Genomic DNA, 117,197 nt, shown 5'->3' on the forward strand with positions numbered 1-117,197 from the left:
TTTGAGCCCCACAGCTTGAGCTCCAGGAGCCCACGTCAGGTGGCCCAGGCCAGCCCTGCTGCCATCTTTATCCCGGGAGAGAGGGACTCTACGGGGACGTCTCCATTGCAGTGTCAGCCCAGGGGTGGCAGGCTGTGCTCAAAGCAGCACCCTGGAAGTCCCATAGCCACCACTCTCATAGAATTAAGGTATGATTTGTACAGAGTCGGCCTGGTGAGCTATCATTGTAAAAGTCGTGATCTGTTGAAGGCTAATACCTGGGTGGATGGTGTGTGCTAGGCTTGTCTGGGAAGTGGTGGAGTTTTGCTCTGGGTGCGTCACTGAAATATGTGATGAGGCTGGGAAATGGCCACCGCCAGCCTTTCCGGTGTGACGCTGGAGGAGCCAGACTCGCTGCTGGCTCAGTGAAGATATCCATGCTCCCAAGGACTCTCCCAGGAACTGTGTACAATGCGGACTCCTCCGAGACAGCCCGGAGACAATGGACACTGCTTGACTCACATCAAGGCAGAGGAACTTCCTAGCAAGTTGGAAGAAACTATGAAAGAGGGGAAGAGACGTCATGACTTGGCCTCTCTCCCCCGCAATTCAACACCTGGAAACACATCTGGAGGACAAAGACTGAACTGAAATAATTCAGAGATCAGAAGAGAAGAATAATAATCCATTCAAATCAAAGTCCCCAAACAGACTAGTATTGGTTTCTCAGCAGAAAACTTTCCATGTGGGGGATTTTATTTTCCCACTCAGACCTTGCCAAGGGAAGCAGAGAGAAAATCTTTGAGTTGCCTCCTTCAGAACAGCTTGGCCTAGACACTCTAGCTGTGGGCCACTGTCGTGGCCTTGCTGAGGTGGGGGCATTTTAATTATTTGTGCAGGTCTCAGGGTGTTTGGGGGAGATTATGAGGATGTTACCTTTTGAGATAAAAACTAAGAAATACGGAACAAAGAGAATTATTTGAGAAATCTCGGATTTAGAAATATTTTATTGAAAGCAAGGGAGGTCTGAGTTTCTGAGAAGGTTTTTGTTTACAGGAAGCAATGTGGCTTGGTCTATCATTGTACCAAAGGGGAGATGGCGGTTTGTGAAGAAGGGGAGAAGACTAAATGCACACAACAAAGATGGGATTTGAACCCATGCGTGCAGAGCACAATGGATTAGCAGACCATCACCTTAACCACTCGGCCACCTCATCTGAGCTGCCAAAGAAGAGATGGGAGGAGATGTCTAAGGCCAGCAGAGGTAGGGACAATAAGGAGTTTTTAAATACCAAGTTTAAGGAGGGTCTGAATAACCTCCCCCTTCACATCTAGTGATGAGCTGGGGGAAAGACTTCAGGAACAGACCGTGTTTACATAGACAGGCCTCCTCTGCCTAGGTATGCAACAAGTATCCTTTGAATAAAAAAAACAAAATATAAAGGTAATTCTTCGGTTTTCCTGCAGTCAGGCAAAAAAATGTAAAAAGAAAGGGTCATTTTTAAGCAATCATCTGTCACCACCCAGGGGCTGGGGAATGTTTATTTTGTTTTTCAGACATTTTATGGGCAAGCTGGCACCAGTGGAAGAAAACCCAGAACGCCGTGGGTCCCCTGTCGCAACAAAACATTGTGTTCTGTGTTTGTCTTGTTGTTCCTGTTATTTTGGTGGATACTGTAAATTCTTCAGGCGTGACACCCCCTTTTAATTGGGCATGTCGTGCTGCCCCTTTCGGGGCCAAGGGAAAATGTACCCTAATTCAACCTCTTCCACCCTCTACTCCGCCACCTCCCTCCAAATTACCTCTGACACCCCCATCCCCACGGTGGTCTACCCCCATCCAGAGACCTGTGGTTCTTAATGCAACTGGTTTACAAATGACTATCACTTTGTTCCCCACTGACTGGTCTCTCAGTACAAGATTTCCTAACTGTTCTCAGTTTACCAAAGTAGGTGAAAGAATGTTGCTATGAGGAATTTCAAACTCATTTGAATTGGATGGAGGGGAATTAAACAAGCACATCCGAAAACGGCGAGCCCTCACAAATTACCTCTGGGAAGGCTGAAACTCACTGCAGGAAGCTGACTCAGCAGCTCGAATCCAATACTTGGAACGTGCCCTGGGGCTGCTGGATGGGGGGGATTATAACAGGGGTTTGCATTTAGCTCAACCAACCTTTTGTTGGGAAATGTTATTCTAAGCCTCGATCAGGGTTGGACGAGACCTCAGGAGGTATCTAGCCCAACCCCCTGCTCAAAGCAGGACCAACCCCAACTAAATCATCCCAGCCAGGGCTTTGTCAAGCTGGGACTTATAAACCTCTGAGGATGGAGATTCCACCACCTCCCTAGGGAACCCATTCCAGTGCCTCACCACCCTCCTAGTGAAATAGTGTTTCCTAATATCCAACCTAAACCTCCCACCACTGCAACTGGAGATCATCACTCCTTGTTCTGTCATCTGCCACCACTGAGAACAGCCAAGCTCCATCCTCTTTGAAATCCCCCTTCAGGTAGTTGAAAGCAGCTATCAAATCCCCCCTCATTCTTCTCTTCCGTAGACTAAATGAACCCCGTTCCCTCAGCCTCTCCTCATAAGTCATGTGCCCCAGCCCCCTGATCACTTTTGTTGCCCTCCGCTGGACTCTCTCCAATTTGTCCACATCCTTTCTGTAGTGGGAGGGTGGGGCGAAAACTGGATGCAATACCCCAGATGTGGCCTCATCAGTGCCCAATAGAGGGGAATAATCACTTCCCTCAATCTGCTGGCAATTCTCCTACTAATGCAGCCCAATATGCTGTTAGCCTTCCTGGCAAAAATGGCACACCGCTAACTCCAGTCCAGCTTCTCATCCAGTGTAATCCCCAGGTCCTTTTCTGCAGAACTGCTCCTTAACCTGTCAGTCCCCAGCCTGGAGATGTGCATGGGATTCTTCCTTCCTAAGTGCACGACTCTGCACTTGTCCTTGTTGAACCTCATTAGATTTATTTTGGCCCAATCGTCCAATTTGTCGAGGTCACTCTGGGCCCCCCTATCCCTACCCTCCAGCATATCAACCTCTCCCCACAGCTTAGTGTCATCTGCGAGCTTGCAGAGCATCCAGATCTTTAATAAAGATGTTGAACAAAACCAGTCCCAGGACTGACCCCTGGAGCACTCCGCTTGATACTGGCTGCCAGCTAGAAATCGAGCCATTGATCAGTGCCCGTTGAGCCTGACAATCTAGCCACCTTTCTAACCACCTTATAGTCCATTCATACAATCCATATTTTTGTAACTTGCTGGCAAGAATCATGTGGGAGACCGTATCAAAAGGTTTGCTAAACTCAATATTTATCACATCCACCACTTTCCCCATATCCACAGAGCCAGTTATCTCATTGTAGAAGGGAATCAGGTTGGTCAGGAATGACTTTCCCTTGGTGAATCCATGTTGACTGTTCTTGATCACCTTCCTCTCCTCCAAGTGCTTCAAAACAGTTTCCTTGAGGACCTGCTCCATGATTTTTCCGGGGACTGAGGTGAGGCTGACCGGTCTGTAGTTCCCTGGGGTCTTCTTCTTCCCTTTTTTAAAGATAGGCACTGTATTTGCCTTTTCCCAATCATCCGGGACCTCCTCCAATCAGCAGAAGTTTTAAAAGATAATGGCCATTGGCTCTGCAATTACATCCGCCCATTCCCTCGGCACCCTCGGATGCCTTAGACCTGGGCCCGTGCACTTGTGCACGTCCAGCTTTTCTAAATAGTCCTTAATCTGTTCTTTCACCACTGAGAGCTGCTCACCTCCTCCCCATACCATGTTGCCCAGTGCAGCAGTCTGGGAGCTGACCTTGTCTGTGAAGACCAAGGCAAATGAAGCATTGAGTCCTTCAGCTTTTTCCACATCAACTCTCACTAGGTTTCCTCCACCATTCAGTAAGGGGCCCACGCTTTCCCTGACCTTTTTCTTGTTGCTAACATACCTGTAGAAACCCTTCTTGTTACCCTTCACATCCCTTGCTAGCTGCAACTCCAATTGTGTTTTGGCCTTCCTGATTACACCTCTGCATGCTCAAGCAATATTTTTGTACTCCTCCCTAGTCATCTGTCCAAGTTTTCACTTCTTGTAAGTTTCCTTTTTGTGTTTAAGTTCACCGAAGATTTCACTGTTAAGCCAAGCTGGTCGCCTGCCATATTTGCTATTCTTTCTGCACATCGGGATGGTTTGTTCCTGTGCCCTCAATAAGGATTCTTTAAAATATAGCCGGCTTTCATGGACTCCTTTCCCCCTCATATTAGCCTCCCAGGGGATCCTGCCCATCAGTTCCCTAAGTGAATCAAAGTCTGATTTTCTGAAGTCCAGGGTCCGTATTTTGCTATTCTCCTTTATTCTTTTTTTGAGGATCCTGAACTCAACCATCGGTCACTGCTGCCCAGGTTGTCCTCCACTTCTTCTTTCCCTCCTAATTCTTCCCTGTTTGTAAGCAGCAGGTCAAGAGGAGAACATCCCCTGGTTGGTTCCTCCAGTGGTTCCACCAGGAAGTTGTCCCCAACACTCTCCAAAAACTTCCTGAGGACTTGAGACTATGTACCATTTTCTGGTGGCTTGTTTTTTTACCCAGCAGGTGTGGGAACTTCTGGCTACATGATGGCTTTTCCCAGACTTGGTTGGACCGGATTATTTACAGCTAGCCTTAGGTTTGTTCCTGGACAAATGAGGGCAAGCCACAGGGTGCCAGAAGAACCAGCTGCAGTTGAAGAAGGGTGCCCTCAGCAGGGGCTGCCATATAGTGGGCGGATGTCAGAGGGCACACGGCACCTAATCAATGCCTTAGCATTGGATCATCTTTGGCAGAGCCGCTGTCAGGAGCATATTGAGTGACGAAGGCAGTTCCCTGAAGCAGTGGTTAACAGGCTTTATGTGGCTGTTGAATGGCTGCCCGTGGTGGAAAAAAAGTGAGTCTGTAGCAGAGTGGAGGTGAGTATGGACTGGGCTCTGGGATCAGGATGGGCCTTGATTCCCTCCTGCTGGTCTTTGTTTCTAGGTAAGAAGGGGTTTTCCACGAGCAACTGGGAGCAGGTCAGTTTTGTGTTCTGGCACTGTATCATGTCCTCCAGGTTTCTTGTAAGCACACAGGGCCCTTAACGAGGACTCAGTACTGAGAATTGGCCCAGAAAGTGTGCATTACTAGCAATCGCTGTCTCGTTGGAGTCTGGTTTCGGAGTTTTTTTGTTAAAGAATTGCCGCTTTTAGGTCTGTAATCGAGTGACCAGAGAGACTGAAGTGTTCTCCGACTGGTTTTTGAATGTTATAACAGGCTCCAACGAGAGACAGCTGAATTGGAATTAATTTGCAAACTGGATCCAATTAACTTAGGCTTGAATAGAGACTGGGAGTGGATGGGTCATTACACAAAGTAAAACTATTTCCCCATGTTTATCCCCCCACCACCACCCACTGTTCCTCAGATGTTCTTGTCAACTGCTGGAAATGGCCCACCTTGATTATCATTACAAAAGGTTTCCCTCCCCGCCTCCCTCTGCTCTCCTGCTGGTAATCGCTCACCTAACCTGATCACTCTCATTACAGTGTGTATGGTAACCCCCATTTTTTCATGTTCTCTGTGTATATAAATCTCCCCACTGTATTTTACACTGCATGCATCCGATGAAGTGGGCTGTAGCTCACGAAAGCTTATGCTCAAATAAATTGGTTTGTCTATAAGGTGCCAGAAGTCCTCCTGTTCGTTTTGCGAATACAGACTAACACGGCTGCGACTCTGAAACCTGTCAGTATTAAACAGTAACTATTTTAAAACCCCTTTTCTGCTTATCCCAATAATTCAATCAAAGTGCGTTTTAGGCTTAATATAAAAGTGGGGAGAAAAGGTCAATCCATTGTAAAGAGTAGATTAAAGAATAAATTAAGCATTTCAAATAATGTTAAATATAACAAATGTGTTTTGACTTTATAAGGGGGGGGGCGCACTCGGAGGCTTGCTTTGTGAACGGGGTCACCAATTTAAAAAGTTTGAGAACCCCTGGGTTACACAGGGAAAGGGGAGAGAGAGACACTGAAAAGGGCCTGCAGGGGAAATACCTGGGGAGAGAGGTTGCCAGCTCCCAAATCTGCCCCGCTCCATGTACTGCCCCATCCTTGGGCTGATCATCCCAGTGCTGTGGGCCTGGATCTCCAAAGCCCAGGACATCACAAATCCCCCTCTCTGCCAAGGGCAGAGACGATTCCTTCAGGCCAGGCCCCTTCCTCACTGAATAATTGCACACATTCATTGGTGCTCCTCTCCCCTGCTTCTTTCTGTAACCCTTCTGCCAGTTGCAGTCGGCAGCAACACGGCCCAGGTTCAATATCTAGGGGCTCCTTTTCAACAACACAACAAAGAACCCGCTCGAGCCCTGACCCAGTAACCTGGGACCAGGGCCACCCAGAGGATTCAGGGGACCTGGGATCTTCGGCGGCGGGGGTCCTTCCGCTCTGGGTCTTCGGGGCACTTCGCTGAAGTCACGGAGCGGAAGAACCCCTTGCTGCCGAAGAGCTGGAGCAGAGGCAGGTCTTCTGCAGTGGGTCCTTCACTCTGGGTGTGTTCGGCGGCACTGAGGGACCCGCAGCTGCAGTGCCGCCAAAAACTCTCATGGGGGCCCCTGAAAACTCCCGTGGGGGCCTGGGGCAAATTGCCCCACTTGCCCCCACCCCCCATCTGGGTGGCCCTGCCCGGGACAATTCCACACCACCCCCTGGGTGCCTCTTGAGGGAATGCTTCCCCCCTTACAAGCACCGAGTCTGAGGCTGTGTCTACACTCCCAATGCCAACGACGGGTTTCGCTCAGTAACGATCCACAGCCGTGCAGGCTGACACCCATTCGTTTTCATCCTCGGGCTCAGGAAAACCACAAAAGCCTCTTCTTTTGTAGGGGGCCAGGCAAAAATAAGGTGACACTAAATTATCCTAGGTTTAGGCTGGATATTAGGAAACACTTTTTCCCTAGGAGGGTGGTGAAACACTGGAATGGGTTCCCTAGAGAGGTGGTGGAATCTCCTTCCTTAGATATTTTTAAGGTCAGGCTTGACAAAGCCCTGGCTGGGATGATTTAGTTGGGGGTTGGCCCTGTTTTGAGCAGGGGGTCGGACTAGATACCTCCTGAGGGCCCTTCCCACCCTGATCTTCTATGATTCTATGATTCTGATTGCTGAAAGCAGGTTCAGGGGGTTGCGTATTTTTGAAAGAAAAAAGCGATGCTGAAAAAAGGAACACAGACAAAAATTGTCGGTAAAGGCTAATGTCCTGAATGGGAACTCAGCAGCGGTTTGTAACTGGGGGAGGCGTACAGTCTGAATGTGTATGACCCGACCCCATCCCCCACTCCCTCCCCGCCTAGCAGGAGGGCTTGGTACTCTCTCTGTGCATCGGTGTGATGGCTGAGGGGTTGACCAAGCAGTGACCATCCAAGGAGGTTCCCTGAGTAGGCTGCACTCCTGAGGAGATTCTGTGCACGATATTTTAAAATTCTGCACGTTTTATTTGTCAGTAAATACATGTGGAGGCTCCAGCTCAGCAGTGAGGAGCACAGGCTGCTGGATGAAAGGAGGTGGGAGATCACCCTGCAGTCCCCTCTCCCCTCCTGGGAAACAGACTTCGTGGCGAGGCTGCACCCCTCTGCTGCCTACACCAGGAGCCCAAACCGACTCCCCAGAACTGCTCAGGAGGGGTGCGTGACCACTCTTGTGGCTCCCCTTTGCTCCCGCCCATCAGAAAGCCATTTTTCCTGCAGGGAAGCAAAGAAATCTACGGGGGGACATGCATTCTGCGCGTGCGCAGTGGTGCAGAATTACCCCCGGAGTAAAGTTTGAATCTTGCAGGTGGCTTTGCAGAGTATGAATCAGACTGCCTGTGCCCCAGAAATACCACTCTGCTCTTCCAGGAAAAAAGTCCCTCCTGCAAAAGAAGTCACATGACTGGAGTCATAGCTAAGGCTCCTGGGTATTGTTAGTAAAAGTCGTGGACAGGTCATGGCCCCTGACCTATACCATAAATACCCCTGATTGAATCTTGGGGGGGGGAATGTGGGGGGCCCACAGCACCAGCTGTGGGGAGGGGAAGCTCCAGGGGGTCCACTGTGCCGCTGGGGAGGGGCCATTTCCTGCCCATTTCCCTTCTGGCTGGAGCATGAGGAGAGTGTGTTTGTGGTTAATGACGTTGCTGTCGACTATTTCCATTCCCCACCTCAACAATTCGGACAGTCCCTTTTCCCGTCGTATCACCAACACCTCAGCGACGACAATAGCAGGGGGCAGGGTTTTGCTGGGATGCTAAGACTTTCCAGGAGGTTGGTGGCACCTTTCTTTCCTCCCCAGGGAGTAAACTCTGCTTCTTATTCCATCCTTGACCTTTCAAGGAACAGCAGCAGCAGCAGGAAGAAAGAGGAGAGGGAATATCTCACTGCCAGGGCTGAAGGTGGCCACGTCCTCTCTGTCTCACCATTGCCATTGCAGGAGAAAAGGTTTCAATGGAACTGAATGCCCTGGCTCAGACAAGAGACACAGGGAGGTTTTCCTGTTCATGCATCTGTGCAAAGGGAATTGTGTCGCTGTGTGAAACTGAGGAGGGACATGAAACGCCTACACGGGGGCACAATGCCCTAAAGGATGGGCGTGAAGGAATCAGGCTGAGCAATGATTGAAATGGACTCACCTGGGATTGAAATGACATTTGTTTCTTTCCCACAAATGGCGAGAAATGTGACATTAATTCAGATGCGGGACTGAGGTTTCTTTAGCTCTTTGTAGAAACTTGAACTTGATTCCCAGGAAGGATAAGAGGGAAAGTCTGTCACTCTGGCCACTGCTGGGGGGGCCCTCTGCCACTCTGGCTGCCCTGGGACAGCTGCCGGGAGCCACGGGGCTCTGGCTGGGGAGAGCCGCATTGGCCACTGCTCAGGCCGTCCCCAGAGCCAGCCGCCCGGGGCCGTCCCAGCAGCGGCCGGTGTGGCTGCCCCCCAGGGCCGCCTGAGCAGCTGGCTCCGGGCGATTTAAAAGGGCCCAGGGGCCCCTGCCGCCACTCCCGGGGCTAACGTGGCTTCCTGCCCACCCTTGCTCCAGGCGGAGCGCCCCTCCCAGAAGCGTCTGGCACATCCCTGCAGCCCCTGTGTGGGGGGTGTCTCTGGCACACTGCCCCTGCGCCGAGCACCAATTCTGCCACTGTAAAGCTGCGGCCAACGGGAGCTGCAGGGGTGGGGCCTGTGGGCGCCCGGAGACCCTCCGCCCCCCCCACCGGCCACTTTGGAGCTGCTGCCAGATGGGGGTGCGGGTCACTTTCAGGAGCCACCCAAGATAAGTGCCACACCCCAACCCTCTGCCCCAGCCCAGATCCCTCACCCCACCCACACCCAAACTCCCTTCCAGAGCCTGCCAGTGTCCCCCCCAACCCCCTGCCCCAGGCCAGAGCCCACAACTCCCTCCCAGAGCCCAGCCCCCCTCCTGCACCCAAACTCCCTCCCAGAGCCTGCCAGTGTCCCCGCCTTCCCCCCAACCCCCTGCCCCAGGCCAGAGCCCACAACTCCCTCCCAGAGCCCACCCCCCTCCTGCACCCAAACTCCCTCCCAGAGCCTGCCAGTGTCCCCCCCTGCACCCCAACCCCCTGCCCCAGCCCAGACCCCACACCTCCCTCCCAGAGCCCACCCCCCCTCCTGCACCCAAACTCCCTCCCAGAGCCTGCCAGTGTCCCCCCCCTGCCCCCCAACCCCCTGCCCCAGCCCAGAGCCCACAACTCCCTCCCAGAGCCCACCCCCCCTCCTGCACCCAAACTCCCTCCCAGAGCCTGCCAGTGTCCCCCCCTGCACCCCAACCCCCTGCCCCAGCCCAGAGCCCACAACTCCCTCCCAGAGCCCACCCCCACTCCTGCACCCAAACTCCCTCCCAGAGCCTGCCAGTGTCCCCCCCTGCCCCCCAATGCCCTGCCCCAGCCCAGAGCCCACAACTCCCTCCCAGAGCCCACCCCCCCTGCACCCAAACTCCCTCCCAGAGCCTGCCAGTGTCCCCCCCTGCCCCCCAATGCCCTGCCCCAGCCCAGAGCCCACAACTCCCTCCCAGATCCCACCCCCCCCTGCACCCAAACTCCCTCCCAGAGCCTGCCAGTGTCCCCCCCCCCCACCCGCAACGGCCTGCCCCAGCCCAGACCCCACACCTCCTGGATCCAAACTCCCTCCCAGAGCCTGCCAGTGTCCCCCCCTGCCCCCAACCCCCTGCCCCAGCCCAGAGCCCACAACTCCCTCCCAGAGCCCACCCCCCCTCCTGCACCCAAACTCCCTCCCAGAGCCTGCCAGTGTCCCCCCCTGCCCCCCAATGCCCTGCCCCAGCCCAGAGCCCACAACTCCCTCCCAGAGCCCACCCCCTCTGCACCCAAACTCCCTCCCAGAGCCTGCCAGTGTCCCGTCCCCCCCCAACGGCCTGCCCCAGCCCAGACCCCACACCTCCTGGATCCAAACTCCCTCCCAGAGCCTGCCAGTGTCCCCCCCTGCCCCCAACCCCCTGCCCCAGCCCAGAGCCCACAACTCCCTCCCAGAGCCCACCCCCCCTGCACCCAAACTCCCTCCCAGAGCCTGCCAGTGTCCCCCCCTGCACCCCAACCCCCTGCCCCAGCCCAGAGCCCACAACTCCCTCCCAGAGCCCACCCCCCCTGCACCCAAACTCCCTCCCAGAGCCTGCCAGTGTCCCGTCCCCCCCCAACGGCCTGCCCCAGCCCAGTCCCCACACCTCCTGGATCCAAACTCCCTCCCAGAGCCTGCCAGTGTCCCCCCCTGCCCCCAACCCCCTGCCCCAGCCCAGAGCCCACAACTCCCTCCCAGAGCCCACCCCCCCTCCTGCACCCAAACTCCCTCCCAGAGCCTGCCAGTGTCCCCCCCTGCCCCCCAACCCCCTGCCCCAGCCCAGAGCCCACCCCCCCCCGCACCCAAACTCCCTCCCAGAGCCTTAGGCGGAGCTGTGGGGGTGCGGGAGGGAGAGGGGAGGAACGGGGCAGGACTTGGACCCATTCTGGGCAGCACCAAAACTTATATAAACCTGGCCCCCCTGAGCCAGAGCCAGACCGTGCAGAGCTCTCTCCTGACAGGAGGGGACTCTGGGGGAGAGGGTGGCTGCGGGGGTTTTATTCCTGCCGTTCAGGGCCGGGGAAGGGTCACGCAGGGAGAGGAGGAATAAAGGGAGGCTGAACGCTGTCCAGGGCAGTCGGCAATAAAAGCCAGGCTAGCAGAGGATGGTTTCGATCCATCGACCTCTGGGTTATGGGCCCAGCACGCTTCCGCTGCGCCACTCTGCTGCCCGGGGAGCTCCCCACAGCGGGGCAGGGGAGAGCTGTGGCCAGGGGATTTAGGCGCTTTCCAGGAAGGGGCTTGTACACGGTGCCCAGTCTCCAAAGCCGAAATCAGAGGAGATCTCTGCATATCCCCAGCTGGGAAAACCAGCCCCCTTCCCCTTGCTTTTCTCCTGAGAGGATCCAGCCGGTCTCCTGCCCCCCCAGGCTGTGTGTGTGTTGGGGGGGGGGGGGGTTCCCCGATCCCCGAGTGTCCCAAACGCCCTGCGAGGGGCCCGCTGGGGCAGGGCCAGGCCCGGGGGGGAGCCGCCCCTTCCTGCCCCCCCCCAGCCCGGGGAGCCTTTGTGTGTTTGCAGCGGGGCCATGGCCGGGGCCGGGAGCACAGCGCGGAGGCTGCTCCAGGCCGGCGGCCCGCGGGGCAGAGCCCGGGTGGGCGGCGGGGGCCGGGGACACGCGTGGGGCGGACGCGCTCCTGCCGCGGGGGGCGAGTGTCCCGGGCCGGAGCCACGGAGCCCGGGAGGGGCCCGGAGCCCAGGCTCGGCCGGGAGCCGGGGATGGGGGAGCTGGGGGGGGGGGTTCAGAACCGGAGCTGGGGGGGTCAGAGCCGGAGCCGGGGATGGGGGAGCCGGGGGGGGGGTCAGAACCGGAGCTGGGGGGGTCAGAGCCGGAGCCGGGGATGGGGGAGCTGGGGGGTTCAGAACCGGAGCTGGGGGGGGGGAGCGGCTGGTGCTGGGGATTCTTGGAGCTGGGAGTTTGGGGCGAGTCGATTTACGGGGTGGGGGGGGGCTCAGAGCTGGCGATTGGGGGGATGTTTTCGGGGGGGCTCCATGCTCAGATCTGGCCCTGCGGGAGCATTGGGGGTTGGAGCTGGGACTGTCTGAAGTTGGCTGCTTGGGATGTGAGCGAGGTCCCCCCCCCAGGGGGACGTGGGGCGCTGGGGGTCGGGCTGCACCCAGCCAGGGGCCCTGCGTTTCACCGTCTCCTCTCAGTCTGAGCCCCCCCCCCCCGACTCTGTACAGGAGTCTGCAGGGCAGGAGGGGGCCCTGAAATCTGACAGCCGTTTGTAGCAGTTTCCTCTCCTCTCCCCCCATCTTCCAGGAGCCCCCCCGAGAGCGTCGGGCCCCTCCGGGCAAAGAGAGAGAAACCGCCGAAGCCGAGGAGCAGCGGCAAAGCCAGGAGCTGCTGGTAGGTGCCCAGGGCCCAGGTTCGCCAGGGATCCCGATGCCCCAAGTGATGGTGAATGCAGGGCCCGGCCTGCCAGCCTCATCCAGGGACCCGTCCCCAACGGAGCCCAGGGTCCGACACGGGGGTGGCATGGTGCCCGTAGGGTGCGGGAGGCTGCTGGGCAGGAGCGGGTCAGTCTGTGTGAGCCCAGAGCCCCTGCCCACGGGCTGTCTGCATGTCACAGTGACCGGGGAGCCTTTCCCGCGCCTAGGGGGAATGGGGAGGAAATGCGGGCTGCAGAGATGGAGGGTTTGGCTCCGTGCAGGTTGATGAGGTTCTGGGGGGAAGTGTCCCTCCTGTTGGTGATGTACAGCTCACCCCGGCCCTTATCCCTCCTCTCTTCCTGGGATAAATGAACTTCCCACCCCCCACCGCAAGACATCTTGTGTTCTGGTAAATAACTCTGTCACCCGCCCCGAGGTGCATTTATGATTCTCCCCAGTTACCGAGCAGATGAATGTCTATGCGGATAAATGCAAAGTAACGCTCATTGGAAAAAGTCATATCAATTATGCACAGAAAATGACGGGGTCTAAATTAGCTGTTGCCACTCAAGAAAGAGATGTTGGCATCATGGTGGACAGTTCTCTGGAAACATCCATTCAAGGTGCAGCGTCGGTCAAAAAAGCGAACAGACCATTGGGAATCGTGAAGAAAGGGAGAGATAATAAGACAGAAAACATTCGATTGCCTCTCTATAAATCCATGATCTCCTGCCGAGAAAAATCTTCCACCCCACATGAGCAGCAGCTGTCGGTGGGAGAGCGCTCCTGCCGACAACGTGCTGTCCACCCCAGCACTTTTCGTGGGTCAAAATTTGTCACTGGGGTGTGTGTTTTTTAACACCCCTGAATGACAAGTTTTGCCGACGAAGTGCTGGGGAGACAAAGCCTGAGGCTGTTCAGCTTGGAAAAGAGACAACTAAGTGGGGGGGATAGGATAGAGGTCTATAAAATCATGACTGGTGTGGCAAAAGTAAAGAAGGACGTGTTATTTACTCCTTCCTATAACATACGCACTAGGGGTCACCCCGTGAAATGAATAGGCAGCAGGTTTAAAACAAACAAGAGGAAGTATTTTTTCACACACTGCACAGTCAACCTGGGGAACTCCTTGCCAGAGGATGTTGAAGGCCAGGACAATAACAGGGTTCAAAAAAGAGCTAAATAAGTTCACAGAGGATAGGTCCATCAGTGGCTATTAGCCAGGATGGGCAGGGATGGTGCCCCTAGCTTCTGTTTGCCAGAAGCTGGAAATGGGTGACAGGGGATGGATCACGTGATTTTGACCTGTTCTGTTCATTTTTCTTGGGCACCTGGCCTTGGCCACTGTGGAAGACAGGACACTGGGCTAGATGGTCCTTTGGTCTGACCTAGTATGTCCGGTCTTATGTTCTGTGTTCCCCTGTTACTGAGCCGCCCTCTCCCTGTTGCAGAGCCAGATGGCAGCTGAGAGGCAGAAGATGGTCTGGGAGTGGCAGGAGCTGCGAGGGTTTCTGGCGGAGCAGGAGCAGCGGCTGCTGTCCCGGCTGGAAGAGCTCGAGAGAGCCATTGTCCAGAGAAGGGATGCAGGCGTCTGCCGACTGTCCAGGGAGATTTCCCTGCTCAGGGAGCAGGGAGGAGAGAAGGGGCAGCTGCCGTTGAGCCCACTGCTGCAGGTCAGGCTGTCGTTGCAATGATCACACGCAGCGTTCCTATAGGAGTGTCTCCGCCCCAGACCCCAAAGCACTTTACAAAGGGGGGTTGGGGCAATTATCCCTATGGGACAAAGGGGGAAACTGAGGCACAGGGAGGGGCAGAGCCCTGGACAAGGTCACAAAGTGAGTCTGGCAGCGGCGCCAGGGATGGGTCCTGGGAGTCCTGGATGCTGCAGCCCCAAGGCCTTCTCTCCTGGAAATGTCTGTCTGCATTTTCACTTGGAGGATGAAATCCCCTCCCGCACCATGCTGAGCCCCAGGCCTAAGGCCCCACTCACAGCAGGTTAATGGGTTCAGTGGGGCCAGGGGCCTTCTGGGTCTCTCAGCACTGGAGGAATTGGGTTCTCAATGCAGAGAAATATCTTCTGCCTGTAAAGTGCCTGGGGAGAAGGTTTCCTCACTGGCGACCTGCGGGCAATAGGGGAAAGTCCCTGGTAGGGGGTGGCAGCTGCTTTGGGAATGTCAACCTGAAATTCCCCTCCTATCCGAGGCTTCAGTGGTGACTCCCCTGCAGAGCAGGAGGCCTCCCCACCCAGGGACATGCTCCCTGACTGCCTCCTCTTTCTCTCCCTCTTTAGGGTGCTGGGAGCACTGGGGGCAGGTAAGTCCTGGGCTCCACTTTGCTCCCCGTCATGGGCCGTTAGGGTTGATAACTGCACTGAATAGGAAGCTGCCCCCTGCCCTTGGAGCATGTGATTCTGCCTCCCTCAGTGGCTGACTCAGGGAGGAGAAGAGCCGTTCACGGTCTGATCGCTCAGGAGGTCACAGCAGGGCTGCTAGACACAGGGCCGATGGGCCCGACCTGGCCTGTCTCCCGGCCGCATCCCGTGTTCTGAGGGCGCAGAAACTCAGCTTTTGAATTTTTTAAAGTGAATTGCTGGCCCCCCGCATCTCCGCAGCATAAAGGGAGACAGTGTTGCCTTGCTGGGGCTGCCCGAAGCCGTAGCTCAGAGAGCGTGAACTCTCCTGTCCCCTGTTAATGTCATCGGGGTGTCAACTGAAGGGAGGACACTTTGATGTCAACATTCAGCGTTCCCTGGCTGATCACCTGAGCAGGGGGGAAGGGGAGGGAGTGAAGCCTTCGTGGGGTGGAAATTGGTGGTTGCTGTAGGGAGGGAAGAACAGAGGAGAGACACAAGGACAAGGAAGCAAGAGAGAAATGGAGAAAGGAGGGGAAGAACTATCGGGGGCCCTACAGGGGAGTCCAGGAGGGGGTCTGTTTTCCTCCTGAGTGACACTGAGTGTGACAGACAAAGACTTAGCAAAATACTAAGAATTAAAATTGTATTTCCTATACGAAGGGCAGATTCTCACCTTGTCCTTTGCACGGGGGTGTCCCATGGAGAGCAGTAGGTGTCCTGCTGTGAATGGAGCAGGGCACAGAGTCCTAAACTGACGCCCTGGCCCACTGACCATAACGGACAGGGCAATATGACCCTCTCTGCCAAATGAGCTGGATGCCCCAGGGTTACTGCTTCAACTGAAGGGCTTGGGGGGGTTGGCATTAAAGGGCCCAGGTTCACTCCCTGGTGGAGACCTGAGCTCTGTCTGTGGCCACTGTCAGCATGTAGGACCTGCCCAGGCTTCGGTCTGTTTCTCCTCCCCTTCCACATAATCCCAGTGCTGGTGCCCCTTTGTTACTGCAGTAAACCAGCGTGGGAGGTGGCTCAGCACCCCACAGAACCAGAGCGTCCCGGAGAAAGCTCCTGAAGAATGTCTCCGTTCCTTGCTCTGGTGTCTCCCCACTTCCCATCTCTCTGGAGAGCCCAGGGTTGAGGGCGGGTGACTCACCGTGACAATGACCATCTCGGGCTACAAAGCTCAGATCCAGGTTTCCTGGAGTTTGGGGGTTGCTGGGCTCAGGGTCTGGGGATCAGGCCTATTTCTCACCCCTCCTCCTTTCCCCAGCAGGGAGGACGGGGCGTTTCGGAAGCCGGAGCCGGGGTTTGCGGAGCTGGAGAGGAGACTCAGCGATTTCTCTCTGACAAGTGCCGTCCTGCAGCAGGTCCTGCGGGGATTCAAAGGTGAGTGGGAGTCTGGGGGTGGCGTCTCCTCTGGTTAGGGCGACCCTGGCCCTGGGGAGGAGTCAGGGACTCTCGGGATGTCACTGACCCCAGGCTCCATCTCGCAGCCCCAGCCCCACGAGTCGCCCTTCCCCATGGGAGTCGCCCTGTGGGGCAGGCTCTCTCCCCAGTGGCTGCATTATCAGCCTCAGATCTCTGTCACCATCTCATAATTAACAGCAGTTACATTAATAACTAATGGGAACCTCCCCAGGAAAGCGAGGGCCTGAATTCTCTCCTCTCTCTTCCTCTCCTTCCCCTAGAGATGCTGCGACTGGAGCTGGGGAGCAACAGAGGTACGTGCCTGTCTCTGACAGGTCACGGGCAGATTTCAGACCAATAACCCTTTTATAAAATCATAGAATCATAGAATATCAGGGTTGGAAGGGACCCAAGGAGGTATCTAGTCCAACCGCCTGCTCGAAGCAGGACCAATCCCCAACTAAATCATCCCAGCCAGGGCTTTGTCAAGCCTGACCTTAAAAATATCTAAGGAAGGAGATTCCACCACCACCCTAGGGAACCCATTCCAGTGTTTCACCACCCTCCTAGGGAAATAGTGTTTTCTAATATCCAACCTAAATCTCCCCCACTGCAACTTGAGACCATTACTCCTTGTTCTGTCATCTGCCACCACTGAGAACAGGCTAGAGCCATCCTCTTTGCAACCCCCTTTCAGGGAGTTGAAAGCAGCTATCAAATCCCCCCTCATTCTTCTCTTCCGCAGACTGAACAATCCCAGTTCCCTCAGCTTCTCCTCATAAGTCATATGTTCCAGTCCCCTAATCATTTTTGTTGCCCTCCGCTGGATGTTTTCCAATTTTTCCACATCCTTCTTGTAGTGTGGGCCCCAAAACTGGACACAGTACTCCAGATGAGGCCTCACCAATGTCGAATAGAGGGGAACGATCACGTCCCTCAATCTGCTGGCAATGCCCCTACTTATACAGCCCAAAATGCCATTGGCCTTCTTGGCAACAAGGCACACTGTTGACTCATATCCAGCTTCTCCTCCACTGTAACCCCTAGGTCCTTTTCTGCAGAACTGCTGCTGAGCCATTCGGTCCCTAGTCTGTAGCGGTGCATGGGATTCTTCCGTCCTAAGTGCAGGACTCTGCACTTGTCCTTGTTGAACCTCCTCAGATTTCTTTTGGCCCAATCCTCTCATTTGTCTAGGGCCCTCTGTATCCTGTCCCTGCCTTCCAGTGTATCTACCTCTCCTCCCAGTTTAGTGTCATTCGCAAACTTGCTGAGGGTGCAATCCACACCATCCTCCAGATCATTAATGAAGATATTGAACAAAACCGGCCCCAGGACCGACCCTTGGGGCACTCCACTTGATACCGGCTGCCAACTAGACATTGAGCCATTGATCACTACCCGTTGAGCCCGACAATCTAGCCAACTTTCTACCCACCTTATAGTCCATTCGTCCAGCCCATACTTTAACTTGCTGGCAAGAATAGTGTGGGAGACCGTGTCAAAAGCTTTGCTAGAGACAAGGAACAACACGTCCACTGCTTTCCCCTCATCCACAGAGCCAGTTATCTCGTCATAGAAGGCAATTAGATTAGTCAGGCATGACTTGCCCTTGGTGAATCCATGCTGACTGTTCCTGATCACTTTCCTCTCCTCTAAGTGCTTCAGTGCTTTTAGTGACGGGGGATAGCAGCCTCCAGCCCTTGGAAGCTGTGGAACAATGTGAAGCGATGTTACTTTGTTCTTGCACCACTGTATTTTCAGCGGACTTGTCTCTTAAATATTTTAGCTCATCAATGTCACTTAAGCATTTAAAGTTTTTGCAAGATTTTTTTTGTCCTCTAATTTTTTGTTGGTTTTACTTTTTTTAAGTATTGCATTGTTTACTGATTAAATTAATTTTAGTCATTTCATTTTGGCATTTTTAATTGCGGTCATATTAAGTGTTTAGTCATTAAGTTTACATAGTCTGATTTTAAAGGTTTTTTTTGTTTTTAAGACCGCTAAGATTTTGACAACTTTTCCTGGTTTTGAACGTCTGCTTGAGATGTTTTTTTACAAAATACAAAGGCTGAGCTCTTTTTAAACATGTATTTGAAAGTTTCCTGGAATGATTTTATACATTTAAGATAGACTCTTAATTTTCCCCCCAATACATTCCTGTTCACCCCTGGGATAATTACTTTCTGGGGAACATCTTCAGCAGAGCTAGAATTATTGAAAGGCGTTGCACCAGAGAGTAAAGGCACAGAGGTAGTGGCCTGCGGGGAACAGAGTAAGTTTCATTACTAATCCTGCTCTTTTGAGGGACCCTTTTAGAAAATAATTTAACTTACAAGCATTTAAAGACTTTAAGAAAGGCACTACTCACTGGAGCAATGGGTCTCTTTGGAATATATTTTAACTGACAAGCCCTTACAGCCTTTGTGAGAAAGGAACAGGATATAACAGAATTTAAAAAATGAAAATTAAGAATCGTGGATCATCAGTTTGCTTCTTCTGACTTGGGTTGAGGAACCTTGGAGGAGTTGTGATGAGAGACAAACTTGCCAAGTTGATAGATGATTTTCTTTCTTCCCTCTCCCCCATTTTTAAATCCATGTCCCTAAGGCCAAATTTGGCAAAGGTAACTTTGTTCCTACGTTTTCTTGTTCTCCAAGCATGTTCTTAGTACTGTCCCGGAACAATATCATTAGCTCCCTTTTGTTTGGACTCATTTAATTTTCTGCATTTGGTCTTCTTGCACCTGTGCATCACATTCATGGCTGAAAATAATTTAACGTAATTTTCATCAACTTGTTGCTATAGGGTATTGTAAGATCTTCTGAACTTTCATATTCTTTTCACAGTGAAGTAAGGAAGAGAGTTCAAAATGTGGATGTTATTGGAATTAACAGTTCCCAGGGTCGGTCCATATATGCCATAGCACTTGGCTCATTCATGCTTTGTCTGGGTACAATGTAGCCCTCTCTCTCCAGTCGTAGTCAATGACGATACAAAATAAAGATCTAGGCTTGTGTTTCTCGGCTGGTGGTTTGTGACCCCCGGGGGCTCAGGAAAGGCAGGCAGGAGGCTGTGAGATGTTGAGCGTTTCATTATGATCCAAAGCAAAGAAAATCTCACTCCCCCACTCCTGCACTCCCTTGTTCATTATGATCAAGTATTCTCTGTCAGCCTCTTGAAATATACAGGTTATACAGAGACTCGGCATGGATGCATGTTTTATTCTTACTTTTTCAGTAAATGTTCAGGGGTCAGAAAAAAATTGTTCATAGAATATCAGGGTGGGAAGGGACCTCTGGGCGTCATCTAGTCCAACCCCCTGCTCAAAGCAGGACCAATCTGGCAGTGGTGGCTGAAACCCTGAAGCGTGAGCGTGAGGAATGTCATGCATAAAATAGAAGTGAGCCCCACTTAATGGTCCACTCTTTGTGTCTATTGACAATGCCTTCCAGCTGAATATCACCAGCAAAATTCCTTTCATTTCCTGCACCAGCACTGGGCAGACTTTGTCCTGTCCCTGCCTGGTCCCCACCATTGGGGGAGTTGCTCTCAGGGTTTTAAAACTAGGGCAGTGGAAAGTGCTGGTGGGAGGGGTTGGGTCTGGGCTGTGATAAAGTGATGGAATGTTTTCCCAGCATGCGAGTCAGAAACATCTTGTGCAGGGAAAGGGCCGGGGCAAATCACGATGTGACAGGAACTAGAGGCCCTTCTGAAATCTTCCCTGTCCCCCTTCTCACCCTGACAGGTGGCAGAGTAATACGCACCTTTGGCTCCAGATTGTCCCAGCCTCTCACAGGACGGGGAAGGGAACTGGCTGTCATGCAGCCAGTCCAGGTAGGGATTATTGCAGGGTTGCTAGTGGGTTCCTGCTGGAGGGAGAGGGGCAGGAAATACCGAGGGCCTGGGATCTTTGGAGGAGTTTAGTCTGGAGGTGGGATGGGGGCAGGAAATACCCAGGGTGGAGAAAGAGAGGGGGACAAGGCATGTGACAAACTTGCTGGGAATTGTTGACCCCACGTCCTGGATTCCGGGAACAGACGTAGGGGTTTGGGGGAGGAAATTACCCTATTTGTAGAATGGGGTTGGTGGGGGGAACACTGGACAGTGCTGGGAAAATGGATCAGATTCCCAGTGGAAGAACATAAACCTACCCGCCAGAGGCTGCTATGAGATATGAAGCGGGGGGGCGGGGGGGGAAGGGTTACTCACCAGTGGGGCGTAGAGTAGATAACCCCTCCCCTTCCTTTCAGCTGCTGGCAATGGGAAGCATGTTGGGATTCCTATTGCGGAGCCAACCCTGGAGCCTACTGGGGGCCCCATCCCCTGTATCAGCCTCTGGCTTGTAGGTGTGTGATGAATGAGAAGATGACCTTAGAATCATAGAATCATAGAATATCAGGGTTGGAAGGGACCTCAGGAGATCATCTAGTCCAACCCCCTGCTCCAATCAGGACCAATCCCCAATTTTTGCCCCAGATCCCTAAATGGCCCCCTTAAGGATTGAACTCACAATCCTGGGTTTAGCAGGCCAATGCTCAAACCACTTCCCCCTCTGTCTGCTGCAATGGACTAGGGCATCTCTATCTCCCCTCCTGTTTTGCCTCCTGGCTGCTCTGAGCAGGGTGGGGGTGGGACTCTGTTGACTGTCAGCCTCCCAGAGCTTCCATTTGATTGGCTCCTCTTCCTCCATGAATAGTGGGGCTGTGTCTGGGGCAGCAAGCACTGAGGGTTGGACTCTTCCTCTTTCAGGGGCCGGTGACCTTCGAGGAGGTGGCTGTGTATTTCACCAGGGAAGAGTGGGCTCTGCTGGACCCCCGTCAAAGAGCCCTCTGCAGAGACGTCATGCAGGAGAACTACGAGAATGTGACCTCGCTGGGTAAGGATTCCTGTGCCCTTGGTTAAGAAGGGGAAATGCCGAGTTAAGGTTCACACCACCCCCACAACGCCACCTCTACTCTGCCCTATCTCAGCAACAGCCCATTAAGTGCATTGAAATGGGGCAGACTAGGTCCCTCAGGGTTCACATGGGCCTCCCTTCATATCATGGTCACAGCTCTGCCAAGCTACTCAAACTACTCCCTCCACCATCCAGTTACGCCTACAGCTGACCCAGTGCACACAGCTGGGGGGCATGCGGATAAATGCTGGGATTCCCTCCTGTGAACACAACACAAACAAGAGCATGTTCTTAGTCCTTCATATCTATTGTAGAATCATAGATTTTATGGTCAGAAAAGGCTATTAGGACATCTAGTCTGACCACCTATATAACACAGGTCATAAAATTTCCTCAAGTTACTGCTGTACTGAACTGAATATGCTGTGTTGGACTAAATCCTCCTCCAGAAAGGCATCCACTCTGACTTGGAGACTTCAAGAAATGGAGAAACCTCCACTTCCTTTGTTAGTTTGTTAACCTTTGCACCAGCCATACTGAGCCACTCCCAGTGGCTAGCGCCAGCTGCAGGGCTAGGGGCAGAGTTAAGGTTACATTTTAGGGTTGGTGTGTATATTAACTCTTCCTTTTCTGGTTTTCAGAGGTTTAAGTTTAGCCACCACACACCTAGTGGAAAGGCATGCAGCAGAACTGGGCAACCTGTGCTCCATATTTATATAGTTTGGGAGCTTTTGATGTCCTCATTTTTTTTAATAGACTTTTTCGGCACTCTGTTTCTGCATGAGAGATTTTGCCGGCATAATTCTATCAATTAAGGATGTGGTTTTTTTGCATCCTAACAAACAGAGCTATGCTGATAAAACTTTGCAGCTCAGAAGAGGCCAGAGTCTCAATTGGATTTTAAAACACTTTAAAATATTGCTCTCAGCCCTGAAATTTTGGAATCCAGGGGGAAACGTTGAAGAGGAACTCCTGCAGAATTCAAGCATAATGCACAATACACATAGTCTGAGAATTAACAGTGGTATGGCTCTGACTCAGATGAATTGGTGTAGCTCAGAGGCAGTGGCCACAGCATGTCCTCTTCACCCCACCAACCAATGACTGAGAGCAGTGTGAGGTTACTATTCAGGAGTTCTTGTGGAGGAGGGGAGAGGAGAGCAGGGAGCAGTGGGAAGGGAAAAGATGATGGGGGAACTAGTGCTTGTTTGGTGCCAGAAGCTAGGGAAGGCTGAGTGTAGTGGGAGGAAGGGGATAGGTATGTGGAAGATTACACTAGAGGGAATCAGGGAGGGATGAAGAGGAGGTGAGGAATCAGAGGCAGAATCTCCTGGGAACAGGTAGTGTGGTGGGTCAGGGGAGTGGGAGACTGGGAATGGAGAAAAGGGGGTGGAGGTCCCAGCAGTGGTGTTGTTGGAGGGGGAGGATTGGGTAGGAGATCTGGGATACGTGGAAGTGGAGAAGAGTGAGGATAGTGGGAAGGGTATGGGGAGTGGTTGCTCCAAGGAGCAGGAAGGATCTGGTGGCAGTGGGAAGGGAAGGTTTCAGGGAGGCAGATATTTGGGGCCCTCCGCTGAGAATGCTTTTGCCAAAGTCTCTAATGCCCTCTCCCTAAGCAAAGCTCAGAATCAGCACTCCATCCTTATTCTTCTTGACCCGTCAGCCGCCTTTAATTCCACTGACCATGGTCGTCTTCTTGACATCTTGTCTTTTTCCTGGCTCTTCTCCTACCTCTGTAACCACTCTTCAGCGTGTATTTAAGAAGATCCTCCTCACCCCCCACACACACTCTGGTTTTCTGTGGGGGTTCTACAGGGCTCAGTCCTTGGTCACTTCCTCTTCCTCTGCACTTTATCTCTGGGAAATCTCACCCATAAACACAAATTCAGCTTCTGTCCCTATGCTGATCAATCACAGATCTACCGCTCTACTCCAGCCCTGTCTCCTTCTGTCCAAACAGAAATCTCAGCCTCCCTCTGGTGACTCCTTGTGGATAGCTAGCCATCAACTCAAGCTCAACATCTCAAATGCCTAGAACAGAGCTCTTAATCCCCCAAGCTAGCCCTCCCGCCATCTCCTTTCTTGCTGTTCACCCCAGAATTAGCTGATGAAATCTCAGAGCGTCTGGCAAAATTTGCAAACTCAGATGACAAGATAGGTTCCAGAAGATTGGAGAAGGGTTAACCTAGTGCCCATCTTTACAAAGGGGGAAAAGGCGAAGCTGGGGAACTATAGACTACTCAGCCTGACCTCAATACCAGGGAAGCTTCTAGAGCAATGAATAAAATATTCAGTTTGTGAATACCTGGAGGATGAAGGGCAATCGAGAGCAGCCAGCATGGATTTACTAAGAACATAGTGTGACAAACCAGCTTGATCATCTTCTTTGATAGGGTAACTGGTTTGGTGGCTAAAATAGACCTGGACTTCAAAAAGGCTTTTGACACAATCCCATGAGTAAGCTGGAGAAATGCGGGTTTAACGGAACTACCATTAAGTGACTATATAATTGGTTACACAACCACAAACAAAGAGTAACTATGAATGGAATGATGTCAGATTGGAGGGATTTCTCAAGTGGGGTGTCAGAGGGATCTGTTTTGGGTCCACTGTTATTTAACATCTTCATTAATGACCTGGATGTAGGAGTAGAGAGCATACTGATCAAATTTGCAGATGACACAAAGCTAGGGGGGGTTATCAACACTTTGGAGGATAGAGCATCTTGATAAATTTGCAAACTGGGCTATAGACCACAAAATGAAATTCAACAAAGACAAGGGTAAGGTGCTACTCTTAGGGAAGTAAAACCCAATGCACAAATACAGGTTGGGGGTTAACTGGCATGACAGCAGCACTGCTGAGAAGGATCTGAGAGTTGTGGTGGATCACAACCTCAACACAAAGTCAACAGTGTGATGATAATGCAAAAAAAAAACAACAAAAAAAGCAAATGCATTAACAGAAGCATAGCATTGAAATCACAAATGGTGATGGTAATGCTCTACTCAGCACTGATTTGGCCTCAGGGGGACTCCTGTGTCCAGTTTTGGTCACGAGTGACTAGATAGGATGTAGAGAAACTGGAAAGACTCCAGAGGCAAGTGACAAAGATGATCAAAGGGATGGAACACAAGCCAGTGAGCAAAGGCTGATGTAACTGGGTGTGTTTAGTTTGGAAAAAAAGAGTTGAAGGGGTTGGGGGAGTGATAGTCGTTTTCAAATACTCAAAAGGCTGTGTAAATGTGCGTGGCCATCCCTCCTGGTCTATCCCTGAGGGAGGCCATGCCACCTCACGGTCATGCTCTTAGCACTGCAATCAATTAAGGGGGATTATCAGTCTTCAAAGCTCAGGCCACTTGATCCAGGCTGAGCAATAGTGAGTCTGTGGTGCCCGGCCCTCAGGCAGGACTGGGCACCAACAGTCCATGCTCTGGCCTGCAATCAGGGCAGAGCTGCAAAGTCTCCAAGCCCAGGCCCTCAGTCAGGGTGGGACAGCAAACAATTAGGGGCTTTGCCCAAGGCGAGCAGCAAACAGGCTAGGGCTCAGGTAAGGGCAAGCACCAAACAGCCTGGCATCCTAGCTTGGTGGATGGTAGACCAACACAGGCCTCCTGGCTGAAGATGGGGAGGCTACCACCCAACTGTCTGGGTGGCAGGAGGTAGGGAGACCCTGGCCCATCTGACTCCACTGGGTCCTAGCCCAGGGACCTAACAGTGGCAGTGTAGTCTGCCACTGGATCAGCGGGGATCCACCCGCAACACATTGACTTAGTGTGAGGCCAACACTCAATCAGACGATGGTCTAGTTTCCCTGGGCTACTTCCTACAGTCCCCAGGGTTTTGGTACCTCTGGCCTGCATTTCCCTGGGATCAGTGGTCTTTGGCAACCCCATCAGCTTGTCGGCACCTCAAGTGGCCGGTGACCCTGGTTGGTCTGGCCATTCCACTGGCAGCAGTCCAAGCAGCTCCTCGGTGTCCCACTCTGGCAGTGGGTGATAAGCGTCTGTCTTCCACAGCAGCTCCAGCCCAACTGAGCTACAAGTCCCCCCTTTTGTAGTTCTGCTTCCTGTCCCGCCCCTCAGCTTCCGGAGGGGTGGACGTGGCTTTCCTGGCTCTGTAGCCCAAGGGGCAGGTTGTGGTCCCTGCTGGTCTTCCTCGCTACGGGCTGCCGTACAAAGAATGGAGAACAGTTCATCTCTCTTGCCACGGAGGGCAGGACAAGAGGCAGTGGGTTCAAACCACAGGACAGCAGATTTAGATTAGATCTCAGGAAAAACTTCCTAACTGGAAGAACAGTAGGAACAGACGCCTAGGGAGGTGGTAGAAGGTTATTCACTGGACGTTTCCAAAAGGAGGCTGGAGCCATCTGGTGGTTTAGACTCAGCAAATCCTGCACCTTGGCAGGGGGTTAGACTAGATGACTAACTTTGTGGTTCCTTTTAACTCTGTGGTTCTAAGGGAAACAGGGGTTAGCCCTTTGAAAAAGCTAAAGCTAGCATGTCGCCCATTAAGGGTACGTCTGCACTGCATGTGGAAGCTGCCTCCCAGCCAGAGTCCATGCTGACTCCCTACAAATAAGGGTGGAGGCCCTAACATCAAAGCAATGTCTCCACACCCATTTTTGAATGCACTAGTGTGAGACCCAGCCTGGAAGGCAGCTGACTTCCTGATGCACTGTAGACATATCCTAAAGAGGGCGGTCCCAAGGGAGACTGTATGAAGGTTGGGTCATCTAACTTCCTGTAAATCCATGACGCAGCGCCCTCCCTTGGCACCCTGTCACCGTGCCTTAGTGGGTCAGAACTGAGGATGCCAAATTCAGGACAAACTGCTGAGAAATAGGGCAAACACAAAACAAAACTGGTGGTTATTCTTTTATAAAATAGACCAAACCAGCCACAAAAGTAAACTCCTGTTTCACCACACTGGCTAACAAGAAAACATAAAGGCAGTTTTCGCAGGCATTCCAGTTCTTATAACACCACCAAAAACACTGGATTCACATATGAGTATTTAATTCAACCAGTGTCATTAAATAATAGGTTCTTCTGATCCCAAAGGACTAGCCACTCCCAGGTCAATATACAACTTAGATCTTACCCAAAACTCACGCTGGTGCCAATCCTTTAGTATCTAAAATCTAAAGGTTTATTCATAAAAAGAAAGAAAGGTGAGAGTTAAAATTGGCTAAGGGAATCAATTACATACTGTAATGGCAAAGTTCTTGGTTCAGGCTTATAGCAGTGATGGAATAAACTGCTGGCTTAAGTCAAGTCTCTGGAACACATCTACAGCTTGGATGGGTCATTCAGTCCTTTGTTCAGAGCTTCAGTCTGTAGCAAAGTTCCTCCAGAGGTAAGAAGCAGGATTGAAGACAAAATGGAAGTGTTTCCAGGGCCTTTTATAGCTTTTGCCATGTGGAGGGCATCCCATTGTTCTTACTGTGGAAAATTAGAAAAACAAGATGGAGTTTGGTGTCACATGGGCAAGTCACATGTTCATGCCCAATTTCCCCCAGTCATTGCAGGAAGCCATTACCTAGATTTCAGACATCACATTTACATGACAGTCCACTTAGCGTAGGTGAGCTTCTCCCATGGTCCATTGTCAACCCAGTGTTTCTTGATGAACCACTTAATTTGAACAGTCCCTCCAAGACGTGCTAGCTAGCTACCTTGTAGGCGTTACCCTGTTATGCTTATAAGAAGCACACAGGATCCTCTTCAGGGTAAAAGGCAATATGCCGCGTTTATTGAAGATACAACATTTCGCATACGCATTCAATCACACACCACACACGCACACATTGTCCCGCCAGTCGATGTTATAGTTACCAGTCCAGAGTCCAGATCAACCTACTGGCCAGCTAGGTTGATCATGGGTAGGAGAAGCTGGGTTACGTTGGTAGTCACATGGTTCTCTGGGGAAGTCTTGGCAGGGTGAAGCCAAAGTTTCATGGCAAGGCCCCCTGTTTATATAGTGATTTTCCTTCATTAGGATCAATGAGTTTTGCACTGTCATGCTGTAATCAATTATTGTTTGACGAGTGCTTATTTTCTTAAATTGTCCTTCTCATCCTTTATCTTGTTCTTTCATCAAGTCCCTCAGGGAGCTATCCCATGCTCGTTTTGTTCACAGCTGTCTTGTCCTCATTGATAGGTGCCTGTCTCATCTTTTGAGTCATCAATCTGCCCTCCTCTGACATTTCAATAGGGGCGTGTTGCAGCCTCCCGGAGCCCTTGCATCCGTCTCTCATTCCTCCCTCGTACATCTGGTTCAGCGATGACCTTCACACTTATCTCTTAACACACACATTTCTCATTCACACACAAAACAGAATTAATTTACAAACAATATTTTGAACAGGAACATCATATTCCAATGCAAAAGAAAACAATCATGGCATTCGTTTACTTATTTTAAAATGCTAAACCTACAATAAATTGGTGACCTGCAAAGGTCTGTTACTGCCTTGAAATTGGTCCAGACACAGATTCTGGCTGATGCATCTGTACCCATTGTCCCATTAAGCCGTTCCTTTCTGTTATTCAAAAAGGGTGGCTGGCAGGATTTGATCATATCATACACCAATACATTTAATACATGCTACATTCTTATTCTTTATCCTTCATTCTAAATTATATAAAATACAAACATAAAATCCTACTACTACATTTGGGGGAAGAGTTTGGGGGAGTTCAGTTTCTGATTTTTATTTGACCTCTCTCAAGCACTTGTTTTGGTTTGGCCTTCCCCTTTCCGTCCCTGTTTGAGGTTTCTGTCTCTATCGCAGCAGGTGATGCGATGGCATGTGAGAAAGAGGAGCAGAATTCTCAGCAGGAAGATGCTGAGCAAGTGGATAAACACAGAGCATTATCGCAAAGATCGGAAAGGAATGAGTCCAGGAGTCATGAGCAGGGAAAATCCTGTGAGATTCAGCCCAGACCAGAAAAAGAGCAGGGAAACCAACCAGGAGAGAAAGTGGATAAATGTATTTCCTGTCAGGGAACTCAGAAGGACCTGGAGGAAACCACAACACAGCAGGAAATCCTCAGGAGAAAGAGAAAAAATACATGCACTGAGTGCGGAGAAAACGTATGTGACTATTCAGCCCATATAAAGCACCAGAGAATCCACACAGGTGAGAAACCCTGTGAATGCAGTGAGTGTGGGAATATCTTCAATTGCAGCTCAAACCTTATTACCCATAAGAGAATCCACACAGGGGAGAGGCCCTATAAATGCAGTGAGTGTGGGAAATGTTTCACGAAGAGCTCAGCCCTTTCTGAACATCAGAGAATCCACACCGGGGAGAGGCCCTGTGAATGCCGTGAGTGTGGGAAAACCTTCTCTTGGTTCTCAGCCCATGTTAGCCATCAGAGAATCTGCAAGGGGGATCAACACCGTAAAATCCTCTAGGGCTATCCGTACTTCCTTTTCTTTAATATTTTTCCTGATTCCCAAAAAGTATCTTTTAAGCTCTTTGAACTGTTTGCAGCACCGTTATCCCTCAGCTTGTCCAGATGAGTGGTCCATTTTTGCCTTTTGCAGTTCGCCCTGTTTTGAGGTTGACACATTGGTTCTTTCTATCGACTCAATTGTTCCATGAGTAATTCGAGCGGGCCCTTCCTACCAGGGAAACAGGAAGCATCACATTTATACCATTCCTCCTATTCCAGTTATTGTTCGAGTCACCAATGATACAAATTGTATCATTGCCAGTTGTTCTCACATTGCTCTGGGTTCTGCTGAAGAGCAGTTATATTGGGAACTTTTCAGATTATATTTAAATGAAGAGGAGCAGGGGCAGGGGGGAAAAGTGTCATTTCAGCCTCTGTGACACTGCAAGGAGATGGAGTGACTCAGAGATTCCCTCCTTCCCCATCACTGCAGAACTGTTACCTTTTATCTGAGCCATGCAGAGTGTGTCTTCATCACATTCTATCCCTCCACTTCTCAAAGTGTCATGTGATGAAGTGTTCTCAGTTGTCTGTGCTTGGAGATGATGCTTTGACTTCTTTAATCCTATATCAGAGTCGCTATGACTGGAGATGAAAGTATCAAAGACCTGGAAGGGGAATTCAGATGGATCCCAAACACACTGTGATCATTTGGAGTTTAAATCCCAGGTTCCATCTATTGGTAAAACTTCTTCTCGCAAGGTGGCTGTTTTCCTCCCCCCTCCCATTATGGGGGATGCTAGGATACTAAAAAATTTGTAAATAACATAACTGACTATTGAGACAGTACTGAGTGAGGTATGTTTGAATGGATCAGAGGATAATGTGATGGGAGAACCTCCTGTCCTAATTCTAAATAATCAGATGTAACCTGCTCTGGAATTTCACTTGACACTTTCATTGTCATGTATTCTATCTCTCTGTGATGTGGGTTTCTATCTTTCCTGAAGGCTGTTTGGTCACCCAATTGGATATTAGTTCAGTTTGATAGGCTATAGCTCAGATTTATTGGAGAATTTAAGACAAATGGCCATTTGCTAAAGTCATCATTTCTCACTTCAGCTTTGCTTTTTCCCCATCCGTCCATGATGACATGGAGAAACTTCAAGTGCAGTTCTGTCAACAGGAGAGAACTCTCCAATTTACTGGACATGCTAACAAAGAAAAAGTGGTAATTTAAAATCTCCGCTCAGAAATGGTGAACAACAGCAGAACCCCAACTAACAGAAGGAAGTGCATATGATCACAGTGTAGTTCAATTGTTTAAGGCAATATTGTCTCAGATGATCTGGGGGAAAAATTCCATGGTAAGTGATTTTGAACTAGGCAAAATGCCCTTGTATTTGGTTCCCAAAGCATGTGTAACCCAGGCCCTACAGAAGATCTCTCCTAGTTAATTCTGTGGCGTAGGGAATGGTCCTCTTCATGATACAGATGTTGAGGAAATAGAAGTGGGGTTTTTGTTGAATTTATCCTTTGTAGGTGCTAAAAATGTTTATAAAATGAAAGCAGTGTGGGAAATCTAATAGCTTTAGAAAAATAGCAATTTTTGAATAGAAACTCCAGCTCTGGTAACTAACAGAGATTCTGATCCAGCCCTGTATCCAATCCCTTGCCTGGAACTGTGCCACCAAATTAAAGAAAAGCTGGGTATGGTTTGGGAAGCCATTCCTCATGAACACTACTGAGATTTTGAGTGGTTTTGTAAAGGATTCTATTTCAGAGAAGTGTAAATTTACCCTACCCAAGGGCAAGGATTTGGAAAGAACTGGGGTTGAAAGTGTACACACTCAGTTCTTTGTTTCCACCCCAGTAAAGGAAGCTATGGTGACCAATGATCCAAGGAAAATTGTTTGTACAACTCCACTTCCTAGTTCAGGGTCACTGATTACAGTTCCAGAGGATACCAAGATTAGACTGAGAACAATCCTCCTTCACCATTTGGATCCAAAGAGAGAGTGCTTCATAGGACATTCCTTCCCTGTAGATCCCAAACTGGGTGCCTGATTGGGTAACAAGGACATTCGGGCTGTAGAAACGATGGTAACCAATGAGGCAACGAATGCGTCAGCCTCGGATTTCAGACTTCCATATACACGCATGTTAAGTCCTGATTCTCTGGTTTTGTGTCTGACACGATGGCTACACAATAAAGCTGATGTTGGCGCAGCTGCCCCAATGTAGCTGCACTGGTGTAGCATGCTATTAGAGATGCTCTAAGCCAATGGGAGAGATCTCTCCCGTCGGACTTCATTAGTCCAGCCCCCTCAAGCGGCGGTGGCTATGTTGTCAGGAGAAGCTCTCCTGCTGATGTAGGGCATCTACACAGGGGGTTAGGGCTGGGTAACTACATTGCTCATGTCAAGGATGAATCCCCACTCTGAGTGCAGAAAGTGGGGGCCCGCGAGGATTCTAAAAATGAATACGGGTCACTCCAGGCTTGTATTAAACTCCCAAGGTTACAGCTTTTCTCTGACTTTGGCTTGGTAAATGCTACCAACACCCAACTGCAAAAAAAAAAAAAAAAAAAAGCCCAGAAAACAAAAAAACCAACCAAACAAAAACGAACCACCACCACCCTTGGACCCAGGAAGGAGCACTTGGGAATTCCTCCCTGTGGGGTACCCTCAAGCCCTTTCACCACCATCACCCCTTCCGGGGAAGAGCTAATCAAACATCATGCACAAACCACTTATGACACCAAAAATGCAATCCTGTTCTTAAAAAAGGTAAATTTTATTAAAAACCAAAAGGACTCTTTACTGAGAAGAATAGACAGGCCTGGAACCAGAGCTGATCCAGAGAATAGAAGGGTGTGCTGTCTTCCAGGTGCTAAGATACGGGATGTAGACTTGAGGTTGAAAAGGATCCTAAAAGGAGCAGGAAAGAATCCCCTAATTATCCTTCATGTGGGAACAAATGATACAGCTAGATTCTCGCTGGAAAGCATTAAGGGAGACTATGCTAGGCTGGGGAAGACGCTTAAGGAAATGGAGGCTCAGGTAATCTTTAGTGGGATTCTGCCTGTTCCTTGAGAAGAGCAACAAAGGTGTGACAAGATTATGACTATCAACAGATGGCTTAGGCAGTGGTGCTATAAGGAGGGCTTTGAGATGTATGGCCACTGGGAGGCCTTCATGGACAGAGGACAGTTCTCTCGGGATGGACTTCATCTGAGTAGGGAAGGCAATAGAGGCTGGCACAACTGATTAAGAGAGCTTTAAACTAGGAATTTGGGGGAGATGGTTGGGAGATATCCAGGTAATCTCCACACCGGATTTTAGCATTGGGAGGGAAGAAAACGAAGTAAGAGAGGATACAGCCGTGGGTAGGACATAAGAGGAAGGGCAGAGTGAATACCAGTCTAATAGGTCGTACTGGCTGTAGAATGACTGTGCCGAATCGGGTACAGAATGTGAGTGAGGCCAAACAGCAAAAATGAAGATGTTTGTACACCAATGCGAGGAGCCTAGGTAAGAAAATGGAGGAACTAGAGGTACTGGTGCAGGAAGTGAAACCAGATATTCTAGGGCGAACAGAAACAGGGTGGAATAGTCGTCATGACTGGACTACGGGTATTGAAGGGTATGTGCTGTTTAGGAATAAAGGCAAAGGTGGTGGAGTAGCATTGTCTATCAATGATGAGGTAGAATGTAAAGAAATAAGAAGCGATGAATTGCATAAGACAGAGTCCGTCTGGGCAAAAATTACATTGGGGAAGAAAACTACTAGACCCACCCACCCCACCCCCCGGGATAGTGCTTGGGGTGGGCTATAGACCGCCGGGATCTAATCTGGATATGGATAGAGCCCTTTCTAATGTTTTTAATAAAGTAAATACTAATGGAAGCTGCATGATCATGGGAGACTTTAACTTCCCAGATATAGACTGGAGGACGAGTGCTAGGAATAATAATCGGGCTCAGATTTTCCTAGATGCGATAGCTGATGGATTCCTTCATCAAGTAGTTGCTGAACCAACTAGAGGGGATGCCATTTTAGATTTGGTTTTGGTGAGTAGTGAGGACCTCATAGAAGAAATGGTTGTCGGGGACAATCTTGGTTCAAGTGATCATGAGCTAATTCAGTTCAAACTGAACGGAAGGATTAACAAAAATAAATCTGCAACTAGGGTTTTTAATTTCAAAAGGGCTGACTTTCAAAAATTAAGGAAATTAGTTAGGGAAGTGGATTGGACTGAAGAATTTATGGATCTAAAGGCAGAGGAGGCCTGGGATTACTTTAAATCAAAGCTGCAGAAGCTATCGGAAGCCAGCATCCCAAGAAAGGGGAAAAAATTCATAGGCAGGAGTTGTAGACCAAGCTGGATGAGCTAGCATCTCAGAGAGGTGATTAAGAAAAAGCAGAAAGCATACAGGGAGTGAAAGAAGGGAGGGATCAGGAAGGAAAGCTACATTATTGACGTCAGAACATGTAGGGATAAAGTGAGACAGGCTAAAAGTCAAGTAGAGTTGGACCTTGCAAAGGGAATTAAAACCAATAGTAAAAGGTTCTATAACCATATAAATAAGAAGACAACAAAGAAAGAAGAAGTGGGACCGTTAAGCACTGAGGATGGAGTGGAGATCAAGGATAATCTACGCATGGCCCAATCTCAACAAATACTTGCCTCAGTCTTTAATGAGGCTAAAGAGGATCTTAGGGATAATGGTAGCATAACAAATGAGAATGAGGCTATGGAGGTAGATATTACCATATCTGAGGTAGAAGCGAAACTCAAACGGCTTAATGGGTCTAAATCGGGGGGCCCAGATAATCTTCCTCCAAGAATATTAAAGGAATTGGCACATGAAATTGCAAGCCCATTAGCAAGAATTTTTAATGAATCTGTAAACTCAGGAGTTGTACTGTATGATTGGGGAATTGCTAACATAGTTCCTATTTTTAAGAAAGGGAAAAAAAGTGATCCAGGTAACTACAGGCCTGTTAGTTTGACATCTGTAGTATGCAAGGTCTTGGAAAAAATTTTGAAGGAGAAAGTAGTTAAGGACATTGAAGTCAATGGTAAAGGGGACAAAATACAACATGGTTTTACAAAAGGTAAATCGTGCCAAACCAACCTGATCTCCTTCTTTGAGAAAGTAACAGATTTTTTAGACAAAGGAAACACAGTGGATCTAATTTACCTCCATTTCAAGAAGGCGTTTGATACTGTGCCACATGGGGAATTATTAGTTAAATTGGAAAAGATGGGGATCAATATGAAAATTGAAAGGTGGATAAGGAATTGGTTAAAGGGGAGACTACAATGGGTCATACTGAAAGGTGAACTCTCAGGCTGGAGGGAGGTTACCAGTGGAGTTCCTCAAGGATCAGTTTTGGGACCAATCTTATTTAATCTTTTTATTACTGACCTCGGCACAAAAAGCGGGAATGTGCTAATAAAGTTTGCAGATGACACAAAGCTGGGAGGTATTGCCAATTTAGAGAAGGACCAGGATATCCTACAGGAAGATCTGGATGACCTTGTAAACTGGAGTAATAGTAATAGAATGAAATTTAATAGTGAGAAGTGTAAGGTCATGCATTCAGGGATTAATAACAAGAATTTTAGCCGTTCTGGTCTCCCATGTTTAAGAGGGATGAATTCAAACTGGAACAAGTACAGAGAAGGGCTACTAGGATGATCCGAGGAATAGAAAACTTGTCTTATGAAAGGAGACTCAAGGAGCTTGGCTTGTTTAGCCTAACCAAAATGAGGTTGAGGGGCGATATGATTGCTCTCTATAAATATATCAGAGGGATAAATACCGGAGAGGGAGAGGAATTATTTCAGCTCAGTACCAATGTGGACACGAGAACAAATGGATATAAACTGGTCATTGGGAAGTTTAGTCTTGAAATTAGATGAAGGTTTCTAACCATCAGAGGAGTGAAGTTTTGGAATAGCCTTCCAAGGGAAGCAGTGGGGGCAAAAGACCTATCTGGCTTTAAGATTAAACTCGATAAGTTTATGGAGGAGATGGTATGATGGGATAACATGATTTTGGTAATTAATTGATCTTTAAATATTCATGGTAAATAGGCCTAATGGCCTGTGATGGGATGTTAGATGGGGTGGGATCTGAGTTACCCAGGAAAGAATTTTCTGTAGTATCTGGCTGGTGAATCTTGCCCATATGCTCAGGGTTTAGCTGATAGTCATATTTGGGGTCGGGAAGGAATTTTCCTCCAGGGCAGATTGGAAGAGGTCCTGGAGGTTTTTCGCCTTCCTCTGTAGCATGGGGCATGGGTCACTTTCTGGAGGATTCTCTGCTCCTTGAAGTCTTTAAACGATGATTTGAGGACTTCAATAGCTCAGACATAGGTGAGAGGTTTTCCGCAGAAGCGGGTGGGTGAGATTCTGTGGCCTGCATTGTGCAGGAGGTCAGACTAGATGATCATAATGGTCCCTTCTGACCTTAGTATCTATGAATCTGGAACTTAAGCTTTTTGCTAGATCTTAAAAGAAACAATTACAAAAAATTTAGCACCCCAAATAGCTTTCTTGGGGGTTCAGCTTAAAAGTTACAAGCAAACAAATGCATCTGGGGTTAGCACAGAGGAGATCCACAAGCCAAAATAAAGAAAATAAATCTGATCACGTCTAGCTAAGCATCCCTGATTTACTTACATATTTTTTTTTGGGGGGGGGGTTCCAAATAAGTAATTCTAGGTATGATCTGATGAATTTTCATACCTGGTTCAAGCCTTACACAGCATTTCTGCTCTGTCTCCTTCTCCAGAGAACAACAGACAAAGGGAAAGTTTCTTTCCCCATTTTGAAAACTTCTAGCCTTCCTATTGGCTCTTCAGGTCAGGTGCCCACCTTTTTTCCCTTTACCTGTGGGACTTTTTAACCCTTTACAGGTCAAGCAAGTAGAGAACAGCTACCAAGAGGGATTTTTCAGGTAATTGGCTGGCTGTGTGTCCATCAAAGGGATCTATTCCCCCCCTTTTTTTTATCACACCCTCTGCCCCATCACAGACAGTGCTGGCCAGCCTGGTTCAGGTCGGGTCCACACCAGCTGGGATTTCTTCCTGGAGGTTTACGAAACAGAGTTAATAAGATACATGCATCTCTAATTTTACTAATAATTACATGATGAACTAAACAGTACTTTTTACATTTCAAGGACTACAATGACTTGGAATGCGGGGACATTTTTACCTGGCTGATCCCGGGAAATCTTCCCAGGAGAGTGCATCAGCTACTTTGTTAGAGGCTCCCGAACAGGCATGTATCCAGGGGGACAGTGCGGGGAGCTTCACGTGCTCCGGCTCCTCGGCGGCATTTCGACAGCAGGGGCCTTCAGTGCCACCGAGGACCCTGATTGCCGCCCGGTGAGTACAAGTGGGGGGCACCTTTTCCTCTGCCCGCTGCCCCTGTTCACGCCGCCTAGCAATGCCACTGCGACTGAAATGTGTTATATTTCAAAATTAAAGTCTTCCAGAGCTAAACTCCACCAAAGGAGTTTTTAGTTAGTCTCTTTGACAGTGTGAAGCTACCTCAGTACAGCATGGCCAGAAAAATGGCCAAGGGTTACAAAGGCAAATAGATGTCTATATGGTGGATAGAAAGTTGGCTAGATTGTCGGGCTCAACGGGTAGTGATCAATGGCTCCATGTCTAGTTGGCAGGCGGTATCAAGTGGAGTGCCCCAAGGGTCAGTCCTCGGGCTGGTTTTGTTCAATATCTTCATAAATGATCTGGAGGATGGTGTGGACTGCACCCTCAGCAATTTGCAGTGGACACTAAACTGGGAGGAGAGGTAGATAGGCTGGAGGGTAGGGATAGGATACAGAGGGACCTAGACAAATTGGAGGATTGGGCCAAAAGAAATCTGATGAGGTTCAACAAGGACAAGTGCAGAGTCCTGCACTTAGGACGAAAGAACCCAATGCACCGCTACAGACTAGGGACCGAATGGCTAGGCAGCAGTTCTGCGGAAAAGGACCTAGGGGTGACAGTGGACGAGAAGCTGGATATGAGTCAACAGTGTGCCCTTATTGCCAAGAAGGCCAATGGCATTTTGGGAGGTATAAGTAGGGGCATTGTCAGCAGGTCGAGGGATGTGATTGTTCCCCTCTATTTGACATTGGTGAGGCCTCATCTGGAGTACTGTGTCCAGTTTTGGGGCCCACACTACAAGAAGGATGTGGAAAAATTGGAAAGAGTCCAGCGGAGAGCAACAAAAATGATTAGGGGTCTGGAACACATGAGTTATGAGGAGAGGCTGAGGGAACTGGGATTGTTTAATCTGCGGAAGAGGAGAATGAGGGGGGATTTGATAGCTGCTTTCAACTACCTGAAAGGGGGTTCCAGAGAGGATGGATCTAGACTGTTCTCAGTGGTAGTGGATGACAGAACAAGGAGTAATGGTCTCAAGTTGCAATTGGGGAGGTTTAGTTTGGATATTAGGAAAAGCTTTTTCACTAGGAGGGTGGTGAAAAACTGGAATGCGTTACCTAGGGAGGTGGTGGAATCTCCTTCCTTAGATATTTTTAAGGTCAGGCTTGAGAAAGCCCTGGCTGGGATGATTTAGTTGGGGATTGGTCCTGCTTTGAGCAGGGGGTTGGACTAGATGACCTTCTGGGGTCCCTTCCAACCCTGATATTCTATGATTCTATGGTTCTATGATTCTAAAAACCAAACCACATGAACATAGCTGAGGAGAACAGGAGAGGAGGCCGTTCACAGTTTCTATAACCTCCCACCTCTGCCCCTTTCTCCAATTAGGGCCCAGTCTTGCAACCACTTACCCACAAGTAATTTTACTCATGAGTTAGTCCTGTTGGTATCCTCTCACCAGTTTCATGGCAGTGCAACTCCAGTGATTTAAGTGGAGTCACTCCTGCTTTATGTGAAATGAGAACTGGCCCCAGTGAGACGCCTGACATGACATGTCCATCACGCGGATAGGTAGCTGCATGATTGGACTCTTAGATTTAAGCTTTTGGGGGGCCGAAATTTTTTGGGGGGGCAGGGGGCGGGATAGCTCAGTGGTTTGAGCATTAGCCTGCTAAACCCAGGGTTGTGAGTTCAATCCTTGAGAGGGCCATTTAGGGATCTGGGGCAAAAATTGGGGACTGGTCCTGCTTTGAGCAGGGAGTTGGACTAGGTGACCTCCTGAGGTCCCTTCCAACCCTGATATTCTATGATTCTATGGTCAGTCTGCAGGTGGAAACGCCGTCCCCAAACATATGGGCATAGCTTCTCCAGAGCATACACAATGGCATAGCATTCTGTTTCTGAGACTGACCAGTGGTTTCCTTCTCAGAAAGTTTTTTGGTGAGGAACACGACAGGATGGAATTGTTGATCTGGTCCTTCCTGCATTAAAACTGCTCCTCATAGATAGACTCATAGATATTAAGGTCAGAAGGGAGCATTATGATCATCTCGTCTGACCTCCTGCACAATGCAGGCCACAGAATCTCACCCACCCACTCCTGCAATAAACGTCTCACCTATGTCTGAGCTGTTGAAGTCCTCAAATTGTGGTTTAAAGACTTCAAGGAGCAGAGAATCCTCCAGCAAGTGCCCCATGCTGCAGAGGAAGGTGAAAAATGATGCTCAGACACATCTGTGGTTATGACAAATGGTTGGTTTAAGTCCAAAATTAAGCATCCAAAATAGCTTCTTGAGGTTTCAACTTAAAGGTTACCAGCAAACAAAAGCATCTGGGGTTTGCACGGAGGAGATCCACAAGCCAAAATAAAGAAATAACCTGATCGTGTGTACCTAAACATTCCCTATCCCAATGAGTCCTGCTAGGTATGGAAAATAATTTGTCATACCTGGTTCAAATCTTACACAGCAACCCTGCTTACAGCATTGCTACTCCATGTCCCTGCAGCCCGGAGAACAACAGACAAAGGGAAGGTTTCTTTCCCCATTTTGAAAAGTTCTACCTTCCCACTGGCTCTTTTGGTCAGGTGCCCACTTTTTCTTCTTCACCGGGGGACTTCTTAACCCTTTACAGGTAAAGCGAGTAAAGAACAGCTAACCGGAGGGATTTTACAGCAAACTGGTTGGCTGGGTGTGCATCAAAGGGAGCAATAACCCCCCCCCCCCCACACACACACACACACTTATTTATCACAGGGGGTGTGATAGAAGTCTATAATATCATGACTGGTGTGGAGTAAGTAGATAACGAAGTGTAATTTACTCCTTATGACACAATAACTAGGGGCCACCAAATGAAATGAATAGGCAGCAGACTTAAATCAAAGGAAGTATTTCTTCAGACAACACGCAGTCAACCTGTGGAACTCATTGCCAGAGGATGTCGTGAAGGCCAAGAAAAATAACAGGTTTTTAAAAGAACTAGCTACATTCATGGAGGTTAGGTTCATCAATGGCTATTAGCCAGGATGGGCAGGGATGGTGTCCCTTGCCTCTGTTTGCCAGAAGCTGGAAATGGGTGACGGGATGGATCACTTGATGATTATCTGTTCTGTTCATTCCTCTGGGGCACCTGGCATTGGCCACTGTCGGCAGACAGGATACTGGACTAGGTGGACCTTTGGTCTGACCCAGTGTGGTTGTTCTTATGTTGTATTCTTATGAACTGGGATGTATGCGCTCCCATGGCCCTCTGCGGAGCTGCCCTTCTCCTCTCTCATTTTTCATTGACCGCAGCATTTTTTTCTATTCATCATCAGCATCATCTCAAACAAGCTGCCCTCGCCTCCCGTCCCCTAAAAGAGACAGTGTCCCCTGTCTCGTGTAAATCACTGACTTCTCTCCTCCCTCGGCAGTGACTTTCCCTCCATTTCCTTGCCCCTCAGTATGTGCTGATGGGACTCTTCCCTTCAGTCCTGGAGGATTCTCCCTTCTCCTTCCTCATCAAGCTGCCCAGTGGGTGGGACTCTTCAAAGCACCCAGGTGATTTAGGAGCAGAAACTCATCCCCAGACCTTCCATGTGGTTGGCACTTGTGTCCCTCACTGCTCATGATTGAAACTCGTGCACGGAGACTCCTGGGCCACATCCCCGCTGGGCATAAACAAAGCAAAAGGGCAAAAAGAGAACATGGACAACCCAGAGACTGAACCAAAGGCCTTATACAGGCAAAACATGTGATTTACCACGGAGCTACAACCCCAGACAGGCTATGGGTGCTAGGTGTTACAGTCAGAGCCCTTCTGTTTCCAGAGCCTCCAGTGGCCTATAAGCTTCATGGGATCCCCATTCACCACTCTCAAGGCCAATTGTGCTCTCCTGGAGGTTGCTGGTTCATAGGGGTCACTTTGCAGCAGGGCTAGATTCAATGTGTGTGCCCTGAACTCGGGGTGCAGAGAGACACTCATTCCTCTCCCCTGCATTGGGTGGGGGGGTGCTGCCACCCCCTACTGGAAGGTCATGGTGGTGGGGGGTGCTCTGAGCAGCTCAACACCTGACCCTGGTGGCAGAAGTGGTGTGGGAAGCTCCACGTGTATCTAGGATCTACGGGTGCAATTGGGTCACTGTTTCTATGGCTGTACAGCAAAGGATCCCTCCCCGTTTCCTGTCTATCTGCAGCATGATTAGCCTGTGTCGGTGGTTAATGAGGTGGATCTAGTTGTAGATTGTTATTCATTCCCCACCTTGACAATTCAGACAGCCCCTTTCCTACTCAAATCCTCAGCATCTCTGTGATCCCAATAGCAGGGGTTGGGTTTTCCCTGAGATTCTGAGGGTCCTTTTTTCCCCTCAATCTGGAGTGAACTCAGCTTTTTCCCCCCATCCCAGAATTCGGGGTAGGGGGAAGTGGTCTTGGGGGAGATCAGGGAAGGGTCCCGGCAACATGGGAAGTGGGCAGCATGGAGAGCACAGGCCAAGCACAGGGACTGGTGAGAGCAAATGGGTCCTTCTAAACTCATGAACTGCTGGCTTCCAAGAATTACATATTTGTTGGCAAATGTCAATTTCTCCGTAAACACACAACCCGATGGCAAAATATTTCCATCGATGATCATCAAAATTGGCAGATGGGAAAAGTAAGAAACGTGCTGCTTGAGAACTTATCATACTCTAATCCTATAGGGTTCCCTTATGCCTTAGGTGCCAACGTGTGGGCTTTTCTTTTCCCTCCTCATTTTCACACAGAGGAACAATTTCCTTTGCACAGATCTGTGAACAGCACAATTTTTCTGTCTCTCTTGTCTGTGCCAGGGCATTGAATTCCATTGAAACCTTCTCTCCTGCAATGGCAATGGTCAGCCAGAGGGGACGTGGCCAACTTCATCCCTGACAGTGAGTCGTTCATGCTGCTGTTGTTATTCCATGAATCATCAAGGATGGAATAAAAAGCTGAGTTTCCTCCAGGGTGAGGAAAGAAGCCACCAACTCCCCCAAAAATCTCAGTGCCCCAGAGAAAACCTGCTATTGGAATCACAGAGGTGCTGGGGGTATGTTGGGGACAGGGACCATCTGAATTCTCATGGCAGGGAATGGACAATCTACAGCAATGGCATTAACCACAAACACGCTTTGAGCAGGGGGTTGGACTAGATGGCCTCCTGAGGTCCCTTCCAACCCTGATCTTCTATGATTCTACACTCTCATCATGCTCCAGCCAGAAGGGAAACGGGCAGGAATTCTTGCGGTTCAGCCATGGCCACATTTACACAACCGTACAGCAGTCAGTGTGGGTGTCTTGCCATCCAAGGTGCCAAATGGAGCCAGTCTGGTCTTCCTCTGAGGCAAGTCGACATTCAAAATGCTGCCGTGGCACAGACGCACGAATGCCTCTGCACTGCTGCGGCTTGTTAATGAAGATGCTCTAAGGGGATGGGCGAGAGCTGTCCCCTCCGTGTAGTTTATCCACCCCCCGGAGAGGCGGTAGCTATGTCAGTGGGAGAAGCTGTCTCCGTGGGGGTGCAGACTGGGGTGTCTACATGCATCTATAAAGCTTAATTGAACCCCATTATTAAACCACTGTGGTCTGGGAGTGGAAGAGGAGCTCTCTGAGCAGGGCCTGTCCTTCAAAATCCTTAAGATCACTGACTTGCTTATGCAAATGTCATGGGGGTATAGCTCAGTGGTAGAGTGTTTGACTGCAGCTCAAATCGTCCTTTGTCTACATCCAAGGACCCCTTTTAGAAGCCTTTTTTTAAATGGAAACGTATGTGTATCCATTTCCAGTATGTTCAGGAGTTCCACTGAATGGGGATGCTTGGCATTAATTTGAACACTCAGCGTTTTCCTGCTGCTTGAGCTCTCCCCAGGGCCAGGTGCCCGAGGCTGCTCGAGCAGTGGCCTGTCTGGCTGGCCCTGGGTCAGCCCCCGAGATCCCTGCACCACCCAGCTGCACTGGCTGCTGCTCAGGTGCTTCCCAGGGCCACCCCAGGGGCGACTAATCAGGCACTCCCCAGGGCCAGCTGCATCGGCTGCTGCTCTGGCGCTGCCCAGGGTCCAGCTGCCAGGGCTGCCCGAACAGTGGCCGGTGTGGCTGGCCCTGGAGCCTCTCCAGCTTCAGAGTGCTCTAGCTGCTGGCCCCAGGGCTAGCTGATCGGGCAGCCTGGGAGTCAGCTGCGCCGGGTGGTGCAGCTGCAGAATGCACGGAGGTTGAGGAAAGTCACAGAATCTGTGACTTGCCCAGCCTCTGTGACAGAATCGCAGCCTTAGCCAGGGGTGGAGAGTTTCATGGTGGGGAGTTTAGGGGATAGATGAGAGGCTTTTCCTCCAGCACAGGGAAAGGTTTTGTAATTTCATTCTCCCACACTGACCCCCTGCTGGTGCTACCCCAGCTCAGAGCCCACTGTCATCCACAGCATGAGACATACAGCCTCCTGCTGACGAAGTCCCTGTAAATCAAAGAAAAACTCCCCTAGTCTGCCCCTTCTCCCAGCTGAATCCTCACCCCACAGAGTGCAGAACAACCCCCGTGTAGCTGGATCTTCCAGCAACCACAAGTGCACACACACACACACGTCATATAATAATGGTTAGGTTGACATAATTCTGTAGTGTAGGACATTGCCTTCGTATGTGATTTTGTGCACAGAGATGTGAGCACAAAACATCCACCCACATACACAGTGATTGAATTTCCCAAATGCATTGTCATCTCACTTTCCAGAAAGCTACAAAATTCAGTTCGTTCTTGCTAGCAGAGGGAAAATTTAGGTTACACTAAGGTCTATAAAAAGAACAGGAGGACTTCTGGCACCTTAGAGACTAACCAATTTCTTTGAGCATAAGCTTTCGTGAGCTACAGCTCACTTCATCGGATGCATTCTGTAGCTCACGAAAGCTTATGCTCAAATAAATCGGTTAGCCTCTAAGGTGCCACAAGTCCTCCTTTTCTTTTTGCGAATACAGAGATCACTTTAGATAAGCTATTACCAACAGGAGAGTGGGTTGGGTGGGGGAGAAAACCTGGATTTGTGCTGGAAATGGCCCACCTTGATTATCATACACATTGTAAGGAGAGTGATCACTTTAAATAAGCTATTACCAGCAGGAAAGTGGGATGGGGGGAGAGAAAACCTTTTGTAGTGATAAACACCCATTTTTTCATGGTCTGTGTGTATAAAAACATCTTCTGTATTTTCCACAGTATGCATCCGATGAAGTGAGCTGTAGCTCACGAAAGCTTATGCTCAAATAAATTGGTTAGTCTCTAAGGTGCCACAAGTACTCCTTTTCTTTTTGCGAATACAGACTAACACGGCTGTTACTCTGAAACCTGTGATCATATAATGGTTAGTGATCTGTGTTTCAGTCATAGCAACTTCAGCTCAGCTCTGAGTCATGGTAACCTTTCCATCAGCCCCAGACATATCATTTGCCACTTTCCAAGTGTGGTGGGGCAGCTGCCCCACACAGGAAGGAGCAAGGATAAGGCAGCCTTGGAGAGACTGAGCAGAACCCAGGCAACCAGGAAAGGACTTATTGGAAGAGCCGATCAGGAGAAGGCTTGCTGGAGCAGCCCATATAATTCCCAGGATGCCCAAGAGGAGGCGCGTCAGGGGTGAGACACGCCCCATTACACCAAGACTTAGCCACAAGGAAGGCTCTCTCTGTCTTGAACAAGCACTTAGAAGGATTGTGCTGGCAGATCTTTTCTTTTTATGAAAAGAGATACAAAAAAGGAGCCAACAGAGACAGTAGGGTCAGCAAGGAAGAACTGGCAGGACAAGCCAGCCTCTCCTGGTTCGTAGGAAGGCTCTTCAGCCAGCTCTTCCCAAAGACCACTGTCTAGAGGCCTTTTAATAGCCACTGTAGATGTTCACCACAAAAGAGACAAAGAGTTCTCCACAAACTCTCAAAGAGTTCACCACAAAAGAGACAAAATAGAGTTCTCCACTGCCTGCAGGCCTCAAGCTACCAGTAATTCTGTGCACAGAGAGGCTCCTGCTGGTGGGAAAAGTTTTTGGTAGAGACTCTTCTGACACCAGCCATGGTCATATAGTGCTTAGCAGTCTGTGTTGTGGCTTCAACATCCACCGATGCAAATTCAGTTATGGGGACATTTTTCTTGTCTCCACATGTGTCTGATGCCTCCTTTCAACACTTGTCACCAAAAAGACCTGTTTCTTTTGCAAGCAATGTACAGCTAGGCAAAGGCAGTCTTCTCCATTTCCTGAAAAGATCAACCAAGCTGTGGAGAGAGGAGACACATTCAGCCAGGTGCCACTGGGTGCTGGATCCTGAATATCCTCTTTACTCAGCAGGTGTCTCTTAGGGGGCTTTCCCTTCACTCCCTCCCCTGGTTCCTCTCCCTTAGGCAGAAATCAAGGCACCAGAAATCCAAAGTGCCGGCAATGTGATGTTTATTGGGGTTAGTTTCAAGCAAGACTATCCATAGCTCCACATGCCATCAGAGTCTGTTTCCCAGTGTTCTGTTCACAGCTCTGACACCGCAGAGCCTTTATATGTGTCCCTTTCCCACTTCCTCTTAGCAGGCCCAAATATACCTGCAGTGCACGCTCCTGGTCATGAGTCTGGGGGCTCGGTACCACCTCTTTTGTACCCCATGGGAGGGGTAAGAAGTGAGGTTGTGTACTGGTCAACGCCAGGCTTTTCTTTGGCTTTTTTAGTGTGTCTTCTGCCTCCCCCATCCCACTCTTTGCCCCTCCCAACTGGTTGCTTGACCTTGGCTTGAGAGAGGAGCCAGGCAGCCTTCCAGTGTATATTACACTCCCACCATACCTAGTAACACTTTGGGTCTATCCCTTAACTTTTCCATTATACTAACAAACCGATCCGGCTGGGTAGAAGCAACCTACAGTGTCTTTGTTCTTTCTTCACACATATTAGCAAGGATATAAGAGTATCAAAAATGAAACACAAAATTCTATCTCAGGCTAACAAACAGGCCTATATACTCACAGGGCCTTGGCCAGATTAGCCACATTGCTGCTTTCTGGGAGTTTTGTTCTAACTTCTCCATTTTTCATCTATGACAATTAAAGGGAAGGTGAAAGGAGAGGAACTCTCCATTTCCTGCAAGACCTACAGAGATTGCACTAGCAGGGTCTCTGTGCGCAGACACACCCAGCAAATCACAAGCGCGTGTGTTGCAGCAATTGCAGTCCAAGCAACCGCCTTGCCAATGCCCGTCACAGCAGCCCCAGGCTCGTGGTTTGACTTTTTTCCAATGCTCCTCTGCAAAGGAGCCTTTCCCATAACAATCTATTAATTAGATAACCGATGGAGGTCTCCTGTGTTTTCTAGAAAGACATAGGAAAATGTGAGTGGAGGTGGTCATAGAGTGATAGACCACAAAAGTCATTTAGTCGAACCTCCTCTTCTTGGCCTGATGTTGTTTAACATCTTCATTAATTACCTCGATGTAGGAATAGAGCATACAGATCAAATTTTCAGATGACTTTGCCTACTAGTTTTCTGAGTTGGTTGAAATCCAACTGTCAGAAGTCCAGTGCTCTTGTTTTGCTGTTCTCATGTCCTCCTTTCCACAGGATCTTGAATTCTATCAGATCATGATCACTTCCCTCCCACGTTCCCAACCACCTTCACGTTCCCAACTCATTTACCCCTGTTGGTCAAAAACAGATCTAAAATGGATAACCCCCTGGTTGTTTCCTCAACTTTATGACTCAGAAAGTTGTCCTCTATGCATGCTAAGAATTTTCAGGCCATATTACTTTTTGTTGTAATAATCTTCCAACAGATATGTATTGCAGTATATTCCGATATTCTTGTCCCACATACTCATAAAAACTTTGCAGTATTTATCATAGAATATCAGGGTTGGAAGGGACCTCAGGAGGTCATCTAGTCCAAACCCCTGCTCAAAGCAGGACCAATCCCCAATTTTTGCCCCAGATCCCTAAATGGCCCCCTCAAGGATTGAACTCACAACCCTGGGTTTAGCAGGCCAATGCTCAAACCACTGAGCTATCCCTCCCCCATCTTTCCACACAAACAGTGAAAATATCCAAAAATAGGAGAGTATCCCCTGTAATTCAGTATACTTGTGCACAATGTGAGCAGGACATCCAAGGCCTATCACTTCCCTTTTTAAGCCCATCTTTACTTTGGTGTGCAAATGTTCTCTTCCATGTCTGTATCGACCCCCAAAGTTTATCTTTGTGTTATCTGCTTCCATACTTATTCAGAACATTTATTATCTCAGCTGCAATATGAGAGACTGGTTAGGAAGAGATGTAAATGAATAGAGCTTTGAAAAACAGCCGGCATTGTTAGAGATAGAAGGGTAGATCTTTGTTCAGGTCCTGTGATGTAAGCAAACAAGTTTTGTCTATTGCCATAGCTTTGATTCAAAGATCAAAAAAGGAATATTAACATTTAGGAAGACACTTGAGTGACATAGTATTATTGTTAACATGTCTCTTTGAAGGTTGTGATAATCTGTATCTGAACTGTTTAATGGATAAATTACCCTGTGCTAATTGCCAGGATGTCTGGAAGAAGGAAAGTTAAGCCTATTGTTTTCTCAGGCCAAAAGGCTGCAAGAAATGTATAAAAATCTTGGGACACAGTCCTTCTTCATCTCAGATCTGCTTTGGGTTTCAAGAAGGGGAAACCTTAAACCATAAGGATTGAGATCCCCAGTCACTGACTGGAGTCACCCTGAATATGGACATTGGACTGTAACCTCTGGACTATTTCTAAAAGGATTTTTGGCAACTACAAGCTCATCTCTGCTATGTAGCTGAACCTCAACAATTGAATTCAAGTCTGTCTGTATATTGATCTTTTAACCAACACTCTCTCTTTTCTTTTTTAATAAATTTTAGTTTAGTTAATAAGAATTGACTGTAAGGGTGTATTTGGGGTAAGATCTAAGTTATTATTTGACCTGGGTCTGGGGCTTGGTCCTTTGGGGTCAGGAGAACCTTTTCTTTGATATGATGAAATAAGATTTTCAAAATTTATCATCCTATGTTTGACATGTGTGTTTGGACGGAGGCCGGAGGATGAGTACTTTAAGGGACCTGCATTATTTGGACTTCTGAGTAACCAGGGAGGTGCTATAGAAGCTGTTTTGGGCTGGCTGGGTAAATCTAAGTGTTGGAATATCCACCAGCCTTTGGGGTTTGTCTGCCCCGTTTTGTTTGCAGTTCACCCTGATTGAGTGACCTCAGCTGGCTCCCATGGGCAGCACCGTCAGAGCATCCTAGGTTCCAAGACCAGAAGAGACAGTTATAATAATGTAGTCTGACCTCCTGTATAACACTGGCCATTGAACATTCCCAGAATAACTCTTCGAGCAGATCTTTTAGCAAAACATGCCATCTCAATTCAAGAATGGTCAGTGATAGAGAATCCACCACGACCCTTGGTAAGTTGTTCCAATGGCTAGTTACTCTCATGGTTAAAAAATTTACACCTTATCTCCAGTCTGAATTGGTCTCGCTTCAACTTCCAGCCATTGGATCATGTTAAACCTTTCTCTGCTAGATTGAGGAGCCCAGTATTAAATATTTGTTCCCCAATTAGGTATTTATAGATTGGGATCAAGTCACCCCTTAACCTTCTCTGTCTTAAGCTAAATAGATTGAGCTCCTTTAGTCTATCCCTACAAGTTGTGTTTTCTAATCCTTTTATCATTCAGCTAGATCATATCACAACAACTGCCCCTGCTCCAGGTGGGCAGCTATTCTCCACACTTCTAGTGAGGTCTCCTCTGACTAGAGAGGGGGGCGTGCGTGTTAGGAACATCAGACATTACTGCTGGCTACGCAGGGAGACGAGAGACCCCTGAATGAAGAAAACAAACTCTCCAGGCTATAGAACCTACGATCTGACTGGGCTGTGAGTGGGAATCTACAAATGCGTGTCTCACTGCTCTGCTGGGGTTTTGGACAGAAGCCAGAGCAGGATGATAGGCAAATAGCCTAGAGGCCCTGCAGTACCCCCTTTAGTCTACTAGAGTTTAGCATCCCATTAATCAGCCACAAGTGTAAAATACCTCATTTAAATGATCTCCTGGTAGAGCATTAAAAGATCTAATGCTGAATGCATCTGGTGTGTGTGTAAGCAAGCTCTGTAGCCAGTCCCTATCTTGTACAGAGGAATGTCATTACCTTCAACTCAGTGGCATTTCTTTGTCGGTGGATGGGGCAATCCCATGTGCTGATGCATGTTTTCTTGCATATGGTAGTCTACAATTTTCATTCACAAGCACAATGCACAAAACAGAGATCAAACCTCATGGAGCATAAATGAAGATACCTCTCACGTTCAGCAGAATATGCCATATTAGAGATGACTTTTGCAGCTCTCGTAGACAGACAACGTCAGCTGGGAGGGGAGTGTAACATTGACCAACCAGCTTTACACTCCCACACATTCTGGAACTTTCTCACTAGTGCCTGTCTGTGTAATTGAAACCATCCCACACCTGACTCCCTGCCAGCCCTGACCTATGCCTGACAAGTTCAGCTTGTGTTTGGATTCTCTCAAGCAGAGCAGTGAGATCCAGAGAGCACTTTTGACCTCTTGCAAGGATTTGCTTGAAAAGTGTGTGTGTGTGTGAGAGAGAGAGGATGTTTGTGACTAGTATGTTTGGCCACTAATATTACAGCATTAAAAACACAAGAGACGGGAAGTTTCATAGTCAGCAGCATTTCCACCTGTGCGGGGACACCCCAATGAATTTCTGATCTATCGCATTAAGCACTCAGCCAAAATTACCTAACATCCAGTTTCTTCATGACCCTTCAATTGAGTTTTCTATAGGAGGGAGATTCTAGGAATTGGTATTCTGGGCTGCAGGTTGGGCCTGGCTTCCCCCAGCCTTTGGATCCATGTAATCCATGATCCCAAGGGGAGCCATCTCCTAGAGCTTCCCCATGTCCCATGGAACTCAGAACAGTGAGAAACATGTAAGTTATTTATAAGACGAAAATTTATGTAAAACATGACAACATTTCTCCTTTTTTGTGGTGGAAGGAAGCCTCATAGTTCCTGTAAGGCCAAATATTGATATTTCTATGGATTTCTGCTTATACAGGGAAATTGTCAGTTGATATTGATATCAGCAATTCCTAGGTATCATTTATATAAAGATGTGCTCTTCAATAGTCTATCTAATTTATCATATTCAGATATTAAACTGATAAGAACAGATTTAATAATTTTATTAAGATAATGTTGAAATAAGGAATGGTACAGAGTTCAAGCATAGAAGTTTCTGGTTGTCAGGGGATAAGGTACAGATTATCAAGGGGTGCAAAATTCGATTTAGGAGCCGGTGGAGCAAGGATCACATAATAATCTGCAATCTCCCCGACTGGGGGAAAAGTTTAACCGGTCAGAGTACAGACATCGAGATATGGGGTAAGTTATCCACACAACGGCTATGTTCAGTATGCTGGGTATAGTGAGTGAATACAGGGGTGGGGATGGGTCTACCTTCATTTGGTGGGGTTTAATGTTCAGTGGGTTTGCGGTTCCAGTTCATACGGTCCGATGGGGAAGGCCTCTCAGTCTCTTTCCCACAGTGGGTGCACAATGTCGTACCGGCTCACTCCTCCTGGTACTGTCGGTGGCCGGTGATGTGCTCCATATAGATGTCCCTGGACCATCGGATGGTGTCCGAGACCATGAGGCGCCGCATGATCCGTGCGTAGCATCTACCGATCCCGCAGATCCGCAGCACACGCTCGTTGCAGGGGTCCCAAGCGCCCAGGGCTCCGACGATCAGGGCGTCCAGCTGCACCTCGTAGCCTCTAGGGTACAGATGTGGGGACCTGCATGAAAAACCTCCTAAGCTTATCTTTACCAGCTTAGGTCAAAACTTCCCCAAGGTACAAAATATTCCACCCGTCGTCCTTGGATTGGCCGCTACCACCAGCAAACAAATACTGGTTACTGGGGAAGAGCTGTTTGGACACATCTTTCCCCCCCAAAATACTTCCCAAAACCTTGCACCCCACTTCCTGGACAAGGTTTGGTAAAAAGCCTCACCAATTTGCCTAGGTGACTACAGACCCAGACCCTTGGATCTTAAGAACAATGAACAATCCTACCAACACTTGCAGTCCCCCTTTCCTGGGAAATGTTGGATAAAAAGCCTCACCAATTTGCATAGGTGATCACAGACCCAAACCCTTGGATCTGAGAACAATAAAAAAGCATCCAGTTTTCTTACAAGAAGACTTTTAATAGAAATAGAAGTAAATAAAAATCATCTCTGTAAAATCAGGATGGTAGATACCTTACAGGGTAATTAGATTCAAAGCATAGAGAACCCCTCTAGGCAAAACCTTAAGTTACAAAAAAGATACACAGACAGGAATAGTTATTCTATTCAGCACAATTCTCTTCTCAGTCATTTAAAGAAATCATAATCTAACACATACCTAGCTAGATTACTTACTAAAAGTTCTAAGTCTCCATTCCTGGTCTATCCCCGGAAGAAACCAGCATATAGACAGACCTCCTTGTTTCTCTCCCTCCTCCCAGCTTTTGAAAGTATCTTGTCTCCTCATTGGTCATTTTGGTCAGGTGCCAGTGAGGTTACCTTTAGCTTCTTAACCCTTTACAGGTGAGAGGATTTTTTTTTTCTGGCCAGGAGGGATTTTAAAGGGGTTTACCCTTCCCTTTATATTTATGACACCCTTCAATTGAGTTCTCTATAGGAGGGAGCTTCTTGGAATTGGTATTCTGGACTGCAGGTTGGGCCTGGCTTCCCCCAGCCTTTGGATCCATGTAATCCATGATCCCAAGGGGAGCCATTTCCTAGAGCTTCCCCATGTCCCATGGAACTCAGAACAGTGAGAAACATATAAATTATCTATAAGACGAAAATTTATGTAAAACATGACAACATTTCTCCTTTTTCTGTGGTGGAGGGAAGCCTCATAGTTCCTGTAAGGCCAAATATTGATATTTCTATGGATTTCTGCTTATACAGGGAAATTGTCAGTTGATATTGATATCAGCAATTCCTAGGTATCATTTATATAAAGATGTGCTCTTTAATAGTCTATCAAATTTATCATATTCAGCAACATAGTATCTGCTCAAATTTTATCAATGTGTATGGAGAGTGGATATCAATTACTCTCTGAATTCACGCATGGGCATGGCCCTCCCCTTCCCCTGCCCTTGGTTGCTCTGTGGCATTGAAGTGTTCCCTTAGAGCTGTCAGCAAGAGCTGCCTCTGCTCTAGGGCCCAGAGGAGGAAAGGTGTGCTACCCTCCAGCCTGGGACTGCCTCCCTCCTGCCTTTCCCTGACTATTAAGCCTGGCCCTGGGACTGCTTCCCTTAAGTGCCATGTGGGCAAGAGGAAGCGTGTGGCAGCTGCAGGTACAAGGACCAAACTTGTGGGCATCAGGTGAAGCAGCAAGAAACACAATCATCAGGTCAACCAGCAGGAATCTCTTGCCAGACTGTTAAATTCTAGGGCCCCAACCTATTGCAGCCAGCCTGTTGAACTAGCCGGACCAAAGCCCTAGCTCCAGTGGGCATCAGTGACCCAGCAGGGAGGAAAAAAAACTCATTTTAGAGCAAGGAAGTCAAACACATTGAGCGCCAAGGCTTTGCAGCAAACCAACACAGCACCAGGAGGTCCCACTGGCATTTGAACTCAGATGGTTGGATTCAGAATCCAGAGGGCTGACCATTACACCATGGGACCCGCAGCTATGGTCTTTTCAGGACTTCTGTGTGACCCTCAGCTGGTCGGTTTGCACTCGGCATGCATTGCTTCCGTCCAGCTGCTTCCTCTCTTGTGACTCTCTCTCCTCCTCCGTCTCTGCTGCTCTCCTCCCCTAGACATTGAACCCAGCCCTTGTTGCTGCCAACACCAACTGGCAGAAGGGCCGATAAATCCCCTGCCTGAGGGGAGGCCAATGCATGTGTTGGGCCATAAGCACCACAAGATTTAACCCTGTCTGCTTCCTTCCCCAGGTCTCTTACTTAGATGATATGGAAGTACACCTGTGGCTGGCGATATGAATTTGTGGGCACAGCATTGTGCAGTGGGCTTCCAGGACAGCCTGTAATTCAGCTAGGGGTTTGCAGCTGGGCCTTGGCCTGGAGGCAATTTTCTCAATTTTCTCTCCGCACAACAGATGGGGGATGCACTGGGACCAGCTCCTGGCTCCTTTTAGGGAACTGGTTCCCCATGAGGACACACCAGAGATCACTACAATCTAAGTAGGGGACAACCACCTGGAAATATTCTCCAGGCCCCAGCTGATTTGGAAAGTTAAACAAGATATTGCACAACATAGAACTATGGGGCCAGGTCCCATAGAAAACAAAGGGGAGCGGGGAAAGAGAGAGAAGAGAAGGTGAGATGGGGTAGAAAAAAGTCTGTAGAGAGGGAGCAGCTGGAGGGAACCAAGGAGTGCAGTGGACAACAGGGCGGCGGGTTTGTAGAAATTTTGGTGGTGCCTAGAATGCCCACAGCCTGCCCCCCTAAAAAACTCCACCCCCACCTGCCTAAGGCTCTGGGAGGAACTTTGGGTGGGGGGAGGAGGTCTAGGGTGCAGGCCCTAGGCTGGGGCAGGGGATTGGGGTTTAGGCACTGAGAGGGAGTTTGGGTGCAGAAGGGGTGAGAGGCTGGGCTCTGGGAGTTTGGGTGGGGGAAGGGGTCTGGAGTGCAGGCCCTGGGACAGAGTTTGGGTGCTCAGTGCAGGCTCTGGGCTCGGACAGGGGGTGGGGGTGCAGGAGTGCAGATTCAAGGAGGGAGTTTGGGCGTAGGCTCTGGGAAGGAGTTTTGGGGCTGGGTGTGTGAAGGGGTGGGGGCAGTGGTGAGCTGGAGCCTGGGGAAGGGGGTGGGAGTGCAGGAGGGGGTGAGAGGTGCAGGCTCTGGGAGGGAGTTTCTGGACAGGAGGGGGTGTGGGTCCAGTCTCTGGGACAGAAATTGGGTGCTGGGAGCAGACTCCAGGCCGGAGCAGGGGGTGGGAGTGAGGACTACAGGCTCTGGGAGGGAGTTTGGGTGGAGGCTCTGGGAGGGAGTTTTGGTGCTGGGTGTGTGGGAAGGGGTGGGGGCAGTGGTGAGCTGGAGCCTGTTCGCACCAGTTCACGCGAACCGGTTGTTAAATTTTGAAGCCGGTTTAGAACCGGTTGTTAAATGGGTGGGCAAGCTCCGGCCCGCGGGCCGCCCTGTCTGTCCCGCCTGAGCTCTTGGCTGGGGAGGCCCCCCTGTGAATTTTTACTCACCCGGCAGCACTCCAAGCCTTTGGCGGCACTTTGGCAGCAGGTCCTTCACTCGCTCTGAGCCTTTGGCGGCAGGTCCTTCACTTGCTCCAGGCCTTCGGCTGCACTTCTGTGGCGGGTCCTTCAGTGCCGCAGAAGACCCGGAGCGACCGAAGGAACCGGTTCTTCAGCTTCTGGCAGCTCATCACTGGGTGGGGGTGCAGGCTCTGGGAGGGAGTTTGGATGCTGGGTGCAGGCTTCGGGCTGGGAGAGAGGCTGGGGGTGCAGGAGGGGTGAGGAGCATGCATTCAGCTATTTCATAGGCAGAGTTTTAAGGTTATTCAGATTTGGGGAACTATTCTTAGCATCTTCCCGTGGTAGATTTCAGAGGTGTTGACACACTCACACCCACTGAGCCACACTGTTACACCCCAATCTAATAGAAGGGCTGGGAGTCTCCAAGTTCATAAAAAGAAACAGACAAAAAATAGAAAAAGGAACAAAACATTTCTAAGATTATAAGGGTTGGATCTCTCCATCTCTGTCTCTGGAGTCACCTGGAGTAGGAACTGTAGCTGCGGTTTAGGAACCAGGTAATGGCATAGACAGTCCAGCACTTCAGGCTAGCAAGCTTTTCAGGTACAGGGAGACTAGCGAAGGCTGCATAGCCTGTCAACATTGTGCTTCATTCTCCAGAGGGGATCAGCCCTGGGATCCTGGCAGCCAGCCTCTCTGAGGCTATGTCTACATGGGCAGAGTTACAGTGCCGCTCAGAGAGCACTGAAGGGAAACCGCTATTCTGTGTTCACGCTGCTTGCGCAATCGCATATTGAAACTTGCAGCGGTATTCAGAGTGGTGCATTCAGTATCTGCCTGCCCCTTAATGCTGTGGCTTATGAAGCCATATACGGGGCACCTTGACAGCAGCATGGAGTGGTTCAACAACAGGCTGAGCAAGTGCAGAATGACAGTTGAGTGCTTTTGGCCATTTAAAGGCCCGCTGGCGCTGCCTATATGGCAGGCTGGATCTGACCAATGACAATATTCCTATGCTTATAGTCGCATGTTGTACGCTCCATAATATTTGTGAAGGGAAGGGTGAAAGCTTCACTCAGGGCTGGACCACTGAAGCTCAGCACCAGGAAGCTGAATTTGAACAGCCAGAGACCAACACTATTAGAGGGGTGCAGCATGGGGACATAAGGATCAGGAATGCCTTGAGGCAGCAATTTGAAGCTGACAGCCACTAATATTCATTGCCATGAACGGCAGTGCAGTGCTTGTAATGCTAGGAGGTGATCGTGATTGGTGTAGACGATGCACTATGAAGGTTTAAGAAAATTGCCTCTTGCTTTGCAGGGCTCTGTTTGCTTTCAATTAATGGAATAAAGATGGCTTTCAAAACAAAACTATTCTTTTATTAAAAAACAACCACTGGAGGAGAGAGACAAACAAACAAACACACACATCATCACTGTGGGGGATGAGGGAAGGGAGCGTCCCATGAGGAGGTGAGGTCCAGGGACGGTTAAAAATTTTGTGCTTGTCCAGGTATCATATGCAACGTTATCCTCTGGATTACAGTGCAGCGGGTACCGTACTTCAGCAGGAATGAACTGCAGGGGGACGGATGTTGAGTGCACTAGGTACTGGACATCCGCAGGGTTGGACTGCGATGGGGTAGGAGTGGAGCGCAGAGGGTACAGACTGGAGCCAAGAGGTTGATAAGACTGTGTTAGCCGTGTCTGGGGGCGCGTGGGAAAGAGGTTTGCGACGGCGTCTGCAGGGGCAGGCACACAACGCGCTGCTTAGTTTGTGGAGCTAGTACTGCCTGAAATGTAACTCCTGCTTTCTGCAACCCTCCTGCCCCCAACAACTCGCTTCAGTGATTCCCCAAATCAAAGCCCCTAGATGGCTGAGACTGGCTAGCCTCCTCCAGGGCAGAGAAGAACTCCTGGCTGCATACATATCTGACCTGCGAGTCATCCTCTGCCTCTGGGTCCCCCTCCACCACCACATCCTCATCCAAGATTTTTTCCTCCTGGCTAGGTCCACTCTCGACTGGCATGCGAGCCACCGAAGTATCCACAGTGGCCTTTGCAGTGGAGGTGGGGGCCCCACGGAGTATCGCATCCAGCTCTTGTAGAATCTGGAGCTCATGGGTGCAGCACTGGAGCAGGAGTTTGCCTCCCACACCTTGTGGTAGGTGTTCTGCAGTGCCTTCACTTTGACCCTGCACTGCCGTGCGTGCCAGTCATGGCCCCTTTCTCTCATGCATTGTGAAATCTGTCCATAGGTATCGTAAGTCCTGCGGCTGGAGCACAGCTGGAACTGGATAGCCTCTTCTCCCCAAATGCTGATGAAGTGCAGCAGCTTGGCATTGCTCCAAGCCGGGGATCGCCTGGTGCATGGAGCAGGCACGGTCACCTGGAAAGATGCACTGAGACCACTACATGCATCACCGAGCAAACAGGGAAGGGACTTTTAAAATTCCCAAGGAATTTAAGAGGTTGTGTTCACAGTTGATCACCAGAGGGCAGTGCAGTAGAGTTCAAACCAATGACTGGAGAGGTGAGAACAGGGATTGTGGGACGTATCGAAGGACGTCCAATCGCAGGCCAATCGCAGCGCTGCAATCGACCAAGGTGTCTACATTGGCAGCACGGCACTGTAGCTGTGGTGCAGAAAGCTGTACGTCTCTTGTTGGGATGGGGTTTTTTTTTACAGAGCTGCAACTGCAGAGTTTCTGCAGATGAAGTGGCTTGGCCGTGTGTACACCTTTGAAGTTATGGGAAGAAAGCTGCTTTACCATGCAGAAACTTGCCAGGGTAGACAAGGCTGTAGACGGCTTAATAAGAATGCAAGATTGGTCATACTGGGTCAGACCAATGGTCCATCTAGCCCAGTGTGCTACCTGAGAGTGACCAGTGCCAGATGTGTCAGAGGGAATAAACAGAACAGGCTTGTTAATCTGCAAGTGAGAGTCTTTCACCCTTATCTTTAACTTCATTGTTGGTCAATTCCTACTGATGCTATCTTACCACCCCTCCCCTGAAGTTACTGGGCAAATCAGGTGTGAACCACTCCTTTGATACAGACGTGTCCCAATCCAGCTGAATTGAGGCAGACTTTGGGCCAATGCCAGTTTGGAAAAGGCCTGCTTCACCCAGAAGGTTTCTCAAAGTATCTGTTGCTGTGAACCGCATGTAGTGTGGATGTGTAAACCCCAAAGATAGCAAACATAAAAGAAACACAAGGCCAGTTCTGAGGAGGTTTCCAGGGCCAGGTCTGAGGGTTAAACAGCTGTGCTCAAAAAGGAAAAGAAACCTCACCACCTATAAAAATAACTCGTTGCAAAAACAAAATCAAAATTAAATTGAAAAACCAACCCAAACAAAATAACCAACCCAGAAAAGCTCCCATCACACATCCATCACCATTGTAGATTTTGACATCTCCTGCCTAATGTGATATCTTTACTTTGCAAACAAGAGATCTGTGGAACTCTGTGGCTGTTACCCTCTAACTGGGTAAAAGGTTACACATCTTCTCTCAAGTAATTTTCCTCTTATGGGAAGATTTATTTTAAAATTTATCAAAATAAATTCCATTTTAAGTAGCAATAATTACAGTCTATACTGGGTCTCTATTCTCATACATGCTGTTTGTATCACATATTCCCCCACTCTAATTCCTTTGGAGTGAGGTTTTAATTTCAGGATTAGCCACTATTTCCATATAGGAGGAGGGGAAAGGGAGAGAACTAGAAGAAAACCTGAATTATGTTGTAACACTGAAAGTTATCGCATAATCAGCTTCTTACGTTACACTAATTAACTTCATGTTTAAATTTCATTGTCACTGGTAACAATTTATTCAATTTATAGGGCAGTTTTCTCTTAATTCCCATTTCCACCCAGTGAGCTTTGTGTGAAGTCACATTCTACAATAACCTAGGACGCCTTCCACTTCTGTGAGTTCATTTCTCCCTGGGTCTTCTCCCAGAAGTAGGGGTGGAAGGGGGTCTCACACTACGTGGGAAGGCTGCATCATGAGAAAAAACCACCTGTGCTACATTTTCACACTTTCTAATCTTTCAGAGTAGGACGACGTGGAGAAATAATATAAATGCATAAGACTTAATAACAAAACTAAGAGACCAAACCACAGACTCTTGACTCAGCACTCATGTATCCTGCAGTCTGAACTTGAAATCTGATACATTCTCTCATTAGCTACCATCATTTCCCCAGCATGGAAGCACTTCTTGTCTAACAGTGCAGCGAGTTTGGGACCCATAGGCATGGGATGGCTCTGAAGGAATCAGCTGTTTCTCTCTGTGCTTCATGAAACTTTGGATCCAAATGGTAAAAGACAGTTCCCAATGTAATCATGGCATCTTTTAGGAGTGTGATCAATGCCACTTAACTAGGGAGCAGCATTCTAAAAATAGTTTACCTGGGCCACAGGTCACCATAGCTTCCATCTCTGGGGTGAAAATCAATCACTCGTACCTGCAATTTCTGCCTGAGTTCTTGTCAAATCTTTGACCTTACTTGGAGTAATTTTACACTTCTCTGGTGTAGAATTCTTCACCAACCACACAACATATCAATAGCGATACTGAAGTAAAACTCCCCCAAATATGCCCTTTTATTTCTTTAATCTGGTGGCACAGATTTAAATTAGCGACTAAATTCAGGTGCAGCTTAGAATCCCTGTAAAACACCAAATGTCAGGTAGCTATTAAAAATAGGTATCTTTCTGCAGCTATATCACATTCATCATGGATTTCATTTCCTACACATTTGCAGCATCTCCCAGGGGTGAGCTGAACAGAAAGGTCACTTCCATTTTTCCTATCCCTACCTAGATAGGGATTGCATTTCCCAAATAATAGGCAACATGCACATGATTCGGAAGGAGATACCTTCAAGAGCGATCTGCTGCAGGGCCTGGGCCACAACTGCTTTGGGAGGCAAATGCATGGGTATTTTGCTTAGTTACAAGTCATTTACTAGGGAATACTCTTCCCAGCCCTTTAGAAATAAAATTAACCTAAGCAAATGAACAACAGGGGGATTGGGATGGAGATGGGGAATAAGGGAATCCCTCTGATTTACCCTATCTTCTTCTGTTGTTACAAAGGGTGAAATGATATTTTTTTTGTTACAGTTCAATATATTTAAAGTGAGGAAAATGGTAGTAAAAATATCTGCTCTCCAGCACAACCTGCAGCAACAACAGAGCAACTGGGAATGCAACAATTTGTTCCCAAATGGGGAACTTGATGACTAACAATTGCTTTGAAATGGGGGAACGGTATAACTGTGATGCTCAGGGTTTGTTTAGACTAGGAAAAGTGATGGAGTTAAGGTCAGGTCACGGGGAAAGCTAATGCCAACCACTGCACCTCGGCTGCATCTGCACAACAACTGTAATTGTCTTTTTACACCAAGATCACTAATGTGAGCAACCAACATCATGTACAGACCTAGTGGATGTAAGGCACAGGTAGTTTTTGCCTCATTGTAGCTTGTTGGGAATCAAACCTCTCTCTCTCCCACCTGGAGCTGATGAACATTCCTGGCTAGAGGGACACACTCTCCTATAACTCAAAAGGAAAGGAGTAGATAGAAAAGATCACAGGACTGACGTCAAAGAAAGATGAGCTGCAAAAGGCAGGAGCAGGCAACTCATCTAGGGGAGCTGAGAGAGCATGGTGAAAATGGTGCAAAGATCACTATGTGGGAACTAGCAAATATGATTTTAAAAAAAAACAACACACCTTTGGCCAGCCCTAGTCAAGGCATTTATTACAGTTCTCTCTCATGTGAATTTTCTGATGTCTAATAAGGCTTGAGCTATGATTGAAGCTTTTCCCACACTCAGAACATGTGTAGGGACTCTGTCCTGTGTGGATTCGCTGATGTGAGATGAGGGTTGAACTATCAATGAACCGTTTCCCACACTCAGAGCATCCATAAGGTTTCTCACCTGTGTGGATTCTCCTATGTGTGATGAGGTGTGAGCTCTGATTGAAGCTTTTGCCACACTCAGAACATGTGTAGGGCGTGTCTCCTGTGTGGATTCGCTGATGTGTGATAAGGTTTGAGTTCCGATTGAAGCTTTTCCCACATTCAGAGCACGTGTAGGGCGTCTCTCCTGTGTGGATTCTCTGATGGGAGATGAGGGTTGAACTATCAATGAACCGTTTCCCACACTCAGAGCATCCATAAGGTCTCTCACCTGTGTGGATTCTCTGATGTGCGATAAGGTTTGAGCTACAACGGAAGCTTTTCCCACACTCAGAGCACGTGTAGGACTTCTCTCCTGTGTGGATTCGCTGATGTGAGAGGAGGGCTGAAATATCGCTGAAGCGTTTCTCACACTCAGAGCATCCATAAGGTTTCTCACCTGTGTGGATTCTCCGATGTGTAATAAGGTGAGAGCTCTGATTGAAGCTTTTCCCACATTCAGAACACGTGTAGGGCATCTCTCCCGTGTGAATTCTCTGATGTGTGATAAGGTTTGAGTTCCGATTGAAGCTTTTCCCACACTCAGAGCAGGTGTAGGGCGTCTCTCCTGTGTGGATTCGCTGATGTGTGATAAGGTTTGAGCTCTGATTGAAGCTTTTCCCACACTCGGAGCATGTGTAGGGCATCTCTCCTGTGTGGATTCGCTGATGTGAGATGAGGGTTGAACTATCAGTGAACCGTTTCCCACACTCAGGGCATCCATAAGGTTTCTCACCTGTGTGGATTCTCCTGTGTGTGATGAGGTGTGAGCGCTGATTGAAGCTTCTCCCACATTCAGAACACGTGTAGGGCGTCTCTCCCGTGTGGATTCTCTGATGTGTGATAAGGTTTGAGCTCTGATTGAAGCTTCTCCCGCACTCAAAGCACGTGTAGGGCGTCTCGCCTGTGTGGATTCTCTGATGTGTGATAAGGTGTGAGTTCTGACTGAAGCTTTTCCCACACTCAGAGCACGTGTAGGGCGTCTCTCCGGTGTGGATTCGCTGATGTGAGATGAGGGTTGAACTATCAATGAACCGTTTCCCACACTCAGAGCATCCATAAGGGCGCTCACCTGTGTGGATTCTCTGATGTACGATAAGGTGTGAGCGCTGATTGAAGCTTTTGCCACACTCACCACATGTGTAGGGCATCTCTCTTGTGTGGATTCGCTGATGTGTGCTAAGGTTTGAGCTCTGAACGAAGCTTTTCCCACACTCAGAGCACGTGTAGGGCGTCTCTCCGGTGTGGATTCGCTGATGTGAGATGAGGGTTGAAGTATCAATGAACCGTTTCCCACACTCAGAGCATCCATAAGGTCGCTCACCTGTGTGGATTCTCTGATGTGTGGTAAGGTTTGAGCTCTGACTGAAGCTTCTCCCACATTCAGCGCATGTGTAGGGAGTCTCTCCAGTGTGGATCCTACGATGTATGATAAGGTGGGAGCTCCGACTGAAGCCTTTCCCACACTCAGAGCACGTGTAGCATCTCTCTCCAGTGTGGGTTCTCTGATGTCTGATCAGGGCAGAGCTCCAATTGAAGCTTTCCCCACACTCATGGCATGTGTAGCGTGTCTCTTCCAAGGTGATTGTTTCACATGTAATAGGGTCTGAGTGGCTTCTCAAGTTTTCCTCTGGCCTCTGCTGAGTCTCACACGATTTTGCTTCTTCTGGGAGTGCAGAACTCCCAGAAACATTCCCTTTGGAGCTTCCTGATAACGTCCCATATGGTTCTACTTCCTCAGCACCTTCCTGTTGGTGTTTCTCCTCTTCATTCTCGGTCACCTTCCCATCACCTGATGGGAGACAGAGAGAATCCATGCATAGGTCACTCCCTGCACCTGAAAGAAAGGAAATAGAGAGAGGAATGGAAAAAGGGGTGAACAAACCAAAATATGTGCAGGAGAGCTGAGCTGATTTTCCCCAAGCCCTTCCCGAGAGGAGAGAGAAAGGGATCACTTTTGGTCTGCATCTCACCAGAACACTCTGGGGAAAGAGAGACTGGGGAGGGATCTGCTGCCAGTTCTCAGTCAGAATAGGTGGGAACAAATGAGTGACATCTGCCATAATGATTCCACATCTGCAGGGAACAGTGCTGAACTTGGAGAGCTCATAAGGTCTTTGTAGGGCAGCCCAAATGTTTTCTGTATTCATGGACAATTTTTGCATTGGTTTAACCAATTCCTCACCTGTGCAGGGAGTTCTCGGGAGCACTTTTTTCTCAGAGCCCTGGAGATCTGGGACCCACGGCTCTTCCCCTCGTTCCAGCTGTGAGATCACATCAGGTTTGCAAATTGGAAACCCTGCTAAAGAAAAAGAAAACAAGGGAGGTCAGTGGAATTTGTGGGATACTTGTCACAAGGAATATTCCATGGTTTTAAGCCCAGCTCATTTTTAAGCAGTAACATCCCAAGGCCAGCTTCCTTGGCTCAAAGTGGCAGGATAGTTATTATTACAATATTCATTACCTTAGCGCCTAAGGACCAACTAACAGTGGATCCCCATTGTACTAGGCAAATTACAAACAGAACAGTAGATAGCCCACGCCCTGAAGTATTTACAATCTAAATGGACAAAACAGACATAGAATGGGCGAAGGGGCAGAACCCAGTGTTAGAACATAGATATTCAGGCCTGCCTGTAAAGCCTATACTTTAAGAACTTAGGGGTAGTTTTATCACTTAGCTAGTTAAAGGGGTATAAAAACAAAGAAGGAAAATCACAGGGTATGTCTACACCATGAAAATAGGTCAATATTATAGAAGTAGATTTTTAGAAATCTATTTTATACAGTCGATTGCGTACGTCCACACTAAGTGCATTAAGTCAGCAAAGTGCGCCCTCACTACCGTGGCTAGCATCAACTTACAGAGCGGTGCACTGTGAGTAGCTATCCCACAGTTCCCGCAGTCTCCGCTGCCCATTGGAATTCTGGGTTAAGCTCCCAATGCCTGATAGGGCAAAAACATTGTAGCGGGTGGTTTTGGGTACATGTCATCAGTCACCCCTCCCTCTGTGAAAGCAATGGCAGACAAGTGTTTCACACCTTTTTTCCGTGCAGATGCCACACCACGGCAAGCATGTAGCCCGCTCAGCTCAGCGACACTGCTGCTGTTGTGTCCTGGGTGCTGCTGGCAGCAGACGGTGCAGTAGTATGGCTAACCGTCATCATACACCGCTTCTGCTGCAACTCTGCACTGCTGCTATTGTCTCAATAGCGAATTTCTCCATGTTGTCTGTCATGGAATCCTAGGTACGCGTGTTCTTCCTTGGGAAATGTGCACGTTGCTAACTGTCGTCCTCCACCACTTCTACTGCAACTCGGCTCTCCTGAATCCACCTAGCAGGTCCACTTGTCGTTATCTATAAATATCTATTCTCGTGGCATACGTAGTCAGCCACCGCTTCCGCTGCAACTCTGCTCTCCTGCAGACGCCATACCATGGAAAGCATGGAACCCGCTGAGATTACCACACCAGTTATGAGCATTGTAAACACCTCACGCATTATCCTGCAGTAGGTGCAGAACTAGAACCTGCAAAAGCAGGCGAGGAGACGGCAGTGCGGTGACGAGAGTGATGAGGACATGGACACAGACTTCTCTCAAAGCAAGGGCACCGGCAATTTGGACATCCTGGTGGCAATAGGGCAGGCTCATGGAATTGAGCGCTGATTCTGGGCCCAGGAAACAAGCACAGACTGCTGGGACCGCATAGTGTTGCAAGTCTGGGATGATTCCCAGTGGCTGCGAAACATTCACATGCGTAAGGGCACTTTCATGGAACTTTGTGATTTGCTGTCCCCTGCCCTGAAGCGCAAGAATACCAAGATGAGAGCAGCCTCACAGTTCACAAGTGAGTGGCAATAGCCCTGTGGAAGCTTGCAACGCCCGACAGCTACCAGTCAGTCGGGAATCAATTTGGAGTGGGCAAATTTACTGTGGGGGCTGCTGTGATTCAAGTAGCCAACTCAATCACTAAGCTGCTGCTATCAAGGGTAGTGACTCTGGGAAATGTGCAGGTCATAGTGGATGGCTCTGCTGCAATGGGATACCCTAACTGTGGTGGAGCGATAAACAGAACGCATCTCTCTATCTTGGGACCGAACCACCTTGGCAGCCAGTGCATAAACTGCATGGGGTACTTTTCAATGGTTCTGCAAGCACTGGTGGATCACAAGGGACAATTCACCAATGTCAGCATGGGATGGCCGGGAAAGGTACATGAAGCTGGCATCTTCAGGGACACTGGTCTGCTTGAACAGCTGCAAGAAGGGACTTACTTCCCAGACCAGAAAATAACTGTTGGGGATGTTATCCTTGGGGACCCAGGCTATCCCTTAATGCCATGGCTCATGAAGCCATACACAGGCACCCTGGACAGTAACAAGGAGCTGTTCAACTATAGGCTAAGCAAGTGCAGAATGGTGGTAGGATGTGCCTTTGGACGTTTAAAAGCGCGCTGGCAAAGTTTACGGACTCGGTTAGACCACAGCAAAAACAATATTCCCATTGTTATTGCTGCTTGCTGTGTGCTCCACAGTATCTGTGAGAGTAAGGGGGAGACGTTTATGGCGGGGTGGGAGGTTGAGGCAAATCGCTTGGTCGCTGATTATGCACAGACAGACAGCAGGGCACGCTATGTATCAGAGAAACTTTGAAAACCAGTTTCATAACTGGCCAGGCTACAGTGTGACACTTCTGTTTTTTTCTCCTTGATGAAAACCCGCCCCCTTGGTTCACTCTACTTCCCTGTAAGCCAACCACCCTCCCACATTTGGTCACCGTTTGCAGAGGCAATAAAGTCATTGTTGTTTCAAAATCATGCATTCTTTATTAATTCATCAAACAAATAGGGGGATAACAAGGTAGCCCCGGAGGGGTGTGGGAGGAGAGAAGCACTGGGTGAGGTGGTGGATGAGGGGAGGAGAGAAGGACAAGGCCACACTGCACTTCAAAACTTATTGAATGCCAGCCTTCTGTTGCTTGGGCAATCCTCTGGGGTGGAGTGGTTGGGTGCCCAGAGGCCCCCCACCCCCCGCGTTCTTGGGCATGTGGCTGAGGAGGCTATGGAACTTGGGGAGGAGGGTGGGTGGTTATACAAGGGCTGCAGGGGTGGTCTGTGCTCCTGCTGCCTCCTGCAACTCCACCAGATGCTGGAGCATATCAGTTTGATCCCCCAGTAGCCTCAGCATTGCATCCCGCCCCCTCTCATCTCGCTCCCGCCCCCTCTCATCTCGCTCGTCCCTCCTGTCCTCGTGTTCATTTTCTGCTTTCCTGGACTCTGATATTGTTTGCCTCCATACATTCTGCTGAGCTCTTTCAGTGTGGGAGGACTGCATGAGCTCAGAGAACATTTCATCGCAAGTGCATTTTTTTTGCCTTCTTATCTGCGTTAGCCTCTGGGATGGAGATGACAGGGGGACCTTTGAAACATTTGCAACTGCACGAGGAAAAAAAGGAGAGTAGTATTTAAAAAGACATTTTAGAGAATAATGGGTAGACTCTTTCATAGTGAACCAAGCTGTTAATATGACATAGCACATGTGTTTTCGGTACAAAGTCGCATTTTGCCTCCGGTTTAGTGTGAGAGATCACACACGCAGGGCTGAGGAACAGAATTTGGCTTGCAGGCAGCCATGGAAAGCCACAGTCTTTTGGTTTCTTCAACCTTGATAACATGTGGGAATGGTTTTAAACGGCAGCACCCTCCTTTCCCATTCCAAGCACCCATTGAGTTGGCCATTTAAAAGGAAGGGCTGCTTTTTTCAGGTTAAAAGGAAGGGCTGCTTTTTGTTGAGTTAAGGTGTAGCACAAACCCATTTAACCCCACCCAATTCTCTGGGATGATCAATTCACCCCTCCCCCACCACATGACTAGTATCAGGGAAGATCCCTGCCAGCCAAACACGAACAGCTCACAGTGAACGATCCCCCCGCGGGTAACAGCAGGGATGATTTCTTTTCAGCCACAGGCAAACAGCCCAGCAGGAACAGCCACCTCTGAACATCCCCTCAATAAAATTCCCCTATTTCAACAGGGTGACCATGAATGATATCACTCTCCTGAGGATAACATAGAGAGATAAAGAACGGATGTTGCTTGAAAGCCAGCAAACACCAGGACCATATGCTGCCATGCTTTCTTACGCAATGATTCCAGACTATGTGCTACTGGCCTGGCATGGTAAAGTGTCCTTCCATGGAGGACGGAATAAGGCTGCCCTCCCCAGAAACCTTTTGCAAAGGCTTTGGGAGTACCTCCAGGACAGCTTCATGGAGATGTCCCTGGAGGATTTCCACTCCATCCCCAGACATGTTAACAGACTTTTCCAGTAGCTATACTGGCTGCGAATGCATCCCAAGTCTTCAGGGTGAATTAATCATTAAACACACTTACCTTTAAACAATGTATTATATTTACAAAAGGTACACTCACCAGGCTTCCTGGTCTGGGAGCTGGGTTTGGAGGGTATTGGCTCCAGGGTGATAAACAGTTCCTGGCTGTCAGGGAGAACGGTTTCTCCTCTTGCCTGCTGTGCGCTATCCTCCTCCTTCTCATCTTCCTTGTCCCCAAAATCCTCATCCCTGTTGCATGACACTCACCCCTTCCAGGTGTCCACGGACAGGGGTGGGGTAGTGGTAGGGGCCCTCCCTAGAATTGCGTGCAGCCCATCATAGAAGCGGCATGTCTAGGGCTCTGACCAGGAGTGGCCATTTGAGTCTTTGGTTTATTGGTAGGCCTGCCTGAGCTCCTTAATTTTCACATGGCACTGTTGCGGGTCCCTGTTGTAGCCTCTGTCCATCATGCCCTTGGAGATTTTTGCAAATATTTTGGCATTTCATCTTTTGGAAAGGAGTTCTGATAACACGGATTCATCTCCCCATACAGCGATCAGATCCAGTGTCTCCTGTTCGGTCCATTCTGGAGCTCTTTTGTGATTCTGGGACTGCATGGTCACCTGTGCTGATGAGCTCACCATGCTAGCCAAACAGGAAATGAAATTCAAAAGTTCCCGGGGCTTTTCCTTTGTACCTGGCTAGTGCATCTCAGTTGAAAGTGCTGTCCAGAGTGGTCACAATGGAGCACTCTGGTATAGCTCCCGGAGGCCAATACTGTCGAATTGCATCCACACTATCCCAAATTTGACCCGGCGATGTTGATTTCAGCACTAATCCCCCTTGTCAGGGCGGACTACAGAAATCGATTTTAAGAGCCCTTTAAGTCAACAAAAATGGCTTTGTCATGTGGACGGGTGCAGGGTTAAATCGAGCTAACGCTGCTAAATTCAACCTAAACTCATAGTGTAGATCAGGGCACAGTCTGCCTGTGTATGGGCCTTCTCTCACTGAGACAGTCCGAGGCCTTGTTCTTAGGCTAAGGCTTTTGTCTAAGCAGCAGGGGCAGCCATAAGCTGGGAAGCGACTGGTCACATCCTCACATCCCAAACCAGTCACATTGAAATAAGTTGGTATTGGGCTGTTAGGAAGACGAGCCTGTCCAGATAGTGCCCATCGCCACCAGATAAAGAAACAGATCTGAAGATGGTTAAAGAAAACTTAGTCTGACAGCATTGTCTGACAAGAAATCACTTATCAATGGTTCTGGTTGTGAAACCCTCATTTCTTTATGGCCCGCACTTTTCTGTTGTTAATCTGTCTGGTTCTCTAATTGTTTCTCTCTGCTGTATAATTAATTTTGCTAGGTGTAAGTTAATTAGGGTAGTGGGATATAATTGGTTGGAGAATTATGTTACAGTATGTTAGGATTGCTTAGTTAAATTTCAGTAAAATGATTGGTTACGGTATAGCTGAGAATAATACTATATAAACTGGGGTCAAACAGGAGGGGGAAGGGAAATTGGAATCATGTTTGTAAGGGAGGGAACAGGAACAGGGAACAGACACAGGCAAGGCTCTGCGGCATCAGAGTTTGGAAGGGGGACACAGGGTAAATGGCTCTGTGGTGTCAGAGCTGGGAAGGGAACACTGGGGAACAGACTCTATCGCATTGTCTGCACTTCGGACGTCTGGTCTTTTGCTGCTTGCTGTCTGCATGACAAGAACCAGGGAAATTAAAGCCTTTAAGGAAGGTTTTAATACACTTTGGAACTGATCAGGGATTCCCATGAGGACTGATGAGGGGGTGATTGTCAATAGGCATTTAGATCCTTTTCTTGTTTTATATCTTTTCCCCATAAGGCACACGGGCACACTGTCATGGATCCATAGGATCTGTGCAATGCCCTGGCTTTTAAACAGTCCTTGGGCAGTGCCCCTTGGGGTCCCACTCTTCCACAAGGATGGGCCATGGAGCTTCAACACCGGAGACTGAGCCTCTGGCTTCAACACTCCTATTCCAACCTGTGAGCTCTGCCCAGCAGGTCCAGCTGAACGACACTCCTCTTCAGAGACTGTTCCTCAGTCAATGCACAGAGCAAGGTTTTGCTGTGACACTGGGAAGACTTTTAAAACACAGCAGGGTTTATTAGTCAAGTTAAACACAGCATTGGAAAGTCCTTAGATTAGGACAGAGAAGCAAAGACGACAACACAGTCCAGGGGTCTCAAATACATGGCCCATGGGCTGCATGCGGCCCGCAGGGTTATTTTCTGCGGCCTGCCAGCTCCTCGTGGCTCCCCCCACCCCCCCCAGCATTTACATAGAGTGGCTTCGGCCTGGTACGCACCTGGGGCAGGGAAGGCTGCCTCCCTGCCCTGTCCCCACACTGCTCCAGGAAGCGACCAGGATGTGAGGGAGGGAGGGCACAGGGGTCTGTGTGTTGCCCTGGCTGCCCCTCCAGGTACCTCCCCCGAAGCTCCCATTGGCCGTGGTTCCCCGTTCCCAGCAGGAAAGGGGTTGGAATGGGGGCAGGGAAGGGGTGGGAAGAGGCAGGGCAGGGGCGGGGCCAGACCTCACAGAAGGGGTGGAGTGGGGGCAGGCCCGGGGCAGCGGGGGTGTTCAGTGGTGCAGCCCTTAGGCCAATGTACTAGTCCTCATGTGGCCCTCGTGGTCATTTGAGTTTGAGACCCCTGATATAGTCCATACTGGCCAATGCCCTTAAGCCATGCTGCTGTAGAAAACAGTTTGTTTTCCTTTCACTGTGCTGTCCATTGGTCTTTGCTCCGGTAGAGCTCCCTGCGTAAGCAAGCCCAGTTCTTCCTACTCCCAAAAACATAACAAGTCCAGGTATGCTTCACTCAGCCAAGCTGAGATCCTCCCATGGACAGGTGACAATTATTCCCTTGTCTCTGACGGGTATTCCACTGATCTAGGTTGGCCCAAGCCAGTCCTGAATGACCCATTCATATCACCCCATGAAAGCTACATGACAAAACACCTCATCTCTCCTGCTCTTTCTAATCATAGCAATACCAATCACAGAGGGAAACTGAGGTACGTATTGCCATCATAGAAGTATCACCAAAATTCCCACCTCTATCTCTCACACACACTGCTCGCAACCCTTGGAGAGAAAGCAAAGCACAGGACCAGGAGGCTAGTCCAGTGAACACAGTGGATGATGAGCTGCAATCCTCAAACCCTGGTCAAAACGGAGACACATGTGGGTCCCGACCCATAGAGAGGGGCAGGGTAGAGGCCTGATACCCGAGAGGGCATTGCTTGAGCAGACCATGGAGGCAGGTCAAAGGCTTAGCTACCCCGGAACTGTGACATCGCAAAAGCACATTTTGGGGAATGAGGAAATCTACTGACTCAGGTGTAATGGGAGGGAGAATTAAACTCCCCCAGTGTGTGGAGAAGGCTGGGGAATGAAACACTAAAATTCAGGAGCAACAGCCTCTAATTCTTCCAGAAAAGGAGAATGTAAGAAACAAGAAGTGGGCCACGGAACCTCTGGAGGTACAGGCTCAAAGATCCAAGGAGCCTGGAGGGAAGACAGCTTGTGGCTGCTGCAGATGGGGAGAAGGGGGGACAAGACTCTCATGCAGAGGCTGGGCAATCCGCTTGCACAGGTTCCTTGGCAGAGCTACTGTGCTCCCTGTCCCAGTAAGGCTAACATGTTCACTATGCCATGGGGGGTTGGGGGGGGACCATTGTTGCACACAGGCAAACTGCATACGGGCCAGGGAGGAAGCCACATAGGAGTAGAAGACCCTGCCTTGCTTCCCAGGTCACCCTCAGCAACAAGATTTCTTCCAGGACAAACTCCTGTGAAAAATGTGGGGACAGTGTTCAGTATAGGGGCTCCCTGCAGCTGTTGCCTCTCCCCAAGGCACAGAAACCCAAAGGACAGTATGGCTGTGAAACAATCAGTCCCCCTTGCTCTGTGCTTACTCACCATTTTGGGGCTCCTGTGGATTACGTGCGCTAGCTTTGGGTGGGCAAATTCTGCTATTGTGTAGACTGTGTTTGTCTTTAAGTACGGGGGAATCATTGCTCTGTCTGGTGTGAACAATGCTGCCTCTGTTAAGTGTTGCATTTTTACTTTACAGATGCAACCTTGAGATCTCAGCCGTTCTTGTTACCACCGGCCAAAAGACTCCAAAGAATTAGGAAGCAGCCACATAGAAGCAAAGAGGACTTGCTGCATGAAGTAATGCAGCAGTCCCTTAATAAAAATCAAAAAGTGCAGGAGCCGGGGGAGAGGGAAAGGAGGGTGCCAGCAAAATGCGGATCGCCGGCACCAAAGCACGGAGCGGCTGCTAAGCATTATGGAGCGTTAAGTGGACTCGATACTGGCGCTCATACCAATGTAGGCAGAGCACTTCCGCCCCCGCCCCCCTTGCAGCCCTTCTCCCAAAACGCTTTCCCTTGTGCCCCCATGTCACCTCCAACCCACTTTCCCCAACATGCAGGTTCTTATCACTACCCACTGCCTCCAACATCTGTAGCTTCACCACCCAGCCCTGCAAACTGCAAACTACGACCTTTACCCACTGCGCTCAACCCCCATCACCATGCATTTTACCATCCATTCATTGCACAGCACTCCAGACAGGAAGGCTGAGTATGATAACCGGACATACGCAAATCTGTGATTGAACCGTTCCCCAGCCCACCCACTTTCCCTTTCTGCTTCCCAAGTAGTTGTGTTTCTTTTCAATAATTGAATTTTCTTTTCAATAAATGGATTTTTTGGCTTTGAAAACATTCTTTATTATTGCGTTAAGTAGAAGATACCTTAGCCAGGAAAGCAACAGGCTTGTCCTTGAACAGTATGCTGCCACCACCAAGCGTTTTAAACAAAGAACAGGGAAAGAGCCCACTTCGAGATGTCTTCCCCCAAAATATCCCCCCAAGCCCTACACACCCCCTTTCCTGGGGAGCCTTGAGAATAATATCTTAACCAATTGGTTACAAAATCATCAAAGACCCAAACCCCCAGATCTTGGGGCAATGGAAAAATCAGTCAGGTTCTTAAAAGAGGGATTTTATTAAAAAAAAGAGAGGTAAAAATCACCTCTGTAAAATCAGGATGGAAAATACTTTACAGGGTATTCAGATTCAAAACACAGAGGATCCCGCTCTGGGCAAAACCTTAAAGTTATAGAAAACAGGAATAAACCTCCCTCTTAACACAGGGAAAATTCACTTAAAACAAAAGATAAACAAATCTGCCTTGCCTGGCTTACCTATACTGGTTGCAATATTGGAGACTTGGATTAGGGTGGGTTGGAGAAGATGTATTTCTGTCTCGACTCTCTCAGTCACAAGAGAGAACAACCATGTAAACAAAGAGCACAAACAAAAGCCTTCCCCCCCCCCCCCTTCAGATTTGAAAGTATCTTGTCCCCTTATTGGTCCTTTGGGTCAGGTGCCATCCAGGTTAGCTGAGCTTCTTAATGCTTTACAGGTAACAGGATGTTGCCTCTGGCCAGGAGGGATTTTATAGCACTGTATACAGAAAGGTGGTTACCCCTTCCCTTTATATTTATAACAAGGGCCTTACATTAGGTTGAGGCTTTGTGGGAGTAGTTATGCTGAAGTCTGGGATTTACCTGAATAGGCCTAAAGAGAGAATCCCAGGTCAGACATTTTGCACCCTCATTTTGAGAGACTACTGAGTAACCACAAACAGGTGCAATATGCCACAGAATTCTGAAAGAAGAAAGTTTGGGGTGGGTTTTAGCAATTAGGTTGCTATGCAGTATCTCAGCAGTTGGACACATTCATATCTTGGAATTATTGATAAATAAGTGATGTAAATCATGAGTATTAATGCTTGATGCTTAATTATGGACTTCCCAAAGGCCACATACGGGTTGGGGCAGCTATTGACATTATAGTAATAAAAGTAAAGGAGCAGATATGGGATATAGCCATCCTATTACCATAAGGAACTGGATAAAATACCTCTTCTAGTTACCATTTTTTCATTTTGTCAGGTCCCCGAGACAGTGTAAACTGAAGCAGGGCCTCCCTTCTGATGGTCTCCCTTGCCCCATGATCTTTGTTTCCAATGGTGTCCATAACTTGGAAGTATGCACAATGCAAGACCCTCTTTACTATACTTATCTTAGTCTAATCGTTATGTGTCTTGATCCTTGCCTATGATTTCAATTATAACTGTCTGTATTAAATCAAGCTTCTGTATGTTTCACCAAATTCCATCTTCTCAATTAACTTTGAGTAGCCATGGACAAGGGCAAGTTGTACCCCAATATGTAGGTGTAAAAATTGTACAGGCTACACCACCACCCTGTCACATCATCATCAACGTGCCCATTTGTGCCTGGGTAGTGGCCCTGCTACGGAAGGGAGGAATGCAGCAAGGACCCAGGATCCATGGCCAGGGTCGCTGTGCATAGAGATTGGGAGGGGGTAATGAATGGGAGAGGGAGGTCAAGCATAAAAATAACAACATTTGGGGAAAAATGTATAATGAAGTGAAACTGAACAGAAATAAAACTGGAGTGTAGGCTCTAAAGCAACAAGGCCTGGGTAGGATTCGGGGTTAAAGGTCTGGGATCCCCCACAGCTCTAGATCCCCAAACCTCTCCTCCCTCCCACTGACCCACCCAGCTCTGGGTGACCTTCCTCCACACTCCCCCTCCCCTTCTTCTCATTACTCTCAGCCGTCATCACCTCCCGGCACTTTGGGAGCTTCTTGTATTCCCTCCTTGTTTCTCACTACTTCATCCTTCCCCTCTACTTCTTATCTCTAATCCTGCACACACCCTCCCCGTGTCCTGGCACCCCAGAATTATCTACTCCCCTACTTCTCCTCCCCTCCCACAACTCTGTTCTCCTTTCATCCATGGGGTCCTGAATGGCAAAATTATGAGCTCTCCTATCAAAAGAAGAGCTCATCGGACTGTCACACAAGCCATGCATGAGCCATACACCTATTTACTCAATTTAGAATTCTACAGGAGGCATATTTTCCTCTTAAAGTGAGGAAAAGGCATGAAAGCTACAGTTATTAATGTCGTTATTAATAAAGCCAATAAGGATACATTAAATGAAATTTTAAAATGACTGATGGCACCAAAAAGGCACATGTCCAAAAATTATACTAGTGGGTGCGAGATAAGGCAAAAAGGGGGGGCAAGGACACTTGTCAAAACTTGTATGGCGAATGAAGGTAAAAAGTTATTATGACTCAGGTTCTTTGGAGACACCATAGCTTTTAATAACCGAGGGGACAGGACTCCTTACCCAGCAAGACCACTGTCTCATAGTTCTCCTGCATGACATCTGTATAGATGGCTCTCTGAGTGGGGTCCAGCAGAGCCCCCTCTTCCCTGGTGAAATACACAGCCACCTCCTCGAAAGTCACCGGCCCCTGAAAGAGCAAGAGTCCCACACTTAGTACCTGCTGCCCAGTCACAGCCCCACTATTCAGGGAACAGCAGCACCAGGTAAATGGAAGCTCCGGGAGGCACATGTTAACAGAGTCCCACCCCACATTGGTTAGAGCAGCCAGGAGGCATCAGAGAGTAGAGAGAACCTTTGTGTTTAAAAGTATATTAAGTAAAAAATTAATCCTAACAATGGTAGTGGTAAATTATTAGACAGAAATGGCAGAATGATCAAAAATAATGCAGAAGAAGTAAAAGTCTTCAATAAATATTTCTCTCCTGGATTTGGAGAAAACCAGATGATGTAGTCATACCATAAGATATTGACGACGACACTCTTTCCATTCCAACAAGAATTCACGAGGACATTAAACAGCAGCTATTAAAGTTAGACATGTTTAAATCAGCGGGTCCAGATAACTTGTATCCAAGAGTTTTAAAAGACCTGGTGGTGGAGTGTGGTAGACTGTTAATGTTGATTTTAATTAGGACTTGGAGCACCAGGGAAATTGCATCAGGCTGGAATAAAGCCAATGCAGTGCCAATATTTAAAAAGTAGAAAAGAGATAATTCAGCTAATTACAAGAGTATCAGTCTGACACCAATACTCGGCAACATAATGGAGCAGCTGATACTGGAGTTAATTAATAAAGCTTTAAAGAGGGTAATATAATTAGTACCCATGAACAAAGGTTTAGAGAAAATAGATCCTATCATACGAACTGGATATCCTTATTAGATGAGATCAAAAGTTTGGTTGCAGCTAATAGTATTGATATAATATACCTAGACTTCCGTAAGCCATATGACTTGGTTCAGCACAATATTTTGACGAAAAAACTAGAATGACACTAAATACACACGGCATACATTAAATAGATTAAAAACTGTGATTGTAAATGGCGAACCATGATCGAGTGGATTTATTTCTAGGGGGTTCCTGCAGGGATTGGTTCTTGGCCCTCTAGTATTTAACATTCTTATCAATGATCTGGAAAAGAATATAAAAACATCACTGATAAAGTTTGCAGTTGCCACAAAGATTGGGGGTGGTGGTAACTAATCAAGTGTCAGTAGATTCAGGCTCTGGCACAGGGAGTCTGGGAAGTTTTCCCAGCCCTGGCTGGAGGGTTATTTCCTGTTCCACAGAGAGGGGAAGTTCCATTCCCAACTCCTGTGCCTTGAAATTAGGCCCTATCGGACATTACACCCCATATTTAGCATCGTGATATGATTATAATATGATTAGGACATAATTATGATGCATTTTGCTCAAGATGCATCATGTGTGGTGTCATTGGAAAAGTTATGATTTGCTGAATATGATTATCCTATTTGTGTGCATGGATCATGTTTGTATCTGACATTATGGATATTGAGTACATATCTATATTTCAAATGTGCTTACTCTGGGTAACATTCACAACTAACCTTTCAGATACAACAATGAAGAAGCCAGACCGTGCTGATGGCTCATTAACAAAGACAATGGACCATGGAAGAGCTTAGCCTTCCTCTGAATGTTTCAGCCGGCCTATGAGTCATGGATATTATGATTCAGCAGGGCATGCTAGGGCATGTGACCAGACCACATGACAATGAACTCCATTTTGGTACCTGTATTTTTCCACAAACTGGTCTGGGAACTGAGTTTGGAACAAAGGAGTCCTGCCATATGGAACAGGTACAAAAGGTGGGGTGTGACAATCTCTTGGCCTCATTCCCCGCACAGAAGAATTCCTGGAAACACCTCAGGAACAAAGACTGAACTGAGGGGAAGTTCTGTTCCCAGGGTAAAAGGATTTCTAGCTTGTTTATGGAAACTTGGTGGTCTCCTTGTATCATCACTCAGGGTGAGAAATTGCTAATTCAAATTCTATCCATCTAGTATGCTAGGCTTAGTTTGAGTTTTTAGTTATTTTCTGAGTAATCTAAATTAATCTGTTTGCTATCACATATAATCACTTAAAATCTATCTTTCTGTAGTTGTTAAACTTGTTTTATGTTTTATCTTAACCAGTGTATTTTCAGTGAAGTGTCTGGGGAAGTCCCAGCTTGGTTAACACAAGCTTGTTGTGCAGCTCTTTCCCACATCAAGGCGGAGGAAAACTATATTCATGAGTTTATATTGTACAGATCCCTGTCCGGTGTAAGAAGGTATAATTCTGGGTTTAAACTCCAGCATGGGTACAAAACTGGGGAGCTGGGAAATCAGCTGTTGTCTTCTATCTGTCCTTGAGTGGCTTAGGTAAAGCACTCAGGTAGCTTAGTTGGATGCATGGTACCACCTGCTATCGTGTTGGGTGATAACTGGGCCGCAAGAGGCTGGCTGAATCTTCAGCAAAGCAGTGTAAGAAGGGCCAGCCCAGGTTGAAGGTTAGAGAGCACAGCGGTTCCCAAAAGCCCCTCAAACTGCACCCCGGATGACAATCGATCACACCCTACATTACACAAGTCTCAGCAGGTTTCTCAAATCCTATCCCCTCCCTTTCTCCACCCTAGATATTTCCTGCCTCCCACCACCTCTACCAGCTCCCACTCTCCTATGCTTTTACTGCTCCTCTCCCTCCAAGCAGAACCCACCACCAGCTCCCTCATAATCCCTTACCTGAGCCAGCTCCATTGCAGCCATTTCCTTCCCCCTGGGAGGATGGGATGATCTGGAGCGAAACGTGGACGTTACTCTGTAGCCTGACAGGGTGAGAAGGGTAATGTGAGAGAATTCAGACGGGGCTTTTGTCCATTCCACATGCCGATTCCCCCCAGGATTTTTCCCTGCTAATGGACATTCTAGGTTCTGCCACACTGTGAAGCACAGAGTGACCTTATTCCAGTACAGGTCTAGCCCCCTCCCACCAGGGTGTAATGCTGTGAAACATGGTGAAACCCTCCCCGTAACAGAGTCTCTCAATTACACTTATAAAGTTTGCGGACAATACCAAGCTGGGAGGGGTTGCAAGTGCTCTCTGGAGGACAGGATTAAATTTCACAATGATCTGGACAAACTGGAGAAATGGTCTGAAGTAAAAAGGATGAAATTCAGTAAGGACAAATGCAAAGTACTCACTTTAGGAAGGAACAATCAGCTGCATACATATAAAATGGGAAATACCTGCCTAGAAAGGAGTAGAATGGAAAGGGATCTGGGGGTCACAGTAGATCACAAGCTAAATAAGAGTCAACAGTGTAATGCTGTTGTAAAAAAAAAGCAAACATCATTCTGGGATGTATTAGCAGGAGTACTGTAAGCAAGACATGAGAAGTAATTCTTCCGTTCTAATCCGTGCGGATTAGGCCTCAACTGGAGTACTGTGTCCAGTTCTGGGTGCCACATTTTAGGAAAGATGTGGACAACTTGGAGAAGTCCAGAAAAGAGCAACAAAAATGATTAAAGGTCTAGAAAACATGACCTATGAGGAAAGATTGAAAAAACTGGGTTTGTTTAGTCTGGCGAAGAGAAGACTGAGGTGGTACGTGATCACAGATTTCAAGTACATAAAAGGTTGTTACAGGAGGAGGGAGAAAATTTGTTGTTCTTAACCTCTGAGGACAGGACAAGAAGCAATGGGCTTAAATTGCAGCAAGGGCAGTTTAGGTTGGACATTAGGGAAAACTTCCTAACTGTCAGAGTGGTTAAGCACTGGAATAAATTGCCTAGGGAGGTTGTAGAATCTCCATCATTGGGATTTTTAAGAGCAGGCTGGACAAACACCTCTCAGGGATGTTCTAAATAATACTTAGTCCTTCCTTGAGTGCAGGGGACTGGACTTGATGACTTCTCAAGGTTCCTTCCAGTTCTGTTATTCTATGAACCAAAGGCCAGAGAAGAGCAGAATCAAAGGAGTCATTGTGCCCAAGGCAGCTGTCTCAGGTTTATAAAGTTGTTTGATGCTCCAGCCTTTATACAGTCTCTCCTGGGAGTGCCCCCTTTTTAGCTTTTGGAAAGCATGACTCTGGGGGCTCTCAGACTGGGCCTTCTTGACTCACCACATCTTGTTTCTTTCTGTGGCTCCCCAGTGAGTCCAAATGAGTAGATACACCTGATAGAGACTGTGAACAGAAGAACGGCCCACTGCGTCAGCCCAGTGGTCCATCTAGCTCAGTGACCAATGCCAGGTGCTTCCGATGGAATGAACAGAACAGGTCATCATCAAGTGATCCATCCCCTGTCACCCATTCCCAGCTTCTGGCAAACAGAGGCTAGAAACACCATCCCTGCCCATCCTGCCTGTGACACTGGCAGATGAGGTGTTAGCTCTTGCAAAAAAACCCCATGTCTTAATTTAACATGGACAAACGCAGAGCTGGAATCAGTCTGGCTCACCTGTGTTAGTATTATTAGAACAGGTATGAGAATTATAAGAATGTGTTTAGTGTTTAGACTTTATTGAATGCTTGTGAGTTGCTGCCCGGGTTAATATCTGACTAGCTGCACTGTGAGCCTCTGTAAATCACCGGACAGGAGAGAGACTTTACCTATGTGAAGTGCTGATTGGCAACAGACTGCATTACACCCTGCCTGGCAGGAGAGGTCCATCAACACAAGATACACTAGTATGGGATGTTAAAGGTGGCAAAAGATGGCTGTTGTGCTCTTGACTTCCTATTGGCTGAGTTTGGAGCCCAGAGCACGTGGCTGGGCAACCTTACCTCTGCATGAATGAAGGGGGCAGTGACTAGATGAATGTCCAGTAAATACCCAGAAGGTGATGGCTCCCCACCCCTACCTGCCATTCACACAGGCAGCGAAGTCCTGGGCAAGGCAACTTTCAGAGTTAAAGAGAAGGGGGGAGGGCTTAGAGGTTCTCTGCCAATCAGGAAGGGGTATCAGTGAGGGGAGACTGGCAGCTGATCGTTGGAGAGGTGAAGAGGTTTGGGGTTAGGTGTGGGGCAGAAGCAGCTGGGGTGGGCAGTCTTCACGAGGGACACTTACTCCTCCTGTTCCCCTTCCACACCCCCTTGTGAGTAGAGAATAACCACCCTGTCTCCACCTCCAGGGGCAGCCGTGTCTCAGTGTAGGCATATTTTATGTAGGCATATTTTTAATATTTGTAATTTTGTTTATAATATTTGTATTTCCCCTACTTGGAATAATTGTCATAATATTTGTAATTCTTGTAATAATTGTAATTCCCCTATTTGAAATAATTCTGTAATATTGATTTGCAGCTCTCCATAGCTGCTGACTGTGTTTGTGTGTTGTCTGTGTTAAAGCTTGCAAACCGTCAATTGACTAAGTACCTTGTAAGCCATTAATTAACTTTAAAAGGAAAAGGAGTACTTGTGGCACCCAATACAGACTAACACGGCTGTTACTCTGAAACCTGTAATTAACTTTAAGTGATGCTCCCTTCCCTAAACTGATACCTTGTGATTGAGATTGACGCTTGTAAACCTAAACCGCCCAATTGACTCTACTCTCTCTAAACTGATACTTTCCCTTGCTTAAAGTAAAGAAGTACTTGTGGCACCTTAGAGACTAGCAAATTTATTTGAGCTGCATCCGCGGAAGTGAGCTGTAGCTCACGAAAGCTTATGCTCAAATAAATTTATCCAGTGAAGTGAATTTCACTCTGGGGGACATTGAGCCAGCCACTGAAAGATCCTTGTGCCTTAGGTTCCACACTGGCCAAAGGAGTTTTCTAGTACTCCCTCCCCAGACTGTCGGGGGCAGCCAGAGATAATTAGTGGGTTATGGGAACTAGAAGATGAAAATTCACTAAGAATGATATTAGTTTGTTCATTATTAAATCCCCAGACACCCACCAATCCCTGTCCTTCTTCCGATGAGCTATAAATATCTAAGGGACTCAGCTCCTGATCCTGCAGTGAGTTTCTGCCCCTCCCCACTTTCTATAGCAGCACTTTCAAGAACAGGCCAGGGAAACATGTAAATACTTTGAACCAAATGCCAGAAAATGCTGAGCATGCACAAGTTAAAATGAAACCAAAGCTCCGCCTCTCCAGGGACCTGGCCCCTAGTGCAAAATAAGACACACTCCCCAGAAATCTGAAACAGCCACTTCATAACTGATAGAATGTTATTTATCTATTGACTTCTGGGAATTACCAATAAAAGAAACTACCCAGTGAAGTTGATGCCCTGAGAGAAAGATCTCATGTGTCTTTACAAACAGTATAATCTAATCTGGAACTTTATACAGTAAAATGCCTTATTTGTAGCCCTATATTGATTGCCTGGTGCCACTACACGGCAGAATTAAGGTTGGGTGCCTGAGCTGTGAATTTCCATTCTCCAGCGTAATGTGATTGCTGTTTAGTGGGTTTGGCAAAATTCATTTTGTCGATTTTTTTTTTAATTTCAGTTGATGATATCGATATTTATTTTTAAGTCTTTTTTCAGTGTTTACAATTTCAATGTTCAGAGCTGTGGGAAGTTATGGGGGTGGTCAGACAATTATTTAATTTCAGTAAACGCTGAGATTCGAAGAGCCAAATCTTTATCATGGTTCAAACACAAATTGTCAATGTCACACGCAAAATACACAGTGTAAATATCCTTCAATCAAACTCGACTTTCTCCAGAAGCATTTCTGTATTTTACCTATATAATTATTTTTTCATCTGTGTGTGTAGAGTGAAATCAACATTACTGCAATTTATTAATAAAAATCCAATCCTTTCAAACGTACCTTTAAGTAATGAAGCACTATAATTCTTTCACTTCCTAGACTGTAACGCCTGCTTTGAGGATAATTACACTCTCCCTGTGAAGTATTTTACTCTCAGTACTGTAACCCCATTGTGATGCAGCTCCTGTCTGGGAGCTCTGCTGAGGCCAGTGGCATTATGACCACAAGGTGACACTCTGACACACGAGCATAGACACATGGGGGAGGGTGGAGGATGAGGTAACATGGAGACTACCAGGGTTGAACATGGCCCTACAGAGCATGGGGAGCAAACTCCCTCTCAGCCTCTCCTCTCTCCCACTTCCCAGAGTCAGTAACTCTGATAAATTGTTCCCTGAAATCTAAAGAGCCCCAGTATGTGAGACAGTGACTGATGCAGGTGCCTTAGGGGCAGCAGCACCAACCCCCTGCCTGGACGTGGGGGATGAAAAACTGCAGTAGAAGGGTTTTAGGCTGGGAGAGGGCACAGCTGATGTGGGACTGGGAGCCGAGTTGACCAAGAGGCCAGAACTCATGGGGGGTTGGGACAAGAAGTCAACAGGACTGGGTAGAGGCACTTCTGTGTATTTTCCCCCATTTACCATCCTGCCATGTATTTAGCTTAGAAACTTTTCATTCACATTTAAACACATTGGAGCTAAGCTGTGCTGATGCATTTCCACTTACAGTGGTACAGTTTTAACTAGGTTTCCTAATCAGATGCTAATACAACACAAAGCAGTCAGTAATTGGTGTGCTTTCATTCATTAACTTGACTGTGTGCTTTAATAAAAAAATGATGGTGTGAGCGAGTATCAAAATTTCAGTCATTAAGAAATAGAAATTAGGTGTCAGATCATCGCTAATGCATTTATCCCAATTTTAATTTCAGTTTAGAATCAGGTTTCAGAGTAGCAGCCATGTTAGTCTGTATCCGCAAAAAGAAAAGGAGGACTTGTGGCACCTTAGAGACTAACCAATTTATTTGAACATAAGCTTTCATGAGCTACAGCTCACTTCATCGGATGCATCAAATAAATTGGTTAGTCTCTAAGGTGCCACTAGTACTCCTTTTCTTTTTAGTAAGGCATTTGAAACAGTTCCACATGGGAAACTATTTGTTACATTGGAGAAGATGGGGATTAATATGAGAACTGAAAAGTCGATAAGGAATTGGTTACAGGGGAGACTACAAGGGGTCATACTGAACGGTGAGTTGTCAGGCTGGAGGAAGGCTATTAGTGGAGTTCCCCAGAGATCAGTCTTGGGACCGATCTTATTCAATATTTTTATTCGTGACCCTGGCACAAAAAGTAGGAGTGTGACACAAAGCTGGGAAGGATTGCCAACAAGGAGGAGGACAGGAATATCATCCTAGAAGATCTGCATAACCTTGAAAGCTGGAGTAATAGAAATGGGATGAAAATTAATTGTGCAAAGTTATGCACTTAGGGATGAACAACAAGAATTTTTGCAATAAGCTGGGGAATTATCAGTTGGAAGTCACAGAGGAGGAAAAAGACCTAGGTGTATTGGTTGATCACAGAATAATTATGAGCTGCCAAAGTGCTGCAGCCGTGAAATAGGTTAATGCAGTCCTAGGATGCATCAGGCAAGGTATTTCCAGTAGACACAGGGAAGGGTTAGTACTGTTATACAAGGTACCAATGAGACCTCATCTGAAATACTGTGGGCAATTCTGGTCTCCCATGATTAAGAAGGATGAATTCAAAGTGGACCAGGTGCAGAGAAGGGCTACTAGGATGATCCAAGGAATGGAAAATCTGCCTTATGAGGAGACTCAAAGAGCTTGGCTTGTTTAGCCTAACCAAAAGAAGGCTGAGGGGAGATAGGATTGCTCTCTATAAATACATCAGAAGGGAAAATACCAGGGAAGGAGAGGAGTTATTTAGCACCAATGCTGGCCCTAGAACAAATGGATATTGGCCATCAATAAGTTTTGGCTTGAAATTAGGCGAAGGTTTCTAACCATCAGAGTGAAGTTTTGGAACAGCCTCCAAGGGAAGCAGTGGGGGAAAAAAACTGAACTGGCTTCAAGACTGAGTTTGATACCTTTCTGGAGGGATTGGTAGGATGGATGGGACTGCCTACAATGGCATGTGGTTGATCTGCAACTGCTAGCAGCAAATGTCTCCAACGGCCGGTGATGGGACACTAGATGGGGAGAGCTCTGAGTTACTACAGAGAATTCATTCCCAGGTGTCTGGCCACTGGGTCTTGCCCACATCCTCAGGGTCTAATTGATCGCCATATTTGGGGATGGGAAGGAATTTTGCCCAGACTCAGATTGGCAGAGACCCTGGGGTTTTTCGTTTTGCATTCCTCTGCAGCATGGGGTATGGCATGGGTCATTTGCAGGTTTAAACTCATGTAAATGGTGGATTTTTTTGTAACTTGAAGTCTTTAAATAATGATTTGAGGACTTCATTAACTGAGCCCAAGGTTCAGGGTCTATGACAGAAGTGGGTGAGTGAGGTTCTGTGGTCTGCGATGTGCAGGAGGTCAGACTAGATGACCATGATGGTCCCTTCTGGCCTTAAAGCCTGTGAGTCCATAAACTGTGCCTTGTGTTGCACAGACACTGATGGAGATCAGGGCCCCCTTGTGCTGCGCATGGCAGAGAACCTGATTGAGATCAGCACCCCCATTGTGCTGGGCACTGCACAGACAGAGAGGGACAGTCCTTCCCCCAAAGCAATCACAATCCACATAGACAATGGGTAGGAGTAAAAGAGAGAGGGGTTGTGAGTTCCCCAAGGTCACCAAGCAGGTCAGTGACCGAGCCAGGAACAGACCCCGCTAACTCCAGAGCCCCGTCACCCACAGTTTGGAAAGGTCCCCAGACCCTATTGTATTAGGCTGCAGAAAGAGTTGGTTTGTCCAGGGATGCATAGGCTGTCTTGGCTGGGAAGCTCAGCTGCAGTCCCTGCACACAGCTGGGGGTGGGTGTCCTGGGTCAGGAGAAGTCAGTGCGCACTCCTGTGGGGCTGTGCTCCTGGCTCGTACCTCCAGCACTCACTGCTGCCCCTCCATTACCAGCTCCACTGTTCAGCCAGCCCCAGGTCTCAGTGAGGGTCACTGTCCCCAGAAGCCTTCGAACAGGGACAGGGTGCATCAGTGCCAATCAGAGAGCACTAGTGTAAATTCTGTCTATACTAAGGTTTTGCACCAGTGCCTAAAACAAATGTGATATATGCCATCATGTGCCAGCAATGTCCCTCTGCCATGTATATTGGCCAAACCGGACAGTCTCTACGCAAAAGAATAAATGGACGAAAATCAGATGTCAAGAATTATAACATTCAAAAACCAGTCGGCAAACACTTCAGACTCCCTGGACGCTCAATAACAGACTTAAAACTCGCAATTCTTCAACAAAAAAAACTTCAAAACCGACTCCAACGAGAAACTGCAGAACTGGAATTAATTTGCAAACTCGACACCATCAAATTAGGCATGAATAAAGTCTGGCAGTGGATGGGTCACTACAAAAAACTAAAAACTAATTTCCCCTACTGTTACTCACACCTTCTTGTCAACTGTTTGAAATTGGCTACCCTGATTACCAATACAAAAGTGATTTTTCCTCCTGCTGATGATAACCCACTTCCACTTTAATTGAATGGCCTCGTTAGAACTGACCCACCACTTGGTAAGGCAACTCCCAGGTTTTCATGTACTGTGTATATATATTCGGCCTACTGTATTTTCCACTCCATGCATCTGACGAAGTGGGTTTTAACCCATGAAAGCTTATGCCCAAATAAATGTATTGGTCTCTAAGGTGCCACAAGGACTCCTCATTGTTTTTGCTGATACAGACTAACACGGCTACCCCTCTAAAACACTAGTGTGACAGAGACCTTCGGTACCCAAAACAGCAGTACAGTGGCCCTAGACCTGGGATCTATTTCTAGCTCTTTACATTGTGTAAAGAGTTGTCACTTTGGACGGGCTATCACCAGCAGGAGAGTGAATTTGTGGGGGGGGGCGGAGGGTGAGAAAACCTGGATTTGTGCTGGAAATGGCCCACCTGATGACCACTTTAGATAAGCTATTACCAGCTGGACAGTGGGGTGGGAGGAGGTATTGTTTCATATTCTCTGTGTATAAATAAAGTCTGCTGCGGTTTCCACGGCATGCATCCGATGAAGTTGCAGTGGGGGAGGTTCAGATTGGATATTAGGAAAAACTTTTTCACTAGGAGGGTGGTGAAACACTGGAATGCGTTCCCTAGGGAGGTGGTAGAATCTCCTTCCTTAGAGGTTTTTAAGGTCAGGCTTGACAAAGCCCTGGCTGGGATGATTTAACTGGGAATTGGTCCTGCTTCGAGCAGGGGGTTGGACTAGATGACCTTCTGGGGTCCCTTCCAACCCTGATCGTCTATGATTCTACGATAAGTGAGCCGCAGCTCACGAAAGCTCATGCTCAGATAAATGGGTTCGTCTCTAAGGTGCCACAAGGCCTCCTTTCCTTTTTGCGAACACAGACTAACACGGCTGCTCCTCTGAAACCTGTCATTTCTAGCTCTGTCACAGACAGACTGGGTGACCTTGGGCACGCCGAAGTTTCTCCTCCCAGCTTTAGTCTCTTTGCCCAGCTGCCCAGCCACTGGGGACTCCTGCTCAACAGAGCCGCTCACCCCTAGAGTCGGTGTGGGTGTCCCCCGGAGCTAAGGGGGGGGAGCTCTGGAATAGCCCCAAGAGGGCGGCTGCCAAGTCTCTTTCCCTGGAAGTTTTTAATAACAAGGCAGGACAAAACTCTACTACAGATCATCGACGTGTACTTGGGTCCTGCCTGGGCCGGGAGAGCTGGACTTGACGACGTCTTGAGGTCCTCTCCAGCCCTACGTTTCTCTGATGTGATGCAATATATACGTGGGAAGAGAAGGAGGGACTTGGGGCACCTCAGAGGCGAACCAATGTATTCGGGCGCGAGCTTTGAGCGAGCTGCAGCCCGCTTCGTTCAGCTCGAAGCCAGCACGACCCCGGGTTCGGTTCCCGGCTCAGCGAGGAGAGGGGGGGGGGGGGGGAGGAGGAGGGGGGGGTCACCCCGGCTGCCCCCCTCGCTGCTGTGGGGACGGAAAGGGGGCAGGGCGGGAGCGGGGAGGGTCCCAGGGGAGGGAGCTGCGGTAAATCCGGGGGGGATCTCAGCCCCCCCGTCTCTCCCCCCTCCCCGGCCACGTCCGGGCTGCGCCATTTTCCCCTCCCCCCTTCCCTCAGGTCTCCCCTCCCCCCGGGCTCGCTCCGGTACCTGGAGGCTGCAGCGCCGCCGCCGCCCCGCTCTGCGCATGCCCAGCGCCGGCAGCCACACAACCCGCCAACGGCCCCGCACGAGCCCGGCAGAGCCGCCGCGCGCCTTCGCAGCCGGGCTCCCCCTACGTCACTTCCGCTGCCGGGAGAGTCAGGAAGTCCCTCTGCCCCGCGGGGCCGCTCCTGCGCTGTCTGGCCCGTCCGCCGGTCTGCGCATGCCCAGAGCCTGAGGGGGACCCCCCCTCTAACGTCACTTCCGTTGCTGCCCCCGCGTGAGGCGGGAGCCCGGGCTGAGCAGCCGCGGCTCCCCCCTGGGGTCTGTGCTGGGGGGGGGCACGTCATTGACCCCCCCGTGCCCGGCCGGGGGGGGGGCTTTCTGCAGCCGGGACCCGCCCCCCGGGCTCTGCCCGCCCCCGCCCCGGTGAGTGGGAGACCCCGCGGCGGGGGGGGGGGGGCAGGAAAGTGACTCTCTGCCCCCGGCACGGCTGGGATTGGGGGGGGGGCAGAGACTGGGGCCCGGCGGGCGGGGTCCCTTGGGGGGTGTTGGGGGGAGAAGCCGGAGTTGCGGGGGTGGGGGTTGAATTGTCTCTGTGCAGCCAGGAAATTCCCGGGGGGGAAGTGGGGGGCGGCGGGGGAGTTAATTGGATCCCCTCCCCCCCCCGGGCACAAATGCCCCCCAGTTTTCCCCTTTTCCCTCTCGGTAGCTCCCACGTGGCTGTAAACTCCCCCCCACCCCCCATTGATCCGCTCTCTGGTCTCCCCTGATCCCCCCCCCGTCTCTCCCTCCTCCTCACATGTCCATTGAAACTCCCCTCCCGTGGGGGGGGCGGGATTTCCCTCCCCCCCCCCGTTTTATCCGCAGCGATTTGTCCCGGTGTCGGTGGGAAGTTGGAGCCCGGAGCCATCCCCCAACCTGGCTGCCCCGGCGTGGGGGTGGGAGGAGACGCCGGGTCTCTGCCGGGGCGGGGAAGGGAGGGGACGTGTCCCCCGTGGGCTGCCCCCGATCCCGGCTTCCCAGTCCCACTTGATGCCCCCAACTGCCGCACCGTTGCCCCCAGCCCCCACCTGCCCCCACCTGCCCATCCCCCACTACTGCCCCCTCCCCCAGGGAGCCCTCCAGCTCCCCCCCCCGCCCCCTCCAGTCAGCCCCTCAGAGGGCTCCCTGCTGCCCAGGTGAACGGGGGCAGTGGGGGGGGGGACCATCACTTTATCTTTATTTATTGGACAGTCACTAAAAATCCAGCCAACCAGTCCCCCTTTCCCACTCCTCCTATAATACATAAAAATCCCCTCCGATCTTGGCGTTTTTCTCTCATGTTATCCATTGCAAAGTTTGTGACACACCTTCTCTGCAACCCTCAAAGATTGATGTAAAATAACCTAAACATTTGCCTCGCTTTCTCTCTGCTTGTCTATTTCTAAGTGAATATGCCCTGAGATTTTTCCCTCTCTCTCTAATTATAAGATACTAAAAAAAAAAAAAATCGGATTTACACCTTTTCTCAGACTCTTGAATATGGATATAAAATGTTTGCCAATGTTGCCCATTTCCGCTCCATTCATTTATCAAATAGTGATGTGAAATACACTCAGATTTTACCTGCTGTCAACGACTGCTATGAAATCCCTCTCATTTTCCACTTTCCTCTCTATAATTTGCATAAATGGATCCAAAATCCCTCAGATTTCCACCCTTTCTCTTTCATTTCTGAACACTGATCTCAATTCTCAGGATTTCCCTCTTTCTACATCATTATGAAATGTCAATTAAAAATCCTTTTGTTTCTGGGGCAGTTCCCCATATTTCTAAATCCCAGCAACAACTTCTTCCTTGGAGGGAACCTGTTGCCCTGAGTCCTTCTCCATCCTGGAGGTTGCAGGGGGTTAAATTTCCCAGTGATCATCTTTCCCCTCTCCTTTGAGAATCATTTCTTCCCCCCCTTTATCTCTCTTAAAATGTTTGCCGATGAAAGAGACCAGCCACATACTTAATACACATCAAAGCCAGAGGCCTCCCCCTGACTGGGGATCAGTGGCCCCCACCTGGTAACAGGAGAGTTGGCTGGACCCTTTTCTTTTCTCCAGCTGGCACGGGATGAGGAGGTCCCTCTGAGTGCAGCGTGGGTCCAGAAGTATCCCAAACCCCATGACAAAGGGTCTCCGTGAGGGGTTGATTCCTGCAGTGCAAAGATGTAGCCACCTCTGGGGTGGATTTATGGTGGCCATTACTTGCTAGTGAAATTTCTTACCTATTTTGACCCTCCAGGCCTTCCATTCTCCTGTTCAAGGGGCATCCCCCAAGCTCCCTCTGCCTGTGTGACTGGCCAGCAGGGGGTGGTGATAACTTTCTATCCACTTACCAGACACTTTGAGGGAACACTGTTGCTGGGGGGGGCAGGTGTCTGTGTGGGGAGATTGCAGCGGGAGCTGAAGGGGCATTGTGGTAGGGGGAGGCCTCTGGGTGGCTGGGCAGGGGGGACCCTAGTCAGGTTGGTGGGTTCTGGAGGATTTGGGGTTTCGGGGGGTAGTTCTGATGTGCCCAGCCCTAAGGCTATGGGTCCTGGAGGTGGGTATCGCCGGGGGCCTGGTGGCTGCAGACCAGTGGGGGTGGGCGTCTCTTGGGGAGGCGGGGCAGGGAGTTAGAGGGTGCCTGGTGCTGCGCCAGAGGCGCTGTCTGGACCGCCCCTGCTGGCTCCTGGGATCGTTGCCATGCCCAGTGCATGGGGGGGGGGGGGGGATCCCCGGAACTACGTCAGGGGATGCCAGGCAAGCAGAGTGAGGGGTTCCACTGTAAAGCATCAGGGGGTCCCACTGGGGGGAGGAGGGGGCCCCAGGCAAATGGCATGGCAGATCCTACTGGAGGGCAGGTGGCGGTCCTAGGCAGGTAGTGGGAGAATCCCAGGAAGGCAGTGAGGGACTGAGTTCCCAGTGAGGAGTCCCCTTTGGGGGGCTCCCTGGCTGCTGGGGGATCTTGGTGGGGGGAACTCTTTGGGATTCCCAACCTGGCAGTCATGGTCTGGTGGGGATTCCCTGGCTGGTGGGGCTCTGAGGGGTATCTGGGGTCCCTGGCTGGGGTATCTGGGGGCTGCGCCCCAGGGAATATCTGGTGGGACCCTGGCTGGAGGGTGTCTGGGGCCCCTGGCTGTGGGCTCTGGGGACTGCTACTAACCATGCTCCTTCTCTCTGATGAACTTGTGCCAGAATCCTGGCTCCAAGCACTGCCAGGCATCCCACAGCCACGCCCAGTCACCGTGATAACTTTCTTTCCACTTATCAAACAGTGTGTGTGAAATAACAGATTTTGCTTTTCTCCTCTTTCGAAAACTGCAGGAACTTTTGGTTCTGTTGGGAAAATTCATCTCCCCCTTTCCCCCCGACCTAGGACAAGATTTTTTGGGGGGAGGGAGGTGAGAGGAGGGTTAGCATTGCCACACAATGATCTCTTCCACAGCATTTTGGACTCATTCTTTATGAAATCTGGTTTCATTGAGACCGTTGTTACTCCAGAGTCCCACTGCATGGAAAAACAAGGAGGGACTCCAGAAGAACAGTGGGGCAAATGAGATTAGCAATTCTCCCTGTGAGGAGAGGCTCTCATTAGCTGCTCTCCCTAGGGAGCTAAGGGAGGGAAGGCTGCTCAAAGGCTCTGTCCCTCTCCGCTCAGGATATTGGGGTTCAGCTTCCTGGGTCAGACGCTGCAGCTTCCATTGTGATCTGGGAGACCAGGCTGAGCAGCTGCTGCTCCCCCACCAGGGGTTCTGTGCTGGGAAGTGACCTTAATTAAAGCTTCTTCTCTGCCGAGCCCAGGTGATGACTTTCTCCAGCTGGTACTAGCCCCCTAGGGCAGCCCTGAGCCCAGTTAATACTAAATTCTGAGCCAGAGACTCCAGGTAACTGAAAGAAATGAAGGGAAAATGCTGGGGTCTGGCCTTAAAATGACTCTACACAAATAGACCACCCCCCTCCCCCATTTCTCATCCCATTAGCAATTGCAGGGGCAAATACAGCCATGGGGAGCAAACAACCCGGGAATGGGACTTTCCGACCAAATGGGCAGGGAGATGGGGACAGGGAAGAGGAGATAGGAGAAAGAGACTGAAAGGGGTCGTGGGAGAGAAGAGTTTCAAGAGCATTTTCCAGATCTCTAATCTGCCCAGACAGATGTATTACTTCACCATGGGTAGAATCACTTCCCTGTGGAAAAGATGAGGATCAGACAGAGGAAAACCCAGTTCCTGACCCCATATCCCTCCTGCTGGGGTGTGGCTGCCCTGGGGTCAGTGTCTGAGGGAATCCCCCACAGTGAATCCTTTAGTTCTGCTTTTTTCTAGCATTGTGTTCAGAGACTTTGTTACGGGGTGGGGGGAGGGAGAAGGGAGGTTAAAAATGTCTCTGTGGGCTTAGCCTGGCAGGAGGAGCCAGGTCTACACTGTAACAAAGAGAACAAACTTTTTCTCAGCATGGCAGACTCAAGGGTGTCTGTCTGCAGGGAAAGAGCCTGGGAGAATCGTGCTGTGAAATGAACTAAAGCCCGTTCCTAAACCTCCACAACTGCCCTTCTCGCCCTGCCAGGCTGCAGAATGACGTCCATGTTTCGCTCCAGTTCATCCTGTCCTCCCATGGGACAAGGGAGAGAAATGGTGGCCGAGGAGCCAGTTCAGGTAGGGATTATCGGGGGGTTGCTGGTGGGTTCCTGCAGGAGGAGAGGGACAGCAAATACACCGGAGAGGGAAAGGTTTGCACCATCTGGTTTGGAGGTTGGAGCGGGGCAGGAAATGCACAGGGTGGAGAAAGGGAGGAGGCCAGGGGGTGGCAAACCTGCTGGGAGTTGTTTAATAAGTGGCCTAGATTCTAGGAACAGACCCATGAGGTTCAGAGGTGGAAATGCCCTAATTTGTTGAACAGAAAATAACCCACCTAGATGGGGCTGGGAAAACTGACCAGACTCCTAGTGCTGAAGCCTGATCTGACTAACCAGCAGCTGCTGTGAGATATGAAGGGGCACCCACTAGTCAGACTTAGGGGAGATTCCCATCTCGCATATCCAGCTCCTCACAAGGAGGAGGGTGTTGGGCTTCTGACCAGGGAGCTCTCCCTGGACTCTGCTAGGGGCTCCATCTCCTGTATCAGTCTGTGGCTAGTAGGTGTGTGATGGATCTGCTGGGAGAGATGGATCTGCTGGTCTTCATTCTCTCACCCTGGGGTTTCCAGGATGCTCTGTGCATGGTGGGGGTGGGACTCTGTTGACTGCGATCCACCCAGAGCTTTCATTTGATTGTCTCCTCTCCCTGTGAGTGGGGCAGCAGGTACTGAGTGTTGGACTCTTGCTCTTTCAGGGGCCAGTGACCTTCGAGGAGGTGGTTGTGTATTTCACCAGGGAAGAGTGGGCCCTGCTGGACCCCACTCAGAGAGTCCTCTACAGAGACGTCATGCAGGAGACCTATGAGAATGTGACCTCGCTGGGTAAGGATTCCTGTGCCCTCGGTTCTTGGAAGGGGAAAAGAAGAGTTAAGGTTTACATCAACCCCACAATGCCATCTCTACTCTGTCCTGTTCCAGCATCACCCCAGTGACACACACACGACCAGAGACCCTCCCCTGCTGCAGAACACTTTGGGAACAGAGCACAGAAACAGTACCGCATAGTGTCAAATATCTCCTGTTTGCCCAAGTAAAACTGAGGGTTAGGTCCAGCATAACAAACAGAAGCTTCCTACTCGTGGCCTTCTCTCAAACCCTGAGTCTACTCCAACCAAACGGGAATGTGCTTGGGGTGTAAGAAGCAGGCTGCTGGAGTCAGAGCTGCTGGCCCAGGGTTATTTATCACACAGACACTCAGTGTGTCCTTGCATGCTGGCTGGGGGTATCCAGAGAAGGAAGCTCAGTGGCGGATTTAGCGTTAGTGGGGCCCTGTGCTCAGCAGGGCGGGGGGGGGAGGAGGAGCTGCCAGTGGGTGCTCCAGCCCCAGAGCACCAGTTAGTCGGTGCCTATGGCCCCCAGAATGCTGCTCCCCATCCCCTGGGGTCCCACCACTACCCGTACCCAAAGACCGTTCAGTCCTCACAAGTGCTCCCAAGGTGGGGTGAGCGGCTCCTGGAGCCCCACTCCCTAGTTCCACCAATTCTGCACTCTCCTCACCGCTGGTCTCGTGACGATTCAGGCCCCAGTGCTGGGCTGGACCCAAGCCTCCCAGGGACTGGAAACTCACAAATACCTTCTGCCTGGGAGAGGCACAGACCTCCTCCAAGGCACTGCAGACACGTACTCCTCCTCCAATTCCACTCCTCTCACGGAAATCTCACACTCTTCGAGGTCCCGGCCAGCAGCCCCAAGACCTGCACCTCTCTCCAACTGGGGGCCTGAGCCCCACCCTGCTCCCCACTTCCTCGAAGGAAAGCCAAGTGCTGGGTGAGCATCTAACACTGCAAACATTCCTCACATCCTGTCTCAGACCGGGCAGCCGGATCATCACATTCAGGTGAAGGCAGAAACAGAGGCAAGGAGACAGAGCTTCCACCTCCACCAGGTGAGAATGCAGCCATCTGGGAGGAACCTGCTATATGCCCAGAGGCCTTTATTCCTCCAGCCTGCGAGGAAAGATGGCATGTCAGGAAGTTGCCTCTTCAATCCCACACACAAAAGGCCCTTCTTAGCAAAGGCAAAATCCTGAAGAGAAAAAGTAATGTTAAACAGGACTTAAGAGAGAGACCTTAAGAACTTGGTGAAGAATTCATCACCTGACCAGGGACTTGAACCCTGGACCCTCAAATTGAAGTCTGATGCACTACCAACCGAGCTAGCCAGGCTCACAAAGAAAGAGAGCAAGTTGATGCAGAGGAGAAACTAGTCAAGAAAAAGAGAGCTGGAAACAGTAGGGGAAACCCGCTGCTCTCTCTCTCACACTCTTCCCAGCCACAGCCTGGCCTGGTATTAGTGCTGGTTAAGAAGAGGGGAAAGTATCTGCATCTACCAGGTGTCCAGTAAGGCTCTCCTCCTTCTGCCACTGGCCTGTTCCTGGCATAACCCCAACCCCCGCATGACAGAGAGTGGTGACATCGGCAGAGAAAGCACCTTGGCATCAGTCTGGGAAAGCTTGAGGGTCTAGGCCAGTCACCTTTTGGAGTCTTGTGGCTTGGTCTCCTCTGCCCTGGGAGTGTGGCCTATGAAGTCTGGCTCTTCCAGCCGCCCTCCTTGGCGTGAGTTGCCAAAGGAGGAAGGGAGGCAGGAATGGGGCGAAAGAGGAAAGTCACGCTGAGGAAGGCAGGATAGAAGCTAAGTGCCTCTGTGCGGCTAAGTAGGGTTAGTCGAGCGCCACCATTTGTTCTGCCAAAGCCGGGGGAGGTGGAGTTGGCCGCTGCGAGGTAGAATCCTGTGACTGTCTCTTGGCAGCCCAGAGATGGCTACTTGCAGCCCAGGAGAAGAAGTGGGGTTCTGGGTGGAAGGAAATAAGCAATGGTGACTCCGAGTGGGCTCCTTTCTGGCCAAGATGGTGTGCTGTGGTGGCTTGGGCATAGCCGCCAACTTCTTCTGGCGCTGGTGGGTGCTCAACCCCCCTCTGCCCCCGGCCCCACCGTGACTCCATCCCTGCCCCGCCCCCATTCCAACCCCTTCCCCAAAGTCCCTGCCCCGACTCCGTCTCCAAATCCCTGGCCCTGCCTCCTCCCCTGAGTGAACAATGTTCCCGTTTTTCCCCCCTGTAACGAGGCTGGTTCGGGGGGGACCCATCTGAGAGGGGCCAATTCAGGACAAATTGCTTCAAGCAGGGCAGTCACAGCCCCAGGCTGGGGTTTCTGGGCACACCAAGGCAAACCCAACCAGCCAGACAGAGAGGACTTTGGTTTTACCCCACTGGCTAACCACAAGTCACACAAGCAATTCCCTTAGACACTCCAGTTTCCCAGTATCCCCACCAGTACCCCTCATTATGGGGACGAATGGTTATGAAAATCAATACCCCAGTAAAAGAAAAAAGGTTCCCTCGATCCCAAAGGACCAAGCCCCAGACCCAGGACAATCTACAAATCAGATCTTACCCACAAATCCCACTGTTGCCCATCCTTTAGAATCTAAAATCTAAAGGGTTATTCATAAAAGGAAAAAGATAGAGATGAGAGCTAGAACTGGTTATGTGGAATCAATGACATCCAGTGATGGCCAAGTTCTTGGTTCAGGCTTGTAGCAGTGATAGAATAAACTGCAGATTCAAATCAAGTCTCTGGAGAACATCCCCAGCTGGGATGGGTCTTTCAGTCCTTGGTTCAAAGCTTCAGTGTAGCAAAGTCCCTCCACAGGTCAGAAGCAGGATTGAAGACCAGATGGGGGAGCTGCAGCAGCTCTTTATAGTCTCTTGCTGTGTGGTCTGTCTTTCTTTGTCCCAAAGACAAGCTGTCCATCACATGGCCTGGAAAACCCTCAGAGTTCTGTCCATAGGCATGTCCCTGCATACCTTGCTGAGTTGCAAGGCGTGTCTTCCTTCTCTCAATGGGTCAGGTGTATCGCTGATGGCCCTTAATGGGCCATCAAGTAGGCTAGGCAGAGCTGACACCAACTTGTCTGGAGTGTTTCCCAGAAGCCCAGCACGAGTTTGAACTACAGACAGTATAGAGCCATTATTTATAACTTCAACTACAAAAATGATACACACACATAGACCGCATAATCATAATCAGCAAACCATAACCTTGTCTTAGACACCTCATTTGACCCCCTCTATATAAGATTTGATGCTACTACAGGACCTTGGTTGCAACAATGATCTATATGCTCCCAGTTCAAGTCAATAACATGACACCCCCAACACAAAATTGATGCAGGAAGGGATGACACAAACATCACTGACTGCATCCCAAGAGCTTGCCATCCTTGGTTCTGTCTTACTACAGCAAGTATTGGTGTATAACAGAAATGGTTTATCAAAGTCATGTTCAATAATATGATTGAATCTCTTTACAAACTCAAGGTAAAACTTGGTTAGAACAATAGTGGATTGGATCTGCTCTTGCAGCATGGTTCCTGTATGTCTCATGTGATCTTGCCATGAGAACATACCTACTTTAACCATACAAGCTCTGGCAAATGTTTGAAACCCAATTAAGATCAAGTCAATGTAGATATTAATGTTGTCCATATTATAGAAATCTTGGCATTTAGCTGTGAAAGCAATATGGTAAGGTGCCTCAGTTTCTCCTTTCATACAGCACATCAAGTTTGGAATGTCTTTTCCTCTCTGAAAAGTTCCAAGACTTTTTACAGGCATTATCTGTGAAACATCCATATAACCAGGCCTTTTAACATAAAATGTGATCTTCTGCATCACTTTTAACATATTCAAGGGATTTTCCAAAAGATTAGGCACATTGTACATTTTTAGAGCTTTTGGTAATAGCAACACATCAGTTACAAGAAGTACCATTAGCAGTAACAACAAATTCATTGCAAGTGTCCATTTTCAATCATTTTTGTCATGCCACACCTTTCGCTCAATACCATTGGGGTTTGGGCCTTTTAGGGTTAGCCTGTGGCTTCCCTTTTCAAAATAAAGTCTCCTTTCCTCCTTGTCCTGAAGAATCAAACCCTGATTTCTCTTGCTTAACAGAATTCACTGGCTGCTAGGGTGGGCTCTCTTTGCTAACAGAATCATAGAATATCAGGGTTGGAAGGGACCTCAGGAGGTCATCTAGTCCAACCCCCTGCTCAAAGCAGGACTGATCCCCAATTAAATCATCCCAGCCAGGGCTTTGTCAAGCCTGACCTTAAAAACTTTTAAGGAAGGAGATTCCACCACCTCCCTAGGTAACGCATTCCAGTGTTTCACCACCCTCGTAGTGAAAAAGTTTTTCCTAATATCCAACCTAAATCTCCCCCACTGCAACTTGAGACCATTACTCCTTGTTCTGTCATCTGCTACCACTGAGGACAGTCTAGAGCCATCCTCTTTGGAACCCCCTTTCAGGTAGTTGAAAGCAGCTATCAAATCCCCCCTCATTCTTCTCTTCCGTAGACTAAACATCCCCAGTTCCCTCAGCCTCTCCTCATAAGTCATGTGTTCCAGTCCCCTCATCATTTTTGTTGCCTTCCGCTGGACTCTTTCCAATTTTTCCACATCCTTTTTGTAGTGTGGGGCCCAAAACTGGTCACAGTACTCCAGATGAGGCCTCACCAGTGTCGAATAGAGGGGAACGATCACGTCCCTCGATCTATTAGCAAGTCTTTCTTCTCCCAGTCAGTCAGGTAATTTGCATTCAGACAGACAGGAGCCTGTTCACCAGTTTTCAGATCCTTCACTGCTACCAATCCTAAGGCTGGACTCTGTCTTAAAGAGAAACCATCCATTTTCCCTAACAAGCTAGACACAAAGTTCTCTTTTCCTTCCCTTACCAACCTGCGCTGCCACATGGAATCAGAAGTTAACTCCACTGAGAGAATACAAGTCCTATCGAAAGTGTCTAGAGATGAGAGTATACCTGCCATCCCCTGCATTCTCGAGAGATTAACTTCACAGCTGATCTGCTCTGCAGACTCAGCTACCCAGTCTTCCCTCTGAACCTGAGACACACACTGTTCACTTACAGAATCTACCTGGAGACATTCCTCTCTCAACAACTGTGTCTCCTCAACAAGCTGGCCAAACACAGCCACTTGGTTATAGGACTGTTCAACTTTCTTAACAGCTTTCACTCCATCTGAGACCTTCTCAAAGCTATCCACACTGGATCTTTCAAAAGGAAAGTCAATGTATCCATTCACAACAGAAAATTTCTGGCTGTTAGGAACTGAAACGTTCTTGATCACTTTCACGCCCTTCAGTTGCAGTAAACTGCTTGCAAAGACTGCCATAAGGATTCCTTTCCCTCGGGGCTTTTCTATGCAACAATTCACCCTTCACAGAAATTCTGCCCTTACCCTCTTGGCCGAGGGCTTGCTCTAAAGGAACACTTTCCTGAGCAACAACAGACTCTTTCTGGGTCTCACTTACATCCAGAATCACTTCTGGCCCATCAGGCGGATTCCTACACAATCCCCTTTCAGGCAAACTTATAGACTTCCGAGATAAAAAGTTAGAGGTATTCTCCTTCTCTTTGCCACACACAAGTTCAGGAATCTTTTCCTTCTTGCTGCAAGTTTCCACACAATCAGTAGGTAACACAATCAAATCACCTTTCTGCTCTCCTTGTGCCCTGGCTAGGATCTCACCCTGATCAGACAGAGTTGCTCCACCCTTTCCCAGCAACACACTAGCAACAGGCAAAATACAAGCACCAGAATTGTCTGGTCTCTGGGATTTTGCTAGGACACTAACTGGATGCATCCTAGTTACAGGGCCATTCTCCCGAGCAGACCCAAACTTAGGACCATTCCCTTCCTGGGCTTTAGTTGAATCCAGAACCAACTTTGAGACAACTGCACTATTCTCAACCATCACAGGCTGAAAGGAACCTTCTTTCTGCTCCACAGATAAAGAAGAGCTGGAGACACATTCTCCTTTACCAGACACACAGCTTGGGATCTCTTTCCCCTGGTCCCAGCACACAAGGCTGGTCACAGACAACTGCTTGGAGACCGGGGTAGCTCCCTCCATAGGCAAGTCAATACCCCTGACAGACACAGGCACATTTCCTTCACTGTCTCACTTCTCCACACAGGTAACAGGTAAGGTATAGGGACACTCATCTTCCATTCTCCTCGCTTTCCCAAACTGCTGACTAGACAAAGCCATCAGCTCATAAGGCTGCCTAGGCTCATCCAAATTTTCCTTACCAGGCACATTGCCACTCCCAACAGATAACCTGCTGCTCTTCTCACTATACTGAGCTACTTCCAGCAAATCACAGTTACCCTTTTCAGGTTCACTTTTACAAGCTGTACTAGCCAACAATCCATCGCCCATAAAAAATCTACCCTTTCCTTCCTCAATTAGGGCTTCAACCTGACCATCCACTTTAATCTGTTCCTGAGAAACATTGTCCAGACCAATGAGTTCTTTCGGTGCTTGATCTAATTCCAGATTCACTTCTGAGACATTCGACAGACATTCAGAAACTTCATTCACAGACAAACAGCTCTTTTCCTCAGGCCAAACATTTGGAGAAACCCTGCCCAGTCAAATCATTGCCCATAATAGACACAGGTTTAAAATCAATCCTTTCCTGTGACTGGCTACTTGGACTGAACAAAGCTTTAATATTTTCCCCAATCAAAAGATCCTTAGGCAATAATTTCCTTACATGAGCTACAACTTCATGCTTAGTACCATTCCATTCAAGGTGGATTCTGGCTAAAGGCACACTTACAGTAAACTCACAGAGGACAGCAACATTCACACTCTGATTTGGAAGTAATCTTCCTCTTTGACTAGATCTGCTTTAACAAGAGTGATGTTAAAAGCCATAATTTGCCCTAAATAGCTTTTACCATTGACTTCTACACTCTCTCTGAATTTTTCACCACCACTCCCATACAGAGCATTGGCACAATTTATGGGGCCACCCTCTACTGAACTCACAGTAACAGCATTTACATAAAAGGTGGCAGAGTTGGGGTATGTTTGGTTACACCCAGACAATTGCTCAGAGTTATACAACACACCAACACTGTTATATCCTGGACTTTAAAGAGGATACAATTTCTGCTGTTCTTCCATTGCTTTTTGACTTGGAGCTGAAGTCTTGTCAGTTTCTTGTTGCATCTGGCGGACCCTCTCCTTAGCAGCCAGCCTTTCCTTCTGTCTTTCAGAAGCTTCTTTTTCCAGTTGGGCCAAGGCTTGCTTCTCATTCAAATTTCTGTCCGTTTTTGTTCATGTTCCAACTGCAGGCTGTCTCTCAGGGCAGCTTCTTTAGCATCAGGTAAGGACTGTGCTCCTTCCTCCTGATCACTGGCCATTAACAGATATCTCAGTTCTTGATTTGTAGCTTCTTTGTAAAGCTTATCCCCTTTTCTGAACACAAATCTTCAAGGGCTTTTTTGTCAAGGCCCTCATATGCTCTTTGCTCACCCATTGCAACTGGTCTTTAACCAACCAACCTCTCAATACCAAAATTCAAATTTGGATAGCGTGGGGTTCTGATCCAAAGCTTAACTGACCTGGTTCTGTGGATCCAAGCATGACTACGCCACTGTAACGATGCTGGTTGTGATGGGATCCAACTGCAAGTGCCAATTCAGGACAAATTGCTTAAAGCAGGGCAGTTAGAGCCCAGGACTGGGGTTTTTCCACCTCTAAGGCAAACCAAACCAGCCAGACTGAGAAGACTTTGGTTTTACCCCACTGGCTAACCACAAGTCACACAATCAATTCCCTTAGAGAACTCCCATTTCCCAGTATCATCACCAGTGCCACTCATTATGGGGACAGATGGTTATGAAAACCAATACCCAACAAATACTATGTACAAAATTGGTCATAATTTTGTAGAAGAGTGGACATAGGGGTACAGACTGACACAGTGTCTGTCTATTCCCAGCAGATATGTGGGTATTTCAATCCCTCATAAGCAGAGTGTTCGGCATCTTCAAGGACCTGGGGAGCTGGTCCTGGGAATTCACTGGTTTATTGGGACACTGGAATTGTGAGACACTTTATATTATTATTATTTTACTATTAATACCAATATGATAAAATTGCGATAAATCGTGCTAGATATGCCATGTAAGGTGTCAGTGAAAATGCTATGATTTTCCAAGTATGGTGATTTTGTATCTATCTTCGTATCACCTTTGTATTGTGAGATATAGCTATGTAGGGTATATCTGTATTTCCAGACTTGTGCAGTGTTTCCGGATGACACATCCAGACATATTGGCATCAGCACTGCCTAGCCTGTTCGATGGCCCATCCAGGGTCATCAGCTGTACTATGAGCACATGGAAAGGACCAAGGGGATACACCTATTGAGTCCGCAAGACATGCAGGGGTATGCCTGTGTAGTGAGAACTCCAAGGCTTTTCCATGCCATGTGCTGTGAAGCTTGTGATTGGGACAAAAGAAGTACAAGCCACATGGCAAAAGGACTATAAAGGGAAGCTGCATCTGGATTTTCTGGATTGAAGAGAAAATCCCTCTTCTTACCTCTGGAGCAACTTCTCTACAAACTGAAGCCTTGAACAAAAAGACTGAATGATGTGGATGTGTTCCAGATGGACTTTCAAGCCAGCAACTCACCAATACTGTGAAGAACCAGATACAGAGATTTCTGAACGTATCTGCTTTCCCATTTAACAACTTCTTTCTTTCTGTCTTTCTTTTACAATAAACCTTTAGTTTAAATGCTAAAGCACTGGCTGGAAGGATGGAATTTTGGGTAAGTTCCAAATCTATACTGACCTGGTAATGTGGCTGACCCTTTGGGGTCAGAAGAACATTTTGCCTGTGTGCACAGAGGTTTTAAATAACCTCTCACTGTACTGGACCTAGGTGCTGATTGGGAGTCAGAGAACTGGAATGCAATAAACGGGGCTGTGTGATTTCTTTTTTCAGATTCTCAATAACCAGTGTGGGGGAATCACAAGCACAGTTTGTGACTGGTCAGTGAGTTTAACTTCATTGTTAACCACCAGTTTTCAGAGCATCTGCTCTCCCTTTTTCAGCCTGCCCTGACTTTAGTATTTTCAGTGAGGACTATCAGAGGCACACAAGGTCACACTAAGTACTATAGTTAAATTAATAGAATGTTTTTTATGACAGTCTTATGAAATCAACTGAACTCCTTTCTTTTCTTTCATCTGAGCAGGGTTTCCAGTTTCCAAACCTGATATGATCTCCCAGCTGGAACAAGGGGAAGAGTCATGGGTCTCAGAGCTCCAGGGTTCACAGGAAAGACAGATCCTGAGAGCTCCCTGCGTAGGTGAGGAAACATTTAAACCAAATCAGAATCTGTAAGTGCCTGAAGGAAACATCTGGGATGCCCTACAAAGCCCTTGGGAGGTCTCTCAGTTCATTATTGTCGCAAGCAGGGGTCATTTCCTCAGGGTAACTATAGCTCATGGCTTCCTGTAGATTCTAGCAGACACCAGGCCACAGCTTCCTCTATTTCCCCCTGTGAATTTGGATGTGATGTGAAGGCCCAATTCATCCCCTCCTCTCTCCTATTTGGGAGAAGAGTTTGGGGGGGTTCAGTTCCTGATTTTTACTTGACTTCTCTCCAGCACTTGTTTTGGTTTGGCCTTCCCCTTTCCATCCCTGTTTGAGGTTTCTGTCTCTATCACAGGAGGTGATGCGATGGCATGTGAGAAAGAGGAGCAGAATTCTCAGCAGGAAGATGCTGAGCAAGTGGATAAACACAGAGCACTATCACAAAGATTGGAAAGGAACGTGTCCAGGAGTCATGACCAGGAAAAATCCTGTGAGATTCAGCACAGACCAGAAAGAAAGCAGGGAAACCAGCCAGGGGAGGAAGTGGGTGAATGTATTTCCTGTCACGGAACTCAGAAGCACCTCAAGGAAACCACAACACAGCAGGAAATCCTCAAGGGAAAGAGAAAAAATACATGCACTGAGTGTGGAAAAAACTTATGTGACTACTCAGCCCTTCTAAAGCATGAGAGAATCCACACAGGGGAGAGGCCCTATGAATGCAGTGAGTGCGGGAAAACCTTCCATCGCAGCTCGCACCTTATTAGTCATGAGAGAATCCACACAGGGGAGAGGCCCTATGAGTGCAGTGAGTGCGGGAAAACCTTCACTAACAGCTCAGCCCTTTCTGAACATCAGAGAATCCACACAGGGGAGAGGCCCTATGAGTGCAGCGAGTGTGGGAAAAGCTTCACTCACAGATCAGCCCATTCTAGACATCAGAGAATCCACACTGGGGAGAGGCCGTATAAATGCCGTGAGTGTGGGAAAACCTTCACTAGCAGCTCAGCCCTTTCTGGACATCAGAGAATCCACACAGGGGAGAGGCCCTATGACTGCCGTGAGTGTGGAAAAAACTTCACTCACAGATCAGGCCTTTTTGAGCATCAGAGAATCCACACGGGGGAGAGGCCCTATGAATGCCGTGAGTGTGGGCAAACCTTCAATTGCAGCTCACACCTTGTTAGGCATCAGAGAATCCACACAGGGGAGAGGCCCTATGACTGCCGTGAGTGTGGAAAAAACTTCACTCACAGATCAGGCCTTTTTCACCATCAGAGAATCCACACAGAGGAGAGGCCCTATCAATGCCGTGAGTGTAGGAAAACCTTTAATCGCAGCTCGCACCTCATTAGGCATCAGAGAATCCACACTGGAGAGAGGCCCTACGGATGCAGTGAGTGTGGGGAAAACTTCACTAACAGCTCAGCCCTTTCTGAACATCAGAGAATCCACACTGGGGAGAGGCCCTACGGATGCAGCGAGTGTGGGAAAAACTTCACTCACAGGTCAGCCCTTTCTAGACATCAGAGAATCCACACAGGGGAGAGGCCCTACGAATGCAGCGAGTGTGGGAAAAACTTCACTCAGAGATCAGCCCTTTCTAGACATCAGAGAATCCACACGGGGGAGAGGCCCTATGACTGCAGTGAGTGTGGGAAAAACTTCACTCACAGATCAGGCCTTTTTGAGCATCAGAGAATCCACACGGGGGAGAGGCCCTATCAATGCCGTGAGTGTGGGAAAACCTTCAATTGCAGCTCACACCTTATTAGGCATCAGAGAATCCACACCGGAGAGAGGCCCTTTGAATGCAGTGAGTGTGGGAAAAGCTTCACTAACACCTCAGCCCTTTCTGAACATCAGAGAATCCACACAGGGGACAGGCCCTATGAATGCCGTGAGTGTGGGAAAAGCTTCACTCACAGATCAGGCCTTTTTCACCATCAGAGAATCCACACACGGGAGAGGCCCTATCAGTGCTGTGAGTGTGGGAAAACCTTCTCTTCCTACTCAGCACATATTATCCATCAGAGAATCTGCAGTGGGGATCAAGACCATAAAAACCTCTAGGGCTGTCAATACTTTACTTTTCCTGATTCCCACATTGTAACTTTTTTTAAAGCTGTTTGAACTGTTTGCAGCACCGTTATCCCTCAGCTTGTCCAGATGCGTGGCCCATTTTAGCCTTTTGCAGTTCACCCTCTTTGAGGTGGACCCATTTGTCCTATCAATTCCATTCTCCCATGAATAATTTGAGTGTGCCCTTCCTACCAGGGAGCATCACGTTTATGCCATTCCTCCTATTGCAATGTTATTGTTAGAGTTACCAGTGATGCAACTTGTATCATTGCCAGTTGTTCTCACGTTGCTCTGGGTTCTGCTGAAGAGCAGTTATATTGGGAACTTTTAAATTCTATTCAAATGAAGAGGAACAGGGGCAGGAAAAGAAGTGTCATTTCACCCTCTGTGACACTGGAAGGATATGGGGTGACTCAGATTCCCTCCTTCCCCATCTCTACAGAACTGTTACCTTTTGGCTGAGCCAGGCAGAGTTTATTTTCATCACATTCTATCCATCCGCTTCTGTAAGTGTCATGTGATGAAGTGTTCTCAGCTGTCTGTGCTTGGAGATGATGCTTTGACTTCTTTAATCCTATATCAGTCTCTGTGACTGGAGATGAAAGTGTCAAAGACCTGCAAGGGGACTTTAAATGGATCCTAAACACAGTGTGATCATTTGGAGTTTAAATCCCAGGTTCCATCAATTGGTAAAGCCACTTCTGGCAAGGGGGCTGTTTTGTCCCCCATTATGAGGGATGCTAGGTTACTAAAAATTTTGTAAATAGCATAACTGACTCTTGAGACAGTGCTGAGTGAAGCAGGTTTGAATGGATCAGGAGAATGTAATGGGAGAATCTCTTGTCCTGATTCTGAATAATCAGAGGTAACCTGCTTTGGAATTTCACTTGAAACTTTCATTTTCATGTATTCTATCTCTCTGTGATGTGGATTTCTATCTTTCCTGAAGGCTGTCTGGTCACCCAATTGGATATTAGTTCAGTTTGATAGGCTGTAGCTCAGATTTATTGGAGAATTTAAGACAAATGACCATTGGCTAAAGTAGCCATTTCTCAGTTCAACTTTGCTTTTTCCCTGTCCCTCCATGATGACATGGAGAAAGTTCAAGTGCAGTTTTGTCAACATTGGAGAACTCTCCATTTTACTGGACATGCGAAGAAAGAAACAGCCGTGATTTAAAATCTCCACTCAGAAATGGTGAACAACAGCAGAACCCCAACTAACAGAAGAAAGTGCATATGATCACAGTGTAGTTCAGTTGTTTAAGGCAATATTATCTCAGATGATCTGGTGAGAGAATTCCCTGGTAAGTGATTTGGAACTAGGCAAAATGCCCTTGTATTTGGTTCCCCAAGCATTTGTAACCCAGGCCCTACAGAAGATCTCCCCTAGCTAATCCTATGGTATGGGGAATGCTCTCCTTCATGATGCAGATGTTGAGGAAATAGTAGTGGGATTTTTGTTGAATTTATCCTTTGTAGGTGCCAAAAAGGTGTATAAAATGAAATCAGTGTGGGAAATCTAATAGCTGCAGAAAAATAGCTATTTTTGAATAGAAACTCTAGCTCTAGTAGCTAACAGAGATTCTGATCTAGCCCTGTGTCCTGTCCCTTTCCTGGAACTGTGCTACCAACTTTCATAAAGGATTCTACTTCAGAGAAGTGTAAATTTACCCTAAAAAGGGCAAGGATTTGGGGTTGAAAAAGTACACACTCAATTCTTGCTTTCCACCTCAGTAAAGGAAGCTATGATGACCAATGACCCAGAAACTTGTTTGCACAACTTCCCTTCCTAGTTCAATATCACTGATTACAGTTCCAAAGGATTCAGAGTAGCAGCCATGTTAGTTTGCATCCATAAAAATAAAAGGAGTATTTGTGGCACCTGAGAGACTGACAAATTTATTAGAGCATAAGCTTTCATGAGCTACAGCTCAATTCATCGGTATGCGTCCGATGAAGTGAGCTGTAGCTCACGAAAGCTTATGCTCTAATAAGTTTGTTAGTCTCTCAGGTGCCACAAGCTTCAAAGGATGCCATTGTTAGTTTGAGAACAATCACCCTTCACTGTTTGGATCCCAAGAGAGAGTGCTTCATAGGACAGTCCTTCCCTGTGGATGCCTGATTGGTTAACAAGGACTTTCAGGCTGTAGAAAGGATGGTAACCAATGAGGCAATGAATGTGTCAGGCTCCAATTTCAGACTTCTGGATCCACACATGTTGAGTCCTGGTACTATGGTTTCGTGTCTGATGTTACGGCTACACAATAAAGCTGATGTTGGCGCAGATACACCCATATAACTGTGCTGGTCTAGCACTGCTATTAGAGATGCTCTAAGCCAATGGGAGAGATCTCTCCCATCAGACTTCGTTAGTCCAGCCCCCGCAAGCGGCGGTGACTATGTTGGCACAAGAAACTCTCCTGCTGACGTAGCGCTATGTACACAGGGGATTAGGGCTGTGTAACTACACTGCTTAGCTGGGTGGATTTTTCACACCCCTGAGCAATATAGTTATACCGGTAAATGTCTTTAGTGTAGACTGGACATTTTTTCTTGTTTTATGCATTCTCCTCATTTCTCCACCTCCTCCTACTTTGAAAGAATAAAAAGTGTGAAAAGAGAGGTATTTTTCCTCATGATGCAAACATTCCTACATAGGACACCCCTTCCACCAACATACATTGCAGAAGATCCTGAGATATATGAACTCACAGAAGTGGTTGGGACCTACATTGGGACAAGCCACAATTTGAGCCAAGGTTCAGTTGTTGGAAGTGGGGATTAAAAGAAAACTAAGGGTACATCTACAGTACAAAATTATTTTTAAATTATTCTATTTGAATTTTTGGAAGTGATTTTATACATTCAGTCTTCTGTGTCCTAACTAAAGCACGTGAATTTGGCAGAGTGCATCCAAAGTAATGAGGCTAGCATCGAATATCAGAGCGGTGCACTGTGCACAGCTATCCCACAGTCCCCGATGCCCATTGGAATTCCGGATTAAGCTCCCAATGCATGATGGGACAAAAACATTCTCTCGGGTGTTTCTGGGTGTGTCTCATCAGTCACTCCTCCCTACGTGAAAGCTCTCCCGCTCTTGCACTGCTGAGCTTCTCCATGTTGTCTGTCCTGGGCTCCTGCCTCCATGAAAGCTACAGAAGAGAACCATTTCCTGCCTTTTTTTGGCTATCGTGAACTGAACAGCATCTCTTCCACTGCTACTCTGCTCTCCTATGTTTCGCGCCCTTTTTCCAGGATTACCTGTGCAGGCGCCACAGCGTGGCAAGCATGGAGCCCGCTCAGGTCTCCACTGCAGTTTTGACCAGAAAATTACGGTTGGGGATGTTGAAATGCCTATAGTTATCCTCGCGGACCCAGCCTACTGCTTAATGCCATGGCTCATGAAGCCATACATAGGCACCCTGGACAGTGGTAAGAAGCTGTTCAGCTATAGGCTGAGCAAGTGCAGAACGGTGGTAGAGTGTGCTTTTGGACGTTTGAAAGCGCGCTGGTGCAGTTTACTGACTCGGTTAGATCTCAGCATAACCAATATTCCAATTGTAATTGCTGCTTGTGGTGTGCTCCACAATATCTGTGAGAGTAAGGGGGAGACGTTTCTGGTGGGGTGGGAGGTTGAGGCAACTCACCTGGCGGCCAGTTTTGCACAGCCAGACAACAGGGCATTTAGAAGAGTGCAGCAGGGCATGCCGCACATCAGAGAAGCTAAGAAAAACACTTTCATGACTGGCCGGGTTACGGTGTGACAGTTGTGTTTGTTTCTCTTGAAGTTACCCCCCCCCATATATGAAAGGAAGTAAAGTCACAATTGTTTAAAAAACATTCTTTATTATTTGTTACACAAAACACTGAGAGAAATAAGAAGGTAGGCTGGGGCGGGTATTGGGTTAGGGGGGTGGAGGAGGAGGGAAGGATAAGTCCAGAAACCAAATCAAAATTTTGGCTATGCCAGCTTTCTGCTCAATCCTCTGGGGTTGAGTGTGGGTCCCCGTAGCCCTCCCCTCCCCCCCCCACATGTTCTTGGGCGTCTGGGTGAGGAGGCTATGGAACTTGGTGAGGAGGGAGGGTGTTTATTCAGGGGCTGCAGCAACAGTGTGTGGTTTTGCTGCCTTCCCCACATTACATCCACCATACAGCAGAGCATGTCAGTTTGCTCCCCCATGAACTTGACCATAGCATCCTGCCTGCTCTCATCGCGCACATCCCTCCTCTCTTCATATTCATGTAATGATATACAGGACTCTGCAATTGTTTACCTCCACGCATTCAGCTGGGCCCTGTCAGTGCCAGAGGACTGCATGAGCTTGGCAAACATGTCATCCCAAATTTGTTTTTTCCACCTTCTAATCTGGACCAGCCTCTGGGACGGAGTAGATGGGGCCATGTTGAAACATTTGCACCTGTGAGAGGAGAAAAAGAGAGGGCAGTATTTTAAAAGATACATTTTAGAGAACAAAGGGGACACTCTTTCTCAGTGAAACAGGCAATTCATAGTACACAGCACATGTTCTTTCTGTACAAGGTTGCATTTTGCCTCTTATACTGAAGTGCCTGCCACTTTGGTGTGAGTAAACCATCACACGCGGCCGGGCAACAGAGTTCAGCTTGCAGGCAGCCATGGGGCATGCGGGGTTCTGCTTCTTCCGCATTCCTTTCAATGCTTTCAAACTGCTGGGCCCCCTTTCCCATAGCAAGCAATGCCTGGTGGGTTTGTCATATAAAAGGAGGGCCTGCAGGCTCTCTGGGATGATCGCTTCACACAACACCCTCCTGCCCACCGCGTGGCTCTGATGAGGCTCTGAGCAGGGATGAGCCCTTTAAACTAAACACAAACAGCCCAGTGTCGCTGGGTTTCCCCCTCACCCCCCACCACGTGGCTCTGATCAAGCTTTCGCTCACCAGAAGTGTCTTCTCCAGGGTCATGGTCCGGGAGCCTGCCTTGGGAGTGGGGGGAGGCTATTGGCTCCAGTGTTAAGAATAGTTCCTGGCTGGGGGGAAAATGGATTCCCCACTTGCTGCCTTTGTGCTGTCATCATCCTCCCTCCGTGCAACTCCCCCCTTGCAAGCATCCACGGACAGTGGTGAGATAGTGGTGGCGTCACCCCCCATAACTGCATGCAGCTCACGGTAGAAATGGCATGTGTGGGGCTGTGACCCAGAGCGCCCGTTCGCATCTCTGGCTTTTTGGTACACTTGCCTGAACTCTTTGATTTTTGTTCGACACTGCTCTGTGGCCCTGGAGTAGCCTCTTTCCGTCATGGCCCTGGAGACTTTAGTGTATGTATTTGCATTTCTTTTTTTGGAACATAGTTCTGCCATAACAGATTCATCTCCCCAACATGTAATGAGATCCAGTACCTCCCGTTCGGAACATGCTGGAGCTCATCTGTGAATCCGGGACTGTGTGGTCTCTTGACATGGTGGACCATGCTGATGGTGACCAAACAGGAAATTCAAAAGTTCCCGGGGCTTTTACTGCCTACCTGGCTAGTGCATCGGAGTTCAGAGTGTTGTGCAGAACGATCACAAGGGAGCATTCTGGGATAGCTCCTGGAGGCCAATAACATCGAATTGTGTCCACAGTACCTGTAACCCGGAACTGCGATCTCTATTTTAACGCTACTCCACTTGCCAAGGTGGAGTACAGAAATCGGAGTACAGAGCCCTTTAAATCAAAAAACTGGTTTTGGTGTGGACGGAATCAGTTTTATTTTGAAGTAACTTGGCTAATTCCGAAATAATCATGTACTCTAGACCAGGCCTAACATATGTGAAAAGAATTTGTGATCTTTGAATATGTTGTTGTTACCAGTGAAAATGAAATTATAGGTGAAATTATTGGTTAAAGAGCAAGAGACTAATTGTGTGATAATCTGAATTATTTTGGAAAACTGAAACTTGTGTTGTTTTTTGTTTTGTTAGTCATACAGGAAATGATGGCTAGCCTTGAAAATTCATTTGATTTAATTTACCCCCTGTAGTGTAAGGAGTTCTGGTAGAAAACCTCCAGAGGTTGGTGTTGGAGAATGTGTGTGAGAAAGAGTGTACAAGAGAATATTGGCCCAGTGTAGATTTTAATATTTTGTATTTCAAATAGTACGTATTTTGCTTAGCTTCAAAGTCAATTTCTATTAAAAGGAAAACTATTTGTGGAGACAAGTTGTATAACTTTTTACACACTTAGACTGTACGGGTCACTGTGTTCCCTATTTCTCTAATTTGCAAAGGAAAGGCATGACGTCTGTCGTAGGATATGTCCTGCAGCTGGGAAAGCTGCAATCGTCAACCATCAGTATCAGGGAAAGGCTGAAGTCCATTGCCTTTCATATGAAAAAGGCATCTAAAGGCTGGTCTATGCTGCAAAGCTACGTTGACATAGCCACATCGCTCAAGGGTGTGAAAAATCCACTCCAGTGAGAGAAGGAATTAGTGTGACCTGAACCCCAGTGTAGACAGTGTTAGGTTGTCAGAAGACTACTTCCAGTGTTTGAAGTGTAGACATAGCCTTAGACAGATTGATCCCCTATGGGAAACAAGTCATAGCATGAATTCCAATTTTGACCCATCTTCCTGTATGTGAGAAAGCTACTCGTATGGAGGGCTGAGCTAGCTGTCCAATCGCCTTGTTCCTCAACTGTAGCTACAGCTCTTCGTACCCATCGATAAAAAGACTGAGAGAAATGGAGAGTTCCAACCGTTGTCATTTTATTATCTTATTGTTCCTTTCCCTCTTTTTTGTGCTGGCCTTTCTTTTATATCAGGGAGTGACTGTATAGCTCAATGCATGTGTGACAAAAGCTCATTGGGGCTAATTGGCAAAGAGGTCACTGTTATTCACAAGCAACTCCTGTCTCAGACCTTTCAAACTCACCACACCAAATACATTGATTTTATGATTTTTATCCAGTAAGCATTGCAGTGAGCTCTCTACTGAAAGCTTGTAAATTATTGTTACCCCTAATCACTGCAAGAGGTGTGTATGAGTCATACTGAAGGAGCAATAGAAGTACATGGGAAATTATGCCCTTATGGTATTGTCATGAAAGTGAGTCACCCCAGTCATAGGTCTTGGTGGGGACGGCCCATTCAAGTGGGAGGGAATTGTCAGCTGTCACTTGATAACCACTTTTGCAATGTATTGCTCCTTTGTCAACCTTTGCACCAACCCCAAAAAACTAAAGGAAAACTATCAAAGACAAACTCTAGACATCAAAACCCTGTGGAAATGAAAAGGACAATATGACTATAAAGAGATCGTCCTTTCTGTGAATAAAGACAAAAGATTGAGTCAGTTTATAACGGGGGGAGAAAAACACTCAGGGTCCATTCACCAAGGAGATCCCTAGCAACCAGTGTTGCATCATCAAAGGCAGGGCCCTGGCTCCTAGGGACTAGCAATCACTGCAATAGGCTGAAGAGCGAGGTGAAAATCCACTTAGCTAGGAAAGGTAACTATTAAAAAGTGTAGGTTGCATTTTGTGATTTTGTTTTGTTGGTAACGGTTGGTTTCCATCACTCACATTTGTTTCTGTTTGAATCTCTATCCCTTGTTGAATAAATTTCTGCTTGTTTAATAACTGTACTCAAGTGACAGGTTTCAGAGTAGCAGCCGTGTTAGTCTGTATCCGCAAAAAGAAGAGGAGGACTTGTGGCACCTTAGAGACTAACCAATTTATTTGAGCATAAGCTTTCGTGAGCTACAGCTCACTTCATCTCAAGTGCTGTGTGTGATATAGGAGCAGTGGTCTACAGTAAAACTGATAACCTGTGATATACCATTGCTTTGGAAAGAGAGGATCTGGGATTTCTCTGAGTATCTGGTGATCGGGGCTGGACCCCAGAAAGGGGCACACTGAAGGAACTCAGGGGTTAGGGTGCCTCTACTGTCCTTGAGTGGCCAACAGGCTGGGTGAGTTTGGTCGCGAACATCCAGCTGCCAAATGCAAAACTCCCTCTTCTTAGTGGCAGGCGGCAACAAGGAGACTCACATCCCTCAGCACCCTAAGAAGGGTCACAATGTGCAGCTATGTTGATCCACCTGTCAAATCCACACAGGGAAGGCACCCTATCGCATAGTTCCTTGAATCACAGTACCCCTAAAAATCTGCTGTAAGAGATTGTGGAAGATCTGCTCTTTGCTCTGTGAAAGCATGTAAAGAATCCAATCCCTGATGGGTACAGATTGGGTCCAGAGTGACCTAGAGAAATTGGAGGATTGGTCCAAAAGAAATCTGATGAAGCTTAACAAGAAGTGCAGAGTAATGCCTTTAGGATGGAAGAATCCCATGCTCTGATACAGGCTAGGGAGTGACTGGCTAAGCGGCAGTTCTTCAGAAAAGGACCTGGGGATTACAGTGGACGAGAAGCTGGATATGAGTCAACAGTGTGTCCTTGTTGCCAAGAAGGCTAATGGCATATTGGATTGCATTAATATGAGCGTTACCAGCCGATCGAGGGAAGTGATTATTCCAGGAGTGGCCAATTTGTGGCTCCGGAGCCACACGTGGCTCCTCAGGGAGGTAAATATGCAGCTCCTTGTATAGGCACTGACTCCGGGGCTGGAGCTACAGACAATAACTTTCCAATCTGCCAGGGGGTGCTCACTGCTCAAGCCCTGGCTCTGCCACAGGCCCTGCCCCCTCTCCACCCCTTCCCATCCCCTCCCCTTATTATTCCTCTCTATTCAGCGCTGTTGAGGCCACTTCTGGAGTACTGCATCCAGTTTTGGGGCCCCCCACTACAGAAAGGATGTGGACAAATTGGAGAGAGCAAAGAAAATGATTAGGGGGCTGAAGCACATGACTTATGAGGAGAGGCTGAGGGAACTGGGATTGTTTAGTCTGCGGAAGAGAAGAATGAGGGGGGATTTGATAGCTGCTTTCAACTACTTAAAGGAGGGTTCCAGAGAGGATGTATCTAGACTGTTCTCAGTGGTAGCAGATGACAGAACACGGAGTAATGGTCTCAAGTTGCAGTGGGGGAGGTTTAGGTTGGATATTAAGAAAACCTTTTTCACTAGGAGGGTGGTGAAACACTGGAATGCGTTACCTAGGGAGGTGGTGGAACCTCCTTCCTTAGATGTTTTTAAGGTCAGGCTTGACAAAGCCCTGGCTGGGATGATTTAGTTGGGGATTGGTCCTGCTTTGAGCAGGGGGTTGGACTAGATGACCTCCTGAGGTCCCTTCCAATCCTGATCTTCTATGATTTAGGAAACGTGGGGCTTTTCATTCCTTAGTCTCTGGCACCATTGTGTGGCCATTTCATTTTACTCCTTTCAATTAAAAGCTTTATTTTGCAACAAAATATTCTGTCTATGGGGAAGACCCAGGAGCCAAGGCTACGTTCATCGTACCTACAAAAAAAGGATGGAAATATTCCCTAGGCCCATTGATCCCAGTCTGCCTTTTGTGGTGCTGCTGCCCATGCAGATCAGTCCCAGGCCCCAAAATCTGCTCATGCCCGCCCGGCTGAGCTGTGCAGGGTGTCAAGCCCTTTCATTCTGCTTTGCCAAGTTTCCATAACTTGGAGGGACTTCAGCTGCCATTTTTCCCCATTGGACCTTCCACCCCACAACCAACCCAGCTCCTATATGTCCAGGGGCTCTTCTCCCAGGAGAGGGACATTTCAGGGCCCTGGTCCCTGTTTACCTTTTGTCTCTAAGATGCTCCAGGGTGTCCACTATTGGGGTGTCTGACCTTGGCCCTTTGTGGAGCTGCTACTGACCCTCCATTCCTTTGTTCTCATCTCTCATTGCATCCAGCATTTTTACTGGCCATCAGCAGCAGCCCAAACACATTGCACTTGCCTTCTGTTTAGAGACAGTGTCCCAGCAGTGTGTAAACTGCCTGAATCTCTGCTATCTAAGCACTGACTGCCCCTCCATTTCCTTGGCACCCAGTCTGGGCAGATGGGACCTTTCCCCCAGGGCTCAAAGATTCACCCCTTCTCCTTTATCATTGATGATTATCCGCAGAAGCAGAGAGGTTGGGATTCTCAATTGTACCAAGGTGATTGAGGAGCACTAACCCTACTGGTCTTGATGGGACTGGTGCTTGCCTCTGACTGTGAGCAGGATTCAAAGCTGTGCAGGGAAATCTCCATGGATTTTCAGGCCAACAGTTTAACCACTTGTCCGACAGCAAGAGATAAGCAAAGCCTCGGGGTAAAAGAAACACCCCAGCCCCTGTTCTAAGTGACCACGACAAGACTGGGGGTTGAACCCCTCAGGAATCCTGGGCCCAGCCTTGTCAGGGTTATGAGGACTCTGCCACAAATGAGAGTAGAAAGAGAGTCCTTGAGGTCAGGCAGGCCTCTGGGTAAGGGGGTGGGAATGAGGACTCAGATCCTTTTCCTAGCCAATTCCACTGGGGTAGTGTATAAGCCAGGAAAGTTCACCACAATAGCAGGGTCATACCCCGCTTGACACTTGCATTCTGTACTTATTACTTCACCGCAGCTGCTCCCTCTCTCACAATGGCTTTCTCAGCACCTGGCCCCACAGCGCTTCCTGCCACTCGGAGACTGCACTGTCTGGGCCTGCTCCTGTGGATGTGAGCCCGCCTCCAGATTTCTAAGGACTTAGCAGGAGAAAGGGGCCTTTCCAGGAAACTGCCACTGCTTCTGGGAATCCGTGTGTGGCGCTGGACACCACCAGCAATCATTTGGCTCCCGACGCACAAGGAAACCTAAAAGCTGACTGCCCGGACAGGGGCTTGAATTCTTCACCTTCAGAGCTTGATGTTCCTGCCACGACAAGAGCAAGCAGGCAGGGAAAAGAGAGGCAAAAAAAGCCCCAGGAACCCCTCCTCTTTTTCTCCACGGCCTCTGCCTATCAGCAGGATTCCTCCTCCTCCCTCCTGGGCCTCAGGGCAACTAAATCTACGCAGCTATACAGCCGGTCCATTCGGTGCACCCTAATCCCCCATGCTTAAGCCTCCCCACCAAAGTCTGCACCTGACTCCATAGAATTCTCACATCTCACTGGGAACTCTACTTTTTGTGCCTGGAGACTCTCTGCCCCTCAAAAAGAAAAGGAGTACTTGTGGCACCTCAGAGACTAACAAATGTATTTGAGCATAAGCTTTCGTGAGCTACAGCTCACTTCATCGGATGCATTCAGTGGAAAATACAGTGGGGAGATTTATATACACAGAGAACATGAAACGGTTGGGGGAGGGTGCCTTTTGTAGTGATAATCAAGGTGGGTCATTTCCAGCAGTTGACAATCCCTACAAAAGTCTTCCCCTCCCCTTCCCCACCCCTGCTCTCCTGCTGGTAATAGCTCACCTTATCTGATCACTCTCATTACAGTGACTGAAGGTTGAGTCCCTTTGTGGCTGTGCTTGTGTAGTTTTCCCTTCTTTTTTTTTTTTGAAGTTCTGCTTTCTTCAGGGCTGGAACCTCTTCTTGGCTGCTCACGCCAATGCTCTGGCTTCAACTAGAGCCCTGGAAGGAGTTGGGAGTTGGGCATCAGAAAGGTTAGGGTGTGAGCCCTACACGCTTCCAGGCTAGCCTTTGCCATTTCCGATTTGCCAAAGAAACAGTGGATGACTGGTCTAGCTGGCCATGGTCCTCCCCTCCTCTTGCCCCATCCTTGGTTCTTGCCAGCAAGTTAAAGAAGTATGGGCTGGACGAATGGACTATAAAGTGGATAGAAAGCTGGCTAGATTATCGGACTCAATGGGTAGTGATCAATGGCTCCATGTCTAGTTGGCAGCCGGTATGAAGTGGAGTGCCCCAAGGGTCGGTCCTGGGGCCAATTTTGTTCAATATCTTCATAAATGTTCTGGAGGATGGTGTGGATTGCACCTGTCATAAATATAAAAGGAAGGGTAAACCCCTTTGAAATCCCTCCTGGCCAGGGGAAAGCTCCTCTCACCTGTAAAGGGTTAAGAAGCTAAAGGTAACCTCGCTGGCACCTGACCAAAATGACCAATGAGGAGACAAGATACTTTCAAAAGCTGGGAGGAGGGAGAGAAACAAAGGGTCTGTGTCTGTCTATATGCTGGTCTTTACCGGGGATAGTCCAGGAATGGAGTCTTAGAACTTTTAGTAAGTAAGCTAGCTAGGTATGTGTTAGATTATGATTTCTTTAAATGGCTGAGAAAAGAATTGTGCTGAATAGAATAACTATTTCTGTCTATGTATCTTTTTTGTAACTTAAGGTTTTGCCTAGAGGGGTTCTCTATGTTTTTGAATCTAATTACCCTGTAAGATATCTACCATCCTGATTTTACAGGGGGGATTTCTTTATTTCTATTTACTTCTATTTTTTATTAAAAGTCTTCTTGTAAAAAACTGAATGCTTTTTCATTGTTCTCAGATCCAAGCGTTTGGGTCTGTGGTCACCTATGCAAATTGGTGAGGCTTTTTATCCAACATTTCCCAGGAAAGGGGGGTTGCAAGTGTTGGGAGGATTGTTCATTGTTCTTAAGATCCAAGGGTCTGGGTCTGTAGTCACCTAGGCAAATTGGTGAGGCTTTTTACCAAACCTTGTCCAGGAAGTGGGGTGCAAGGTTTTGGGAAGTATTTTCGGGGGGAAGGACGCGTCCAAACAGCTCTTCCCCAGTAACCAGTATTAGTTTGGTGGTGGTAGAGGCCAGTCCAAGGACAACGGGTGGAATATTTTGTACCCTGGGGAAGTTTTGACCTAAGCTGGTAAAGATAAGCTTAGGAGGTTTTTCATGCAGGTCCCCACATCTGTACCCTAGAGTTCAGAGTGGGGGAGGAACCTTGACAGCACCCTCAGCAAGTATGCAGATGACACTAAACTGGAAGGAGAGGTAGATACGCTGGAAGGTAGGGATAGGATACAGAGGGCCCTAGACAAATTGGAGGATTGGGCCAAAAGAAATCTGATGAGGTTCAACAAGGACAAGTGCAGAGTCCTGCACTTAGGACGGAAGAATCCCAGGCACCGCTACAGACTAGGGACCGAATGGCTCGGCAGCAGTTCTGCAGAAAAGGACCTAGGGGTTACAGTGGACGAGAAGCTGGATATGAGTCAACAGTGTGCCCTTGTTGCCAAGAAGGCCAATGGCATTTTGGGATGTATAAGTAGGGGCATTGCCAGTAGATCGAGGGATGTGATCTTTCCCCTCTATTCGACACTGGTGAGGCCTCATCTGGAGTACTGTGTCCAGTTTTGGGCCCCACACTACAAGAAGGATGTGGAAAAATTGGAAAGAGTCCAATGGAGGGCAACAAAAATGATTAGGGGACTGGAACACATGACTTATGAGGAGGGGCTGAGGGAACTGGGGATGTTCAATCTACGGAAGAGAAGAATGAGGGGGGATTTGATAGCTGCTTTCAACTACCTGAAAGGGGGTTCCAAAGAGGATGGCTCTAGACTGTTCTCAGTGGTAGCAGATGACAGAATGAGGAGTAATGGTCTCAAGTTGCAGTGGGGGAGGTTTAGGTTGGATATTAGGAAAAACTTTTTCACTAAGAGGGAGGTGAAACACTGGAATGCGTTACCTAGGGAGGTGGTGGAATCTCCTTCCTTAGATGTTTTTAAGGTCAGGCTTGACAAAGCCCTGGCTGGGATGATTTAGTTGGGGATTGGTCCTGCTTTGAGCAGGGGGTTGGACTAGATGACCTCCTGAGGTCCCTTCCAACCCTGATATTCTATGATTCTATGTTTGATCTATGGCTTTTAAGCCTTCCCTCAGAGCTGTCAGCACCAGCTGCCTCTGCTCTAGGTGCCCAGAGGAGGAAAGGTGTGCTGGGCTCCAGCCTGGGACTCTTCCTCCCTTCTGCCTAGCTCTGTCTATTAAGCCTGGCCCTGGCAATCCTTTCTTTAAGTGTCATGTGGGCAAGAGGAAAAGTGTGGCAACAAGCACAAGGGCCAAACTTGTGGGCACCAAGTGAACCAGCGATAATCCCAAAAAGCAGGATGGTAGCCAGGGTGGCAAGTTCTAGAGCCCCAACCCATTGCGGCCATCCAGACAAAAGACCTGGCTCCATTGGCATGAGTCACCCAGCAGGAGGGAAAGGATTTGCTCTTGTACAACTGAAGACAGGAAAGGTGAGCGCTTTGAGCTTTTCTGTAAGCCAACATGGCGTCCCACTGAGATTTGACCTCAGATTGCAGGATTCAGAGTCTGGAGTGCTGACTGTTACACCACGGGACCAGCTTGTGCTGTCTTCTGTGGACATCTGTGACCCTCAAAGGGCTGGCTTGGGTCAGGGGAGGGTTGGCCCCTTACTAAAACTTAGTGGGTTTTTTTGGTTGGCTAGTTCCCAGTACCAAAAGAAAGGGGAAGGGTCAATGGGAAATCAGGACCCTGAGAATGACAGTCCCCACGGTAAATGGGGAGAGGCCAAAGCTCCAGGTCAGCCTGATTGACAGGGCAGGCAGTCTATTGATGGAGTCAGCAGACCAGTTTATCTCCCCCTGCACAGAACCCAGAGCAGCTCCTGCCTAGCTGGGTCTCCTGACAGCCACAGCTGTCCAAGGAGCTGCCCAGGATGTTCCCCTATGTCCCTGTGCAGGGGCAGCTGTCAGTTCTTGCCTCATGAGTATAGTGGTGAGTATTGTCACATGGGGGACTAGGGCTTGATTCCCTAGTGAGAGAGCTGGGATTTTGACACCAAGGGTATATCTACAGTACAATTAAAAACTCACAGCCCAGGCCAGCTGACTTGTGCTTGCCAGGCTCTGGCTCCGGGGGCTGTTTAATTGCGGTGTAGAAGTTCTCGCTCGGGCTGCAGCCAAAGTACTGGGACCCTCCCCCGTCACTAGGTTCAGTGGCCTATATACTGAAGATGAGTTCATAAACGGGAGAATACAGGGGGAGCTTCCACTGGACAGACTCTTCATAGCAGGAGACCCACATAGTTAATGTGATGTACCCTAAAAAGAATTTGGTGAAAGAAAGGGATCCTGGGGCTCTGTACTTATCATCTCTCAATGACTCCAGATCGAACTTGCTCAGGTTAGAAATAATTTTTTTTTTTTTTTTTTTTTTGTAATTACCAGCCTGGAACTACCCTAGGATGTGAAAGTCAGAGCTAGATTAGTTCGAGCTCATGCACTCTTACCACTAACGAAGGAGTAAAGGAATGTACAAACCAATGTAGCCGTAACATGTCATTTGCATCCTCAACCCTTGTCCCTGTGACAGGATCTCAAGGACATACAGAAATGTTACTCAGGGTCAGGAGAGAGAAGCATTTTCCCTTGTGTATTCCCCCAGTCTGCTGTGAAAAGGTGCTTCAGGTTATTTTCTTTCACTGATTTATTTTTTCATTTTGATTTTGAAGGAAAGACTAATTTGACCTGCTAACTTTTTGAACTGGTGAATATTAAGTGACTAGGTGGTCAGTTAACCAAAAGCCCTCGAATGATCTGATTTATATAAAACCTTGGAAGGCAATAG

The 117,197-nt window shown here is 48.4% G+C and overlaps 3 protein-coding genes and 1 non-coding gene across 9 annotated transcripts; 2 read left to right on the plus strand and 2 right to left on the minus strand.

Annotated features, from left to right (window-relative positions):
- Positions 1-1,114: 1,114 nt before the first annotated feature.
- Positions 1,115-1,196, minus strand: TRNAS-GCU (transfer RNA serine (anticodon GCU)). Its single transcript has one exon. It is a non-coding gene; the product is annotated as a tRNA-Ser (tRNA).
- Positions 1,197-11,646: 10,450 nt separating this feature from the next.
- LOC140904151 (uncharacterized) lies at positions 11,647-28,567 on the plus strand. Its single transcript, XM_073326462.1, has 7 exons — positions 11,647-11,712; positions 12,382-12,468; positions 13,943-14,164; positions 14,782-14,804; positions 16,112-16,227; positions 16,530-16,562; positions 27,942-28,567. The coding sequence occupies exons 1-7, from the start codon at positions 11,647-11,649 to the stop codon at positions 28,565-28,567; spliced, it is 1,173 nt and encodes a 390-aa protein (XP_073182563.1).
- Positions 28,568-49,092: 20,525 nt separating this feature from the next.
- Positions 49,093-85,105, minus strand: LOC140904200 (uncharacterized). 4 transcript variants are annotated; one of them, XM_073326573.1, is made up of 5 exons: positions 84,866-85,105; positions 75,568-75,650; positions 72,817-72,943; positions 61,385-61,498; positions 54,579-61,036 (listed from the first exon to the last, which is right to left on the minus strand). In XM_073326573.1, exons 2-5 carry the CDS (start codon positions 75,589-75,591, stop codon positions 58,983-58,985), a joined length of 2,319 nt encoding a protein of 772 aa, XP_073182674.1. In that variant the 5' UTR covers positions 75,592-75,650; positions 84,866-85,105; the 3' UTR covers positions 54,579-58,982. The 4 variants fall into 4 exon arrangements, 2 of the variants coding, with proteins under 2 accessions (XP_073182674.1, XP_073182673.1); XM_073326572.1 differs by having other exon boundaries at positions 61,385-61,501; positions 84,866-85,104; XR_012156454.1 differs by lacking the exons at positions 61,385-61,498; positions 72,817-72,943; positions 75,568-75,650; positions 84,866-85,105 and adding exons at positions 49,093-49,761; positions 53,207-53,458 and having other exon boundaries at positions 59,180-61,370.
- Positions 85,106-85,110: 5 nt separating this feature from the next.
- Positions 85,111-103,700, plus strand: LOC140904213 (uncharacterized). 3 transcript variants are annotated; one of them, XM_073326613.1, is made up of 5 exons: positions 85,111-85,285; positions 89,437-89,525; positions 90,201-90,327; positions 99,591-99,704; positions 100,068-103,700. In XM_073326613.1, exons 2-5 carry the CDS (start codon positions 89,445-89,447, stop codon positions 101,783-101,785), a joined length of 2,040 nt encoding a protein of 679 aa, XP_073182714.1. In that variant the 5' UTR covers positions 85,111-85,285; positions 89,437-89,444; the 3' UTR covers positions 101,786-103,700. The 3 variants fall into 3 exon arrangements, with proteins under 3 accessions (XP_073182714.1, XP_073182715.1, XP_073182716.1); XM_073326614.1 differs by lacking the exons at positions 85,111-85,285; positions 89,437-89,525; positions 90,201-90,327 and adding an exon at positions 94,640-98,429; XM_073326615.1 differs by lacking the exons at positions 85,111-85,285; positions 89,437-89,525; positions 90,201-90,327 and adding an exon at positions 98,623-99,161.
- The last annotated feature ends 13,497 nt before the right edge of the window (positions 103,701-117,197 follow it).

The sequence above is a fragment of the Lepidochelys kempii genome, chromosome 28 (assembly GCF_965140265.1).
Source record: "Lepidochelys kempii isolate rLepKem1 chromosome 28, rLepKem1.hap2, whole genome shotgun sequence".
NCBI lineage: Eukaryota > Metazoa > Chordata > Testudines > Cheloniidae > Lepidochelys > Lepidochelys kempii.

Coding starts and splice junctions, on each gene's coding strand:
- LOC140904151 (XM_073326462.1), top strand. CDS start 11,647: ATGGCCGGGGCCGGGAGCACAGCGCGGAGGCTGCTCCAGGCCGGCGGC. Junction 14,165..14,781: donor CGTTGAGCCCACTGCTGCAG/GTCAGGCTGTCG, acceptor CTCCCTCTTTAG/GGTGCTGGGAGCACTGGGGG. Junction 16,228..16,529: donor GGTCCTGCGGGGATTCAAAG/GTGAGTGGGAGT, acceptor TCCTTCCCCTAG/AGATGCTGCGACTGGAGCTG.
- LOC140904200 (XM_073326572.1), bottom strand. CDS start 75,591: ATGGCTGCAATGGAGCTGGCTCAG. Junction 72,944..75,567: donor CTGCAATGGAGCTGGCTCAG/GTAAGGGATTAT, acceptor TTGCTCTTTCAG/GGGCCGGTGACTTTCGAGGA. Junction 61,502..72,816: donor TGAGACAGTGGTCTTGCTGG/GTAAGGAGTCCT, acceptor CTTTTTCTTTAG/CAGGGTTTCCAATTTGCAAA.
- LOC140904213 (XM_073326613.1), top strand. CDS start 89,445: ATGACGTCCATGTTTCGCTCCAGTTCATCCTGTCCTCCCATGGGACAA. Junction 90,328..99,590: donor TGAGAATGTGACCTCGCTGG/GTAAGGATTCCT, acceptor TCATCTGAGCAG/GGTTTCCAGTTTCCAAACCT. Junction 99,705..100,067: donor CCTGAGAGCTCCCTGCGTAG/GTGAGGAAACAT, acceptor TCTCTATCACAG/GAGGTGATGCGATGGCATGT.